This window comes from Nesoenas mayeri (genome assembly GCF_963082525.1).
Source record: "Nesoenas mayeri genome assembly, chromosome: 13".
In the NCBI taxonomy this organism is placed as follows: Eukaryota; Metazoa; Chordata; class Aves; order Columbiformes; family Columbidae; genus Nesoenas; species Nesoenas mayeri.
Genome location: NC_137550.1, coordinates 19,004,710 through 19,148,888, shown reverse-complemented (window position 1 = coordinate 19,148,888; position 144,179 = coordinate 19,004,710). Strand labels below are relative to the sequence as shown.

Sequence of the window (144,179 nt, the reverse complement as noted above, 5' to 3'; positions counted from 1 at the left end):
AGGTTTGGAAAGATGACTTAACAGAGCCCTTTTGTACAAGTTTGCAACAGAAAAGTGAGAGCTTCCTATTCCCAAATAATAATTCATATTCTGAACTATGCAAAGTAAGGGTTTTTCTTATTTGGTAAACTCAATACCACTGGATACTTTCTGTTCTCTTGTATTGTCTCCAGTGCAGCCAGTTTTAAAAGCCGAACAAAATTATTCCCACATGAAGAACTCTATTTCCATTAAACAGAAGAGAAATTGGATCTTCGTAGCAGAAACAATTTTGTTACACAAATGCAAATCATGAGCAACAGCACCAAAATCAATATTTTGCTTAGGCTCTGCCTGCAGATAAAAGAGATCAGAGTCTGGCTGCAGATGAGCAGCTCTGGGACACACCGTCAGTCTCGCTGTTGGGACCTGGACAACCACTGTCCTGCTTCAGTTCACAAGACTCGGGGTTTGAAGAGATGAAAAGAAAAAGTCCTGAATTAAAATACCTGTCCTTACTGAGGAGAAGAGAGAAAATATGGTAATTATTAAGTTGGGGGGGGGGTGCACAGGTGCACAGAAAGAAGGTTGGACAATCACGGGCCATATATGGCATATTATGCGTTTGCGGGTTTTCCTGAGCCCATGATTTTCATAGAACATAAAACCAAGGAGCACAATTATCAAAACTGCAAGACACCGCATGCAAAGAAAGCCACTGTCTGTAATTTGTCTGAGAGATGCATAGTGCATAAATAGCACTGGAGATGGTACGTAGTGAGATTTATCTGTAAAGTCAGTTTTCTCCACTGTATCAGATACAAGTTTATCTTTTTCTAAGGGATATAATCCCTCCTGCTCCAGCACAGAAGCTTGTTGCCAGCAGAGGCTGGAAGATGCCTTTTCTCCAAGCTGTTTATTCCACTTGCATCCACAATGTGGTTTCCTGCCTTTTTTCTCTGCCTTAGCTAGAACAGAGCTGTGACAAGGATAGGGCATTGAATTTGATGCCCCCAATATGCAAATCCTAATTAAACACAGACAAGGATATGCCGCATCAGTTTGCTGGTAATCTCCCCAGAGATGGATGTACATAGGGACAGGCAGAGCACACAGCTGAGTGGTTCAGCAGCAGTCGGAGATGCTGCCTGGGAAGAGGAGAGCTGGCTGAGCCCAAACCCGCATCAGCTGGCAGCCACCACCCCGAGCTGATCCCCTTCAAAATGTCTTTGCTTTGACAGTGCTGAGGGTCTGAACCGGAGCCAAATGTGGATTTTGCAAATGGCCCCTCTCTTTCTAAAGCACTGGGCACAAACTGTCCAGTACAGAAGTGACCGCCTTCCAATTTGACATTTCAAGCAGCTCGCGCCCCGAATTCTCACCCCTTTCTTGCTTCTGGGGTCCCTCCTGGGGCTCACTCGGAGGCGCTGGATGGGGAGTATGATGCTGGGGAAAACACGCTGCAGCTGCTGCAGGTAAAGCTGACAGCAAATCCTTCCCATGCACTCTCAAGGAAGCATTTGACAGCACTTGCTTTTTCCCAGCTGGCATGGGATGAAGTAAATGACTTTGTCAATAAGTTTTCAGTTCTATCTAGAGATTCAGCGATTTTCTTAAAAGGCAGGGTGGCTCAGGGGCGCTGGGAAGAGCAAGCTTGTGAACCAAGGACAAACATAACAATAATAATGCAAGGCAGTGATGGAATGTAAAATAGTTTCAGTCACTTAATACGAAGTAAAGCATGACTATTTCAGGAGTGATTATTTATTTTTAAAACTCTCGTTTTTAAGGAATTAAGAACTACATACTAAGGAAAAGACCAGGTTTGAAGGCAGATATCCAAACCAGAGCAAGAGAGCATAAAGGCAAAGTTTCAAAGGTGTTCATCCTAAAGGCTAAAATCCTAAGGTGTTCCTCCAAATCCAAAGGTGTTCATCTTAAAGGCTTCCTTTCTGACAATTCAAGGATGTGCTAAAACCCACATCTGTGTCTGCAAGGTGGAATTGCCAGGGCGTTTCTGAGAATCAGGTGCACGAGTGGGAGCTGTGCCAGCACGCATGGGCCAGTGCATGGGCAGCACAAGGACGGCTCAGCAAATACATTACAGCCTCTGCTTGCAGTGAGCAAGAGGCATGTGCACAGAAGGAGCAAACAGCATTAAGTTAATGAGCAGTGATCTATTAAATAGCGGTGTGACCACTGCTCGTGGTCATCCATCTCCTCCTGGCTCCTGCGGGTAGCAGCCCTGCTGAAATGATGCGCTCACGTACCAGAGTCAAAGCTGACTCGCCTCATGCTGGGGAACGGGAGTAAAGTCGAGTAAAAGAATAACTTAAGGCTGTCTTTCTCAGAGATAATTTTGGTCATTTTGCCTCCATACAGCTCAGTGTCAGCCTTACCAGAAAATAACTGTCCTGATGTGAGCAGCTGAACACTGGTGGTGTGTCTGTCTGCAAGCGGGAAACAAAGATGTAAATTCTGTATTAGCAAAATGGGAGAAAAAGGATTGTGAGCTTAACAAGCAGGTTGAGACAAACTGCCCTTGGGCTAACACATCCGTTGCAGGATGGAAGGGATATTGTGACAACAGGGATTAAACACATTTTTCCGTACAGTTTAGTGGGAGCAGCAGGTGTAAGTCCTGGGGCCTGATCTTCCCCTAATGTGAATCGCTCCTCTGCCACCGACACGACCCGAGCGCTCCTGCCTGTGCACCAGAGACACAGCTGCCCTGGGGTGTTCGCTCAGCCTGCGTCCACAGGAGCAGAAAAGATGGAATCCAAAGCAATTATGATACAGGTTACCCAGAGAAAAATTAAAACTACCGAGAAGGAGGCACAGAAATCTCCTGCTCACGTCTGCATCGCCAGCTGTAGCCCTGAACCTCTTGTCAAGCTGTATTTCATCAAGCTGTACCACTCCTTGCAAATACAAGGAAAATGGCAGCCCCGCAGGGATTACCCGCCGCCCAGCTAACAGAGAAAAGATTTTGGAGTGTGGAAAGTTAAAAAGAAAAAGATTGCCAGTTTCCTAATTTCCATGTTCTGATGACCTGAAGTCATCTAAGGCAGCGATTAAGAAAAAAAGATGTAATTTTCTTAAGAGTCAAATTATTTTTAGCTGTGGAGATTTGAAGCTCTCACCAAGTTCCTGAACTTTCAGAACTTTCCTTCACTAAGGAGCTTGAGAGCAAAGTAGGTTTTATTTTTCCCAGGTTTTCAACTTATCTAATTAGAAAATGCAAAATCTCCCTTTCTGCATGACGAAGGAATACATGTTTATACCAGCAAAAGAAAAGGCATTTTTCAGAGGCCTTATTTCTAAGAATAATTGTTCCACTCTCTGTTTTCAGGGCTCAGCTACTGTCCTGCTTCACTTTATGGTAGAGAAATGGGAAAGAAATAATCTCACCCGTTTTTCTTGGTTTTGTTCTCAAGATTATTGGCACTGTCCAGTTTTTCTGAGACAAAACTGTTTGTCGATGCACCACTGGGCCTGATTCTGATTGGCACTGGTACCACTGCACACTGCCAGAGCTTGGTGTAAATGAAATCGTGCCAGAGCTTGGTGTAAACAGAAATCTGGTCCTTTATGCTTTAATTTAGTTCAGCTGGCTCCAGAGGGATGCCTTCCCAGATGGGATATACCTGTATGTATGTTTAAAATGGAGTTTGAGTTAATACCTTTTCAAAAATGATGCCATCAGCATCGGCCGCCCACATCTCCAACACACAGAGCTTCAACAGCTTTTCCTGTTGTCCCCTGGGGTGGCATCGCACCCTTTTTATATGCGCAAAAAATCAACTGTTTGCTCTTCTGGACTGTGGTGAGAGGCGCTGGCTTGGCAGAACACAGGGCCTGGATCTGCAGTAAACCACAGGAGAATAGAAATCCTATAGAGAATATATGAAAGGAAATTAATTAAACTGATCAGAAGGGATTTCTAGAGAAGCCCCAACCTATGTTGTCACTATACAACGACCTGAGGCTTTTGCTTCATGATTGCAAATTGTTTTTTTCTTTCTAATCGAAACTATTTTCTGCCCATAAACTGAACCTAATCTTGGCCGCTAAAGGGACTCTCTCCTTGGGCTCGAGGCCATTCCCTGGCAGTAAATTCAGTTCATCCCACTGGAACAGGGACAAATGAATGTCATTTACAAAGCCAACCGCACTCGCTCAGCACATAACATGTATCTACGGTGCAGCGAAACTCCTGCAGCAACATGTCACGTGTCCCGGTCCTTGGATTTAAAACCCAGACAAACTCCTAAGCATGGGTGGACTGAATCTGAGCGGGAAGAAAATGATTTTGTGTTCTTGGACTGACACAAAATGCAGGCAGAAGTTTTGAATAAATGATTTGCTCTGAATCATTAACTCAGCGCTACTCAGTACCTCGGAGGGAAAGGAGAGCTTCTAAACATTTGCAGTGATAAAATATTGAGTTGACTCTAGTAGTATATTGCAGGGGAAGAAGCGTTCATCCCAATGCTCTGACCGATTTAGCTTGTGCATTCCTAGTGTGACTGCCGGCAGGCTCCGGCACTTTGAGCTGAGGAGCCCGTTGTTGGCTGCGTAATGTTGCTGTGCCCCATTAAAGCTGTTGTTGCATTTCACCTTACAGGCGGGTACATCTCTGTGACAGATAAAGTGGTCCCTGTGTACAGATTGTAGCTAGTGAAGTGCTTTCTTATGAAAAGTGCCAGCGAAGTGCAGCGAGTTCAGAGTGTTAGTATGTATTATTCATCTTTCAATAATATCACAGCAGAATTTAGGGAAGTATGGTAACAATTTTGATCGTTAAAGAGGGCAGGACACAGGTTTGATGTGTCTATAAGGCCAATGGCAAACGCCCCTTGAATATCAAGTCTCAGTTTCAAGTGTAAAGTGGTAAGAAAGGCTTATTGTAGCAATTATGGTGCTTATAAAGGAAAAACAACGTAATGTTGGGATTTTGTGCCCATGATAGAACCGCAGGGGATTAGCATGGGGGAGCAGAGTAAGAAACCCAACGTGCTCCTGTGTGGGTGCTGTCAGGGTGGTGCAATTTACCCCATGACAGGTCTGGCCATGGGCAACGTCACAGCATGATGGTGAAGGCAGGATTGGTGACAATGCCTCTGTTGAAGCTCCTCTCTTCTGGCATAAATAAAATGTTATGCTTGCTTGAAAGTGCAGAAAGGGGCGAATTGAACCTCAGTATAACCAGTGATGCCTGGGAAAGTCAGTGGGAAAGGGAAAGAGGGACAGACAGAAACAGGCCCTGCTGCTGACCACACGAAACATTCCTGGCCAGAGAAAAGGTAAAAAACAGATTTCACTGGATCCAGTAAACAAGTTACAAGGTTTTCTGTTATCTAATAGATTTAGACACCTGTGTGTCAAAGTGTTTGGGAAATGAAGAGGAGATATGAACTCAGAGCCCTGAGATGGCTGGAAAGTTCAAGTCAAGAGCTGGTCGCCACACTGGGTATCACTTGATGGCGTGATGGCAGGTGCAACGACACAGTGGGGAGTTCGGCTGGATGTGGCCGAGGGAGCTGTCAGGTTTGTCCCGTATCAGCAGGGCTGTGGCACCAGGACATTCCAGCTTGTCCCCCCAAGGGCTCTCGCCATCCCAGGAGTGGCCGGTGAGGAGAGAGGGAGGGGAGAGGGGTGCCCCCCAGACTCCTCACTACAGGGCGAGCGCCCAGCATCGTGTCCAGGCCAAGCCCTGAGGGGTGTGTGGGTGTGGGTGGGTGTCAGTGAGTGTGCGGATGTGTGGGAGTGTGCGAGTGTGGGTGTGTGTGGGGTGGCTGTGTGTAGGGGGGTATGAGGGAGGGTATGTGTAGATGTGTGTGTGGTGCGAGGGGAGTGTGTATCGTGTGTGTTTGTGAGAGGAGGGTGTATATGTGTGTGTGTGAGAGAGAGAGGGGCGGTACGTGTATGTGTGAGGGGAGGATACATGTGTACGAGCGTGTGAGGGGCGGCTGTATCCCTGTGTGTGAGAGGAGGGTGTATCCGTGCGTGTGAGGGGCGGCGTGTGCCGGTGAGCGAGTGCGAGGGGCGCTGCGTGTGCCCGGCTGCGACGCTCCGCTTCGGCTCGGGCCCGGCTGCCGCCGAGGGGCGGTCGGAAGCGGCGGGGAGCACAGGCGGGGACCCGGCTCTCTTGGACGCGTGTCGCAGCCCTGCCCGGCGCCCGCCCGCTGCCGGGGCGAGGAGCGCGATGCCGCGCCCGCCCTGCCCTGCTTGCCGGCGGCCCCGCGGCTCCGCGCCGCAGGCAGCGGCGTAGCGCTCCCGCCTCGGGCGCACCGGCTGGGCAGCGCGGGCGGGCGGCATGGGGGCTCCCGCCCCCCGCGGCGCTCGGCGCGGAGCGGATTACAAATGAGCGGCGTGGCCCGGCGCCCCGGGCCCGCGGGCACCCCGGCATGTAGAGCCTGACGGAGCGGCGCGGAGGTGAGTGGCCCCCGGGGCGGGTGAGGGACGGCGCGGAAGGCGGGCGCGCACCTTGCGCAGGGGAGCGGCCCCTCGGCGGCGGGGCCCGGCGGGAGGAGGGGGCTGAGCGGCCCCTCGCTCTCCTTCTGGTGCCGGCCGAACTTGGGGCCGCAGCTGTTCGGTGCTCCCCTCGCCGCGTGTCCTCGGGCAGCAGCCGCTCTCCCTCAGCCCCGCGGGCACACGCCCGCCCCGGCTCGGGGGCTTCTCCCGCTGAAGTTGACGGCGCCGGAGCGGCCGCGGTGCAGCGGGGCAGGGGCCGCGTTTCTCCCGCGGGAGTTGGCGGCACCGCCGGGACGCCCAGCCCGAGGGACGGTGCTGGATTTCAGCTGCCCTTGCGCTGAACGACCGCACCGAATCAGCCACCTGCATCCTGGCATGTACGGGTTAAATGCGAATGTAAATGGTTATTAATTAGGGCATCCTTTGACCTGGTTGTGAGTCGTCTCCCGGACCCGTGAGCCCTCAAAATGGGAAAGGTGGCAGGGATGTCGGAGGGGTTGTTCTCTGCTGTGATGCTTGCAGAAGAAATGCCTCATTGATCGTCCCCCTCGGTCCACAGACTAACGGGCATCTTGCAGTTTATAGTTTTATCAAATCCTGCAGCCTAAAAAAAAATGTCAGGGCTGATATTCAAGACTCTTCATAAGTTCATTTGTTTACTACAGAGCCATGACTTCAATAGTCCCTTTGGTATGAAAACATTCTGCTTGTGTGATATTTTTGGTGGCATTGACAACAGATTTGTTAGTCACAGTTATGAATATGGTAATGTGCAAGTCTTCCATTAAATTCTCCGTGCTGTAGGTAACATGGTTGAACAACCACGTATGAAGTCTGGCGTTCTCGCTGCCACTGCAAGGGAGCAACGTCGCTTTGAACTTCCAGTTATTTGATCGCTCCCTCTTAACTTTTCCACTGTATTATAAAAAGAGATTTCATCTTCCTCCTAGTGAAATGCAAACGCCAAGTTTTGTGTCAGGTGCACCTCCTTGCAAGCAAGCTTATGTAATGCGGCGCCCTGTGCAGAACACAAGAGGAGATGGAAGGAGAGGTTTTTGGGAAGAGGATGGCCGTGTGGCTCCAGTGTGTGTGCATGTCCCAGGGGGAGAGCTGAGGAGGGTTATTTACTTGTGTTCTGTGGACATGCTGCCTGATCCTGGGCAAGTCTCTCAGCCTTCTTCAGTGTTGCTTGCCTTCTCCGTAAAATATGGCTTATCCTGTGTCACTGCTTCTCAGGGTCGTGTCAAGCTACTCAGAAGCCCTTGAAAACACTTTTCAGCCAGGGAGGTACTGTGTAAATGCAGATTATTGCTGGTTTAAAAATGCTTTTCAGAAGTTAAAGTGGTATCTTTAGGCAGCTTATTGAAACTGTAGCCAAATGTCTTTTCAGACAGCTCCAAAGCAGACTAAAGGAATTATTTTCTTGACTAATACTCCCTTGCGAAGAAATTTAGTGTCATTTCTGAAGTAAAATTAAAAAAAAAAATCGTAGTTGAGTGTTATCAGATGTGTCATTCTTTGTTCCATCCATGAATATTTACCCTCCGTTTCTCTGCATGGAACTTGGCAGTAATTATCAGCTGAAGAAACACTTCAGCCCTGGACTGTTTAAGCTGTAATGGTAGATGAAGACATGAAAGAGCTTAACGGTGACATCAGAGCGGCCCACTGTGAGCACGCTGGTCTCCGTACTGTGGCTTTGCTGTTCCATCTGATTGTACTTTTATTCTGAGATACAGCAATGATCAATACACTATCAGCCAGGAGCAAGTCTTCCTCGGCAAGAACTATGTCTCCAGTACTGCTACAGGGCACATTTCGAGCATTAAAAGGTCCAGGTGCTGGCTTTGTTTGAGACTATCCTCTGATCAGCTTTAATTTATCTTGCAAGTACATAGAACATTAACAGAATTCCTTATTTTTATTACTGGGATTCTGAGAGAATTCTTTATATTTTGACATGTATTGCTTTCGTTCTAGCATATTGAAATCTAATTGGTTTTGTAATATTTTTTAAAAGGCATTGTTATGTTTCTTGACCACCTTCTGCTTTGGTGAAATCCATTAATAGCTTCTACTCAGAATTGAATTTAAGGTAATGCAAGACACCAAATTAGCTTGCTTTTTGCAAAGATTTATTTTCAGACAACCTTAAAATAATCTTAGTGTGTCCATTTCGAGGTCTTTTCATGTTACGGATTTAATAGACAAGGTACTGCCAGCTGAGTTATGAGTCTTGCTAATAATATGATTATGTTGTTCTTTGAGAAATATAGTTCTTGAAAACATACCTTGGAGGAGAAAATGCACAAAAGCTATGTGCAAACATTTATTTTTCTACAACAGATGGAAGAGATCAATAATCACCACTCAAGGGTGGCTAAAATTAGTTTGAAACAGAAAAGATTATTCCTACAAGTACAGTAGTATAATTTGTATGAAATGAGCCACATCCTACTAATTGTTACATTGATGTAAATATAGAGTAATTCATTTGCCTGGAGTTTTTTCTTCTCTGTAGAGTAATGTAGAACACAGGGGATTATGATGCTGTTGACACGTTTGTAGCAAAGGTCGGTTCTTCTTGGTACCCAGAGGTAGAGTATGGCCCTGAATTTAGTTCTCATGTTCACAACAGCATAAATTCACTCACTGAGACTCCAATTCAAAATTTGCTGTAATATGATTGTGGGTAGAGGGTTGCTGAATGACTCAGATGAATGTAGCTCAGAGTAAACAAACATGTAAATCATTTCTGGCTAGAGAGAGAGAAAGGAAAACATGAGACAGCAGAGAAAAACCAACCTCAGGGATGAGACATTCGTAACGACATGATCAGCAAGGATCACCGAGTTCCACAGAATTCAACCATCAACACCTCAGGACTGGATTTGCCAGTGGTTTACCTTTGGTGATGAGAGGAACCTGTATGCAGTGAGTGCCTAAATGCAAGTATGACAAGCGAGCAGAGTTTTCCACTTGCTTGGGCTGATAGTCTGGTACCATGGTGAGCAGGCTCCTGTGAAAAGCTGCATTTAGGCATATTGAAATGAACCATTATGAGCTGGGACCCAGGTGTACGGCCTGCCTCAGAGAGGTAGGGTGCTGCCAGTGACTGATTAGTAATCTCGGCAACGTCTAGTTTGGGGAAAATACAAGCTAGCAAGTGATTCCTGGAAGTTTCTGAACCCAAAACCCTGGATAGCAATGTGCTGTTGATATGAGCAACTGCAGAAGGATCCAGACCCAACTTGTGGTACAGGTTAAGACGTACCAAAGCAAGTCAATGGCTTTGAAACAACTGTAGGTTTCTTCTTAGCTAGGTGAGTCTCCAGCACAAAATCAGAGCAAGGCAAAGGCTGTTGTCATTTGTTTTTCCTACCAAGGGAGATGACCAGTAAGCACAAATCACTGCAGCACAGCATTCTGCCAGTCAGGTCCTCTTTTGAACGCCCAGGCCCAGTGCAGTGAAAAGCCATACGAAGATGGAGCTGTCTCTGTGTGGAGGAGACTGCAGTACCTGGGAACGCTGGGGCAGGATTTTATCCCTTTCAGCTGTCGGAGCCATTACGCTTCAGTGTGTTTTCAGGATAAGTTAGGTTAAGTTCCCTCTTGGGGAAGCAAAAAATACGCTGGCGTGCAGGGCTGAAATGAGGAGAGCTGGGGCTGGTCCCATTCTGCTGCACGAGGATCAGCCCCCCAGAGCTCTGCCCCCTGCACGCCAACCTGCCTCCTGGTTCAGCGCTTTCCACCATCACGGTAAGGAGAGGACGCTGTGATGGTGTGTGGTGGTGTTCAACATAAAACCTGTGCTCTTCCTGAGGTTTCCTGTCTTGCAAAGCAATGAGGAGTCCTTTGAGTGAAGTGTGGCTGTAGGTATGGCATTCTTGTGTTGTTTTCTATGAGATGATGGCTGTGTGGGAGAGGAACTGGAGGGACAAGGATTATTTCTCTATGTGTATGAGTAGCAGGTAGACCTCAGTCCTCTTTTCTCTATTTTTTATTTTCTTTAGGCTACATCAGGTTTTATATAGTGTTGGACACAGCGGCAATGATAAGCGACTTGACTTAGGCAGCAGGATATTTTTTCGTAATAGGAATTATGGGTGTTTCTGTTAGATTGTTAGACATGTATTATTATTTATTCTCAGCTCAATCTCTGGATTCAATCCAGGAAGCCACTTTGTCCTTATTCCCTTCTCCCTTCTCTCAGTCGTCTCCCTCTTCATGTGCAGCAAACATGTTCCAGTGAGAACTGAAGCAATTTTCTGGCCCCTCTCGTGTGTCCTGCATCCCTTTTGCATCCTTAGAGAGGAATCTGATGCACAGTTTGGGAAGGACTGACTTAAGCACCTGAATAGAGTCAGATATGTTTGCTGTCATGCCAGCTAACGAATTTGTAGTGCTCATTACCACAGCATGCTGTGGAAGGCAAAAGCACAAGCAGGTTGAACGAGATGAGATGAGTTCACAATGAACAGAGGGTTGACAGGAAGCACCATGGTCCAGATGCAGCCTCTGGCTCTCTATGAATTGCCCAGTGCACAGAGTGCAGGAGGGAACAGTTGCTATAAATGTGATGGACACAGGCTGCTGCCCATCAGCAGTGATAATGGCCTGGGATAGAAGCACCATGGGTCTAATCAATCCCTGTGTTCTCCCAGCACAGACACACGTAGCTTGCTAAAACAGCAATTCATTTTCTTCTCAGCAGAATGAAGAGGGAAGAACAGAGCTTATGGGATAGTGTTTATTGGGCATTTTGGTTCCAGAATGATAACCAGAGTAAAGATTTCAGCCTGCTCTCACAAGTATTAATGGATTAACGTATGAAGCTGTGAGAATTTCATTGTGTGAAGCCTTCCTGGCAAAGCAGTGTGAGAGGATGAAGCCATTTGGGGCTCAGGGCTCTGGCTGGGACAAGAAGATGAAATAATTCCCCTCTCTCATGTAGTCTCTGTGTCCTGTTTGTTCTGGTTTGTGCTGCATTGTGAAATGAAGGTGCTGATCTCTTTCTTAGCCCAGAGCTGCAGTTAATGGAAATACCTGTGTTAGGTATATTGTGGTGTTTGAAAGTTTCCAGGTAGAGAGACCTCTGGGTTTATAAAGTTGCCCTAAAGCCCTACAATTGTTCCTAATGGGAACAAGAGGAATAAATTAGATTCCTAGGATGTCAGCACCTCGCCACTGACTCTTCACCCATTTCTCTTGGGATGTCAAGGTAGATGCAGGGACATGGTCACAGAATAAATGGACAAGGGGCTGTGAGATGAGTCCCCAAGGTACAGCTATTTCTGCTGCAAAAGAGGGGTTTTTGTAACAGTAGAGGAGAGGTTACATTGGTAAAGGAAGTAAAGTCTGATCTAGGGAAGAGGAAGAGGGAAGGAGAGGATAGAGAATGTTTGAACAAAAGATGTGAAGTCCCTGCAGAATATTTAAGGCTATCGTGCGAATCCTTTACCCAGATCTTTCTTTCTTGTATAACGCCATCAGGGGATCCTCATTTGAGAAGAGATGACTGAAGACTCCTAGAAGTCTTCCTAAGTTTGCTTCTCCTGCAATATCCTTTTTCTTCAGCAAGAAACCAAAACCCTTTTGGGAAAGTCCGCGAGGGCCATATCGGCGCTGACTTGCCCAGCCCCGTTCTCCACCAGCCTGCGGGTTCCTGAGCAGGGAGAGCAGCTCCCGTGGGGTCCTGGCTGACACCCCAGTGCTGCTCCCGCTGTCAGAGGGATGCACGACAGGAGACAGGTACGACATGGCCACATCACTGTCCCTGACAGACGCTTTCCCACATCTGTGCCATAGATATAACCGGCATGAGCTGCCCCCAGACCAGGGGTGTGCTCTGTAGCTGGGAGAAGGGCTTCAGGCTTCTCAACTCAAGATCTAAAGCAACTCTATGCCTTAAAATGCACATCTTTGTTTAAGCCTGGAGCTCTGTGTTTATGAAGTGTTAGGGCAAATGTTCTGACATTTGTCTTTGGGTTTCTGTTGGTCTTGAAATCATGCCAAGTTTGAAATTATCTCTTTCCAGCTCCCCTTACGTCTTCACCACGCATCGGGGTGGACGTGGGCGCGCACACGTGCGCAGCACTAAGGTTAGATGAAGAGCTGATGATGAGGAGCGGTGTGTTATGGTCCCGCAAGCACGCGCGCCTGCGCACACTCACGAAATGGCTTCGCTTCCACGTTCTCTCCTGCAGTTTTCCCTGCACCCTGTCTGTAACCTAATCAAACAGGCTGAGCAGCTGGTGAGTGGGCGCCTTGCCTGTCAAAGACATGGGTATGAATATCAGCAGTCAACAAGCCATCACATTAGCTATTGGCACAAAATGTAATTAGGGAGGGTAGACACCCCTCCCAAAAATAAACCCATTGCTATCCACAGAAGCTGCATGAACCCCTGGTTGACTGAAATAGTTTGGGAAAAGAAGTAAGTTGAATAGTGGCTTGGCTGAAAGTAATATATGGAGGATGCTGCAAGGGATGAAAGGAGGAGATGGTTTAGAATAAGTCTTCTAGCTCTTCGTGCGAGAGTTTCTGTCTTCTGATTTCGCCAAAGATTTAAATGTACTCATGAATGGAACAAGAAAGAACATGGTGGTTTTTTTCCTACAAAAGTCATATAGGTTCCCAAAATGTCACTCCAGCCTACAAAAGTAACATTAAGCCCACAAAGTTTGTGATTATTTGCATAAGATGGAGCATCTATTGAAGCCAAGAGCCCGGTACTTAAATCACTCAGCAGGGGGCTGGGGAAAGAAAAGTCAAGGCTGGGATTCAGGCCACTGACCTTACTGAGCTTTGGATCTGGCTTGAAGAACTATGTTCTCACTGTCCTGAATGGCTTATTTTCAATCTCTTTTAAGACCCAAAAGCTGATGGCACCAAAATCCAGGGTGGAGTATTTGGGGTGTAATGAAGGAAGAGGTTTGCTGCCATGACCTTCCCATGCGCGTTTGGATTAATATTTCTCTGTTACAAAAATCAACTGGAAACAAAGCTCCCTCCCGTGTGGCACTGACCTACACTCAGAAGGCCAGTTCGGGGCTGTTTTCTGTGTTTGGTTTTCTGGGATCAGAGCCTTTCTTTTTTCCCTGCTTCTGCATTCAGAGCTTCCTTTCAATGACCAGAGGTGTGTATGTGGAGCAGGGACACCTGCCTTGTGAAGGTGACCTCTTCAGAAGCATCTTTGTGTCCCTCCCACAGTGGGTGCCGGCTCAGCCCGGGGGTTTTGGCTTGTGTTCAGGCTCAGCCCTCGCTGAGTGTGGAGTTACAAACGGCTGGATTAAAGCCGAGTGCGTAGTTTTGCACTGTGACAGGCTGAGGTGAAGGCAGCTAAGGGGTTGCTCCAGACAGTGTCACAGAGATGTGGTTCCTGCAGTCCTGCTACACAGCACGGCTGTGCTCTTTTAGAGTCCTTTAATCTGGTTATTCTGCTTGGTTCAAGTCCTTTATCTGCCAAACTTAAAGCACTGAGGCTGTGGTGCTGTCAGAGGGTCCTGTGCCTGATTGTTCCTACATTTGAACCAGGATAAGACCACAAACTTGTCAAATCTCCGCTGCTGTCAGATAATTCACAGCAACTACATCATTAGATGGATTTTGTTGTTGTTTATGGACATCTCAGAACCTGATCCAGGTTGTACAAACAGGGACACGCTGGGACATTGAGCAGCGTGAGGGCACAGAGCAGCGATGCCTGGTCTGCAGCGTGTTCCTGTGCTTAAACGGTGAAGCGTTATGAAGAGAATTCAGAGTTCAAAAGAAAACGAATTAGGCTTTTAGTTCTTGTTCACTTCTGGAAAATCTGAAGTATGTTAAATGGTATTAATACCATGCCCATATTGCGGTTGCTGTTTAAATCGGCTTTATGGATTGAGCCTCTTAACATGGAGTTAGGATAGATTAGCAGCATCGTCCCCCATTTTATAATCAAGGAAAGAGGAACACAGCAGCATACCCATGATCTTGCAAGATCCAGAAGTCAAAGCTAGGTCTGTTGCTTCCTTGATGCTGTGCCACACAAAGCTGTCACCGAGTTCAGTTTATTAATTCAGAAGGAAAAGAACACTTTGCTACTAATAATCTGGTTATGTGAGGGATACCAACATGCTGTGTAGATTTTGTGATGGATGGATCCCTGTTTTAATAATCTTTTATGGCCCTAACATATAGAATATGCCTTTGTGAGTACTACATGGGAAATCAAGTCATAAAAAACGGGGGGCACAAAGCCCAGCCCACCTCCCACAAAGAGACCATTAGCAGTGGTGCGGTTGCACACCGCCACTGTGTTGTTATGACCAGCTTAAACTCAATATTGAACGTGTCCAGTGCTAAAATGGGACTGGCGATTGGGAAGAAGGAAACATAAAACAGGTTATTTATGAAGTAATTATAAAGCGCTCTTAGATGGAGGATCCAGGCAAGAAAGTTGGTAGAGATGCTCCTGCAGAAGCTTCTAGAAGTGTGCAGGTTGATTCTTTGCTGGATGGTGGGGAATGGATCCAGCTCTGGGGCATCCTTTTTTCACCATGACGTGCAGGTCAGTCTTATTGCTGCTAACGTCAGCCCAAAGCAGCGGTGAATGACTGAATTCTAATTGGCAAATATGAAAGTGAAGAATATGAGCAGGTCTTCTCTTCAGTGGAAGTAAAGCCTTTTATAGGAAAGATCATTTATAAATATCATGGATAACCGATGCTATTCAAAAGTACTGGTTTGTTTCCAAATTAGCCAACACATAAGTAGATGTACTCTTTTCTCATTTAAATTCGTTCTTTTTTAATCTTGGTTTGGATCCAGAGGCCTGATCTATGGATTTTTATCCAGCACTCCTGTTGAATCCATATGGATCAATTATCATTTTCAAGCGAATCAGGTGGGTTCTAAAGACAACCTCTTGCACCTGTAAAATGTACCCTGGAAACAGCTTCCTCAGACTGCAGAGCTTTTGTAGGACCACCTCTGTGCAATGGGTATGCTGGAGACACAGAGCGGTGTTTGAATACGAAAAGGTTTTTAGTTTGACCATCTCCATTTTCGTGGATGTTTGGAGAATGACTGCACTTGGCATGAGTGCCCGAGTCCATGGGAACTGATGAACGCTGCGAAGTAACGGACTGTTCCTGGTGGAAACCAAATGCTGAGTTGTCGTTCGAGCGGCCCGGTCTGCGTGTGTAGCACTGCTGACAGTGGCTGAGCGGCTGGAGGGACCTTCAGGGCCAGAAAAACATAGATTGAGCTCACAGAGAATATTAGAACCAACCCTGTTTGTGTTTGTTACAGCCCAGGAGCATCCCTTGACCTGACCATCATCTTTACCCTCCTGGGCAGTGTCCAGTCTCTGCAGAGCACCCTCCAGTGTTTCTTTTACCAAGAGGCCCCATTTCTGTGTACAGATGAGTAAGATGCAAGGAGATGGTCCTGCAGATCTGTGCTTGCTTTGGTCCTGCTGCACACATTTGAGCCTGGCAACGCACGGGTGACATACAGTAGAGACATACTCCTGAACTGGCACTTGTTCACTTCTCTTGCTTTTTTGGGGGGTGCTGAGTAGGGAAGATAGAGCCCAAAAGTGAGCGTGACAATAGACTGACTCAGAACTTCGCAGGCTTTGTGGCTGAGAACTGAAGGAGTTCAATAACAGCATGTGATAGACTACATCGGTGGTACATGAAACGAGAAGCAAAGCATGGAGACACTTTGATGTGCTACCAAAGCTTTGCAATACCTTCCCTGCTGAGCCAGAGGAGAGTTTTAATTCGGTGAGTCTAGTCAAAGGCATCAGCCCAGTGTAACAAAGCAGGGAAGGAGTCCAGAATGGTGGCTTTTCAGTTTTATCTGTGCAATTAGGAATTATGTCACTGAAGTCAACCTGCAAAGCAGGATGAAATTCAGGGTCTGTACGATGTGTTTGAAATTATTTGGCTCTGCTTTGGCTGACGTAACGTGAAGGAAGAGCATAGTAAATTAATAACTAACACTAGAGAGGAAAATAGAAAAGGAAGTTAAAAGAAAGGAGAGCTCTAAGTATTTTCTTGTGCAGAGATGACATATAAATATATACAGACTTAATTAGGGTAAGGTTACTTGAAATCTCAAAGCCAGCTATCAACTTCTCACTTTCTCACAATATTTTCTTACAGCCTACTATAAAAAAGGCATTTAATTAAAACAGATTTATTCATCTAATCATGCAGGCGTTACAAGGAGACACTGTTTCCAGAACTTGGGTCTTTTTGTTCAACTAAATGGAAAGTAATAATATAATGGGAAAGGTATCTCCTCTGTTAATAGGCAATATTCATCCCTTGTACGTTAGCCTTGCTTTGTTCTGTGTCCGCCCTGAGCCCAGCCGACTGCAGACACACGGTGGGGTTTTGTCCTGCATTCTATGTGTGCGAAGGGAGGATTTTCCCTGAGATGTTTATGGTTGCAGTGCCACGGCTGCTCATACTGCTTACTTGGACTTCTCCGTGTGCCCAAAGGATTTGCAGCCCTATGCTAATGTAATACATAAAGTAGAGTCACCTTGACTTCACATTTATCAGCTTATGCAAGTGCTAACCTTTTACTGCACTGCAACAGAAATGTCATTCCTGTTCAGCCTCGCGATGACAAACAAACAGCTTCATTGTCAATAACAGACTGAGGAGGCCGGTGGCTCGGTGGCTTTGGGAGCCTGCTTCTTGTTCAAACACAACCCAAACTGGAGTCAGAAATCTTGGTTTTTCCCCCGGGAGAGAGTGTGTGTGTTTGTTGGTTGGTTTGTTTGAACGGTTTCACCCTTTAGGCTTTAAGAAGGACATCCTTGATGTTTGCTGAACATTTCATACCAGCTCCCACTGGCTCTCTGTGGCATTACCTGGTGCAGCGTTTGTGCTTGTTTGGGGGCAGCTCGAGCTGGAGGATCCTTGGCGGGAATGCAGCATCCCTAGAGCTATCACTGCCCCTCATTTTCTCTTCTAGAAAACTGAAGTCCAGAATGAAATTTGGGAAGCATATGGATAGCATTTGAATTTTTCAACCTGAAATGTCAGCCAAGTAACATTTGCGGAACCAGTATAGCCAGACATCAGGCAACAGTCAGTGTGTGACAGCCTGGACCGTCCTGCTAAGGATTTACAAGGGGACTCAGTAGCCCATATGAAATATAGCGGGATTATTGGCAGAGTCCAGACCCTTCACTCCTGTAGCTTCCCTTGACGGTGATGCCTGGTATCTTGGCTAAGCAGAGGTTTGGCTAAGCAGAGACTGATATTAGTATTAGCACAGTATGTTGAGCAGATTTGTTGGCTTCAGAGTGCGTCTCACTGAGCCAGTGGGACAGCGTTTGCTTTACCTGACCTAGCACATTTCAAGCTCAAGTGCTGCTGTCATTGAAAGCACCACAGAAAACTCAAAGCACAAACAAAGGGAAACTGGGCAATAATTCTCACTGCCAAAAAAAAAAAAAAAATCAAGGCCCAGAATACACCCTTAGCAAAACATTTTGATTTTGCTGAGGAACGTAAGTCATCCGTGGGCGAGCGAGGGTGGACTGGTCTGTGACACCTCGGGGATGAAAGAAAATCCAGAGTACTAGGAGGAAAAGGTAAGATTTGAGGTAGAAAAGCATCTGCAACTTGGAATCCCTCCAAATTGCATACACTGAATTAATGCCACTTGGAGGCTCAAGGCCTGGCCATGGGGAGAGGTGCAAGGACTGCAAATGATGGGGGAAAACCAATCTGTGTATCTAATAACTTATTTCTAATAAACCCAAAAGCACTTGGTTTCATCAAGAGAGGACAGTTGCTAAGCTGACATGGAATGAATTAATCGCAGAAGAGGATGGATGTGCCTTTTAGGAGACAGCAGTAATCCCTGAGTGGACAGGATCGAACCGAGACATTGGACAGACGCACCAGTTGTCATTGCAGCCAAAACACCCTTCTTGCAAGGAGACAGGTTGTCAAAGGAGCGGATGAATTCCTTACCCTGTCAGATAAGCAGTGGCAGGAGCTTCCCTTGCTCATTGTGGGGAGAAAGGTGGTACTTGTGCTCACACAGACAGAGTTGAATAGGTAAACAGCCAACTTTGGCACTACCTAAAATAAGGGAACCCTTTGTGGGCATGGCTGATGGCCTGTAGCATTCCATGCTTGCATACAGCTGTAGGAAGCTGGAGAACATGTATGTGGCTTTTGGGCTCCCTTCTGCAAGGCTCCTGTTGTGGCACAGGAGAACAGCATTGGTGGTTGTCAGAGGTGCTTACTCCAGTGTAAGGTCTACACTACTGTGTTTTGGTCAGAAATCAGTGAAGATGGACCTGAATCGTAGCTCTGAAAATAGCTGTGGAAGGAAGGAGCCAGAGGTATGTGAACAAGAAAGCGAATAACAAGCAACTGGCCTAATGCACTTGAGACAAAAATGGAAAGAGGTTTTCATTGAGAGCAAAATGCAGCTAAGCCAGACCATGCAAGGGCTCCTCGGAGTGCTGGGGACACGGGAAAGTCGTCGCTTCCCACTTCAGAGCTGTGCTGTGCAAGGTATTTGATGGGCAGAGGATGGAAATCGTGGAGAAACAGGGACTGAAGAAGGTGAGGAAAGACAGCTAAGCTACAAGTACTGTAATGGACTTCTGGTCCATTGCAACACCTCACAACACAGGGCCTAGGAAATGTAACCTCAGGACATTGAGAAGAATTTGGCCTTAGTTCATCAGTGTAAAAAATTCATTGTTTTATTTATTTTTCCATGCATGTGCTGGATGAAACTAGCTACTAAATAGAAAACAGTTCCTTTATTACAGCTACAAAAAGCGACCTGAAAAATGAGAAGGTCTTGAGAAAATTGTGGACGTGAATACTTAGGGTGAAGCCAAATTAAGTCCTGTATGTAATTAAGCCAGAAGGAGGGATGCAGGGTTGTTCTAAAGGGTCAAATAATTAATTCTAGATTTGTGTCAACGTACCTCCGAGCAAAGTGAGGCTCAGGATTTTAATCAATTACGCAGACCATCTAGAAACAGCTCAGAATTTGAGTAAAGTCCCGATTTTCCTTTGCAACGATACATGTAACATGCTATGTCTTCTATGGATACTCTTTTTGCAGTAATTTTTGCTGTTCTGTTGCAAAAATTTGATTGTGGGTAATAAAATTTAATGGACAGTGTTCAAGAATACTAACAGCTAATTAGATGAACAAAAAAAATGTGTAAAATAGGATTGATAGTAACCATAGAGCTTGAAATGATAGAACTCTGCATCGTCATCATGCCCGTGCCTGTTGAAAGTGTAAGTGAAAAAAATCCTCAGGTCTTGATTTACTATCTTTGCCAGTTGTTTGTTATACAAGCTGAGTTTAGCCTTTTGGATCTGTTTTTCAATCAGACACTTTGTCTGCTTTATGTGTCTGGAAAGAACAGTGCTGACAGTAGCTTGAAAATGAGAGCTGTGCAGTGAGAAAGTTGTCGGAGGTGGGAGGAAGGCAAAAAACCAGTTCTAGAAACAGAACACATTCCTGTTACTGCAACCAAGACCAGGGCCTCTTGAGGCCCTTATTGTAGCCACCAGTGATGCCATATACTCTAAAGCCAAATGAGAGAAGCAAAGAGAAGTGCAGATGTGAAAATCTGCTTGCCCCAAGGTGCACCAGAAAGGCAGTGCAAAAACCCCCAGTGTGCGCTGTCGCTGGAGCGTGGCTGCCAGACAGATCGAATGCTGCTGCTAAAAACTGGAATCCTGATTCCTTTTCAATCCTGGAGAAGCTCTCGGGCACCTCAAGGATTTTACCCACCCTTTATTTTGCCACATTTGATGGAATATACTTTATAACAGCCCCAATTCTGGTGGAAACTGCAAAACCCTTCGCATAAGTGACATGAGAGGCCAAAGTCAGAGCAGAGCTGGGGACTAATCTCATTTCCCACACATGAATTCTGCTTGTTTTGCCATAGACCTGACGATCTGTGAGAAGCTCGGCTGCCGTGGTGATGCCGTTTCTGCAGCCATCCCAGAGGTCGTCCCCAGCCCTCCCGACAGCTGGGAAGGTGTGCGCAAAGCTAAGCCTCGGGTAGCTGGGCAGCGGGGATCTTGGCTCCACGCTCATTTCTGCAGTCGGTGTCAAAAGACCTGCTCTGGAAATAACTCTGCGCAGGGAGGATTACACCGTGAACACGGTGTTCACAGCGGGAGGTAGTTCAGGCTCCAGGGCTGGGGCAGACCAAGCAAGCCAAAGGTGGAAGTGCCTCTCCAGTCTGTGCTCATTAAAGTAACATGTGCCGGGTGAAACGGCGTCTGAGTGACGTCTGACATTTGCAGGGGTCTCTCCAGCAGTTTGCATGCTTATTTAAATTCTCTGTCAGTGTGTTTCAATGGACAGTTCCCTGCTGGAACTGAGGGGCCACAACTGGACACAATATTCCAGGTGTGGTCTCACCAGGGCAGAGTAGAGGGGAAGCAGAGGGGAAGCAGAACCCCCGTACAACTTCTTGTACAAATTTTATTCATGCAGCCCCTTTTAGGTGAGGGTGTCTTCAAACATCACTGAGTATGGAGGTAGGAAGGATAAATAATGCAAACTGGTAACTTTCCATCTCCTCTCTTGTATAAGGACTGCACTTGCAACCAACATTGATACTGTGATGGTCGTGCCCCAGAATTACCCCTCAATGAGATGGATGGGCTTGTTCGAACCTCTCTGAGCCTTCTGTTCCTCTCCCATGCTCTCTGCTAACTCCTGTGCCTGCCTAAGCATCAGATAGCCACACTTTCAGAGCTTCTTCACAGCCATTGTAGATGGAAGCTTTCAGATAAGAAACTAAGGGGGAAAAAAACTAAGGGGAAGCCAAAAGAAAATGAGGGTCAGAAGAGACTGGCATTGCATCATTGCCGCACATCTGCTGCTCCAATGCCTTGTTCTAGTGAAAACATCTGTAGGGAGCCCAGCTGTGCTACCCTGAAGCCTCAGTCTCCTCTCCAGCCTTCCACACATAGCTCAGCCGTCAGTCAGTGGTTAAGGTGTGAACCTGGAGCAGAATGGGGTTCTTTGCTGGCCCTGGACCTACTGTCAAAAGTTGGTAGTGTCTCCTGCACTTCTTTACTTAGAAAATGGGTGCAATGATGCTTTCTCTTTTGCAGACATGCTAGTAGCAAGGATCTGTGGGAGGAGGGCCCTTAGGCCCGGGGTTTTAAAGAAAAAGGAAAGAAATTTGGAAATTGCATGTGGCAACGACTGTGCTTAAATAAAGTTGTCTAGTGTGTAACGTATTTTCTCAGCTGATTTTAAGCTCTGCATGGCAGTAATAGAGGTGTCTTTCAGCAGTGAAGCTTCAGCAGGCCTTGGCTGTAAGTAGTCATGTATAGAATTGCATTTCTCCTCTGCCAGAAGTGGTGTTAAATTGGTGGCTGGTTTATCTGATTGAATCAAAGCGATCCTCTCACACTACATGTGAACAAGGGTGATTTAATGGACTTGCAAAACTGTCTTGGTGGAGAATACCCTGTGATGCCTCTGCACTGTGTTGACTGAGTGATAACACCCTTTCAGGTTTATAAATAGCAGAGCGGGCAGTCCTTAAAGCGTGCGGGTGTTGAGTCAGCGTGCAGAACGCACCCGTTGCCCTGACCTGCCTGGTGCCAGCGCAGAGCACACAGACCTTGCTGCGCAGACCACGCTGGTTGTTTCCAGCCAGGAAAGGGCTGCTGGTGCCATGGCCTGCAGAGCAGCTCTGGCGTGCCCACATCAAGCAGCTGTAGTGCTGCTGAGTCTGTGGACTCCAAAGCCCCATTTCCCCTCTTTCTGCCGCGTACCTCAGGTCTGCCAACTTTGGCTTCAAGTTAAGGAGATATTTAAACCTGGAGAATTTGGGACACTTGCTGCCTGTTTCTGCATCAATGAAGTTCACTCAGTGACTCACACTCTTTACTTCACACCCTAGAGGCTAGAAACTTTTCTTCCTTTTTTTTATTTTTTTCAGGAGAACACGTTCTCATGTAATTATTGAACTCCCAAAGCTCAGGGCTGAAAATAAACCCCAGAAAGCGTGGCTAGACTCCCAAGGAAGTGATAAGCGTGGCATAACTGTAATCTAGTGTAGTCTAGGCGTGCAGGCTGTGAACAGTCACGTAGAGCACACAGTCCTGGGGACAACTGCTCTCCTGGGGTACAACGCTTGATAAGCCGCTAAGAGTGATGCTGCTTATGTGGCCTTTTCGAGGCCTGCTCAGCCCTGATGGTGCACTGGGGTTTGTCCTCAGTCTTGATGCCAAAACAGTTCCTTTCAGTCACTTTACAGATAGTGCATGGCTGCTCCATTGGCAGAGATCGGTGTCTTGTGAGCCATCTGTGCTGTAAGAAACAATGCTGCCTTGTCAGGAGATGGTGACAATGATATCCTGCGTGTTGTGTGTCTGCGATTTAGCAGCTCTGAGCAGACATCCAGGAAAGACAGGTGCATAAAAAGCACAGTTAAAGGTGCACCAGGAATACACCTATCGGAAGAAATGCCAAGAACAAAAACATTCTGCAGGTAGATGCGGTTTGGGTAAATTAAGCAATTAGTCACCTTTCTTTGCGGGTTCAGTGCTCACTATTCCTTTCTTGTGCAGTAAATCACAATTTTGATGTGTGTCTACCATGATCTGACCTACATTTTATGTAGAAAAGAGGAAAACATAAAGCGATTCTGCAAAGCGATGTTCAGGGAGAGCAGAAGAGGGGTGCGTTAAAATGGATGGTGCACAGGGAGGAGAGGGCACAGCTGCTGCCTTGCAGGGCCCATACACTATTTCACGCCTCATTCCTTTGTCAGAGCAGAACTCTCCTGCCCGGCCGAGGCATCTGAGAGATGCCCAAAGGGCGGGAGGGGGACAGAGGTTTGTGACACCCCAGTAACTCTCAGCAGGTTCCAGTTACAAGGGCAGGCTGGAAGAGAGCAGAAGCAAAGAGCCTTTGCAGCGCCTTAGAGGGGAGAGGAGATCAGTATCAAGAGAGGAAAAGGAAACTAGTAGCGACAGCCGTGGTATTTACCACTTCAGGGATGACTTTCATTAGCCTCTAAGGTCTTTCTCTCAGCAGAGATCAGACAGAAAAGGGGAATGTGAAGCTGTGTCAGAAGAGACGGGAGGAAGGGGAAAGGAGACAGTACATCCACTCAAGAGGACCTGGGAGAGAACAAGTAATGCCCTGGCCTGTGAATCCAGCAGTGAAGACAGACCCAGGAGCAGGGTATTTGTGAGCTGTTTTCTTTTTAAAGTTTGCAAAACATTAATATTTTAAATAGTTTATTCTTCATTAGCATAATTAAGAATACACAAGTCTAAACTCACTGAAAACAGAATTAACAAATTAGCAGGTGCTGGGATTTGGAAGCAAGAGGTTTGGGAAAACAGAGCTTGCAAATGTCGGCATTAAGTATAGCAGTGAAATCGTGCCAAGCCTTATTTATGGATGTGTGTGTTTCCTTTGCATAGGCCCACTGCTGCAGCCGGAGGAGCACGGCTCCATTTAAACATGAACCCCCTGCAGTAGCACTGTAGCTGAGCCTGAAACTCAGAGCATACAAGATAAATCTCCGCTGAAGAAAAACTGAGGAGCCTCACCTCACATGTCTCTTGAAAGCTGAGATGGCTTGAATGAACACTTTACTGAACAGGGAAGCAAACTGCAAAATTAAATCCAAATACTTACAGATGTGTAGCTGAAAAGCCAAGGAAGAGATGGGTGTTGGTACTGGCGGTAGCCAAAGGGCGCAATATGTGTGCAAAGATTAAGAAATAAGATGGTTACTTCTACAAATCTCTGACCCAAATCTCTAAAAGAATTATTTTGTAGTTGAATAGGGAACTTTTATGCTGGAGATATTATTCGGGAACTTTCTTAGGGTATTAATAGAAGCAAATATCTGTGTTCTATGTGTGTGTTTACTTACAAGCAGTGTATTACACCTCTTCCATGCTGCTTTATGTCTGTGCAGCATTTTTTTGTGTCTTTTAGATTCACATGCTTAATTCTCTTGAGAACAACATTTTTCCATTTTAAATGAACGTGGTTTTATCTCGTCCGGCCTTTCTGTGCATCTTCAAAACCTGGCCAGTTTGCAGTTCCAGGCTCTTTTCTGAGCTATCTTAATGAACTAGGATTTGGCTTTGCTTCTTTATTTTATCTGCAGATTGTTCTGTTTATTATCATTGTCAGGGGAAGCTCCCTCCCACTTTCTTTCTATGAAGATTTCTCTTTTCTTCTTTGTGTAAGGCATTTCCACCTCCCGTACAACAGCCCGCTCCCTGCCCAGCCGCGGCAGGCGTTTTGTCTGGACACTGTTTCAGCAGAAGTGGCAGCAAAGGATGTGAGGACCAGCCCTGCCTTGTGCAAAACCACGACTGAGACGGGCTGCGATCGCGCTGCCATTGCAATCTGTAATGCTTAGTCTCCATCGTTTTAAAATCACATCACATCACATAATGTTAGGGACTGGAAGGGACCTCAAAAGATCATCTAGTCCAATCCCCCTGCCGGAGCAGAAACACCCAGATGAGGTTACACACAGGAAGGCATCCAGGTGGGTTTTGAATGTCTCCAGAGTAGGAGACTCCACAACCCCCCTGGGCAGCCTGTTCCAGTGTTTTGTCACCCTCACTGAGAAGAAGTTTCTTCTCAAATTTAAGTGGAACCTCTTGTGTTCCAGTTTGAACCCATTACCCCTTGTCCTATCATTGGTTGCCACCGAGAAGAGCCTGGCTCCATCCTCATGGCACTCACCCTTTATATATTTGTAAACATTAATAAGGTCACCCCTCAGTCTCCTCTTCTCCAAACTAAAGAGCCCCAGCTCCCTCAGCCTTTCCTCATAAGGGAGATGCTCCACTCCCTTAATCATCTTTGTTGCCCTATGCTGGACCCTCTCCAGCAGTTCCCTGTCCTGCTGGAACTGAGGGGCCACAGCTGGACACAATATTCCAGGTGTGGTCTCCCCAGGGCAGAGTAGAGGGGAAGCAGAGGGGAAGCAGAACCTCTCTCAGCCTACTAACCACCCCCTTGTAATACACCCCAGCATGCCATTGGCCTTCCTGGCCACAAGGGCACAGTGCTGGCTCACGGTCAATGGTACATTAGGCAAGACCTTTTGCTTGTAAAAACGTTTCTCCTCCTCAGCCCTACACGCATCCAGGAGGCTCAGACTACAGGCTTTGCTGGCGAGGGGACCTGGACCAGCCAGGGTCCAGAGTGGCTGCGGCCGCAGGAGAGGGGACTGCACTAGGGAAGGAGAGGTAATACTCCATGCCAGATTGTGCTGCTTTCAAATCAGACACCTGCTCTCAGTACTTAAAATGTTTGGATTTTTCTGCGTCCCTTTGGGAGCCTCTAAGAAATTATTCCTTCTCCTGTGAAGGTTTTAGAAAGGAGAGGTATCTGGAAGCTTGTTCCCTTGCTACAGAGCGCAGGCACCCAAGAGTCAGGGCTGGGCACCTGTGCCCTCATGGGAGCGGGGCAGCCGCTCCTCACCCCTCGGGAGCTCTTTCTGGTCCCATTTGTGCAGATGACTGCAAAATGCAAGTGGTGTGCATGCTGCCCTTGGGGCGCCGATTCCTCGTGTTCCGGTCCCCAGTGTTCTGTAGCTGCAGGAAACTGGGCTTTTAATCCCTGCATGTTTACCGTGGTTTGGAAAGTAACTCAGGGAAGCAGTATTAATGGGTCTTGCACTTCGTCTCCAAAAGGTGCTGCAGGTGAACATAGTATTGCCTAATACAGCCTTTCTTTGCAATTGGGAAACGTTGATGTGAGAACTGAGCACGTGATTGTTCTTCTTCCTTCCAAGAACCTTCAGCCTGGTTTGGATGACAAAATTGGTAACAAAACCAAAATGAAGCCAGATCTGGAGTTCCCAATGCACAGCGACCCCGAGACTGTCAGTGTAGGGGCTGCAGGTGACGGCTGCTGCATCCGCCGAGTCCTGACTGTGTTTTTACACAGGTATCAATGAAAACAGTTCCAACAGAGCTTGTTCCAAAGTGGTAACTGATAACCACTAATAAATCCACCCATTACTGAGAAGAGAAACAGAGCCTGAGCAGCTGTGACTGTGAAGTTGTTTATAGCTTGCTGCAACTGCCCTTTCCTGGTTCCGGCAGCCATGCCATAATCTGATGTTTTCCTTTTGTGACTGGGTGGTTTCCTTGCACTTTCAGGCAGACGGAGGCAGGTCTAACAGTGCATGCTGCCATCAGCTCTCCTAGAGACAATGCTCACAGATTATCTTGTTGATTGAAGAAATGATTACAACGCTCGTTGAGCAAGAGTGGGAACGGGGGCGGGGGGGGGTGATCTCTTCAATAGCTACAGCAGCTAGAGATTAAAAGCAGCAGGCGCAGAAACAGTGGACACAGAGCACAGGGCTGATAATGATGCCATGCCACATTAGTGCTGCATTAGCAGATAAGACAACAGGGCGGCTTGCTTGACAGTGTTTCTCAGTTCAGTTGACATCTCTTTTTTGTTATTAGATGGTGGAAAATGAACAGATAGGCCATCTCAAAAGAGTGCAGCACACAGCAATGACGTCAGACAGACAAAATAAGCTTTCTGTTCGGTCTGCATTTGCGAAGATACATACTATGAATATATTCTAGGGCTCTTATTTTTTTTAAGCTCCTGACAATGGTACACTTTTATTTATTCACACCACTGTGACAGCTGTGTGGAAAGAAGGGGGAGAATTACAAATTGTAAATACTGCATTGTAAAAGTAGCTAAAAACATGTGCTGCAGCTATTCCATCACCAGGAAGTCATTTTGGTTGTTTTAGTAGCCCAGACCGATTTTTGTTGAGGTAATACTGAAATATTGCAGGGATGGGTCAATACTCCCTGCTCCCTCTGCCTCCCAAGCAGGGGCTTTGCAGTTGGCTCTACACCAGGGGTTTCTCTGTCATCCTTTCCATTAAGACATAGTGGAAGCTGTATGTTGCTTTCACGACAGATGAAACCAAATCTGGGCCACCCATACCCTGCAAAGACCACACGGACAGAGCTGGAGACAGACAAGGGTGTTTTTTGTCCTGAAGCCCGGGATGAGCACTGGCCCATATCCCGCACGGCTGCTCAGGCTGCGTGTGAATCACAATGGCAAGGAGTCCATGTCCTGTTTATGATTGTCCAGAGACTAGAGAAAGCACTCTGAATTCAAACAAATCAGCACCTTTCCTGAAATGCAAACACTACACGTGTGCACACAATGAATTTACTGTTTGACAAATGCAAGCAAGCTTAGTATTGGTGTTTTCTGCCATTTCGCAAGCAAGGGGGCTGTTTGCTGTTGGAATTCACCTGCAGAGTATGAGGCTGAGCAGCCTCACACCAGCTTGCTCACAGACTATGATGGATTCTGGTTGAAGCCTATATATCTAGGGCTTGTCCAGATTAATACGAAAGGCTGCAACTTACGTGCAGCTAGACTGAAACTAATGAAGCTAATGAAGGTTATAACACAGGCCAGGGCTTTCCTGATACTGTTTCCTTAGTGACTTTCACCCTTAAATGATTCTGATACTGTGATGAGGAGCAGGTGACAGGAACACATTGAGCCGTGCCAGGCGAGTACAAATCTTTTTCCTCCATGGCAAAGCGGAGTCTCCCAGAGAAGTGTTTTCCATGCACTGTTAAAACTCAGGGCATTACTCATTTGCATGAATTAAGCAGCCTGCCCACAAGATGTAGTGACTGTGTATCTACTGAAATGTTATTACACTGTGTATTTTAAAATACAGCTAAAATTCACTAAAATACATATTTAAGAAGTTTCCCATTGAGGAAGAACTAGCTTATTTAAGTCACAGATGTACAAAACTTGAATGTCTGGACAACACCTTTTTGAATACTGTTCTCCTGAAGAGAACATCAAGCTCAGCAGGTGGAGATGGAGGACGGAGAACCATTGGGGGCCAAAGAGAGAAGAAGAACTTTTGTGGGTTGCTACAGGTCATCATTGCCAGCAGCGAATCAGTGGTCGCCCACCTCTGCAGCTCTGTGGAAAGAGCCTTTTGAGAGCAGCCTGGTCCTGGGAAGCAATATCTGCTCCAGTCCCCAGCGCTATGAAGGACTCAAGTGCTGAAGCAGTAGGTTCAATAGAGAAATCTAGCAAGAAGAGAACAAAATTCATAGTTGGCTTGAAGAGGAATGTGAGGAGTATCAAATGCCTCATCTTTTTAAATGGTTAGGCTTATGATGTGTGTTCTTCTCTACGGTCAGGTCAGTCCAGATGTGAAGGCAGTTACATATAGCAAATGCAAGTCTTTTTCTGCAAATTTTCCTTACTTAGATCTGCATACAGGTATAGTTATAGCAGAACCTTCCATCTCTCCAAAATCAAATCTTTGTTTTCCATCCTGAATACCAACCTTGGCTGCCAAACAGCTGACTTTGATTCTGCAGAGATTTGGCAAGGTGGAGCCCCACACCTACAAAAGCCCCCACAAAACCCATGGGATGTCTCAGGCCTTCAGCTCTTCGCCAAGACAACATCATTCACATCTGTTATATGGTGGCTTTTAGGCTCTCCCCACGGGTTTAAGCACATGTGGTGGAGTGTCATGATTTGTTGTTTTCCTTTGAAATGCGGATGTAGCTGCACTACTCTGCTTGAGAAGGCAAAGTCAAACCGAGTGCTTTGCACATGGAATGGAAAGAGGTAGATTTTGCAATGTTCCTTACTTCTGGGCAAATCAGTGTTACAGAGCCATGCTGGCTCTCAGTAAGGCCGTGTCCAGAAGGGAGAGCTTATTCATCTAGGAGAGAATTCAGCTGTGCCAAGACTTCCATCCTCCAGCACTAGGTGGCCTTGTAGATGTCCTGCAGTGACTGAGCACCCTAAAGCCAGAAGACTGAGAACTGAGTTTGAATCCTAAGTTTTAGTTAGAACCACTGGTTGCTCAGAGAGGAACAGGTACTTTCTTAAACCCAACAGTATCTCTAAGTGTACTACATATGCAATGTCTTTGTAATTATATATAGATAATGTATATGTATATATATAGAGAGAGACCCATATGCGGTTGGCCATGACTCATCAATTGATTATGCATCGGAAGAGAGTTATACCAAAGAGCTGACCTTTCCAAATCAAACATATATATCTTTGATAATTGTCACCCTCCCCAGGAAGTTAAGAATTGCAGCTGGGACTTGAGTCAAATTACAACATTTTGAGTTACTGGCAAAGAATTTTCTTTTGGCTTCTGGAAATCTGTGATCTGAAGTTTGAAGTTGTCTTCTTTTACAAGCACTTCTGGGGTTAGGTGGCTGCACACAGTACCCCAGTGACTGTGTGTGTGCTCAACTACACCTCAAGTGATGATGGGTGAAAAACGTCTCAAGAAGAATTTTTGTCTACATCTTGTAAGGACATATCCTCCAACGTGAATCATGAACAACTGCAGCCTTGCATCTTCATCACATACTCTATTAGTGCTCTCCCTTTCACTCATTTTGGGCAGTGAAACTAGATTACTCATCTCCAATTTTATTAGCTGTCAGTTTCTCATTTTTGTGTTGTACTGCAACCCTGCAGGTTTTGGAAAGCACTTATTCCAGCGGAATGATGTATCTTATATAACTTACGAGCTGAATATAAAGTTCCTGAGATCATGGAGCCCTGCTAAAGAGAATTTACACAGCCATATACACCAGAAGGTCATTGCAATTTTATCATTTTCGAATACTTCTGAGGTTGTACATTTATTCAGTAGTGACTCTTTCTGCATTTAAAAGCATCAGTAAAATAATTCTGCTTCTGACCGAAAAGGTGGTGAGTGTGATGCAGAGACACCAGCAGCAGTGAGACTGAGGGCTGCAATCTGCTTTCCACTGAACTCCGCAGTAAAAGCGATTTCCTGGAACGAGGGGCTGTCATTGCACAGGAAAAGGATTCGCAGAATGTTACAAAGTCAGTTTTATTTCCTCAAACTGTGGGAGGTATAAGCTCAGTCAGGCATTGTTAGTAAACAAGATCTAGAGCACTTAAGGGAAGGATCCAATCACAAACTCAATTGGTCCGTTAACCACATGTAATATTATTTACCTAAGTGCCCCTTCTGGACTGTTTCATAACTCAGGTTTATAACCAATTTTAAAAAGATCAATATTACTGAGCACACAGCCTCTGAGGATGCTGAGAGAGTCCGGCCATTGTAGCAGTGCTTGTCCATCATTTCCAGACCTGAAGTCACAGATTAGAAATGCAAAATGACGAAAATACTCTCTCTGAAACACTAAAAAGAAAAAATAGCCTTGGAGAGAAGGATGGAAGGAAGCAGTGAAGATGGGTTGCAAGGGATCGGTTCTTTAACTGGGCTGATACAACTAGAAAATACAGGCTTTCCAGCACATACACCCTTCTGCAGATCTGAGAGAGAAGATGTAGTGACATTTGAAGCCACACACACAGTTTTGCCAACATGTGTCAGAGCGAATCTCCAGTAGGAGGGAACAACCAGCCGCTCTGTTCGCAGCTTGGCAGATGGGGGGTTTTGTTGTCTGCGCTAATGTGTGATGTGAGTTGGCTGCTCGTACAGAGTCCCATCAAGTGGAAAGGTAGCTCTTGCCTGTTGATCTTGTGTTCAAGATCTGGAATTTGAGTTGTTCCTCGGGTAGTCGATGCTCCCAGCGGCTGGGAGCGATGAGTTCCGTGCCCTGGTCTTGGCTGGGATAGAGTTAATTTTCTTCCTAGTCGCTAGTATAGCGCTGTGTTCTGGGCTTATTTGCCAGCTGGGGTTAAACCATGGCAGTCCAATATCTAAATTCAATCCCCCTACAAGTCTCTGCTGTTCCCGTTACACAAGGGCTCACAATCAGGAGCAATGGTGCTTTTCTACCTCTTCATCAGCATCATGAAAAGTCAAATGATGATAAAAGCAAATAAAAGCCAGGAAAGTCCTATATTATAACGAGCTTAGTGACAACATGGACATGAACTGGCACTGGCTTCTACCCTTTCAGTTCTACTCATCCCATTTCATACAGGTAATTCTGGTTCCCGCGGGACAGTGGCATGTGGGAGTGTGTTGTGTGTGCAGTGGGAAATGACGGTTCGACTGCTAACAGATCCTAAAAGAAATTGTATGGAAAACTCTTGAAATTGTTAGTGACGCAAGGCAGTGCTGCTGAGTGACCTTTGCCTGTCTCTATTCATTAACCACATCTCTAACTAATGGCCACTTATTCAGTGCTGCTCCCCATCTCCCTGATTTCATATGGATGATGACATGTATAAAACCACTCCAAAAGCCACTGTTTTCAGCCCTTGGCTGAAGTAATACCATTGCACTGTGTCCATCCCAAGAGTCCAGCCCAAAAGCAGCTCTTCAGCGGGAAAATAGGCAATCCTGTTGATACAGGGGATGGATACATCTGAACTGGGTGTTGGAAGATGCAAATACATTTTTGCAGGAAGAGAAAAACATTTTGTGTTATTAGGCGAAGTAATGGGGTTGGAAAGCCTCCTTCCCTAAACAAGACAAGCTCTTTGTGCCACGTATGGCTGCTTTGCAGGGGCTAAAGTTCTCGTTTCTGTGCCAGGCAACATAGAAGTGGTGTCAGGTTGTGGTGGCTTGAAGATCTGGACTAATAACTCGGGGAGAAGGGCAACCCAACTGGAGAGAGGTGATAGAGTCCAAATTGAGTGGTAAGTCCTCTTCCCCTTATCTTGTGTAGTTTGTTACGTGGTTCTCTTAGTTTTTCTGCACCTGGTTGTGCTGCAGGTATGGCCATTGCATTAGCCAGCCAGTGGATAATGTCCGATGCATCTGCCAGCCAGCACAAGGCTGGAAAAAAAACTTCCTTGCCCCAAATACTAACTCAAGTAGCAGAAAATGCCTCTCTGAAGAGAATTCATATGGAAAAAGTGGATTTTCAGCCTCTCTGCACAGATTCCAACATTTTGTCACTGTGTTCCTGTTTTTGCTGCCTTTCAAGTACTTCATTGCTGCTTCTCTCTAGGCACCTATGAACTGCCTACCCCTTTTCCTACTTGGATTTCATCAGTATTTTTGTGATTTTCTAATGGTTGGGACACAGTACCACTGTGGGACAAACAAGCGGTCTAGGGTCTACCAGCATAGTTTCTTTCACTGCAAAATGCTGGGTCCCGGAGATCAGTGGTGTTTGGGAGTGATAGCCAGAGCAAAGTGATCCTTGGGCTCATTTGGTCTACCTGCGTGTTTTGTCTGATGCTCTGTTGGTCACTTTTGGAAGAGAAAGACAGTGGAGTTGGAAGGTTCATCTGCAGTTGTGCTGGACCTCAGGGTGAGGGGTGGCTCAACAGCTAAAGGTTTTGCTGAAATCTTCCATGTGATCCAGGCAGACATACATTAATTTTGATACTGATGCAATAATTCCCAAAGCCAGTGTGTGTTTGCTGGGGTATTCAGATGATGGCATGAGAATAATTCAGGGCAAAGAATTCATTTTGTGAGTCTTTCCTCTTGAGTTTTATTGCAGCTGCTTATGTGCTTTCTTGGGCCGGGTTGTACTGAGAAATGAGATCTCACTGAGAAGTTAAGATATCTGAAGCTTTCTTTTTTTTACATAAAATTGTTGGAAAGGAAAGGGATTCAATTCTGGCATGATGTTTCATAAGGTGACATTTCTTATAACTCATTGCAAATGTTACTCACCATCTACAAAACATTCAATTAAACCGAAGAACAGTGAGAAATATCCAGTTCGACTTCAGCAGCTGGAGTTGTCACCGGAATCCTTGAGGTATCTTGGAGCCAACAGGTTGTCCCCTGGAGGCCACCACCCATGGCTGCTGTCCTGTGCCACCGGTTGGTGTGCCCTGCTGCTGTGAGCCACATTGACACACTAGGATCAAATTTCCCTTCCCTTTTGAGCTTATCCTTCCTTTCCCAAAGATCTCTCTGGTCCTAACTTGTTATCAGACCTGTTCTGCATCCTTGTGTGTCCTTTCGGTATTTTGGTGGGAACTGGCTGGACCCTGCAGGGATAGCATTTTCAAAAACAAAATTTGAAAAATGACGTGTGATCCTGAGTCCTTCTGAAAATCAGAGTAGTTGGTTATACATGTAGTTTATCGAGACTTCAAGCTCCTCAGTCACTGGAGATTCTTCCTTAATTCTAAAACTTTAGTGGCACGTTTCCGTAGAAAATAAGCCAATATATTTATGATGGTTTCTATCAGATCATAGGTCCTTTTACCTCTAATGGCTTTGTGTGCATCTTCAGGTTGAAGCACATGTGCAGAGAGCTGCAACTCTGGAAACGTAACAGACAAAAACTTCTCTGGTAGGAAACCAGGAGAGCACATTTTTTGAGGTGCCAAACTCGTGGTTTTGGATCCCTGGCTCCCCAGGAATTTCGCAGATGTCACTTTGCTGTGTGCTACAACCACCCACGATTTTGCGGTGTGCGCTGGGCTGGAGCTCAGATCCACCCACTCGGGCGCTGCCGGGCCCGTCGCGCTGGAGCTGGAGGCAAAACGCAAGCGGGCTCTGCTGAACACGGTGGGATGGTAAAAACAGAACCCGTGGCGTCTCGCTCCCCGCTCGGCATCCGAGCCACAAGATCCTCCTCATTACCTCTTTCTCAAAACCTCCTTTTTCCCCTGGATAGGGCGCTGAAGTGGAACAAAACACTGGCTAATGTGCTCAGGAAACCATTGAGCTCTGGGCAAGGAGATGGAGTAAGTCATCAATTAGTTATAGCTGCTGGTGGTCCCTGGTCCTGATTTGGTGAGGTTTATCGATGCCAAGCAGAGGTAGATACGCATAGCTCCTTTTTTCCTTACGTGTGAATACCTGTCCAGCCACCTGCCAAGCTCTTTGAGCCATGGGAAGGAACAGTAATTCATTCTGTTCGCTACACTTGTTCCAGGGCAAGATTTACTTCTCATTTTCCTGGACCATAACCAACATCACTGCCTCTGGAGAGCAAGGGTGGTGGCTTTCTACATCAACCTATCTTTAGGTCCTATTTATAAATGAGGAGAGTGAGAAAATATGTTTAAAAACATGTAAGCTTTAAAAATAAAACTGTGACCTAGTCAAAGACTAAACATTAGGGGAAAATACAAACCTATTTTAAGAGATGGAAGCAGAGAAGAAACAGCAAAAATGATCAAAATAAATCTTATTACTGTGAATAGGAGGGTGTAAATCAGCATCTCCCATCACTACTGGTTCAAAGATGATGAGGATCTGCCTCAGTGGTGAAAAAGGAGGGACCAGAAGAAACACTGATCGGGAAGTAAAGCAAAGATGAGAAATCTACCTATTTGCACACGTGACAGGTTATCCCTAAACAACAAGATCATGGCATAGTGTTTAAACCAGATTTTAAAATATCCTGAGAGTCTCTCATTCTGCGTACCAATTCTGAGCAGTAGCGTAACCTTTATTTTTACAGATGGCCTTTGAATGTGGGGCTGCTCTGGGGGCGTTGAGAATAAAACAGCTTAAAAAGGAATCGGAAGCTTCTACTGCAATGGACCTTTGGAAATTGGAACAAAAAGGGGTTGTTTGTCTGTTTTGTCACTTACACGTGCTTCTTCTTCCCCCGCAGTCTGCCCGGTCACTATGAACAATGGCCCAGCTATACTACAAAAAGGTAAACTATTCACCGTACAGAGATCGGATCCCGTTGCAGATCGTGCGGGCGGAGGCAGAGCTCTCGGCGGAGGAGAAGGCCTACCTCAGCGCTGTGGAGAAGGGGGACTATGCCAGCGTGAAACATGCCTTGCAAGAGGCAGAGATCTACTACAACATCAACATTAACTGTATGGATCCTCTTGGTCGCAGTGCCCTTTTAATAGCCATAGAGAACGAAAATCTGGAGATCATGGAGCTGCTTTTGAGCCACAGTGTGTATGTGGGAGATGCTCTGCTGTATGCAATACGGAAAGAGGTGGTGGGAGCTGTGGAGCTGCTGCTGAATTACAGGAAGCCGAGTGGTGAAAAACAGGTTAGTTGAGTGTTCCGGTTCAGTTTCATGCTATTATCCTGCATCAGGAGAGCGGTACTGCGCAGAGAGGTGGTGTGCAGGAGTCATAAAGCAAAGTCAGTCCTTAACGCAGATACATTGCTTTAAATCCCCAGAGCAGACGTGGGCAGTCCTATTTGGATGCTGACGTTCCAGTCTGAGCAAACATGCTCTGCCTGAATTAAATACTCAGCATTTTCGATTTCACTCTGTGTTCTTTTCAGTCTTACAGCGTTTGTGAACATGCTGATTTATAGGCTGATTTATAGACGCGCACTTTGTAAAGGAATTTGGGGCTGTCTGAAAATATATTACAATCTATATATGTGAACTATTGCCATGCCGTTCTACTGATATTAAGTGGAATTGCTTTTCATAAGTAAATCCTGAAAACACATGCGCTTATAAATAACTGTAAGCAAGCAAGCAGTCTGCTAGGTTTCAGTACTTAGCCATAGTACAGACATATCGTCTTGGTCTCCATCTCCAGAGAGCTCTACTTCAGAAACGCTGAGCAGTACATAACGTAACAGCATAAGCTAAGCTGCTATATATCTGAGCAATGAACAACTATGCCTTGGAGGAAGGATCCTTAGCTACAAACCCATCAGTAAGTTACATAAGGATCTTTGTGGAAAACCACAGTCTGAATCCTGTCACTTTAAGTATCACATATCACACTGTCCCTAACGTTTTTTTTCTTCTTTTCATTTGCAAGCCAATAACTAGAATAGTTTGTATACATTACTGACCACTGACAATTTTCACATGTTCATTGCTTAGAAAAGAACATTCAAAACTGGATAATCCTTCCATGTCAAGCCTCATTTTGAAGTCTGCTTGACATCCTTGTATGTGTGAAAAAAGAAAGTTATTGATACCAGTCAGTCATAGTAGAAGTTTTCAATGGTACATAGTTTTTCTATACATAGTTTTTCTTAGTACATAGTTTTTCTATAGTAATTTTACATAGCCAAAGCAAACAATAAAGATCAACCCTGACAACATGCAGTAGTGCTCAACTTAATATTTAGGAACAGCAGCGTTCTGCGTGCTGTAACAATGTGATTCTAATGTGTGGTTTAAGCACTAGAGAGATTAGGAATCTCTTTTATCAAGCCTAAAACTTGGAATGCTAGTACTAGGTTTTAGTCTGACAAAATATAAGTAACAAAATATGGATCACAGATGGAGATTGAGCCATTTTTTTCTTGGTCTTCTAGAAAGCCTGACCATGCTATAGACCAAGACAGAAAGTAGAATAGAAGGTTTCTGAGTATCACGAGGAACTGCCAGCAACCACTGCAGATTAACGACAAGTTTCTCCTGAAATGCCATGGAAAGCAAGTGATGGGATTCACATGGATTTCTGCAAGGTCTCTTGAATACCAAAGCTTGTGTCCACTCAAATTCACAGCCTTACTGGCTTGAGTGGACAGAGGTCCATGAAATAACGTTGATTTACGGCACCTGAAATTCAGCTCCAACACCTCTAGTTCAGTGACACATTTCATAGTAGGTCTGTTTCACTTTTCTTTATCTCCGTGCCAATGTGCAGCTCTCCTTCTGTAGCTAGGTTTGCATCTGCTGGCAGCTTTACAACTTGTAGGAGAACACGTGTGGGAGAAGAGATGTGGTGCCAGTTTTGGTTTTATTTACAAGGTTTGTTACAAGACCAGATTTCATCAGTACGTTTTAGACTAGTACTGGCTTGATACAAATCCTATGTGCAGACTAGGATTAACTTCTCCGGCTGTGGTTCAGCTCTCATGTAGACTGCAGGCAGTGTTTGCTGGTAGGGGGCTGCAGGACTGCACTTCCATTTCAGCAGTTTCACTGATAGTTCATGCAGTGGTGGTAATTTATGTTTATTTCATGTATAGCAATACAACATTAATTGGAAAGAAGTGCTTAGTTAAGCAAAGTTGGGTCAAAGTCGGTTAGCTTCTCAAAACACAAAGCTAACACAGGAGGGATTTTTGAACACAAGTTCCTGATGCTGATTCCAACAGCAGTATTGATATACATTCAGTAATTATCTTTGCTGGGCCCTTTCTCAGAAAGTCCTTTGGGAATCCCATACCTGATTGGTTTCACAAAAAGCACCTGATAGATCAGATCAGCACAGCTTTGTCCTAAGCAGCTACTTAAATGTTCTAAAACCTGCTTTTTTGGTAGAGTAGTAACACAAATTCACACTTCATGGAACCATTTCTGTCTGGCTGAGGAATTTGTAAGATAGTGCTACAGGACTTCTTATATATAAGGTTTAGCGTGATCTGTTAATTAAATGTACAGAAGGTTCAGTTTGCCTGAACAGACCTGTGTGAAAACAGCTCTTTGACTCACTTGTAGCAGCCTGTTTCCAATTAGGGGCTGTTTTTCTTCGCTGCACTCCAGGCAAAGGTGAGAAGCAGCATCTTCTCATTGCTCTCTCCTCAATGTCCAGTATGTTGCCTTAATTCATCTGCCTGTGGAAACCTGTTAGTTCCCATTTTCCTGCTGTCGGCCTGTGAGGTTATTATTTGACTCTACACCACAGTCTGTGTCTCTACCTGCCAGGCATGAAGAGCTGGTCCTGTTCGTGGCTGTTCACATCAGTTTGGTTAATTATTACAGACCTGACCTGCAAAGCAGTTTTGCTCACCAGCCACAGCGTCTCTAAGAGGTGATGTGTCCTGGGCGCTCCATACCTGTCTCTTGAGAGCTGCCCATGGGGAAGAGCTCTGCTTTTCCCCTGGATGATGACCTTTTCAGGGAGCAAAAGTAGAAAAACCTTTAAATATAAGAAGTGACCTTTGTTGTGTTCCTTACGTTAAGAGAATCAGGGTCTCATTTGTGATGTAAGGGACAGGGCGAAATGGCTGAAGAGGCTGGGCAGCAGAGATGCTCATGTCCTGTTATTAAGTGAACACAGGCAGGCATTGTTCTGCAAACCTTTGCTAGGCTGCTGGTTTAGTGCCATTTACTGCAAATGCCACGACAATGGCAGGGGTAAGTCATAGCCAGTAACTATAACAACATGCTTCTCCCGCACTGCAGCCGTGCGTGCACACGGTGTCTCGGGAGAGCAAGAAATTACTCTGTTTACATGTGGAACGGGTGAGAGCCAGGAGCATGATCCACCTCTCTCTAAAAGCTGCTGCAAAGCACATGATAGATGATTGCGCTGAGCAGTGAGTGATGTGTCCAAGTAGATGTATTCCCTTTCAGGTTTACCTCCAAGCAAGGTTCACAGGCTATTTTAAGAACTCAGCATTTCTCCTCACATCAGTTCTGCCCGGTCCTGACATCTCTGATGTTATTTTACCGTGGGTGTGCAGGTGTGGTCCAGGGAAGGAGGATGCGGCTGTGCATCTGGTGCACGTGGCGCTGCTGGGACAGCGCAGGTCGCAGCTTTGCTGACCCAGCGGGACGTGGGCTGGACCTGGCACAGCACCAAGAGCCGAATCCTCAGGGAAATAAAGGAATATTCAATTATCGACTCAAAATAGATTAAGAAACACAAGAGCTCTTCTAGTTCTGTGGTTTTTATAAGTTCGCTTGTTACATAATGTACTCAAATCCATTCTCAGAGCTCATTTTTTAAAACATAGTTCGCTTTGGCCAGTCACTTGGTTTTGCTGATTGGTCACTTAAATCATAGGATAGTTTGTTTTTCCCCAAACAGATGACAGACATTTGGAAAGAAAGGAGTCTGTTCATGAATATTAAGAGGAATAAGAAAACAAACTAATATTCATGGAACCTGAAAGGTATGCAAGTGTTGCTTTTCCTGTGGAGATTTGTAGTCGGTGAATATGTTTATTCTCCAGGAAATGCAAGTGAGCCTAATCTGGTGCTTTGATAGCTATTGTTTGCTCTTTGACAGTGAAGAGGCTGATCTTGTACTGCGTAGTGGCAAAAGAACAGTGTACACGTACTGAGACTGCTTGGCCTGGCAATCCATATTGAGGTTTTACACACAGGTGTCATGTTATTTGAATAAATAAGACAACAAAGCACTGAATAATTGTCAGAAAGAGCAAGGCTAGGTTAGGAACAGTGAAAATCAGCACACACAGATGCAGTATTGACTTTGGCCCAGGCTTATTGAGTCAGGTGGCTCATCTCTTTCGGGGTAGGAACGTTAAACTGCAGAACTGTCTGTGCACAGGACAGGACCAATACAAACAATGGCAAAAGAAGAGCTTTTGTACTACTCTATAGGAACCAGCAAAGAGCAGGAAATACATTGTTCTACGCATTTGATTCGCTGTCGATTTATCATCAGTAACAGTAGTATTTTGAGACATTTTGAAGCCCACTGAAATCAGTGCAACTCTTCCCTTGGACTCCAGATGAGGCTTCCAAGGGCTTTTTCTTAGTAGCTTCTTGTGTGAATCTTGTGCAGTGGTCCCGGTTCTCCACCGACACGGTCTGGGCCAACTGCTGAGCCCTCCCTCTGTTCTTTAAGAAGCTGGAATCGGTCCTCTGAACTACTACACGTTCCTGCTGAAGCCATAAGCACCTTTACGGGAAGCTGTATTCTTCACAACAATCAGAGCTGACATCAAATGTTTACATAAGGATGATACTAGCATCTCTCTGCTATCTGCCAAAATTAGCACTTTGCTGGTGGCAGATGGCTCCAAATTGATCTGTTTCACAGATGGGACTACACATGCAACTCCTCAATCATGAGAATTAAAAAGAAAAGGGATCTTGGTATTTCAAACTGTGATGCAGTTTGTTTCGATGGTCCAAAGGCCTCCTGCACCAATGAGATCTCTTCAGATATCCGTCCATATGTCTTCCAAATAAAGGAGCTTTACAGAAATGAGCTCAGGAAGAATATGGTTGTGAAGAGGAAACTGTAGAGAATAAAAGGCAAGTTTCCAGTCTTAGTTGCTAATGCTCAGATACCTGCTGGTGGAAGTTTGCTGCACCTGATAGTATTAGCAAACTGAAAATGTGACCTCAAAAATCCTCTTTCAGATGAGCTGATGAATGAAAATCTGCCTTAATTTTTGTGTAGGTATCATAGATCAACAGCCTAGGGACCATCTTTTGTGTACCAGACATTTTACGTTGCATTAAACCATTTTATTTTTGCTCAAGTCCAGTAACCTTCCTGACTGAATGTGGTTTAGCTTGATTTTCCTATTCACGTAGGGTTCTTTGTCCTGTGTGCAGAGTCCAGTGCAAAGTTCAGCTCTTGCCACTGACAGCCCTTGATTTTTGCAGACTTGCGGATACTTATTAGCCGCACAAGCTCATTGCCGGCCTTGCCAGCCCTATGCTGTCACCGACAGGACGTTTTAAGCCAAAGGAAGCGGATCAGTTGTCAGATATGACATAAAAGCTAGATTCTGCAGGCAATTATTAATTGAAAGAGAGACGTTTTAGAAGCAGCCAGTGTTCCTCGTGCCCTGGCTGACGTGGTTACTGTGGATGTGTCTCACCTGCAGGCAAAGTGCACAGAGGTTCCTGTGCAGGACCAGCGGCTCTGGGCTTTGCAGCTGTGAGAAATGTTTTCCTGTCTCCTTCAGTGAAAGGTTTATGTTTCTTTCAGAGGAATGAGAGACACGTGGACTTTCCGGCTCAAACTGCTAAGCCTTGCAGCACTAGCTCTTAACCTATAAGCCTAGGGTGGATGTGGGGAAATTGCTCAGATACATGTTGAGCAAAGACGTCTTGCTTACGTGGTGGTAACAGATATTCTGGGTGCACGCACCGTCTTTTCCTGAAACATCACAGGCAAGGCCGGTGCCAGCAAGCGTGGAGCATTACAGAGGTGTGAAGTACCACAGATCGATCAGAGCAAGCCTGAAGTGCAGGCAGATCTGCGTAGCCCTCCTGCCGTGTTCACCAGTGCGTACCAGCAGTAGGTGCGTTCTCCTGGAGTTTCAAAGGCTGAGCTAATTCAGGGAGGTGTTGCTGAAATGTGGGCATCTGTATCAAGGATCTCTACAGGCAGAACCTGCTCCTGTGGAGCTCTTGCAGTCGAGCGCTGGAACAGCGAGGGTAACAGGCTGGTTGCTGTGACTCAGTACAGGTACTGTGCCCTCTGCCGTGACTCAAACCAGTGATTTCCATGTTAATATGAGACGTCCAAAGTGAAAAGAGAAGGCTTAACCTCATTAGATACACTCTGAGCAAGAGCAGGTTCTAAAGAATAGAAGCAGTTGAGAAAAACTGGCCACAAGTTCTCAGTATGAAAATATTTGAAAGGCACAATAAGGAAGAAAGATGGTGTCTGAAAAGAGAAAACTAGCTGTTACTGCTCCAAAGCCTAATGGCTCTGCTAGCATCCAAGCTTTTCATTATTTTTATTGATGCAGTAATAATTCACAGCTATAGTTAACATGCCTTTGACATTGGCGGCTGCCTTCGAAATGAATCTCATCTAATTAAACTAAACAACAGAGAAACCAAAGACCACTTCAGTTAATGATTACATTTAACTGGGAATATCTTTCCTCCCTCCCCACCACCTTCCTCCTCAAATCTATGAGAAGGAGGTATGAGGCAAAATGAAGAGCTCTGGTGATATATGGCATAGACCTGATGATAGCATCGGGGCTCAGGCTCACAGGCTGCAGTGCCAGCTACGAGACATATGACAGGGGCAAATAGGTCACTGGTTCCTTCTCCTGGGCCAACAGAAAATCTGTTATTAGTTCCTAGGAGAGCTGGTGGGGTCAAGCCAAGAACTGCATCACAGCATTCACAAACATGTCATGCTGGTAATTTAACATATAGACAGGTGGAGAAGTCAGGAATGCACTGTTATACAAGATGCTTCCCGGGGAATTATCTTTATTAATTTGTGGAAGGGATCTCGGCACTTGCCTGCGTTCAGCTCTCTGTACAGTGTATTTTTGGTGAGGAGTGACGGGTGCATGGGATTCAGCTGAGTGGACTGCCCGTGACAAACTATTTGTAGGGAAAAAAAAATCCTGTTTGTGTTCCAACGTAAGTGAACTTTTGGTCTCTCTATAGATCTGTTGATTAAGGTGTTAAGCCTCAAAAACCTGTATTTCATTACCTACCCAGCATGCATGAATGTGCCTGATTTACTCAGCACCATTTGCTCATAAGCCCCAGTTACAGCATTAACCACTCCCTGACATCCCACCGCACGGTTTTGCCTCTGGTCTGTATGAGTTCTGAAAGCCGACGGAGGCTTTGACGCAGCTATCCAGATTCCACTGACACACATGCCAGAGAGGCTGCCTGGTGCAACAGCTGAAACACGCTTTCCAAAAGAAGCTTCTTTGTATGGGGAAATTGAACATAAATTACAAGCTCCTCTGAAACAGAGCTCTGGGGTCTATAAAGAGGATGGTTTAGTAGGAGTCCCCTAATCCTTATGTGGCTGTTGAATCAGGCTGTGCTGGGCTTTGCAGAGTAGAACAGCACCTCTATGGCTTGTTTGTCATTTTAACAGGCAGTCTTTGGGTGGCAACAAGAGGCATGGGCAGAGCAGTGTAGGGGAAAGGGAGCTGGTGGCCCTTAGGACAGCAGGATGACCATGAGCCAGCACTGGGCCCTTGTGGCCAGGAAGCCAATGGGACCTGGGGTGGGTTAGAAGGGTGTGGTCAGTAGGTCAGAGAGGTTCTCCTGCCCCTCTGCTCTGCCCTGGGGAGACCACACCTGGAATCTTGTGTCCAGTTGTGGCCCCTCAGTTCCAGCAGGACAGGGAACTGCTGCAGAGAGTCCAGCGCAGCCACCAAGATGCTGCAGGGAGTGGAGCATCTCCCGTGTGAGGAAAGGCTGAGGGAGCTGGGGCTCTGGAGCTGGACAAGAGGACACTGAGGGGTGACCTCAATGTTTATAAATATGTAAAGGGTGAGTGTCAGGAGGATGGAGCCAGGCTCTTCTCAGTGACAACCAGTGACAGTACAAGGGGCAATGGGTACAAACTGGAACACAAGAGGTTCCACTTAAATATGAGAAGAAACATCTTCCCGGTGAGGGTGGCAGAGCCTGGCCCAGGCTGCCCAGGGGGGTTGTGGAGTCTCCTTCTCTGGAGACATTCAAACCCGCCTGGACCCCTTCCTGTGTAACCTCATCTGGGTGTTCCTGCTCCATGGGGGGATTGCACTGGATGAGCTTTCCAGGTCCCTTCCAACCCCTGACATTCTGGGATTCTGTGAAATAAAAGCAGCTTTGACTGAGAACAATATTTTCCCTGCTCTTCTGCGCATTGTTGCAGCAAGAGAACACTGCAAGCCAAGGTCTGTGCTGCGTCCTTGCCTTGGGAGACCGTGCTGGAAAAGCGCCCGAGCCTGTGAGAGGCTCAGGGTCACGAGCATCATTCTGCACACACGTTGGTGGCAGCGCAAGAGGCTCGTGTGCTCCACTTCAGTGCTGTTTGGGCAGATGATGCGTTAGAGACAGTCTCTGAAGCATGAGGAGCATCTTGTTAGCTAGATGTTGTAAACTACCTAGCATTAGAAATAACAAAGGGAGTCACTGCCTAAGTGGTACTAAAGGAAGATCACAACCACACAGATCTCATTCTCAGGCAAGACCCTGCCACCAGTCATTTCTTTGCTATTGCAAACTCCGGGGTCTTTTCACAAGCCACGGTGTATTTTTGGTTAGTATGATGACAATGCCAAAAGCGCAGCCTACGAGACAAAATGGGGAGAAATGCGGCTTGCTGCTCTGTGAGCGTCGAGATGCATTTTGTGCCACATCACACAGCGCTGGGCTGGCACCAGATGCCATCACTGCCTCCTCTCTGTGAGCTTGTCTTGTGATCAAATCTAATTACTTTCTTTTTTAGAGGAATGTGGTTGAATAGGAACACTACTCCGCCTCTCCCAAGCAAATAGCCCTTTTCAAGCCCTGTTAGCAACACATTACCTCACCTAAACTTAATGAAACATCTCTCATCCACACACAGTAATACTTTACAGGAAATAAGGACATTTTATGTACAAAGATGACATAAAAAGCTATAGATAGTATGATTATTAGCCTATATTAGCACACATTGTCCTTGTTGCCACTAAGTCAGAATAAAAAACACAGAGACCAGATAAAATGAATTAAAAAGCTGGACAAATCTTCCCAACCAGAATAAGTCCTGGAAAATATTAGAAATAATAAAATGCATAATAAAATGCAGATGACCTCGAAGACAGAGCCTGCAAATTTCCAGCTAAGCATGGCCTGGCTTGGTTTCAGCATGTTTGGGATCAGGGGAATGCTTATCCATAAAATGAAAAAACACCTAAGGTGCAGCGATGTTCCAGGGCCTTTAGTGTAGCTAATAAATGTGCAGGACTGGATTAAGTAAGCTCTTTAACAAAATTCATTTCCAAACTGATAGCACTTATGCCACTTTAGCAGCTTCTTTAATGTCTGGATCTGTAACAGTCCCAAAGTCTTGTCCCTTGTTTGTTTTAACTGGCCGCTGTTCAGCTGGCCCCAGGCTGCGCAAGCGTATGATAAAAACAAGGTTCTTTTGATAGTTGGTCATATCATAGGGGTTATGTGACATAACATCTGAGTTGTGACTACACTGAACTTCCCAACCATTCTTAGATGAGGAGCCATAACCAGGAGAGGGTGCAATTGCTCACGGCACAACATGGGTTTCATTTCTCTACACAGGGCAGGCCTCCAGCCCCTCTCCCTGCTGCGTTCAGTAGCTCTCAGCTGGAGCAAGACGCAGGAATTCAGTCCATCCTCAAGACTGCACTTCATTCACATACAAGAGGCTCAAACACAAGCTGAATCTTTAACATCACACCCCTGTGACTTGGAGAATAAACTCCACACTGACTGCAGTCTGTCTTCAGTCCATCATCAAGCGCTCATCTGATCTCCCCCACCTGCATCAGAAAGGGAGGCTGGCTCAGAGCGAGTGCTCTGGCTGGAATAAGTTGCCATAGGCCATTTAAATGCGTATTTGCAAAATCCTTTCCTTCTGAAGGCTTCTCTCGCAATTCCTCTTTTTTAATCCCCAACAAAAGAGAAGTCATGTAGCATCAAGCACAAATGGTGACATCTTTTATCAATCTTTCTGGCTGTGCTGTATTTCCTAAACACATGGCTGAACACAACAAGCCCTGATGCAGTTCTGCCTCTGTCAAATGCACTAGATTTCAGTTTAGCTCTGAAAACTAATCCCTTGGGTCTACCTCCATTTTTAAACCCATGGATAAGAAGCCAAATTAAGACTTGAAGAATCTAGAGCAGATATATTTAGATTAAGGTATTTTGCTTTTATTTATTGGTTGCAAGGGGAGAAGTTTGCTTATTCACGTATCACAAATCTAATTTTTCACGTTATTTCGGTGGCAGTGCATTATATCATGCTATTTTTTATTCAAAGATACCTTTATCAGTCTTAATATGTACCATCTAGTAACCTTATCAGAGTTTGGCTTGCTATAAGGCACTAAAAGGTGCTAATTTTCTCTGCTTTGCAGTATCAGTCTGAGGGGGAGAGGCTTTGTCTTTAAAGGCTTGTAAGTCATTACAGATTTTGGACCAGCAGCAGCCTTTTCTTCAGCTGGATATTGTGGGACAGTGTGTTGAAATCACTGGAATACTTCAATAACAACAACAGAGCTTGTCCAGAAGTACATCTGCAACCATGGGTGCTTTATGCCAGTTACAAACTTGTTCATAACCAGTACAGAAGCCCTCAAAGTACATTACTTTTCTCTTACCAGTTGTGTTGTTCATTATATTTCATTAACCAAATTACATCAATTCATTCAATGAACTGCTCTTTAGAGAAAACCCAACCTCCCTGTTAATACAGATACTGTCATCACCCTGATAGGAGATGTCTCTCAAGGCACCTCTGATTAAGATACTCTCATTGAAAGTGGCACCACTGCATCACGTCAGACGAATGCTTGAATTTATAGACGCATGTCACATTTTTCCAGAGTCCCACATAAAGAAATAAATGCCCATGGGGTTCTGTCAATAAAAGCATTTGTTCATGCGTTTAGGGAAGGGGCAGGATTCAATTGGCCATGCCAGTCACAATATGTTTTTCCAAGCCCGTTTTGCTGGTAACATGGCTGATCTGCAGTCTGGCAACACTGACTCTGTCTCTCATGGTCTATTTATAGAGCTGCAGCTACAAGTACCACAGGACTGCAATTCTGAACAAAATCACAGCCACTGCTAAAGCCCTTTGACTGCTGAGCCTTGTGCCGAATTGATGTAGTACAAAATCTTCTGTTTAGAGTGACAGAAATTGGCTGTGCCTGTTACCGCGCTTGTGGATGGCACATGCGCTTCTCACACAGGGCTGCATGCAGAAAAACAGACTAGAAGTAGGAAATCCTTGCTCAGTAAGTTACCTAAGCTTGCATTTCTATAAGCATTGCATTTAAAGTTTTCCAGTGAGGTTGCACGAGTTTGTTTTGTTTACTAAACCAGTGTTTTGGCAGTTGGAGAATGTTTTGTAGCATACAGTTGTATCAAGTTATACAAGCTGAAAATAATGCAAATTAATATGTTTACAGTTTGTCAAGGTTGTACTTACAACCCATTACACCAGTCCAGGTGAGGTGCCAGTTTATGGAACAGAGACAGCTTGAAAATGTGGCAGTTCCACCTGTAACAGGTAAAAGTGTTATTAGTTATTGTCAAACAACAGCGGCAGCATTCTCAATGCCAGGCAGGTTGTATATTTAGACTGTCTCTAACCCAAGAAGTTTACAAGTAGAGATTAACAAAATGAAGAAAGTAAAGGATTTCACGGTTAGGCTTTGCTTTACTTTGTAGATATTGTCTTTTCAGTTCAGGTCTGAAGCACTGAAGGGTTCTTTGGGGAGACTGCAGCTGTGAGCACCAGTCAATGGAAACACCTGAACCTGGAGGGAGACCAGTGTCTAGTGGGGTTACCAGACCATAATCAGGACTGTCAGTCAATACACAGGGGCATAAATGCAGAGACAGAAAACCAGCCTCAAACAGTCATTACACAGAGCCAGGCTCTTTCCTCTGAGTTCAAGATTTTGCACTCGACTGGCAAGTTCCTTTGCTGCAAAACAGCTTTTTTTTTTCCACCTAGCTGTCCTTTTATTTTATGTGCCTAGATGACAGATGCTGTAGAAACACTATAGTTGCTTTGAAATCTTCTGGTGCTTAAACCCAGATATTAGCTTCCATGATCTGTAAAAGAAGCATTCACATTAGTCTTATGTTGGTTGAGGAGAGCTCAGCTATACCGAACAGTGCATTTACATGAGTCAATCCTCCATTTTCTTCTCGTCTAATGAATTAAGCTTGTTTTTCCCCCCCACCTTTTTAAATAAATGAGATTTTCCACTTGCTGCTGTATTGTTCAGAGAAGCAGTGGCACAGTGGTAAGCAGCCTGCCTTTGTGAGGATTAAGTTTAGCAACAAGCATTCAATCATTTGTTGTTAATGGTAGTGTTAATTTCTTAAGCGAACATGACCAAGATGAAATATGGAGAAGGCACGTGCTCCTGTGCAAGGAGTGACAATAAGGTTCTGAAGGACTCAGCTTAACAGCTTCAGTCAGGTGATGAGGTTAATGGAAAAGAATTTGTTATTTAGGTCACTTAATGAAAATAACCTTGGAAGAGCTTAGCAGAGCCCTTGGGGTAGAATAATTTATTCCTCTTCTGCTTCCATCATTGTAAGTTAACCCAAGATACAGCAGACGTTGATCTAAACATGAACTCAACCTGTCGGAGTTGTGCAGGAGGAACATCAGCAATTACAACGCATCGTTGTCATCTCCGCTGCCTCTCCAGCGATAACACAAAGAATATAGGCTGCAAAGGCTTGCTTTGCATAGCCACAGCTTTGAAACAAGAATTTGTTTGTTAAGATGCAGGTTATCAAAACACTGAGCAAGAAAACAGCAAAAATATTCATGACAAGATGTATGATTTTTAGCCAAGACATGGTCTGTGGCTCTGCCAGGCACAGGAGAGAGGCCGCAGCAGCCATCGTTGGCACTACTCCTGTGCTGGGTTTTGGTGGTTTATTGTTTCTGCTCAGCTATAATCAGAAATAAGCTTCAGCTCCTGTGATTTGAGGCCTGCTCCCGGACGCCAAGGAGCCCCTATGTCTCTGCACCACCAGTTTGCTTCTTGTTCCTAAATTAAAAGCACGGCCCAGGAAAACGTGCCTTCCACACAGCGACTGCCCGAGACCTAACAAATACAACAGTGCTCCGTTCTGGGGTGAGGGCTTGCGATATCAGCCGTAATGAGGGATGGGAGATCACTTGATAGATATCCCATGCTTTATCCCAAACCTTGTGACAGCCATTTTGAGAGCCCTAGATCCAGATTTAGAAGAGCTCAGGAGCAGACAGCAGCAGACCACATTAGCACTATCCCCACCTGTAACATTACTGCCTCGTCAGCAAGCGCCCATTTCATGTTTTGAGCAACATGAATACCTCATCTGTGTAAAGCTGAACAATCTTTTTCACAGCCCTGGGTACAATAACTTCCATATAGAAAAACAAGATTAAACTTGACAGTAATAGGAGTGATAGAGGGGAAAAGCGTTCATCCTTTGGGGCACAGGCCGCAAATACAGCAGCCAGTGACTGACTGGAAGAGGGAAGAGAGATAAACGCCGTTATTCAAGCACCAGGGCTTTAAAAAACACTTCTGAGAGAAAAAAAGAAAAAACCCAGCACATTTCTCTTGACATTTAACAAGCTATCTATATGAGCTGAGCAAAGGAAAAGAAAGTAAGTCAGAGATGTTTGTTACTGGGTATCTTAAAATACGTTTATCTAACCTTGCCAAGAGATGCCAAGCCATACACAACCCACAGCAGATCCTCACCACCATTCTCTCTTCTCCCCCATGAGCCATATTTATAGGCGGTTCCCTCCCGGCTGCCTCTGGAGGGTCTGGCCCTGTTAGCAGAGCCTCCTCACACCTGTGTCTGTAGGCTGCCCAGATTTAACTCCTCACGTGCCGCATCCAGGGTAGCACACTTTTGTTATCCCCCAAATCCCTCCATTACAGGACCCTGCATCTCAGTGCGGCCTCAACCTTTGGACGAGTGTTTTGTGTTGTGAACGGGGCCTGTCCTGCTGTCAGAGCCGGTTACAATGAGGTTTATCAGTCGCCTGCAGCCTGGGAGCCTTTAGCTCTTTAGTGCCATAGAGGCACTTAACTCGCAGGGAGTTCAGACCCAGCGGTTCGCTGTCTCATAACCAGCCCTAAGTGTATCCTACAGGATTGCTACCCCGTTACTTCATGCTACTTTATCACTGCTTTACTTTTGGAATTTTTAGGCTGAGTAATGTTTCCTGTCATTAGGGCTCTTTGACAATGGTTTCTCTGAAATGCATTTAACATTTGAAGGGGAAGCGGGCGTACTGTTCACCCAAACCAGCAATCACCCCGAGCAGCAGGCCGCCGGCTGCCAGGCCGGAGCGGTGGGCACACCGAGTACAGTGCGCTCGAGCAGTGATTAACACACAACAAAGAGAGCTGCCTGTGCTGCAAATGGAAACACACCGCGTGCTTGGGATGGAAGAGCATTTTGCTCTAATTTCGCACTCTGCATATAGTAATAAGACACAACAGGGTGTGCATTAAGTTCATCTTTTGAGAAGTGCAACAGTAGCTGAATAATGCACACCCTGGAGCGTCTTATTTGTAGTGGACTATGGCTCATTAATTTTACATTTAAATTTTTTCAAACCCATTTAAAAAAAAAAAAAAATCTCTTCTAAGGGCGGTTATGTAATGTATCTTTCCGCTGAAAAGTATTCTCACATAAAAGCAGGAGGGAAAAGGTGAGGAAGAGCTTTGCTCAACTGCAGACCAGTGTTTGGTTTGGTTTGCGTAGGGCCTGCTACAAGCAGGTACTTGACCTGCTAATGTAGATATATAACACAAATAATGATGGTTATGGACATCTATTCAGTGGCTACTCTTTTCTAGACTTTCTTGTTGTGTAATTACCTGGGCCTTTTGTCTTCCTTTTTCCCCACAATAGCCTTTTGGTGTATGAACCAATACCCGTTTCAGAACAGGTTCACATCTAAAGCATTCAGCTGGGGATGTGAGTGACTTTGGCACCAGACTGGGAAGTGAATGGTCATAGGTTCCTGCTCAGGAGCTGGACGGGCATGGTCTAGGGGAAGATGGCTTTGCCAGAAGAGCAGAGTGCGTGTGTGTGTGCATTGATACGATAGAATTGAAAGAGCAGAGGCTGTTATAAAAACACATGAAATATGACTATGGTTCATCCCTTTATATAGGTTCCAACCTTGATGATGGACACCCAGTTTTCAGAATTCACTCCAGATATCACCCCAATAATGCTGGCGGCTCACACCAACAACTATGAAATCATCAAACTGCTTGTCCAAAGACGGGTAACAATTCCACGCCCGCACCAGATCAGATGCAACTGTGTGGAATGTGTCTCCAGTTCAGAGGTGGACAGCCTGAGGCATTCCAGGTCACGGCTGAACATCTACAAAGCCTTGGCCAGCCCTTCATTGATTGCCTTATCAAGCGAGGACCCCATCTTGACGGCTTTCCGACTGGGCTGGGAGCTGAAGGAGCTCAGCAAAGTGGAAAATGAGTTCAAAGCTGAATATGAAGAGCTTTCACAGCAGTGCAAGCGTTTTGCTAAGGACCTTTTGGATCAAGCACGGAGTTCCCGAGAACTGGAGATCATTCTCAATCACAGAGATGATCAAAGCGAAGAGCTGGATCCCCAAAAATGTCATGATTTGGCAAAGCTAAAGGTAGCAATAAAGTATCACCAGAAAGAGGTAAGAGCCATCTAAATGTGAAGGTGTGTGATGGCTTCTTGTATTGGTGAAATTATTCATGTCTCTGGTCTGCATGGTTTGGGCAGGGTTGGTAGCTGAAAGCCAGGAGGGCTGAGTTTGGAATGAGTGGACAAACACATGCAAATGTCACAAACCAGGAGGTCCAGTGCACCCTGGGGAACAGCACGAATCTGGTGACAGCTGAGGGCAATGGGACTGGGATTTGCTGCAGTGGGTTGTGGCTTGTACAGCACTGACACTTTCTGTTTCAGATACTCTAATTCCATTTAATTGTAGCCCATTCCTTTGCAAAGAACAGCCTTCGGGGATTTCCAGGTTGGTTGGCTCCAAATGCTGCTTTTATACAGGAGCCAAAGGGTAGAAGGGGTTGCCTGGCTCATGAAGGTCTTGACTGCAGGAAATAATGTAATATACCATTCACTTCCTCCAGGCACCAAACACTTCCCAACACCCATTCAACACTAATTCATAATGGGCAGAGAAATGACAGTAGCGAAAGAGAGGAGGATTGATCACAAGTGCTCACTCTTCCCAGGTCTCCATGTTTCCAGCAGTTCTGTTAGGTGAAAATGCTCGCGTGATGCTAGGGAGCGGATCGTGTCATGCAAATACCGGCACCTTGGGTTGATTCCTGCTCCTTGATTCAACTGTGTTTTAGGAACTGAGAAGCAATTCCCAGAAATTCAAACTCCTGCCCGTAGCACCAGAAAGGAAAGACATACTTGAGCTAAAGGGCTCAGAGCCTTTCAGAAGCCCAGAGATTTATAAGGTGATTCAATAAAGGCCGTGGACCCAAGGAAAATGCTGACAACAGTTTCATTAGTTGGCTCTGGATTTTCTCTCTCTTTCCAAACCTGGACTGAGTTTAGCAGATGATGTATTACTGTTGGCCAGTGATGCTCCAGGTTATCTGAAGGGGGAATTTATCTTGCTTGGTTGAGGAACTGAATTGCAACGTCTGTTACATTCCTCTGTGTCTGGAGGGAGACAGGAGTGGTAGAAAAGCTCTCCACGTTACTCTTTGCACTGTGTTCTTCACATCTGATGCTTTGTTTTATGCATTGACCCAGATGAGGACAGCCTGATACGATACCCACCTCCCTTAAAGGCTGCTCATGTCATGCGAGGTGCAGCAGCCAAGAAGCGAAAGATGCAGATTTTCCTTTCTTCCCTTTTGTCTGTTATACCTCCTGAGTACCAGCCCCTTGACACAACAAGCTGGAGCCGAAGGCTCAGTTTTTTGGGGATCCAGCACGTGATCACTTGCTGCTTGTGCTGGACCGCTCCAGGGCAGGGTCAACAAGGCTCCCGCCTTCAGGTCAGGTTGTGGTTTTTACTGCAGCTGACATGGTTAGTTAACACCACAAGTGCTTTAGGAACATGAACAAGTAATGAAGAAGGTTGAAGGAGTTCACTATATTTGAAATGTAGTGCTGAACGGTCCTGAAGCTCTTTTAAAGTAACAAATTTTTAGTCTTTGCTTGCTTGCTTGACAGCTTTTATCTATTTTTTTTAGGCATATTTGATTGAATTCCAAGCATATGGGTAAATGCTATGTTTTATGACATATTCATGACAGTTCCAGCATATAAATGATAGCAAATATGCTCTGTGTCGCCAGCTAAAGTCAGCGCTGTTTCCAGGTAGAATACTGGTGGGCAGGGACCAAACCAATGAGTTTGGGAAACCAGCACTACCCAACCCCCTCATCCCACCTGGTCGTTCACAAATACCAGATGCATCCTGCAAGACAGTGCTGGTGTGCAACAAAATATTGCAGTGGTTTACTTATCATGATAATTAGTCCAGTACAAAACACCAAGCAAGACAAATGTCATTGCCAGCATCTGAAAAAAAATGAGTAGGAACACATGTCAGGGCAACACCGAGAAATGCCTTTTAATCATGATTGAAGAGTATCAGGCTGAGAGAATTTTTGTGGAGACAGGAAGGAAAATAGAAGCAAGTTTGGTTTTGCGAAAGGCAGTTCTGCAGAGAGAAACAGCAGTTTTCAAAAGCAGATCATCCTGTTCCACTGAAGCTTTCTATGTCTTGACATTAAATGGATATGGGATTGGATGGAGAAGCTTTTTGTATCTTTACATTGACAAAGTTAGAAGTCAAATCTCTGGTAGCCTAAGACAAAAATCCAAAGTGGACCTTAGTTATTTTCTGGGGCTGTAAATTGTTACGGCAGGTGTTCTTTATATTCCACATAAAGAATGTGGAATCTCACATTGATATTAGACTAATTGCTAGACAAATTTCCTGCAGCTTTTTTCTTTTTGAGCGAAATAAACCTCAAAAATTTCCCCAAAATATGAAATGATGCCATTTCAGCTTAATCGGGCAGACAGGAATGCTCCTGATTCTTTCTAGAGAAGTCGTTGAGAGAGAATCAATCAAGAGATCGTTGCCTTTGGGTGAAGGAGCAGTACTGTGCGTTTTGGGTAGGGAGCAGATCTTAAAGTTACTTTCTCTTTGTACCAGCACAAGTGATCTTGGCAGTCAAGAGTTCTCTTCACTAGACACATTATCCAGTGTTCTTCTCTCCGAGGCATTTCAGCTGAACCCACCGTACCTTTTTGCCCCCCCATCACACTCCCATACTGAAGAGCAGGTGCTGGTTTGTTCCAGGTACAGCAGAGTAACAGCACTGACATTTCTAGCACAGGTGGGTGATCTCCAGCAGTGAACATACAGGACTGCAAAAAATCCCAATGGGAAAGCTACACATCTGTGGGCACTTCTTGCTCCAGATGGGTTTCGTCTTGACAAGGGTAGAAAAACCTCCCATTCTTTTCAACAAAAGAGCCTGAGAGGTACAAGTTTTGATTTCTCCCAAACGTTACGTGTGTTAAGTATTTTATAAACCGATGAATTTGTCACTCATGAGCAAGAAGAACTTTTTCCTTTGGAGGAAGGCCAAAACAATGGTGAAGAAATTTCTTGCTTTTCATGGTTGTTTTTAATAAGCCCATATATCCTAGAAGGTAAATTACTGTTTACACAGAAGGAAAAATTTCAATTATACAGGAAAGATTAAAATGTGCCCTAAAGTAGCTTTGTAGTGTATTTTATGGTTTATGGTAGTAAATGTTAAAACCATGCTGTGCAATGTTCACAAGCTCCGTCTCCATCTCATCTTAAGTGTAGAATAGTAGTGTCCTCAGTTTCAAATTACAAGAGCCTCAATCATTTCTTTAGAAGATAGCAAGGATTTAATAGTTGCGATTGGTGTTCGCATGGCAGTCACAGAATATTAGAAACAATGCTGACAGCTCTTGTACATTGCGGAACAAGATGAGTTACATCCAGCACAGACACACCAGCTTTCTCCAAGTCCACTTCTGAAAGGAATTATTTTCATAAGATCACATGAATTCATGGTGTAAGAGACACGAAAACTTTTTGTAAATGCTCCGTAGTGTATGGCGTTTGCCTTCATATTATTACTTTTCAAATTCTTTTATTTGTGACTAATTTTGGAAGGAGAAAGGTGCTGAAGACATAGTATGAAAAGGTACAGCTCAGCTGTTGAGGATCCATCTTCACTACACTGTTCTGGCACCATATTAGCTCTGCATTTGTTAATTTGTTTGCATTTCTTAGAAATGATGGGGAAAAGTAATCTCTTAGGATCTCGCCAGTGATGGAAAGCTCAGTTGTATGTACCACGTACCGTTGCTGTATTAGAGAATCAGAGCATAGGCTGAATGCAAATACAATTTTTACGTGCTTTTAAAATTTGTTGACATCACCAACATAATGTAAGCAGTCAGCCAGGTGTAAAGGGCAGATTTCTCCTTGTCTATAACATTCTGCTAAGCCACGTGCACTCTGCCTGCTCTGCCTCTTGCTCGCCAGCACAGCCCATTCACATCTTCAAAGTGAAGTGAAACATCCTAGTAGTGGCTCTTCAGTGCTTTGCATTTGTCTGGTACTGGTAGCTGCAGATACAGTTGGTGTGTCTGTAAAAACACACACAGTGCAAGGCGCTCATTTTACCTGTGACCGTATTGCTTAGTGCTCTCACCGAACTAGATCAAAGGATTGCATGAAATCCCCTCTCAGAAACCTTAACCTTTGTCTCTCTTACTCATTGTACTTAAATCAATGACAGGAAAGGAGAGAAGTAGAATTGTTTGCTTTTCTAATTTAAAACCAGCGTTCTTTGCTCTTTTCTCTTCATGATGAAGCTTCAAAAGTTTTAGTTCTTTTTTTTTCCAAGACATTTCCATAGACAGGTACCTCCTGAGCTAAGTACTGGAGTGAATGAAGAACCATTCCTGCCATGCCACGTGTTTTCCAGCTGTGTCTCGCCTCGCGTCAAGCTCAAGGCTGCAGCTGGAAGCAGGGAGCGCTTCTCATTCTCCAGGGAGCACACACACACCTGGCAAATTTCTCAGGGCACTGTAGCGAAAGAGCTTTTAAAAATATCAGAGATGCATGAAAAATGAAGTGTGAGGTCTGCTAAAATCAAAGCTCATCTACTGCACCTTGTTTACCTGTTTTGAAAGCCATTCCGGTGCGATGATGGATAGCCACAGATCCTCCTTTGCTTGCAGGCAGTGCCAAGTTATTCTCCTGTGGTTTGTCTGTTTTCTTGCCACACTGCCTGGAGCTATAATGATACAGGGCTGAATATTTGTATTGCACTCTTAAAAGGCACAATAAAAAACTCAGGAGATTAATAAACAGGCTTTTACTTTCAGGTTTCTAGAATGAAATCATACCAGGTCATGAAAAGATCTTTATTAGGACTAGATGGGGGGAGCAGAGCTGCTCCTCGTGGAAGGGTTTTTTCCGCTCTAGGGCCCTGGAACAACCGTATCCCTTCGGTATCAGACGGTGAGGATGGTGTGGTTATGCTGCCTCCAGATCTGTCCTACATCACAAACCTGAACGTAAATTCAGGGATTTCAAAAGCACCAATGTCACCTGTCACTTCCCATCAGCATTTGGTCATTACTGTATGCAGCCAAGTTACCATCCGATGTGTGAACAGTGGCCTGTGGTAAATGACGCCGTTTTTCACTCAGACTCAATCCCAGCAGGCAGAAAACCACGTTACAAAACGTGCCAAGGCTGCGGCAGGAACGGAGCTGTTCCCGGCAGACCCGGCGGCCGGACTTGGGGGGCCTGTTCAGTTTGGGAATTTGAACCCTGCAGCCGCCTGGTGTGACCGGAATTAGGACAAGCGAAGTTTAAGTGTAGCTCCTCTCCAGACTTGGAAGACGAAGTAGTCAGAGAACTGATGATTCATCAGTTTGACAAAGTGGACTTGAATGTTTATTTGAGGAAACACTATTATTTGGTATACTATTCACACAGCAGCAAATGTTCTAACTTGCTGAAGGTTAGCCACATCCTGCAGCTGTCACAGAGCACGACTGCAGAAGACCATCTTTTGACAGCAAAATCATCTGTGACTAATCTTGCCATGCACAAATTTGAAAAAACAACCTAAGACCAGTATGTCAGCCAAGGACAAGGACTCTGCTTGTGTCATGTGTTAGTGTCATGTGTAGCAGGCAGTAAATGCCTGGATCATTCTTTAAGTCCTTTTTGGTGCCTCCTGCCTCTGACTTAAATGATCTCTTGGACAAAGACAGGAAATATGTTGAAAGCTAAAGGGATTGCCACTGTTTGAAGAACATTCCAGAATTATTTAGTGAGTTTGTCAGTTCCCTAACTTCATGTATCTTATCCATCTTCTTGACAGCAAGAGAAGAGGCTGGAGAAGCCAGAGTTAAAGTATGGGACATGATTGATTGTCTTTCTATGGACAACAGAAACTGGAAAGAAGTGGTGCCTTGTATATTGCATAAGCCAATGTTCAGTCTTATCACATCTGAAGGTCAAGAGTGCCTCTCAGAATCAGCTTTACATCAGTGGTGAAGAGTATATCATGTTATTTCATACTTCACTTTGAATGATACCCTGAAATAATAAACTCTGTGGAAAATATATTGCTATGGATTCTCTTTTTTGGATATAGAGCAGTCATTGTTATTTATCTGATTTCTGTGAATTTCGGCTTTACTTCTGTCACTTAGTGAGGGGTGTTACGAAAATCTATAGAGAAAAGAACCGAGATTACACTCCCCTTACACTCCTTCTGTATACATCAGTTCCGTCATTATCCCGAGGAGCCATTTAGGTGTCTAATGATTGGGAACACAGTTACCTCGTAGTTCTTCACTCCAAGAAAAGTGAGATGGATAGATGGGTCAATCATAACCCACCCAAACGCAGTTCTTGTGCAGAATGGCATTTAAAAGCTGTTACTGCAGCTTTCGTGTTCTTATTCTTCCTCTACAACCCCCTGAGCCGGCTGAGTAAACATCCTTCAGCAAAGAATGTGTCCCGAAAATGATGCAGGAGCAGAGGCAGCCTTTGGAGGTTCCCAGGAATGAGAGAAGTGTTTCTGGTGTGCTGGTCTGTGTTCTCCTGGATATTGGAGTAAATGTACTCATGCAGGAGAAGGTCAGGTAGAAAGAAAAAAGAAACCAAAATTAAATAGTTTCAGCATAGATATTACTCAGGTCAGAAAGGAAGCAAATGAAAAAGATCTTTAGAACTTTTTAACAACACTAATAGGGTAAAGTGGGTATGTATTTAAAAATACTTGAGAATGACTTTTAAAATTCTCGTGTTTGATTTGCTTATCACTTATTTAATGTAAATGTTAGAAACTGACTAGGGAAAAGAAACCCAGCGTTTCACTTAAGAGTCAATACCTCCTCACCCAGCCCAAGCCTGTGCGAGCGCCCGTGTTCACCTGCAAGGTCTGTGACTCCTGAAGTGCTGCCCGCAAGAGGACTTGGGAAAATCTGCAAGATTTGTCTCTGCACAGTTTTTGCAATGCTTCTGTGGGACGTGTCCAATACCCGTTCAGCTCTGGACACCAGCCGCTGGCTTGTGAATGAACCGATTCTGTCTGGGCTGCACCTCTCGTATTCAGCACTTGCTGGGACCGCACTCTGCCTCTGCAAACCCAGTCCAGGCCTCCTTCATCTTTGTAACGGAACTATATAATGAAATATTTGCTGAAGTACTTTCTACAGTTCTGCTTCTGTCTGGAGTGTTGCTGAGGGTCTGACCCAGCCGAATTCTGGTGGGGTGTTTGCTAACAGAGCTTGGCCTCCCCAAGCGCTGCTCGGCATTGCCTTTGTTCAATGCAGAATTTATACCTGCACTTAAATCCTGCTGACACAGGCCATAAATACAAAGCTATAGCTAAACACATGTTTAAGCACTCTGAGTAGAGATGGATTTAATTTCAAGCTTAAATAATTGCCTCTTCCATGGGTAGGTACCCAGGATTTGCAAGCTTCTACCTTACTCTTAGAATCTGTGGGCCCGCTTTTATTGAAATATTTAAAGCAATTCACCATAAATTTGTGAGAAGGATGAATTTTGATGGAAGTGTAGCAGGCTTTTAGAAGGTGTTCAGTCTTGCCTTTTGCCAGTGTTCAAATCACTGATGAATTTCCAATTGCTACTGCTTAAGGTGAGTTCATGTCTGCTACCATCGAGAGATCTGTTATGCTTAGGAGACCTCTAGTGAAGATTAATGTGTCATCATCACTTAAAATATCATTTTAAGAACAGATTAGACAAAATTCCATATAATTTGATGCCATATGGTCATCTGTGGAGGATCTGGAGTTTGTTTTATTCACCAGCAGAGGGACTGAGCAATTCGAGTAGCACCTGGTTTTCTTGAAGGACTCTTCCAGCTCAGCTAATGATCTTCTTAGTGGCAGGAATGGCTGCAGTTTGGGTTTGCATCAGTGCTTTGCTGCCAGGAGTAACAGGCATGTGAGTAGCAGCTGTGGTTTTGATAGGAAATTCAACTGTATTTTCCCGAGAAAAAACTATTATCTCTTGGAAGTGCTGGAAGAGGAACGCTGAGTTGTAGTGCCTTTCCCCAAGTTACACAGCCTCCCCTTCAACTTGTCTCCTTTCTTCCTTCTTTGCCTGTTGCAGAAAGTACTTAATTAACAGGATGAACAACCATTAGGTGTTTACCCTCTGCAGCTCACACTTCAGCAGCAGAATGTAAATAACTCTGCAGTCATTAACAAGGTTGAACTTTAAAAAGAAATGTGCTACAAAAGAGGATTTTCTTATTCATCTCATTGCTTGCAACACTGCAGACTTGAGGAGGCTGGTACTTTATGTGGAATATCTGGTCTCCTAGGGCTTTCCGGCTCTCTGCAGCAGACATCAAATTAGGCCACAGATAGTTTCTCTCTTCTGTCTTGGTCTAATTTAGAAATGTAGCTCTTTGAGTTTTGCCCACTGGAGTTTCCTTTAAGAGCAGTCAAACTGCTTCAGCAACTGTGTTTCCCCGGTGCTCAGAGGAGGCAGAGCGGTTCTCTGCTGCACCGGAGCTGCGCTGTGCTGCTTGGGTCTCGGCAGGAGCATCTGCAGGATCACAGGATCACAGTCTGTTTGGGATTGGAAGGGACCTCAGAAGATCATCCAGTGCAATCCTCCCATGGAGCAGGAACACCCAGATGAGGTTACACAGGAAGGTGTCCAGGCGGGTTTGAATGTCTCCAGAGAAGGAGACTTCACAACCCCCCTGGGCAGCCTGTTCCAGTGTCTATCACCCTCACTGAGAAGAAGTTTTTTCTCAAATTTAAGTGGAACCTTTTGTGTTCCAGCTTGATCCCATTACCCCTTGTCCTATCATTGTTTGCCACCGAGAAGAGCCTGGCTCCATCCTCGTGGCACTCACCCTTTATATATTTATAAACATTAATAAGGTCACCCCTCAGTCTCCTCTTCTCCAAGCTCCAGAGCCCCAGCTCCCTCAGCCTTTCTTCATAAGGGAGATGCTCCACTCCCTTAATCATCTTTGTTGCCCTGCACTGGACCCTCTCCAGCAGTTCCCTGTTCGGGAGTGCAGAAAGAAGCTGTATTTTAAAAGTTCGTTTGCATGCCGTTTCATCTTCCTGAAGTCCGAGTTAAAGCATCACTTTATTGCACAGCATGACCCATGTGCCTGCTGACGTTGTGCCAAGTACTTGGGCTATTGGACAGTTACACTCTGTGGGTTAAGACATTAAGATCTGGCACTGGTTGCTAAACTGGTTGCCTGTGGTGGGACTGACAGTGTGGGAGTTTTATCTTCGTGAGAGGAAAAAAGTTCTAGCGAGTTGGTTCTGAAGACTCCAGCAGGAAAGGCTGTGCTGTCCGCAGTCCATCTGCGGCTGTACTGGTGTGTGGGTGGCAGGCACCTCTGTGCCAGTGCCCCGGGATGGGGGGGACACACACGTGCTGGTCCCAGCGCTGCGGGGACACGTGTGTCTTCAGAGCTGTGTCCCTTCCCAGCACCTCTGCAGGGTGGGACAGGGATTTCTGCTGAGTGCAAGGCAAGGGCATTGATCCTTGTCACAACACAACTGGATTCACAGGAAATCTACACTCTTTACAGATCTAGCTAGAATATATACTTATGCTACTATGTCAGACGCTGCAGTTGCCCGATTGTCACACAGACTGCAAAATCTAGCTCCGTTCCTGTCAAAATCTGCCTGTCCAAAGCCAAAATAGCTTTAATTGTAGAGGGCAGCAGCATATAACGATAGCCCCAAACACAGGAACGTTGCAGTGCTGCTGGGGAGATCTAACGTACAGAAATGAGCATCAGGGGAACTAAAGGTAATTTCTGGCTCCCATGGCATGTTGGGCTCTGAGTGGTGACCCCACTGGGAGCTGAGGGAGCTGACTGACAGGAGAACTCCGTCCTGCTTATTAACACAGGGCTCTGCAGTTACAAATTAGTGCTTATTCATCTATGAAGAGCATTTACTATCACAATCCACAGCAAGAGTACAGGAAAGAACTCCAACAAACTCCAAACAGAAGAGCCTGTTGGCAGCCGTCACCGATAATCAGAATAAATGCAGAGAGATACTGTGCTCAGCCCCTGTGATGTCTATCAGGGAGCTATTTCAGTTGCTCCCTGAGGCATTCACATCTCAGCCCATCTGTGTCTGATTCTAAATTACTTATGACTGTGAGAGATAAGGGATTTCCCCATAGATAAGGGGAGAGGGGATGGAACATAATTTCTGTGTTTGATATTTATATTAATGGCGCAGCATGCAAAAAGCATTTAATTCCCAAGAAGTAGAATTTAGGTGACATGAAAATATCAGTAAAGATTAGATAGTAAGAAAAAGACACTCCATCCAGCAGCTGCTTTTTTCCCTTAAAAACTTTCCCCTTGGTAGATGGGCAGGTGACAATTACTATGATGAACACTGAAAATGAAATTCTGTAATAGCACAATCCAGCTGCACGCCAAATGCTACACAAAGATCCTGGCAAGACAAAGAAGAAAGAGAGAACAAAAAGACTTTGTATTGCAGCAGTCTGTACCCTCAGAGTGCTTCCCAACCATGACTGAAGTTGCTGATCTCACTTTTTGAAAGGCAAAATATACTTATCCCCATTTTCAGAAGCCAGGAGATTGAGTATCTTGTCCACCGATGACATAGTGGCGTTGTCCTCACAAGAGCATACTCTGAGTTGCATCTTCAGCTAGGGACAGGTTCTGCTGAACAGGTAGTGGAGAAGGAGGCTGCTCTTTGGGTTACATCCCCCAGAAATGCATCTCCAGTCTTTGTCTACAGGTAAGGCCAATGCTGGAAAAAGTTATGCCAGGACTACCACAAGCTTCACAGCACTGAATGCTTAGTTCATACATTAGCTAAATTGAGTATGAATGCCATCTTTCGGACGCATTTCTTTCCATTAATGCAACTATCAGAACAGTCTCCATCGTGTCTGTGGGATGATGTCTTGTGCTGCCATTTATAATAGAAACTGGAGGCTCCTGAAATGCAGCAATCCTTGGCAAAAACACTAGATACCATGCTTGTTATGTAGGGGAGAAATGCACTGTTTCAAGTCATGTGCTCATCTTCTTAAACAAGTAGAGAGCTTCTGGTACAGTACCTCTGCCTCTGATTCTGGACCAGCTACAAAACTGGGACAAAATGCAGTTTTTAAAATTATCATGGTCTCTGCATTTTGCAGAAACTTCAACCGATACCAAATCCTATGTCATGGTTTAACCCCAGATGACAACTAGGACTGCGCAGCTGCTCGCTCATCCCCATAAAATGGGATGAAGGAGAGAATCAGGAAGGGAAAAAACCAACTACTTGTGGGTTGAGATAACAGCAGTTTGATAGGACAGCAAAGGAAGAGAAAATAATAATAATAATAAGTGACGCACAATGCAATTGCTCACCGCTTGTGATGCCAGTAGGCGGTTCATTCCCAAGCAGCTGTGTTTGCCCCCGGCCAGCTTCAGTTTCTATACTGAACGTGACATTATACGGTAAGGAGTTTCCCTTTGGCCAGCTTGGGTCAGCTATCCGGGCTTTGCTCCCTCCCAGGTAGAGCATGAGAAGCCAAAAAGTCCTTGACTACCTGGCAACAAGCAAAATACCAGCGCGTTATCAATATTCTTGCCATACTAAATCTAAAACACAGCCCTATACCAGCTACTAGAAAGCAAATGAACTCTGTCCCAGCTGAAACCAGGACACCCTGTCACATATGGTATGTTCATGTGAAATTATAAAAGCCTATGATATACACATGTGCTCTTTCTAACTATGGCAAATGAAAGGTTTTGCAAAAAGGTGAAAAAACATATTTGGGACCCTACTAGCAGGGAAATGGAACTTGGACCCAAGAAGGGCCTTGGCACAAATTGTGTTGGAGAAGTCAGCTTGCTTTTCCAGATCTCAGTTCTGTCTATTTGCAAAGCAGAAATAAGATTGTTTCCTTAACTTTACGAAGAAATTTCAAATCATGGATAACAAAAGCTCCATGATATTATGACAGTTTCAGACTACTTCACACCTAAAAGGGCTAAAGCTTTCTAATGTGTGTATATTCTATGTGGATTGATTTAGCAGTATGAATCCTAGACAGTCTTTAAGGAGTTGAGCATTCAGTGGTTTAGTCTGGCCAATTAATTGGATGGTTTAGTCCAGGTAACAACACCTGGACGCAAAGATGAGGCCAACATTCACCGGACTACTTAGGGAAAAGCTGGTTTCTGTATTCTTTGAAATGAACACAAAATTACTGGAAAGCAATGGGTTCCTGAGGCAGCACAGCAAGGGCTTAGCTGACTTCTCCACTGGCATTCAGAATCCCAGTATTCCTGCACTCTGGGAGCTTAGTTTTCCAGCCGGTTATAGTCCCTGCACTACTTGAGATCTAACCTGCAGTATTTATTTGTTTTACATCTGTGATTACTAAGCTGGACTAATATGAGTCAGTAAAAACCTACATTGGGAAGTGCTTGGCCTTACCGTTAATGAAGACAGCATTTGATGGACTGTGCCATTAGGGAGAACTTCTTTCTGCCTTCTGTGCTTAAACATCCTTTAGGCCATTTTCAGTGAGGTTGTGATGGGCTTGATTGGAAAATTGAACGGCTTTTTCTGTTTCCATTCCCTTTTACCGAGCTGGTCTTTAAAGCTGCTCTTTCATGACGTGTGAATTTCTCTCCATTTGAAGAACTAACATCAGATACAACACAGAAAGCAGGTTTCAGAATGAGCTGTTAGGCAGAGGAGAGGCACTTTTCAGATGTTTGCGAGTTGCACAGCAACCAGAGGAACATACAGTCATTTGATTTCTCAAATGACTCTGACTGACTCAAGGGAAAAACAGTTTTATTCTACCCTTAGAGCTTTGTGTTGTATATGATAAAGAGAAAATGTGTTTATACATTTACCCCCTCAGAAAAAATAAAGAAGAAAAAAGTTGTTCATCTCTGAGAAACAGCAGCACCTGTTGCCATGTGAACTCCTGCAGAACACATCTGGTCACAGCTCCCGCTTGTGATCTCGAATGAGAAATACAGCAGCGTGACCCTCCAGTTCTTCCAGCTTTTAGACATCACGCGCTGACCCTGCTGAAACTATAGATGAAAAACCAACCAACCAAATGACAACTGATGCTTCATGTATTTTCAGTTTCTCTAGGATTGTTTCTTTCATCATTGTCCCCAGACTTGGATTTTTACCATAACATTTTCTCATCATTACGGGCAACAGGTCTTGTCTTTTTCTGGAAAACATCACCATATCAGCTGTTTTCCAGTTTCTGCTGCATGCATGCGTAGGTTACTTGAAAATCAAATACATTTCTGATTTTCTGAGATAAAAGATTGACTTTGTCAGACTAAGCAACTAATTTTTCCTTTTTGCTTGACCTCAGTTTAGTCATTTTGCACATGGCAGTGACAGATCTCTGCTGCTGTCGAGCACCCTGAGAACCGGGCATGAAAAGCCCTCACAATATTGGGCAGCTTTGGCAGTGAACAAATACTTAAAAGATACGGGGGTGTGTGCTAAAGCTTTTATTAAAGAATAGTCTCTTTCACATGGAATCCGATCCCCTGGTGACTAAGACCTATGGGAAGTCCTGGGTATCTTGAGATGAGATGAGAAGAGCCTGCAAGTGTGGCATAAATGCAGATGTGATGGCTGATTGTGTCTGTGCTGAGTGGGGCTTCTGCCAGGGTGGAAAAAATCGTCCCAGTTTGGGCTGGCAGAGCAATCAGATGGGTACTCTTGTATTCAGAAGCCAGTTTCTTTGCTACCATGGCGTTGTCCTTCCAAGAGGTAGTTTAAATTGTGAAACGGTGGTTTAAATGGTGAAAGAGTGCTGTGCCTGATAAACCTTCCCTGCGGGGGAAGAAGAGCGGTGGCACCACGTCCCTCCGAGAGATCGCCTTGAAATACAGACAGGCCAAGTGCACTAGACAGCACAGTCATCTTCAGGTCACACAGCACGGTCATCTTCAGGTTACTCACCACTTTGAGTCTCCTTTATAAGAGACGTCTCTTCTCCCTGACAAATGCTGCCAGTGCTAGTGTGTCCATTGGAAGTGTGATTCTTTCTGATACGGCTGTGTCTGGTCAGAGCTGTATCTGTGTTGTTACAGGAGTGTGTTTATTGAGAACTGTATCCACGCTAGGACAGACTGATTTAATTACAGCAAAGTAAGTGTAACAGGCAACCTCAAAACAATACTTGAGATTTTTTTCTTTTGAACTTGCAGAGCTCAAAGAGAAATCTGAATTCAGTAGATCAGATGGATTAAGATGGATTAGAAATCAATTATGTAAAGAAACGCACAGTTGTCTTGGTCTTGCAGGCCTCTCTAATTAGCTATGGGTCTGAAAAGTTTTGAAAACCGTGGATATTATCCAGGTATTATCAGGAAAGTAAAGTCTTCTGGCACAGATCAGAAATATTTTGGCTTGAGTGTCTCATCATTTAGTCGCTTCTTAAAGACACTGACGGTGATCTGTTTGAGACAGTCAAAACCTGAAACAGAAGAAACTTGCTGGAACAGAAACACATGGGAAGAGAAAACGCTCGTAGTAATTTTTGTGGTATCACTTTTGCACAAGGCTTCATGTGTGGTGAGTGAGTGATCTGTGTAAGGATGCTTCAAATAGAGAAGACCTCACAGCAGAAATCTTAAATCCCATGTATAAAAATACGAGCGAAATCTCCCTCCTTTCTTCTGTCTGTCTCCAAATTACGCTTTTCCACCCCACAGCCAGCCCCAAACTTAACATGAGGGTCTGTGTAGGCTCTAACACATACGTGAGGGGGAGTGCATGTGAAGAACCAGTCAGTAATGATCTTTCTCTTGTTTTCCTCCTCAGTTTGTTGCTCAGCCAAACTGCCAGCAGCTGCTAGCAACACTATGGTATGATGGTTTTCCAGGATGGAGGCGGAAACACTGGGCAGTGAAGCTCCTGACCTGTGTCACCATCGGACTGCTATTTCCCGTGCTATCCGTGGCATATCTGATTGCACCGAAGAGCAGGCTGGGACTGTTCATTAAAAAGCCATTTATAAAGTTTATCTGCCACACGGGCTCTTACCTAACCTTCCTCTTCATGCTCTTACTGGCATCGCAGCACATCGTCAGGACTGACCTGCACATGCAGGGACCACCTCCCACCATCGTGGAGTGGATGATCCTGCCTTGGGTTCTAGGTAAATCAGAAACACAAAAATCCATGTGAATTTTGGGGTTATCCTGTGCAGGGACAGGAGTTGGACTCAAAAATCCATGTGAATTTGGGGGTTATCCTGTGCAGGGACAGGAGTTGGACTCAAAAATCCATGTGAATTTTGGGGTTATCCTGTGCAGGGACAGGAGTTGGACTCGATGATGCGTGTGGGTCCCTTCCAGCTCGGGACATTCTATGATTCATTGAAATGCCTGAGCCACAGTCGCCTGACTCGCACCCATGGCAACTGTGCGGAGACTCATTCCTGATCTCGGCATCATCAGCATGTGAGGAGATTTGGCAGCCGGCTTCGTAACTGTGTGAAACAGCTGGGCTCCTTCTGGAACAACAGATCCTGTTGGCCCAGGGCTTTTCTGCTGTTCATGTTGCCATCTGACATGCCTTTAGACATGACCGTGAGTAAACTGCAGCAGGCACAGCTCTCTCCCTGCTTCTCCCATGCTCGGTGTGAGGACCAGGTTAGGGATTCACTCCTGGGTCACTTGTCAGGCTGGCCTCACTCTGTGGCCGGTCCATGGCAGGAGACAGTGCCCCGAGCTGCCTCTCCTGTCGCCTTCTCGCTGATGTACTCCCAGAGCCGCTGTGCAGGTACCAGCCCTGGTTATTCCTGGACTCACAGTACCCTGCGGGAAGGCAGAAAAGGGAAGATATATATCTCTGTCTGCCATATGCCTCTGTGCTGATAAACGCTGACCAAATCAATATCTAGAGCTCTAAAATAAGTAGGAGAAGGAGGGAGTATTTATTATCAGGTTAAACATGAGGCTCTTACTCCAGTTTGGCTTGGGCAACCACAAGCGTGAAGCAAAGGAGGTGTCCGTGTTGCTGAGGGCAGGCTGCACGGGTGAGGGGAGAGACGGGCTGGGGGAGAAGAGCAGAGCAGCAGAGCTGCATATATTTCTCATGAGGGAGAAGTATTTACCCTTTAAAACTGAGCGCCAGCACAATAGCAAGTGAAAACCCATGGACTCCATTAGGAGCATGATCTCTCCTCTAATTAAGGTGTCATGTTCCTTGCTGTGCTGTTAACACGTAGCACCAGGGTGAGCTGGTTCGTTACGGGGACGCCTGCCCATGGGCTGTGCTCTCCACACCTTTCTAGCTCTCCTGCAGCCCAGGTTGTGTCACTGCAAAACCCCATGGGACAGGTGACAGTGAATTGCGACTCTCGTAGGGGTCAGGGGCCCGGAAAGCCACCGTGATGCTTTGTGAGGCCATCTCACACAAACCTCCATCTCTGGAGCTCCTTCAGTGCTTCTCTCGGGTCCTCCTCTGTGTCCCCTGCTGGCTCCTCTCCCAGTGACACTGGGCCCCAGCTCCTTGTGTCTCTGGTGGCTCTAGATCAGGCTGGTTCTGTGCTGAACTAACCAAGCCAAACCTACAATTGGAAAATGAGGAAAGTAAGAGTTGCAAACAGGTTCACAAACCGCTTTCCCATTGTGACCCAGGGCACTTTGCTTCTTGCATAGCTCTACCACAACTCACAAATGGTAACTCCAGCCTCATTGTCTTATTAAACTGATTTATGGCATTGAAATGCATGTGTTGGTAGAAGCATCAGAGTAAGCCGAGAAGGTTAAATGTATTTCCTGAGCTTAGGTGATCTCTTCACTTTATCCTTACTTTCATGGTTAAAGTTGAGCGAAACGGTAGGCATTTCAGCAAAACTGATTTGCAGATGAAAGGATAATCTGTTAAAAGAACCCCTTCAAAATCACGTCTTACAGCTGTCTGCTCTTTGAGTTCCTTTGTTTCAGATAAATAGGGATGTTGTGGGACTATTTATTAAATGGAGAAATTAGAACAGTTCCACCAGATTAAAGATTATTATTTAAGAAATATCTTCCCCTCTAAAAGGAGAGAACAGGCACAGACAGCATTGCTGTAACTATAGTAACCAGCAATGATAACTCTCTATAAATACAGTGTATGAGTTCTTCAACAGGCTCCTCTCCATTGATTTATGTTTGTGTGTAAGTGCAAAGATTTGGAGGCAGCTGTAATAAAATCACCTTGTTGGCCTTGACATTCTGCTTGCCTGACCACTGACCTGCTGGCCAGCAGCTCAAGAGCTGAAATTGATATTTGGATGTTTGCAGCAGTTCATTTCAACATCATTTGCTCTTCAGATTGAACTTTCAAGTCCTAAAAACTTGAGGTGCAAGTAGCATTTCAGTGCCCACTGCAGTATCCTGTGGTTAGGTATGGGTAGCCATTTGGGTAACTAATTTGGTGATGCACCTGGAGGTGTATTTTGTCAGTTTGTTTTTCTTTTCACACTGTTCAGGTCTTCATTCAAGGATAATGTTCTAAACCGGGTAATTCAAAATATCTGGGGGCTCTACAGACATTTTCAGAATCGTGTAGGTGATGAAGGAGCCTGGCTGCCCATTTGTTTTTTCATGAGAATGAGGCTCTCAAAAATACTTAAACAACACTACAATAAAGTACATATATGTTACTTAAAATTCGGATGGTATGGCAGGTGAGTTCAGCAGTCCGGTCATGAACTTGGGAAGCTGCCCCTCGCCCCTCCAGCTGCAAGGGGGTGTAGGGAGGGTTGGCAAATGGCAGAAGTTACTACCAGGAGGCGTTTCAGAGCTGAGATGATGGGCTCTGGCCATATCCTCAGGAAGAAATATTCACCTTGCACATCCCACAGCCATACTTGACAGGAGGTGAGTCAGTGCAGGGAAGCGATGCCAGGCTGCAGGGCCCTTTTTCATGCTGACTCCTGCCTTTTTCACCAGCCATCCCCGTGGGCTTTTTGTGCAGCAAGACGCATAAACGCAGTGACTGAGCACAGAGGATGAATTCACTTCTTTGGTGTGATGTTTCCAGGTCAGGGAGGAGATGTTCTGGCACGCAGAAGCTGGTACTGCTGTCCCGTGTTCTGCAGAGAGAGGAAAAATCAGTGCTGTCCAGCTGAGCAGTGAATTACCTATAGTTTCTATGAGAGCAGACAATGTATTAGAAACTATACCAAATACAGTTGCCTAAATACTTTATTTGCTTAGAAAAAATTTCATCTGAGCCAATCCACGCATACTATTTTTAAATAACATATGTTTCAAGCAGTGTCCTTGTGTGCATCTGGATAGGAAATGTGGGTCTTTGTCCCCACAGAGCTGTAAAATGCCTCATAGTCAGAGGAGGGATGAGACATTTTTTCCAAGCTGTTAATTTATCATTTTCTTTTATTACATCAGATAACACACAGTGCTCTAATGCAAATAATACCTCATCGTGACAATGGACTCTCTTGCTTTCTACAGGTTTTATCTGGGGAGAAATCAAGGAAATGTGGGATGGCGGATTCAATGAGTATGTACATGACTGGTGGAATCTGATGGATTTTGCAATGAACTCCCTCTATCTCGCAACTATCTCCCTTAAAATTGTTGCCTACGTCAAGGTACAGTAACTTGGGAGAGGGAATTTGCATCTTGCTTGTGAGAACTGTAGTAAACCGGGCAATCCAGTTTGGAAAATTCACTTGGAAGGCTTATGAATTTGTTTAGAGAATGATCTCCTCATCCTGACTCTTTGATCAAGACTGCAGTAGATTCTTTGGGCACTGGGCACGAGTTTCCCCACTTGCTGTCCGTTTTGTAGCTACTCACTTGCCAAAGATACATTTTATTTTCCATACTGACACTGACCTCAACAATGCTAGAAATAGTGAAAATTTGTTTTTTTTAAATAAAACAGTAAGAAAACCAAGAATAGGGTTACCTGAAAACATCTACAGCCAATATTTGTAGTCTCTAGCCCTACAGATCTGTGGATAACTGATCAGAAGTTTGTGAAAAGGCCACTAAGAAAAGCAAGCCTGCTAGTGGGAGGTTCCACCTGAAATAAAGGAGTCAACTTATCCTCTTCAATGTATAGTTTTGAACTATAGGCAAGGAAATTACAAAGGAGCATGCTGGAGCTTTCACACCGTGTAGATTCTGTGCTGTCGTGTTCCATTTATGGTAAGAATGCACATCAGAGCTCACCCTCAAAAGCACCTTGCATGTGTATAAACCTCTGATGCTCCAGGTTAGTGTATGCAGGTGTTTTGGAGCCAGAGGATGCCCTGGAGCACTTTCCTTCCGTCTCTTTTTTTCCAAAGACACAGGCGAGACACAAATGACCTCCTGCAAACTTCTTTATGCTGCTTGTCCTGATTCTTTTCTTGGTATGAATCAGCAGTAGCTTCACAAGAGCTTGTGTAATGACACAGGTGTCAATGTGCTACTGTGTTGGTTTTGCCCTGATAGAGCAATACCACTTCTTTTAGCTCAGAACAAGCAACCTTGTTTATTCTCACCCAGGCACATATGCAGGCAGAGAGCAAAAGAGGAGAAAAATTCCCAAAGCTCATTGACTCCAAAATGGCAAGGCTTTTATAACAAAACTCTTCAGCAAGCAGTCCTGCTATGGAGCCTTTTTAAAATCCAGAAGGCTGCATAGTGGTAAGCTAGTTTTTCAAAGGGAAAAGCTTTAAGTTGCTTCTCCCTGAAGAGGCAGCTCTGTAACAGCATCAAAGCAGGAACAGATTATGTCTCTTTTCCCCCAGCATTCAGAACCAGTGAGGAAATGAGAGGCTTGAAAGGTTGGTCTTTAAGCTGTGAGCAAAACAGGAAAAAAAATGCTCGAAATCATAAGATGCACAAACAGATCTTAAAATGTGAACAATCTTGTTCCTTCTCCTTCTCACACACAAATAACTAGAAGAGTTGTGCATCCATAGATTTATACAGTCACACACTGAGATTTAATCTCGTAGCCAAGCCACACGTATGAAGTAAGTACAGCTTTGTTTATATACTCCGTAAGAACTACAGAAACTACAGGCGAACTACAAAGATGCATATGCCAGCACAGAAAAGAATGGAATAGATTTGAGTACAGATCAGACCCACTGGGATTAAACCTGGCTGATCTCAGGTCTGCTCCTGGCAAGGACCAAAGTCAGACAGTGCTGAGAGATGCATCAAATCTTATGTAGGAGCAGTTCTGAAACACCGTGCTCACAGAAGTTCCCTCCTGACCTGTGTCACTTAGAGGGTGCAGTATGCTCAGAAACATGAGGATTTATCATGCTGATAATGGCTTAAAAATCTTTTGCAACGTGACTTGTAAAGGTTTTTGTTATTTATAGAACAGCCTTGAGCCGAGAAAGGCTGGTATATATGCCAATATACCATATTCTAACACTAATTAGATCTTCAAAGCATTACATGGACATTTAGCTTTCTGCCAAATACCAGAAAAATCAATTGCATGCTGACACTAATGTTTTCCATCCTCATTTTTATATGGAGACTTTTTTTTCTTGATTTGACTGGTTCCAAGGCCTGGCCCAAATATTTTCCAATATCAGTGAAATCTTCAGGCCAGTTACAGGGTAAAAATACTTTCTCAACCAGTTTTCATTTGCTGCATTGAATTGTCACGTACTGAGGGAGGGTAAATGTGACTGCCTAGTGTAACTTATTTGTGCCATATACATCTCTGCTCTTCCGTCTTCATATTCTGATGCCTAACCCAACCAGCTCCAGCCTTCCAAGTACCAGCTTCATTAGATACCTCTGAAATCGTCTGCTTCTCTATTACCTATGACGCTAGGCTGCTCTGAACAGACTAGTGCTTTCTAAGCAAGGGGATGCCACCAGTTTATAAAGGGCCAAAATAGGACCCTAACAAGCTGCTTTAGAAATAGATGTGAGATGCCAAAGACGTTTTCAGGTTCCTTTGCGTGCGCCCTGGGCTGCTGTGTCCAGCCATCCCGCAGAACAGAACCAGCAAGAGCGGTGAGGACCTGCGCGTTCCGATCCAGCCGCCCCCACCGCTGCCCCTGGCAAAGGGTTCACGTGGCTGCCTGTTCCAACGGATTTGAAGCCCCATCTTCAAATCCCAGCTAACAGACTCAGGCCGCGATGCGCACCGAGTAGAGAACAGTTTGGACATGTCAGAAGCAATCAGGGGTCATGCTGGAATGTCTTTGTGTCGTGTTTCGGCTCCTTCGTACAGAGGAATAGTTTAAAATACCAACTTGCTTTTAGCTGTGCCCTTGGAAAAAATGTGAGCTCGTGTATCGGACCTTCAGATTTAAATAGAAAGTCCCTGCAAACTCATCTGTCAGTACAATATTAATACCATTTCCTTTTAAAAGGTATAAAAATTATTTTAGGAGTCCTAAACATGCTGGCTACACTATTAGCTACATTAATCTAAGTACATTTTTTGCCTTTTTATACATGTTAAATGAGCAGAGACAAATGTTAAAAGGACGATTATTCCTTGATGTTAAAACGTCTTTGACTTCATTTTGTTATGCCACGGTCGTTAAGCTGGAGTAGTTCCATTTATACAACCAGCTCTTTTGTGTTACCTGTTTGCTATCTGCCTGTACTTTGCTCAGAAAACGCTTCTGCTTTTACAATTACATTAGAAACCCGATGCACTCAAATGTATCCAGTGTTTCGGCTGCAGTTATGACCTCTGCTTTAGCAATTCTCTGAAAATTGCCATGACAAATTAACTAATAAGAAAATTAATATGAAGAAAGCATTTTGGTTCTGGGCTGTTGGCACTTTTTGTTTGAGATTCGTAGGGAAGGAAAACACCCACTTCTTACGCTAAATAGTTCATTGCTTTCCTTCTCCCCTCCCTTCTCCCTCCCTGCCGTGTTTTGAAGGTATAGTCATATTTAGGAGGAGAAAGATAAAAGGTAATTGGAAATTTCTGATCTGAACCTGCTAAAGGGGAGTCTGAACCCCTTTAACTGTTGAGATGGGGATTGCGTATGAACCCACGGACCTGAAGAACCCACAGACAGTGAACCCAGAATTCAAAAGGCCTGTTTTCTAAATTCAGAGTAAGAACAGCCAACGTACCACAAGGCTCTGAAGAAAAGCTGGTCCCACAACTATCTGTATCAGGGCATCTCTAGCAGGGAGAGTTCCTAAGAAGGCACCACTAAGCCTAAGCCCCTGCCCTGGGCATCAGCTTCTATCCCAAATCCCCAATGTTAGTCCAACAGTTGCTGAGAGTTACGACTTTAAAAGTTCTTCCAGTGTACCAGTTCTTCCAGTATTGACATGTGAAGCATTAGTATTGGCAGGTGTGGCTTTGGAGTTATCTCAGAGTAATTAGAATGTAATTCACTTTTATACCCTTGTTATTTCTTTCAGTACAATGGTTCTCGTCCAAGGGAGGAATGGGAAATGTGGCACCCGACTCTCATTGCGGAAGCCCTCTTTGCAATATCCAACATTTTAAGTTCCTTGCGTCTCATATCCCTGTTTACAGCAAATTCACACCTGGGACCCCTGCAGATTTCTCTGGGACGCATGCTGCTAGACATCCTTAAATTCCTTTTTATCTACTGTCTGGTGCTTCTGGCTTTTGCCAATGGACTGAACCAGCTTTATTTTTACTATGAGACCAGTGCCTCGGAAGAACCCAACAACTGCAAGGGGATCCGATGTGAGAAACAGAACAATGCCTTCTCCACGTAAGACTTCTTTTCTGGTTTTAAGGTTGACTTCCACAATCCCCTCTTGTACCTGCATTTTCCTGTTGTCTGTCACTGCACTGAAACTGCCTTTATTTATTCATTTGCAAGTATCGGGCGGGCTGGTTGACTGTGCAAGGACGGTGTGAGCTGAGTGGGGCAGCCATTCTGCTCAGCTTTGCTGTCACAGAGACCTCACTTGGGTCTGGAAGTGAGAGAGAATCATTTTAGTTGTGGACCCACGAGTCTCCCTGCGTGATCCTGCAACTTAGATTAGATTATGACTATGTACAATTTCAGTGTATTTGAGAAAGCAAGTGTCCTTTTGCCATAATAATTCTTTTGTCTGATTCTGGAGGATAGGAAGGGAAGCTAAACAAAGCATAGAGAACAAGGGATAAGCCTATGAAAAAAAGCTATTAATAAGTAATGTGATACAGCAACAACAACAATCTCACTAAGGCCATTTTTAGGCATACACGATCTTGCAGGCTTCTCTGATTTCCTTGCAGTGGGGTGAGACTGAAATCTCAGCAAACTCCTTTTAGCTGGAAATGCTGGTACTTTACTGAGATGTTGGCGTGGAAGTCGCTGTGATGACAGCTGGCAGGGCTGAAAGAGCACGTGCTGAAAAACACCATGAATTGTCTTTCCGATGTATTTGTTTTAATTACTAATAGTGGAAATAATTATAATAATCAGCCCCCACCTAATTGTTCTTGCTGCTTGCACAGTACTTAAAACACAATGGGAAGAGAAATAAATAAAACACAGTCTAGAAAAAGGCCTACGCCCTGCAAACAAGCAAAACAAAACTGTTGTCCACCGCTTGGTGCTAAATTAAATACAACTTGTCATGATGCCCTCAGTTGTCCACCTTTCCCCAGCTGAAGGCTTGAGGTGAAGAAAGGATTCGTGACATCTTTGCACTGCTGTGGAAGCAGATGATGGCCGAGCCCACCTGGCTGGGTGGGAAGAGAAGAGGCTCCAACGCTGTCCCATGGGCTCCATCCTTACAACGGGGGTTTCGTGGGACACAGTCCAGCCGTGCGAGAGCATCGTGACCTGGTAGACCAGACGTGCTGCGGTTTTCCACTGCGGAGCAGGAACACCATAGCCTTGATTAATTTTCTCATTAAACCCATCTCTATCTGGAGGAAGTGAATGGAACTGCACTGTGCTAATGAAAAACAGAATGAGAGACTTCAGTCTTTTTTTTCTATTTTAATTGCTTTGCATGCCCCAGAAATGTGTTGTGCTGCCCTTGCAAAGGAATTAAATAACAAATACTATTCCTTGATCTGTGTCCGTATTGATGCAGCAGCCAGAGGGAGGAATGTTTGGCAAGCAGAGTGTTTGTTAAACGGCAAGTCCTGGCTCGTGAAGGGTCAAACCCCCAGAATTCAGGACCAGCTTTTCCCTGGCGCTGTGCTGAACAGATGTATTTGGTTCTGCATTCTGCTTTGGACCGGTCTCCATTGCAAACCAGTTGTTTTACAGATTTCGCTGCCAGCAGGTTAGTGGAGAAATCAACAGCAGGATTGGACTGGAGAAAAAGAGCATTTGGTCAGCAGGAGAAAAATAAAAGATCCTCAAGTGTGTAGGAGGGTATAAGATCCTGGGAACTAGAAATGATACAGACCCACTTAACAAAAGTGTGCAGATCAGCTTAAATACAGACCACAATTTCTCCCACTCCGACATTCAGTTTCAACCCCCTGCCAAGGAGAATGTAGCAAAGAAAGGAAATTGAGGGGGCTCCATCTCTATGGCAGAGGCTTGTTTAAAACAAAATCGCAGTGGGAGGGGATCCATTAGGACTGAGGTCTCCTGGCAGGGGACAGAATGCTCTGCAGTTACTTTTTGTTTGAGACTCACTTAAGAAATTTATTATTTAACATGTTCTTAAAAGTTTAAATAGTCGTTATTAACACCCCCAGTACCAGCTGACATTTGGCCTGGGTACAGACACACAGCATGGGCGACTGGCAAAGAACGAGCAACCTGCGCAAGAGCAAATGACATTGTTGGGCCGGGCAGGGCAGGCATGGCTGGAGAGAATTCAAGTCGGAGCTGCTGTTACCTCAAGTTTGCTCATAGTTCATCCCTAATGAAAGAATACATGTAGAAAGCTTTCAATCAGTACCCTGTCATTGCCATCAACATTTCTAGGCAGTCACACAATAAGATGTAATTTTGTAAGGGAAGAATAAGCAGGAGGCCACTGGTGTTTGTACAACTTGTTTAAAATGTGACGCCTATTTACTGCTGCATTATTCCCTATTACTCCCAAAGGATGGGTTTAATGTTTTCTTGGTGAGGAAATTTTCTGCGTTGCAAACACAGATCATGGAAAAGTAATATTCCTTTGTGACAGCAATGAAGTCATGAATAATTTAAGGTTTTATGCTTTGGCCTCCCCATCCTTTAGAAAGTAGAGTGTCTGCTGCTTAGGCAGACAGTTGGAAAACATGTTTATCACTGTGGTTCCGGTAACTAAAGGAGGGAGAAGAGAGGAAGAGGAGGATGGGGCGAAGGTCACACCTTACTGCCTTTGAGACTTGTTGCTGAAGATCCAGCGTATACTCAGCAGGAGGGGACAGTCCCTCAATCACAATTTCCAAAATTCTGGTTTTTTAAAGCTGCTTCTCCAAAGTAGTGTGAGCCCCACCTGAGACATACCGAGAAGAGACTGTGGTTCTGGCCTGTTATTACATGCTGAGGAAAGAGTAACTCAGCCGTACTTCTGTGCAGCAACCCACTGCTGTCTTTTTCATGTCCACATGTCTTAGTCTGGGCCCAATATATTCCTGGTTAATACTGTGAGTTCAGAGCAACGCACTGATCACTTCTAAGACTGATTCCAGTTTCATGCCAGGCATGTCTGACTCCCTGGAGCCTACAGCCTAATCAATACTTTGACTGCTAATAATTAAAGTAAGTTAAAAGATAGCTAGCACTCCATCATTTCTAGTAGAGAATTGCTTAGCATTCTTTGGTTAATCCTTATTTTACCACCGCACTTATTTAATAAGTCTAACAAACAGTCTGACTTTTCGAAGAAAGGATTTTTGCTTTAAAGAGTCTATAATTTTGGCCAGTGAAAAATATACGATATGGCCACAAAATATAAAGAAACTAAATCCTTATATAAAGCATGAGGATACGTGTGGAACAGATGCCTGGAGAAGCCAGGAGAACAGATCCCTGGTATGTCAAGTAAAGTATCTGAATTATTTGTATTGATTTATCTAGTAGGAACATTTGAAAATATCCACTGACCTGGGGCCAAAATGGAAACTCTTAAACAGGCATGTGTCATTTTTTGATTATATAAATGCCATATTTTGTAAAGCCAAAACAAAGACGCCCAAACAGAGCAATTATTTAGATTGTGTATTTGACGTGATTGGAAAGGTCACTTGTCTTTGGCTGAAGCAAGAGGAGACCTGGGATGATCTCACCAGCTGTAAAGCACGGGAGGTCAGGTCTGGTTCATCTGTGCAAGGGACACTTCAAAAGCAGAAAACCTTTCGAGCTGAATTAATGTGATGAGTCTCTCCCATCTGAGTCACTCCTGAGCAGTTTTTGCAGAGGGCATCTCACAGTGCTGCACAAACCAGCCCCAGGACCAGCAGATTTGGCCACCCAGCAGTTTTGGCCACCCAGCAGTTTTGGCCACCTGCGTTGCTGACAGACGGGCCCCTGGCTCCCTGGGCTGCTCCACTCGTGGCCGAAGGAAGGACAAGTCCTCAGCCTGCATTAGAGCAGAAGGTGGACGTGAAGGTGATTTCTCACCTCTCCTGCCTCGCGGTGCCTCGTTGCTGTGTGCTACTTAACTACTACAGTCGTGCTGAACTTTGGGATGGGTTCTCCAAATGTTTAGTCTGCAGACATGTTAATGATGCAGGCACTGATTAAACAGGAGAGTTTATAGATAACAGCAGCATCACTGTGTGGCAATTTTAATTAGAAGGAATATATTCTGGCTGTTCTTTGCATGTGTGTAGAGTGGGAAAGGGTACCTTGGGTTCCTTCAGGGCAGCTGGGCTCATTGCATCTCACAAGGATGTGGACAAGGCTCTGGGACAGGTGGTAAATGGTGATGTGACACAGCTCTCACATGCATTGGGAAAATCAGTGTCTCTGGGGCTCCCGAAGTCCGTGTGTTCCCCACCTGAACACTGCCTGAACCACACATTGTTTGCTGTTTCTCAGAGGCAGGTAAGCAAGTAAAAATCTGTCTTTCTTTGCAGACTTTTCGAGACCCTGCAGTCACTCTTCTGGTCTGTGTTCGGTCTGCTGAATCTCTACGTCACCAACGTCAAAGCCAGACACGAGTTCACTGAATTTGTTGGGGCCACTATGTTTGGGACCTACAACGTCATCTCCCTTGTTGTGCTGCTCAACATGCTCATAGCCATGATGAACAACTCGTACCAGCTCATTGCCGTAAGTTACCTCACTCTCTCTTTTTGCTTTTATTTTTCTCCGTGTGCCTCATCTGTTTGGCTTATAGCAAGTGTGTATCTTCTAGAATGCTGGAAACTGCTGCCCCCAGTTTTTGACAGCAGGTAGTTGGGATTTCTGCTCACTAGCACTGAATCATGCTTGTGGAGGAGGTTTTGCTCTGTTTGTAACGCTGCTTAGCTGGAAAAGGCTTATCAGCTGTGATCTGCCCTTGTCTTCTCCTATAGAGTAACCTCACCGATCCCCTTGTCGTTAGCAGCTGATTTGCTTTGCAGAGGGGATATAAAGGGAAGCCTTCCCTCTCTTCATGGTGTTTGTTTTTAACTTGGGGGGGATGTTTTTTCTCTCATATTACTATTTTCTCATTTGAAACCCTGTGTGTCAGGAGCCCAGTCCTGTAATTTCTTATTCCACAGTCTTCCCACTGGAATGAGCTCATTTCCATCGTACCACCAGCCAGTCCCTTGGCAGCTGCCTCAATAGACCTGTAATCTCAGATTCCTGAGTAACCTCAGTGCAGATGGATGGGAGCGGAGGCAGCTCAGGGCTGCCAGTTGGCTGCACAGCCAGTTCCAAACTTAACTGTATCTTCATTTTCATGTTCAACACTGGTCTCTCTACTGTAATCTCATTCTGTGTACCTAAAAGCCAATTTGTACATTGATGATTTAATTTGTCGACAGATTGAAAACTAAAGCAGCATGGCTCCGCGTTTTAAGGCTCTTCAGGTAAACTACACAGAAATAGAATAGAAGGAAGCTAAATCTTGTGTGCACAGTACTTAAGATAAACCAGTGGGCACTTACTTTGCAGTTTTGATGCCAAAGATGATAAGTTTAGAGGTAGTGGGGTGATGAAGTGTTACACCATCGGCGAACAGCAGTTAGGAGAGTCGCTTGTGTCTTCAGCTGGTCGCTCACAAGTACAGGCAGAGTAGAGACCTCCTGCTCTGCTTTGGATGACTCTTGGATTTACTCTAGAAGACAGAGGATAAAATAGAGAAACAAACAAACCAACCAGCACCAGGTGTCACTGCTGCCATCGCCACGTTCCTGGATAAATCTCTGGGAAGTGTCTGGGTGAGCTCCTTTCCTGGCTAAACCACAGAGGATTGAGTTGTCTGCTTGAAGAGGTTTCACAACTGCTGTTGATCATCTGCTGACTCAAGTGGCTCCTAAATTTAGTTATCTAGTCAAACCGAGCACAGATCCAGTCAAATTTGTGATACTTTTGGACATCTGATCTTTATCACGTTAAAAAGTGTGAGAAAAACTGGACCGTTGACCTTCCAAATGAGCAGAAAAGCAGCTTTATCAGTCTGTTTCACCACTTTAAGTGCTTTTTCTTTGTTCAGTGCTACTCCCCACATTCCAGGGAGACAAGAATGAAGGGCAGAAAACAAAGATACTCTCCTTGGCCATCCTCTCCCATTCCGCTGCCTTTATTGTCACCGAATAGGCCTGTCCCCAACACAAAGCCCAAACTAAGAATAAGCAACGTTTGCTATTCACTGGGGTACAAACCACTCATCATGCTTTTCCCAGAATAATTTGAGTGATACAATGACACATTACAAGCAACCCCACATGACTTAGAGAGACCCATCATAACAATTAACTGCAGGAATGGTCCAGAGCAGACTGACAAATTTGCTTCATGGGGCTCCTAAGGGCAAACACCAACTGATCCGTTTCCCTGAAGAAAACTCATTAATAAATGTTGAGCTTTACAACTGTGGGTCAGTTTTTGAACCTCTTGTGATCAGGTCTGCCCCTTTCTGAATCAGTAGCCTGGTTGCTAGACGGGGCATTTCTTCCTCCTGGTATTTCTATTGTATGGAATACCCAGGGAATTACAGTGTTCCAGGGATGGACGAGTTTCTTGGAGTGGGGTGGAGATCTTCTCCTCAAACACATCAGTAGGAAATCTTGTGCCATGTGCAGCACTCTGCAGAGAAATAAAAGGAGCTAAACATCAATCCCTGATGCATCTCTACTTATTGATTTCCCTGCAGTGGAGTCATCAGGACATCTTAATTAATGTCACTTGTTAATGAGCCAGTGGCGCTGCTGCAATGCAAACAGTCTTTCTCATCTCCTTTTTTAAGGGGACAAATACGTTAATGCACTTGTAGCAGTTATTCTTCAGGTTAGCTTCGCTCCAGTGTCTCTTATAGTCATTATTTCTGCTGTGAGGTAGAGGAAGGAGAATCCAAGCTGCTCTTTCTTGTCCCTCCCCAGCAGGGGTTGGGGTTTGGGGTTTGGTAGCTGATGAAGCGCTGTAGGCGCAGGGCACGAAATCACAGGGTGTCTGGAAGGTGGAGCGAGGCGAGCAAAGAGTGAACCCTCCACGCAGCTTTGAGTGATTCCCCACTCTCAGACGAAAGAATTTTTCTGCCATAATCTTGTTGATTTTTTTTTTATGAAGCTATTTCAGACTTCAATAAGTACATTTTTCTAGGGGTACCCTGAAGCAGTTTCAATATTGATTTTTTTCATACAACCCATTTTTCTCTTCTGCCAAACTACCGTCAAGAGCCGGTTATGAGAGACACTCCGTTTCACTTGACAAAGCAAACCAAGTCCAAACGCACACCAACATTTCCATATGCTTTGCGCTGTTCCAATATGTGAAGACCAGAATGTTCTATACAAGCAGCACAGAATGCAGCTGGATGTTACGCACTGCCACGTCTCTCATCTCAATACCTTCCCAGACATGACAGAAATACCATCACCTGATGAACAGAAGAGGAATATGTCACCACGACAAGAGGAAGGACAATGGAACTTGAGAGTAGCCAGGCGGCTCCATCATTCCTCAGTGAAGAAAGCACCAGTGGGTGATGAGGACACTTTATGCCATCGGCTATTTCTCAGGATTGCCACTGCTGCTGCAATTACACAAACCTTCTGCCAGTTGTTTTCAAAACAATGCGATAGTGGGTGTTACTCGGGGTCCTAAGGGGCAGGTGCATTTTGGCCTTTCTGGTGCCCTAGAGTGCAGGTACGTTTTGCAGGGAATTAGCAATCTACGTGTATTTTCTGAAAGCACGTTCCTTATGGACACATCTGTGACGTTGCGGGAAGTCACGCAGGAATTGGTCACTGGAACTGTCCCAACGGTTCTGGCTCTGCAGCTGCAGGAGCACGGGAAGATCGATGGAAGAACGCCCACTAAAGCCCATCTGCAGGAACAAAAGCACAGGGCTGTGAACTCGTAATCTGAGTTCCAGGTGAGTTAGAGCGATAAGCACCAGGCGTCCCACTGATGTGTGAAGGAGAGATGTAAGCACTTGCAGCTCTCGGATGCTTTAGGAACGTACAACACTGGTTAATACCTCAGGGACAGTGTCACATCGCCATAGGTCTGAGAAAAATTGCCTCTAACTCCCGTGCTCGAAAGTGAAGTGTGTAATACGCGGCATACGTGCGATGTTGGAACAATGGCTTCGCTCTAGCAGGATGTATTGAGTTACAAAATCAATTTGTATCTTACATTTTGTATCCTCCTGTTGGTTTGCATGTCTGTTATTTCAAGGTGGTTCATATCAGACAGCGGTCACTGCAAAAGACACCTGCAGGTTTGGTTTTTTAAAGTGGATCTCTGCGAGCGGAGTGTGTGATCGAATTGAAACATAGCTGCCAGTGTTTGGATGGGAGAAATTAGGGCACTGGACACCAAACTAGGAGCGCACTTCGAAATGATGGAATGAAATAGAGTGGATTAGCACATATTGTGGAAGACAAGACTGAAAATCATAAATATTTGGCATAGCAAAACAAAAGCTGTGGAGCAGACAGATACAGTTCATCTGTGCAGCCAAAAATAACTGATCACTTTCAGGAAATTGTGACTGTAAATGTAGGGATGTTGTACATGGAATCTTCTCCATTTTTGCAGAGTAGAGAGCTTAAAAGGTAAAGCCCAGAGGAATGTAAAGATTTTTCATCTCCCTATTACACTGTTTCCGAGATGACTTTGGATACCCCCGAGGAAGGAGTATCAAACTCTTCTTGACCTGCCCAGAACACAAATTCCCCTGGTTTTCTGTACCAGCTGGACTCCCTCAGCACCATGGCAGTAATTGCTCCCCAGTTGAATTCATAACAGCAGCAGAAATTCTCATCCCCGCTGTGATCTGTGACCCTTAGGACTGTCAAAGAACCCTTGCTTCTCCTCTGCTTGCACAACCCGCACGGTTCTTACTTGGTGTCTTTGCTAAGGAAGAATTGGACACAGCGATGAGCTCACCTCGAGGATACACAGCTGGAACATCCCTGCATGTGGCAGGTTTGGAGGTGGTAGATATCCCCTTCAGAGCTAAGACCAGCTCCAAAGCCTGGACTCAAATCTAAACTATTATAAAGCATCAGGAAGCATTCATCTCACCAGCTCCATTTCAGAATCATTAATTTTAATTTCTTAGGAGAAATTGAAATGTATTTGTTTTTTAAGTCTGTCTTACAGCAGGAAATGAAATTATGGTCGCACTCTTGTTGCCAATATAAGCTGGGATTAATGTCTCCTGAAGCTTTTTATGGTGTAGCAAAACAACTCAGCTCTAGAAAGGAGATTAAATGGCTCTTCTTTGGTTTGCCAGCTGAATGAAGTATCGCTGTTTGTCCTCCAGTTTTATGGCCCCTGGGGGCTCCCGCTCACCAAAATCCTCACTGTCCACATGTAGAGCCTGTGTTCTGGGTCCAGGTAATACCCTGAGGCTTTTCTTCATTCTACAATGCAACTGTAATTACCTAAATCTCAATTACTGCACTACCAAAGCTCATCCGTGTCATCAGTAATAATTAATTGGAAGCGCAAATTCTCCTGAACTTACTCTGTACCTTTTGTGGCACTTCGACGGGCAGATTTCTGTTACATTTCCCAAGAGGTGCGGGATTGTGAAGAAGCACTGGACCCTGCTCTCCAGCTGCAGCACATCTGCAGGGGAGCGGGATGGATTCACAGTATCACAGTATGTCTGGGATTGGAAGGGACCTCAAAAGCTCATCCAGTGCAATCCTCCCATGGAGCAGGAACACCCAGATGAGGTTACACAGGAAGGTGTCCAGGCGGGTTGGAATGTCTGCAGAGAAGGAGACTCCACAACCCCCCTGGGCAGCCTGTTCCAGGCTCTGCCACCCTCACCATGAAGAAGTTTTTTCTCAAATTTAAGTGGAACCTCTTGTGTTCCAGCTTGATCCCATTACCCCTTGTCCTACCATTGTTTGCCACCGAGAAGAGCCTGGCTGCATCCTCGTGGCACTCACCCTTTATATATTTATAAATATTAATAAGGTCACCCCTCAGTCTCCTCTTCTCCAAGCTAAAGAGCCCCAGCTCCCTCAGCCTTTCCTCACACGGGAGATGCTCCACTCCCTTCAGCATCTTTGTTGCCCTACGCTGGACCTTCTCCAGCAGTTCCCTGTCCTGCTGGAACTGAGGGGCCCAGAACTGGACACAATATTCCAGGTGTGGTCTCCCCAGGGCAGAGCAGAGGGGCAGGAGAACCTCTCTGACCCACTGACCACCCCCCTTCTAACCCACCCCAGGTACCATTGGCTTCCTGGCCACAAGGGCCCAGTGCTGGCTTACGGTCATCCTGCTGTCCCCAGGACCCCCAGGTCCCTTTCCCCTACACTGCTCTCTAATATGTAATTTCCCAACCTATACTGGAACCTGGGGTTGTTCCTGCCCAGATGCAGGACTCTACACTTTCCCTTGTTAAACTTCATTAGGTTATTCCCCGCCCATCTCTCCAGTTTGTCCGGGTCCCGCTGGACGCAGGGGATGCCCGGCAGGTGTTCATTGGAAGCGAAGGCAGATGCAGTGCGGCAGCGGTGTGCTGGGCACCGCTCAGCCCGTGTGCCAGATCAGCCCTGCAGCCCCGCTCCGGACTGGCAGGCAGCTTAATTGCTTTTTGTCAGCAAGCTGAAGTATTCATTTGAAGGTGTAGAACTGTTTGTCTTTTTGCTGCCTTTGGCCTAATTACATATAACCCACGGACTTGAATCAAGTTGTTAATATTCATCGGGTGTTTGCAGAGCCTCTAAATGGAAGCGCTCGATGTGCTCTGACTTCACATGCTGCATCTTTCTTCTCTTGGACCAGGCAGAGCTAATTCTCCATCCTAGGGCTCAGTCCTGCAAACTCCTGTCGTACAAGTATTGACAGCAGGATCAGAAGGTTAATCCTTTTGGTTGTTTTTAATCTTTGAAAACTCAGATATTTACCTGACCCTGTATACCACCATGGCCAAAGCACTCAGAGGAGCAGAAACATTACATTTAAGTGTAAAACAAGATGTGCTTGCAAGCTGTAGATGACCCCTGGCCGATTCAAGACGTTACAAGGAATTTGCTGGCATTTGTATGGACGGGTTCTGTTTTCTTTGGTGTGCTTAACACACCAGTGCCCCACATGACAGGTCAATAATTCTCTGCCCATTACGTGCGAAGCCGCGCAGCAAGGTTTGCTCTTGCTACATGATAGAAATAGAAGTATCCAGATGGAACCACATAGGCTGCAGGCCCCTGCGTTATCCCATCTTTTATTTAGGCCTGACAGGCTCAATTAGCATTATCTCGTGCTTCTGCATCGAGGGGACTTCTGTGAAAAAGGCAGAAGAGGAAAAGTGAAAGATAAAGGAAAATATTACTGAGGAAGAAGCAGTGAAAAACTAGAAGGGATTTATCTGGCAAGAGCTTTCGTGTGATACTAAGCAATAGGAACAGCTATATTAGATTCCTCTGAAACGTGACTTTTACGGGCCAGTTCCTTTTCAACACATTGCAGTCCTGCAAATAAGTTGATGCTGATTATATAGGTGAAGCAGGATACATAAAACTCCATCCAGTTAAATTAGAAGATGTCTAATAACCTGGGTGCTGTGCTGTGGCTCTTCATCTGCATTTCTGTTCTCTGGTCGGGCCCCGCTTGCAGAATCCAGGGAGCAAACAGGGGCTTCGCCTCCTCAATTCGTGCTCTCTGCACGGCTTAAGATTCACTTAGAGACTTGAGTGATCTCATACATTTGTAATGGCTGCTTCTTTTGCCTCAAGGATATATTTAAACGATCAGGATGTTTAGGTAGGATTTTTCATTTGTGAGCGGTTTTTCCGTTTCTGGCAGCTCGGTTCAGGCGCTGTGTTGAAGTGACGGTGCCAGCAGCGTGACTGCATTCCATAGCACCCACTGGTGCCGTGAGCTTTACAGACCCAGTAAAAGACAGTCATAAAAAGAGCAAAATACTAAAGCATTTGGTACCTGAAGATGTGTACATGTTTCATTGCTTAACTATGGAAGTTTGGGAATCATCATTTGATTATTTTGGTTATTGAGGAAGGGATATAAGGGCTGTGTATACATGTCCATAAACAGGCTGTGAAGCCTAAGGAGATAGAGCCAGGCTCACAGCTTTGATTCAAGGAGATTCCAGCAACACATGGAAACAGCCCCCTCGGTCAGCCCGGTAATGAATTGACTGTGTTACCGCCCTTCTCAGCTCCGTGTAACCAAATAGTCCGGGAAACATGGTTGTAGCATCGAAGTCAGCAGCAAACACCATCAAAAGTGTTTTGTGATTGTTCATACTCAGAGTTCAGATCTAAAAGTTACAAATGGCCCTAAATAACACATTAAATAAACTGCTAGACTTTTAAATACCTTTGCTGCAGCTGATGTCGCATTTTCTGGCTGAAATCACATCCTTCTAATGGCATAGACTGGATCCTGGGATCAGAAATGCACCTGTGGATCCAAACAGGGGTTTTTCTTCTTGGGACTAATTTATCTTGGGAAAAAGAAAAACAAAGAAACAAGAAATAATAAAGAAGGGTACAGAGAAGTACCCGGTTCTCCTTCCCATCTGTCTCCCACAAGTCCAGCAATAACTTTCAAGCCATTTCTTCTTCCTGGGAAGAGTCCGATCCCAGGCTCAGCAGCTATACAGAAAAAACAATCAAATCTAGTATTCTGGAAATGGTGCAAGTAGAAATGGGGCAATTTTTATTTTGCCATGGTACCAACAGCATCCTCAACACTCCAGCACTTTGTGTTAGACAAACCTCACCCCACCATTTCTGAATTACTTGGTTTTGGCCTGGCTGGAAGTAGTTAACATTACCAGCATAGACCCACCTTATCTCCCTGACTTTCAGCATGAAAAGAGGCTCTTATCAGGCAGCGATAAAGGACAGAGAATGGACGGCAGGAGCTGGAAAGCCTCAGTGGTATCTTTCTCATTGTTTCTTCCTGCTGAGGCTTTCTTAGAGAACTGTTTGTGTGACCTTCCCACTGCTCTGATTTGACTATTAAAATAAAACCTGAACTTTGCTGGAATATGACTGAAGAAAGAAAAAAAGGTGTCAGTTCAGATAATTTAAGTGCACTAAAACCAGCACAATCCACAGTTCTGTCTTCTCAAATATCATTTTCCCTGGCCCTCTCACTAGCGATCACCTTTTCCATCCAATATGTTGGTGGGAGATGAAAGGCCATTGATACACATAACCTAAATACATTGTGGAGTGTAGTGCGCTGTGAGCCATAATAAAAATGTTAATTATGAATGTGTTCTGCACATAGAAGTTATAAATAGAAATGCTAAAGCACGTGCTTTCCAAGTGCAAACACACTGATTCCCGGCGCTGGGACGCGCAGCCCGAGGTCTGTCCTGGGGAGCGGTGGCCGGTGCTGCAGCTCGGCTGGTGGCTCTTGCTCCGGTGTCACTCTGGAGTGAAGGGCCCTGCTCTTCGCTTGACCTTGTGCACGCAGAAGCCCTCTGTGGTTTTCTTTCCCATTGCAAGCAGTGCCGTACACCATTTCCATAATTTCCGAGCCTCTCTGGCTGCACTCCGAAGATGGAGCCTTTCCTCCACCTCATAAAACGCAGTCGCTGTGCTGTATGTCTTGTTGACGCTGACCCGGCCATTCCCTTCATCTGTCTAAAATGATGGAGCTTGGACACTGCAAAAGTCAGAAAGCTTCTCCTAACTGCTGCTGTTACAGTGAGTTCTTTTAGGGGCTCTACCATGGCTGGGGTCTTCCAAGTTTTCAAGTTGTGAAGGCTTGCAATCCCATTGATGGCTTATCTGAAATGTCTGCAATGTAAAAATGTACATTTGGGGTTTTTTCTCCCTTGCGCTCTGTTTCATTTCCTCGCCTAAGGGCCTTGCTGCCTCCTGCCTTTCACCAGGTAAGGGCAGCTCCTTTCTGAAATGGAGTCAACCTGCATCCCTGGACCAATAATTCACTTTTCTTGTATCCCAGTGCTGGTATTTATTGATGAGTATTTGGCGCTGCTCAGGTTCCGCTCGCTGTCCCCAGTGCAGTGATTCTGTGCTAGGCAGCACTTTCATCTCTGCTCCTGCTGTCTCATCCCCTAACTGTTCTAATTGCTTTTTCTAATGCTAGATTGTCCTCCTTTAGTCATTTTTCTTGTATTATTTTTGAGACTGATCCTATTAAGTTCTTATCCTTCAGTATGTCATCCCCAGCTTTGAAAGCGGAGTCGTTTGTTGTCAGCTGTAGCTGAATTACCCATGCATTAATTGCCTTTGTAGGTCCCTGATTTTCCTCATAGTCGTTTTTTTTCTTTTGACGACATATTTTTCTTTGAAAAATATTAAGCATGATTTACCTCAAATAGCCTGCTTGGATTTTTTCTTCTTGCTCCTCTAAGCTTGTCATTAAACTCCCAAGCTTTGCTGATGTTATCACCAGTTTGCCCAACACATATTACAAAATTAACACCTTTGAAACGGTGCCAGAGTTGTGTGTGTTGGGTTTTGTAATGATTAACTTTCTCCTGACCCTTTTTCTGCTGTGGTTTCTGCTCAGGACACACAAGGGTATATTTCTTGTTCCAGCCTCCTTGAAAACCATCACTGATATATTTTCTGTGCTGTTTCCCGCTCTGGGTTTAGCAAAGAAGGAATAATGACGCAGGTGAGATAGAAATACGCTAAATAGAGTTGAATGACTCCTCCTGCACTTTGCAGTGCAGCTAATTACACAGCAAAAAAGCACCTTTGACGTTCCTTTGCCTTCCTCAATAGGCTGCAAATAAAAGATGCATCAGCGAGCACCTTTTAAAGGTGAATGCCTCCTTGCAAAAGGAAAGTGCTACAGATTGGACACTTCCTGATGTTTCAGGGCTGCTGCTGGCACCCCAGGACAGCAGCAGAGAGCAGCCCTGCTACTCCCGATGCCGGAATCGTGGTGGGTTCTGCTGGCACAGCGGGAGCGCGAGGTGCTGAGCTGCGGCCAGCCGGGTCCTGAGGGCATCGGCACAGCCGTCCCTGTGTGCATCTGACAGGCACCAGCCCGGTGTCCCGCTCAGCCCGCTGACCGCTGTGCAATAAAACACGGGAAAGGCACACACGGCCCTTCCTGTGCCAGCTGGGAAGGCACTAGATATTTTCAAACGTTATTCTTTCCAAATGGGCGTGGGGAGGACTTGCATCCCACCAACGCACTTCTTAGAGGAATGGGCAGAAGCCCTTGTGCAACTTTGTGTAGCGTAGAGGAGCTTAAGTAGCTGATTATCCTGCGATTGTTTTACAGTGGAAAAGTTCAAAGGTGTCCGAGTGCCTGGCTGCGGGCGTTACCGTCATCTCAGCGTTAGGTTTTAGCTGAGTGTTTGTGCCGTGGCTAAACCCAGCCTAACGCAGAGCTGACCGGAGCGCAGCAGCAGAGCGCAGGGAGCTGCCGCCACCCCTGCAGCCCGTCAGCCCTGAGCGAGCGCCAGCTGGGGGCTATCCCCGCGCTTTCAGGGGTGATACTTCAAAAAACCACGAGATCAGGCTCCCGTGCCTTGATTTGCCGCAGGCGTCCCACGCTCCTATGTGCTAAGATAGACAGAATAGCATTTTTCTCCATCAGCTTTCAGCCGCGAGGCAGCTGGAACACCGAACGCCCGCGGAGGCTGCGGCACAGGTCACCCACCTTGTACCGAGAACCGCAAGCCTTGCACTGCTGGGCTCGCTGGCCGGGGCCGCGGCAGCCGAGAAGCTGGCGGTTCCTTGGCAAAGCTTGATCTAAACCATATGGCCCAGCAAGGAGATGGTGCTGGAAATCTTTATAGAAAACATTTTACAAAATGTAAACAACAGATTTTCTACACAGAGATGAAGATGGAGATTAATGCTTGAATTATCCTGGATAATTAGTGTAGCAGGTAATTATTTAAAATCTGGCACATCTGTGAATACATCACTTTGACTGAATTAGAAAATTCTGGCAACTGCTACAGTAAGATGGCTTTAGCAATCCCATGGGGAAAACTTTATGGGAGATTAATTCTCACTTCAAATGGCAAAGATTTGCAAGAGGATTATGTGGCCAGTATGACACATTCACATTGTGATAGTAAGTGATACATTTTTTTTTCCTAACAGAGAAGCAGAGTGCTGGTTTCTTTGACTTTATGTGTTCTTTGAGCTTTAGGGCTCAGCCCTCTTAAGAAGTAGAGTGTTTTATAGCTGAAATGATGAGCAGTGCTTGAAAGAAAATGGTGACAAGAACGAGGGCAAGAGCAACACAAGCTCAAAGAGAGAACAGTGAAATCCAAACTTGGGTTTAAATTTGTAAAGCGGCAAGGTCACGCTTGCAAAGCTGGTGGATATGTTTCTTTAGCTTATTATAAATGTTACCAAAAAAGCTGTTGTCTAAGAACGGTGTATGTGAGGATCCTGTCCTCGCTGTGTCTCTGCCTGCGCTCCCTGGGCAGGGGCAGAGCCCCCGTGCTCCCTCCTGTCCTCTCTGTTAGGAAACCAAACGCTCTGAAAGCCTCGCGGAGTTCGGTCCGTGCTTGCTGGCCCCTGTCCATCTCTCACCCGCCTCTGTCGATCAGCAGCTGGAACAGCAGCTGGCACTGACCTGGGTTTGCCCATGGCTGCGCAGCTCTGCCCCGGCTGGGGAAGGGAAGGACCCTCAGCTTGGACTCCACGGGCATTCAGGAGCTCGCTTGGAGCGTTTACCCACGTACAATCTCTGCGAGAGCTTTGATGCAAAGCAGGCTCAGGCTCTGGCAGCTCTCAGCAATGTAGATCTGGTGCAGTGGCCTGCAGGCACTGGGGGGATGCACCAAAAACCGGGAGCATGGCTGGTGGTCCGTGGGCCACATTCACAGCCAGTGTGCTGAGTGATGCGCCGGCTGTAGCTCACAAGTGCTTCAGGTTTGAATTAGGTATCCTGGTACTCAGCACGGAGAAAGCTGTCGTTTTGCGTGCAGATTGCACTGCTTACAGCACTAAAGAGAACTCTAACCAAGAAAATGGTGGTTTCCTGGCACACAAAGACATACTCAGTAAAACTGAAATGTCTCTTTGCTATGTATTTCCAACACAAAACTGCTGCCAGGAGCTCTCATCTGATTCGCTCAGGTTCTCAAAACATCAAGGTGAAAAACTGAGACAGGCTGAGTTGGTAAACCCTGGGGAATTCACAGCAGCAGAAAAGAGAATGAAAAATACTTCGAGCTTTGTACAGAGGGTCTGTCGTTTCAGGGAGGTTGTATTGCACTTGTTGACTCAGACGGCACAGGAAGAATACAGGAGAGGCTGAAAGCAGCATCCACCGGCCTCACCCACAGACAGACACGTTTAGATCAACAGGGGTTTGCTCAGATCAACCACAAGTTTCCCAATGAGAAACTCGCAGGGGGTTTCACAGGCTGCCCTGCACCTGCCCTCAGCCCGCGTGCTCCCCGTAAGCAATTTAAAAATGAAGGAACAAAGAAAAAACACTCTGTGCAGAAAAGCTTTTTTAGCCCTTTTCTTCCTTCCTATCCCAGAAACGAATCTGCAATCCCCAAGCTGGAGATGTGCCTTATCCTCCTCTACAAACAGCATCCAACACCCATTGCTAACTCACCTCTGCCCAGGACATCTTTATAACGTGCTGAAGGAAACTGCTGCCAAGTCACCACACCTGATCCCTCCCCACCACTGACAGTGGACCTTTGGTGGACCTTTATGGAAGGGAAGGGTGGATTTATAACCTTCTCCAAACCACCTTCTCCCTTCGGACTCCTCAGTAGGACATTTACTTCTGTGTTGACAAGGAACTTAAAATACACGTCTCAATCCAAAATAACAGTGTGCACTCTCCTTCAGCTACTGCCTTACCCTAAACTCTCCAGCTGCCCCAGGTGGTGCTCTTGGTGTTGCCAGGTGTCTGTAGTTCCTGCACACTCTGGGTAGAGCTTACTCACAGCAGGGCTGAGTAACCCTGTGCTGTTCTCATGCAGCTATTCCCCTCCAAAATGCTTTCAATGCTTGAACCAGCAACGTCTGCAGCCCCCAGAGGGTGTTCCCTGGTCGTGAGCATGTCCAGGTGGAGCACAGAAAAGCCGCAGCTCGGGCCCTTTCTCTGCCAAGAGAGGTTTGATCTCCTGCCTGTCCTCCCCGGCAGCCCCGTGGCTCACCTGATGACCATCGTTTTTCTTCTGAAGACCGTTCTAACTGAAGCTGTGCAGACCAGGGAACGTTCAGGTGGAAAGATGGGCATGAGGGGCAGCCAGCCCTGCTGCTGGAAGGGCCCGGGACAGCTCTGCCCTTCACTCTGGGCACTTGTCAGGTACGAGGTGGCCGGCGGGCTGGTTGTGGAGCTTGGAGCACTAAGCTCCGCAGCTGTGTGGCACGAGCTTGTCCTGCTCTCCTCCAGCTGAGTTGCTGCAGCCTGCAGGTAGAGACAAACAAAGAAAACATGAGCAGGACTTATTATTTATTTCTACTGCTGCAAAGTGCATCTTTTACTACCCAGAACCTTATTTCCACCAGTATCAGCTTCCAGTGCTTCATGGTGATGCTGCAATTTCCCTGCTTACGGGGTGTGATCATTTCTGCGGCAGAAAGGGGCCTGGCAGGCTGCTTCCCTGAGTCTGCCCACGGCTTGAAGACAACCCTTTGGGTAAGCTGGCAGGGACAGCGCTGTTCTGGGCTGATTCAGACCATCTGCAGAGAGTAACGTGCTGCTGGGCCACTGAGGCAGTCATTTTAAATCCAGAGCTACACGTAATTTGAATATGCTACTAAAATGGAGTTCAGCTGCACCTCACTGTCAAAATATGAACGTATTTTATGTGTGACAGAGCACTGGAGCACTAGAAAGCCAGCGTGGTAAATTTTGGGCATGGTGTTCAGCCATATTTTATTAATCTTGCTGTGCTACACTTGACCGCTTGGTTCTGCGAGTTGCCCTGCAGCCCAGCACCGCTCTCAGGTGGGCTGCTCCTTCCAACCCGCGCAGAAACTTCAAATCCCACATTGCCCTCTTCTCCTACCTTGTACCATTACTTAGCTTAGATCATTATGGCTTTGGTTTAATCTTATGTCAGACGCTGTTACGGTAAACACTGAGCAGCTAAAATGTCACAATCATCAGCTTAGCACTACACTCCACAATAACAATACACAAATTTACCATGGAAGTTCAGTGCACTATTGTAAGCTGTGTTCAGCACTGCTCGGCTTGAAGGCTTCAAACTATTTCCTTCCTTTTCTGTCTAATGTCAGAATTTCTGCAGAACATCCAAAACGGTGGCATTTTTTAACTTTAAAACTAGCACCAAACAGCATGAAATCGCTTTGGAATAGCTGCAGCATCCCTGAATCCAGGCTGGAGGTTGATGTCTCTGCCCTGGTGGTGAAGGGAATGTCCACTTTGTTAACGGGCAGAACAGGCTGGTGACCCCGCAGCTCAGACTGCAAATAGCTGTGGTCTGGGGATCAGTCACCCTTTTGCAGTTTGTGAGGTCACTGTCTTGCACAGGTTCAGTTTTCCCTTCCAGGGGACTGTATGGAGCTTGTACCTATCCATGCAGCACTGAAACGATGCTCTTCACTTTCCACTTTTACTTTTTGGGGTGAAAAACACTCAAGCATGGCAAAAGCAAACCAGCATGGTGATAATATAAATGGAAAAAAACCCTCAAACCCAACCAACAGTAGAACATCTCTTGTTTTGTGTAAGGATAATGCAGAGGCAAGATTTAAAATACAGCACGCATAAAATGTGTCACTTCCTTGTAAGAACTGAATTACTGGATGCTATAAACCCCAAACAAATCACAAAACACTATGAAAGATCTTTTTTCCAGGGAAGAATAGGAAAATTCATTGAATTTAGACATGAGAAGCAACAGGTTGCGATAATAAAAGTGCTAGCAAAATAAGAATGATGTGTTTTCTTGCTTCTTGTATTGACAAACTAATAAGCGCAACCTCTAAAGGACAAAGGCGAGTTTTAGCACGTGGAATTATTTGTGCTGAATATGGTGACCATCTAATTTCTCAGTGGCTGGTGTTTTTACGCTCTAGCTGTATTTCATGTTTTAAGTACACCCCCAGGGAGGGAGATGGAAGCGGCTTTGCCTGCGGCTGGAGAAATCCTTTATTGCTCACATTAGCTGCTGAGCCGCAGGCGCTTGCTCCAGGAAAGCCTGCCCGCAGCCACTGACCTCCTTCCTTCTCCCACAGGACCATGCGGATATCGAGTGGAAGTTTGCACGGACGAAGCTCTGGATGAGTTACTTTGATGAAGGTGCCACTCTGCCCCCTCCTTTTAACATTGTCCCAAGTCCCAAGTCAGTCTGGTACCTTTGCAAGTGGATCCACAATCAGCTGTGCCCAGGCAGCGACTCTGACAACGAACAGAAGAGGCATGAAAACCTCAAATCATTCACAGTAAGGAGCTGCATGGGTTTATACTTCATTTTTCAAGGGTTCTAGTGCAGGTTCAGGATGGCGAGGGCCACTGCTCCACTGGTGCAGTGGAAGGGGCCGGATCAGAACTTGCTAAGGGCCATCAGGAGCTCTGAAGTCAGGACTGCCCAGGTAACACACCTGTGCCTTTGTCTTTGCAGGAGCGGCACGCGGACAACCTGATTCAGAATCAACACTACCAGGTAAACTCTTGATGAGCACATCAAGTTTTTACTTGCTGTTTCTTCTTCCTGCTCGTTTTTTAGTATCTCTATTCTTGCTTGCTTCTAGAATATATTTTGATAGGCATAGGCCATCTAAGAGGATTTTGCTTATCATGGATTAAAACATTTCCTCATTAGAGGTGAGATGGTTCAGTAAATCTCTCCCAGCCTTTCACCCCCTCTGAAGTACTGGAAGACTTACCAGGGATGCGGTGACATCCCCGTGGCCATCAGAAGGGCCAGGCTGTCACACCATCCTGGTTAACACTGTTGCTGCACCAGCATTTTCACACACTCTCGAAATGTTCCTCTGCTGCTCTTTTTTGTAAAGCATCCCTAACTCAAACAGCGGTTGGGATTTGCTTCTGGTTTGGACAGCTCAGGAAGGAGGGATGGTTCCTTTGGGGAATCGTGCTGCTTTTGTTCATCCTCAGCCTGCCGGTCATCAAACGCTCATTAAAGTCAACCTACAAAAGGATGAAACTGTATGGAAAATAACAGCTTCAGTACTTGAGTTCAGTGTGATGTATTGCACCAGCATGCTGGAAGGAAAACACATTCTGCAGAATGTCAGCTGCTATGTTAGGCCACAGTATCAAAAACCACTAGTAGTTTGTCTTACCCGAGACATCTCCTGTTTTTTGAAGAGGATTTTTATCCAAAAATTGTTGATTTTTAACACAATTAGTCACCTTTGACAACAATTTGCTACTTAAAACCTTGGTGTGGAGACCATCTTCACCATTGGTGTTCCTCAGACTTGTTATCACTTGATAAACAGTCTTCAAATGGCAAGATCAGCCTATGAGGGTACACAGCATACACCCGTGAGACTGGTAATCCTACAAACTTTCAGCAGCTGAGATTAAATGGCTTGACAACATTTAAGAATATCAAGAATTTGTTTCTCAACAACTTTAAAACTGAGTATTCAAGATCAAAGGTATATAGCCCTTCCCAACAGTTCGTTTGGTTCAAAAGAAAGCGTTTATTTTCTACCAGTAAGTAGTTTTCTTCATAGACAGCAGAGTCAGGACAGCCAGCGTCAGTGAGAACTCAGGGAAGCGCACTGAGTCTGCTCCGAGCCAGCAGCTGAATCACTCGTATTCTTTCCTATTCCAGGAAGTGATAAGAAATCTTGTGAAAAGATACGTCGCAGCAATGATAAGAACTTCCAAAACCAATGAAGGTTTAACTGAAGAAAATTTCAAGGTAATTTATTATTCCTTGAGATATTTGTTATTCATATTATTATTTATTTATATGAATTCAAGTAGTCGCTTGCAGAGTTCGCACTAACTTGTTAAGGTGATTTGTAACCTGCTGTTACTGGAGCAGGGAATATATATGAAGTGCACATGGGGGTTTCCTGAGCAGAGTATATTATTATTTGAGTTACTTCTCGTGGATCATCTCCCAGATTTTAATATGCAACATGTTATGTAGACAAAAGCATTGGAAAATGGTAGGAATGAAGTAGCTGATTGGAGTCAACATGACACACCTAATTCAAACTCAAAGCAAGCCAAAACCAAACCTGGGTTAATGGATGTGAAGACCACTTAGTAACAAAGTTAAAGCTGGTTCTATCAACTAAACAGGATTCCTGCCATATTTTGAAATCTCAGCAGCGTTTTACCTCTCCTAGATCTGTGTTATTTGCCTTTATTTGGGGGGTAGAGGGATGGGCAGAGGGAGTTGGTCGGAAGGGCCAGTCCCACAGCCTCTGGAGACAACTTTCTTATTGCCTCCAGTTGTCAGGATCACCAGTGTATTTGTGTGTGTGTCACTGGATAATGAAGATGTCTGTTGTATTCCTGTGTGACTGGGTATCAGCCATTTGCATAACTCTGATCAGCTCTCCCGAGAGAACGTGATCCTTCTTTCCTGCCACAGATAAAACTGCTGAGTGTAACCAACTTCTTTCTCCTCTTGCCCTAGGAATTAAAACAGGACATCTCCAGTTTTCGCTATGAAGTTCTTGACCTCTTAGGAAACAGGAAGCCCCCCAGGAGAAGTTACTCTACCAGCAGCACAGAGGTGTCCCAAAAGGATGAAACAAATGAGGATGGGGCTGGAGAAAAATCCAAAGCCAAGAGCGTGTCTTTCAATGTAGCCAACAAAAAAAAGGACTTCAATGTATCTGCTTTAATTAAAACTATGTCTGGGATCGATATGGTGGAAGAGAAGCCCAAAAGCAATGGGATCAGTAAGCGATCCTTCGTCCGAAATGGAAATAGAGTCCAGAGACTTTCCAGCTCCAAGAAGGAGTCCTTCAAGAGACTGGGCCTGCTCTTCTCCAAGATGAACGGACACGTACCTGAACCAAGTTCAGAACCCATGTACACAATTTCAGACGGAATTATTCAGCCACACTACATGTGGAAAGACATTAAATATTCTCAGATTGATAAAGAGAAAGAAGAGAATTGTTCCAGAAGTGAAATTAACCTCAATGAGGTGGACTACAGTGGGAACACGAGACTCAGAGGACAGAGCAAGGAGTGCCCTGTGGTTTGTACCAGCTCCCTTCACTGTGCTTCCAGTATTTGTTCCTCTAATTCCAAACTTATAGACTCATCAGAGGATGTGTTTGATTCATGGGGAGAGGCTTGTGACTTGTTTATAAACCAGTGGAAAGATGGGCAGGAGGATCATGTTACAACTCGGCTATAAGTAAAGCGCTGGAAAAACTTAGCCAATTATTTATAATTGTTTGCTCTCATCTAATTAAGCATTACTATTTCCTTTCTGTCCACAGGTGAAAAAGAAAGTGCAAAAGTACTTACGTTAGCCTATTTTATAGCCATCTACACCTTTAATTTACTTTTTTTACACTCACAAATACTAAAACTAAACATTTCACCATTTATAAGATCACTGTACACCACAAATCCCTCCAGATGCAATCTTAGTCTACAAAACCCACAGACTCCAGACAGGCTGGTGGCTCAGACAAGGGTTCCTTCAGTGCTCTACCCATCATCCCATCGCCACTGGGGCGTTGCTGCTGCTCCCCAGCACCACGGGCTCTGGTCCTGCTCAGTTCTCGGCAGCACAGCCCGCTGTGCGCAGTGGCGTGGCGGGAGGCTGAGAGTCACACTGAAAATCTTTTTAGAAAGAGCTTCAACTCATAATTGGCTTTTTGTTTTCTTTAAGCAATACAACTTTTGATTCTTCCTGCTGTATGTATTTTTTCAGGTTATTACATTAATATTGTAAATTGTTACTAAATAAGAGACCCCTTTGATCATCCAGCTAGAATGTGTTATGATTTGCTTGTTTACCTAATTCCCATAAGAAATGCCCCCTGTAGGGAGTAGAATGACCTTGCGGTTGGGCTGGCAGTGGCGCCTGGCCTTGCTACCAACTTCTGCACAGATTAATTGATCCCCAACCAGCTGCAGCTGCTTGAAACACAAACCTCAGTGTGGTTCTCCTGTTTCTAATGGGCTGAACCAAACCCCAGCCCTTACACCCACCCCCTGAGCTGCATCTGGTTTTTGAAATACCTAATCTTGCTTCTACTGCTGCATTTGCTTTTTGCTGCCTCTCTGATGGGTGTCAGGATTTAGGAAAAAAACCACCTTCCTGGTATATGGTAAGTGCTAAGAGATCATCTCCTCTGGGCCTGGGAGCTGCATTTCTGAAAAGCAATGTAAGCAAGAGCAACTCACCCAGGAAGCCTCTGCGGTTCCTTTTCTAACATGCATCACAAAGGGAGTGCAGCAGTAGATGTTATCTTTTATTTCCCCTCTTGTGGTGGTGCCTGGACAGGGCCCAGCAACCTCACTGCTTTGTCCTAAGGAGGATCAGAGGGGAGAGAACACGACCCCATCAAGGGCAGAACCATCAAGTTTTTAACAGTGATTTTTTTTAACAGTATGACATTTGAACTTTCTTCTGCCATGTTGCTAAGGAACACAGATGATTGGCACTTAACAGCTACCACCTCAGCGCAGCTATTCATCAGCTGCTTTCTTGGAGGAAGGAAGTCCTGACCAGGGGCTCAGAAATGCCCCGTATGACAGAGCTTCAGCGTGTTCCCAGGAGAGGTTACATGAGCTGGACCACATCCCAGGAGCGGCTGCAAAAAAATCTCTCACCTTTTCTGTGAACTGGGCTTTGAATTGCACTTGTAAAAGCGTAATGCTGGGAAATCTACACCTCCCATTGGCACTGGTCAGGTTTTACCAGTGAGGGGCAGGAGCAGCTCTCGTGGCAGCACAGAGGGGCGGGAGGAGAGGGATTCTCACTCTAGCAGTGCCCACAGACAAGGTGGATATTCTGAATTTTAAAACTGGCTCCTTCCTCTTGTTAAAGAAATACACCTTGTTGGGTTTCCCCTTTGGGCACCTATACAACGTTACCTAAAGGTCATGATGGAGCACACCTACATCAGAGACGGAAATGTGAACAATGCAGCCGGCTCCCGTAGCAGGGTTGCAGATGCCAACACACCAGACTCAGGGGAAGGTTTCAGGACAGACCAGGAGGTGGAGACCATAGCTCTGCTGTCAAGAAAAAAGAGCAGGGAGAGGCAGGCTCAAAACTGTTTCTGTATTCCTTGCATATAAACGACACCAGTCTCATTGCCAGCATGCAGGATAAGGCCCAAAATATTTAAGCCTCTATATGTGTTAGTTAAGACAGAGTGAAAAGCATTTTTGTATCAATGGATTTCAGGGTTCCATACTAATTGCAGGGCTAGAGTTCTCTTTGAAAACTGTATCCTCTCTTCCTTTCCGAAAGGCTGAGCAAACCAACATTGGCACTACGCAAGGACACCTGCAAAATCTGAGGGTCACAAGCAGCTTGCTGATCATTCGAAGAAATCCAGCACTCATCTTCAGACAGGCAAAGCCAATGATAAGAGCTGCAGTCAGAACCAAAATGCAATTTGCAAAGCAGCTCACATGAATAAACCCCACTGTTGACTAAACCAAACCGAGCACATTTCTGGAAAGAGAAGCATTAGCAAGAGCTGCACAGGGGGATGCAGAGTTTGAATCATTTTATGCCTCAACTAACCCCACTGCAGTTTACGAACTGTACTTGACATGGGGCCAGCAAATCTTTATGGTATTTCCTGTGTAACGAGTAAGAATGAAAACAATTCCGATGTGGTTGTGCAGATGGCATCAGGTGAATTTGAGGCTGGGGCAGAAGCAGGGCTCATATCCTCGGACAGGAGAAAGCCTTTTAAGTTTACCACAAGAGCAAGCACGCTGCTACTGGTGATGATTATATCACATCATCCCCATGCAGCACTGCATTAACAGGGACAAATAACACAATGAAACACAATTAAATCTAGAGTGGTGCCACCCCCCAAATGTAAAAATGACACCAGGCAGTGCAAGTCCCTTCTGTGCCAACTACGTGAGTCATATTCCCCTGCGGTGTCCTGAAAGGGCAGGGGGTAGGAGCTGCCGCCTTGGGAAGGAATGATGGATAACACTGGCTCTTAAAAACCTCTCGATAATGTCATGTTAAAGGCAAGAGGTGCGTCACAGGGCTGCACAGCTGGGGCTCCCCTGGGCTTTGTTTCACGACTCGGATACTTCCCAGCTCCCAGCAATGTGCTGGTTTGACCTGACACAAATATTTGATTTGGCTGCGATTAACACACGTGTCCAGGAGTCTGCTGAACTGTCAGTCTGGTCCCCCAAAAGGCAAAATTCTGCTTGATTGCATCTATGCATCCCCTTTGGTAGCAATAGACGTCATAGCAGCTGGTCAATTACTATTATTATTCTAAACCAGGAGCTTCAGGGAAGTAAAATTAAACTATGTTGTGAAAAATACATTCAATAAGCAAACCTTTTTTTTAAAAAAAATTCACTTCCAGTCTCAGTATTTGGCATTTTGCTAGCAGTTTTGTGTTTGCAGTTGCTCAAAAAGAAAACATGCTTTAGTGACAGTTATTCCTCCCTTCAGAGAACCCAGTGAACCACCCGTGTGCTGTCTGTGCAAGCGAGCAGGGCAGGAGCTGATGGGACACCTGGAGATTGTCCTGTGAGCAGTTAAACTGTTCCTTGGCTTGGGTTCAAGATGCACAGCTGTGCTCCAGCTGTTACATGCCTGCCCTTTATTCTGGGGGCTTCAATAATAATCCTTAGACATACGCAAGGAATTTGGAATTGGGAATAACAGGGATCTTGACCACTTCCCCTTTCTTTAGGTTTCTTGCTCCTAAAGTTGCTTTATTTCTCACCTCCCATTCCTGGCTTTTTAGAGCAGCACACCTATAAACGATCACCAGTTAAAAAGTTATCAAATAACATCCAGGGTTAAGAATATCCAATAGAGCTGAGAGGTGTTTGTACTCAGGTCAGAGACTGAAGTTGCTTCAGAAACAAGACATGAACTGTCGTATCTGTGCAGATTATTTGGATAACCCTATTTGTGTATTATTCACTTACCGGTATATATGTAAATACGCAAGTATTTGTATATGTGGCCCCCAGGGAGGAAGCACGTGCAGCAGTTGAAGTGCAGGATGAGAGAACAGGGCTGCTGAGGTCCCATCCCGGCTCTGCCACCGATTCACCTGTGACCTTGGGCAAGTCACTCAGCCCCTCTAACGCCTCAGTTTCCCCATCTGTAAAATAGGGATAATAATACTTACCTACCTCGCAGGGGGGTTAGTTCTTTATTTATAAGCACTTTCAGATCTTCAAATTAAAGGCGCTATATACAGAAAGCAGTTAAGTATTTGTAGCAGTAGTATGTACTTTTATTTTCTTAAAACTAATTCAGGTTAGGATTTGACTGTATGTCTGTTACAGTAATTTTCCCTATAGAAAACTAGCATAGTTTCCCACAAAGGGAATTTAGGGGACTTCTGCAGTAGACAGAGAGCAGGAGCAGCATACCCTGGACACCTAGACTCTAACACCCTTGCTTTTGTGATTTATGTCTCACCCTTCATGTCACCTTACTGTATTTGTGTTTCATCCTTTTTCTGATGGTACATGTAACATAATTTTTAGAAGAAACAGCCACTGTAAATATTAAGAGTATTTAAATAAATATATTAATGTATAAACATAAAACCTTACCTTTTAAAGAGATTAAAAATCGGTTGATGCACAGACTTCTGTCAGCACGGGGACATTCCACAGGCAGCCCAGCATCACGCACGTGGCACAGTACTGGAACAGGGCTGTAGGAGAATTCCACCACGTCATCACCTCCTTCACGTTCCCCGTTCACCCCAGCAGCACAAGGGCAGCCAGTTGTTGTGCAGGTGACACGGTGTCCCGGGAGGGCACAGGGGCCACGGCTGGAGCACAGTCATCCTGCTGCCTGTTCTCCCCTGAGGAGCAGGAGAGGCAGCTCCCAGGCAAGCAGCTCGGGCCGTGCTGTGTCCCCAACCCCAGGGCTGCTGGAGGAGCCTTTCCTGGGCAACAGGAGACTGTCTCCTGTGTCCCTACGAGGGGGCTTTTCACCCCGATTTCTCTGTAGGTACAAGTTGTTTAGTGCTTACTTGGGATAAAGGGCTTTGGTTTGAGTGAGAGGAGCTCCAAGATTTGATTTGCACACTGAGGGCACTATGAGCATTCTGAGCTCCCTTCCAGAAACATGAGCAGTTGCAGGGTATCTACACCCCATATATGGACAGTTCCTAATAGTGTAAGCAGGGATCTGATTTACTTTTAGGTTTTCTAGCAGTTAGAAAACTACCCGAGTACCTGCTGCTTCCATACAATTAAGTCTATGTCCCATTCCCCTTGGGAATACTCAGCTTTGTTTTGATATTTCTACTTTTTGAAAGGCCAAAATCCCAAAGCAAAGCATATTTCCATTAACTAGGAAGAGGCGCAATTAGTTTAATTTCTGGCTGATTTCTCCTTCCAGCCGCTCAGCCGTCCTGCAGCACGCGGACACTTTGCCACAGACCCACGAGAAGGCTCTGTGCAGCCCCAAAGCCACATCTCCCACTCCCATTGCAATTCCACAACGAGAATAGCAAAAAATAAGCAAAACCACCCAAAACACTAGGGCTGCCTAGAATTAATGAATGTTGCTACTTAACTGAAAGCTCTCTGGAGCTGTTTTTGGGGTGGATGTGCTGTCGGGGCCTCTTCTTCCTGCAGCCTGCCTGGCTGTGCTGGAACCATCAGTGACTCTCACTCATTTAATAGGAAAATTAATTGGAGTCAGTGAGACTGCAGTGAATAAATCAGCTCACCAGAGAAGCATATGAAATAAACTTACCAAAATAATCTGTAGTTTTCAGCGAATGTCTAACTTGAAACGTGACAACTATAGAGTCAGCCCCTTACTGGAGTGTTTGTTGGAAGAGGAGGTGGGAGCACTCTGGGCTACCACATTAGCATGTTTTCCAAACATTTGTAATTTGATTCAATTTCATTTTCACACTCCTGCTTTCTGCATTTCAGGCCATTACACTTGTACAAGCAAGTTATTTATATCTCATTTACATAATTGCCTCCACCCAGAACAACTACTGCTCTGCAGTAAATTCATTATCAAAACGAACTGTTTTTAAAAGAAAACATGCTTTATCTAAAAAGTATATTTAAAAGGCAGAAGAGTTTGATCCTTATCTTCTCAAAGTTTTATAGTACTTTATGCTTCAGGGAAACATTTTTACCTGCTCTGGTTTTCTAAGGTGTGCAAAACAAAACAAAACACCCCAACCACAACAGCAATAGGAACCCGCTGACCCAGCTCCAACCACCCGCAATTTAAAGAGCCAAAGTGATCTGGCAGTTCTTTACATCCCGACCCTTCTCAACCAGCAGCTCACCCACCACGGAACGCAGTGCAGCCCATTCCTCCGTCCTCCTTTCACATGGCTTATTCTGTTTATTTGCAGGATTTGTTTTCCTCCTCCCACTTAAAGCATTTCCATATCAGCATGAACTGTAAACCAGAAGAAACAACGTGCTTAGGACAAGATCAATCGAGAAGCTGGCCTTTTGGCACATTAGCTAACAGAACACTGTGATACCTTCAGCTAACAGATTGGATTGCCTTTTGACTATAAACAGTTGTTTTTGAGCAGGGGGGCACTTTTTGTTCTAGCTATTTCTTGGGTATTGTACAGTCTTATTTAAAAACTACTGAATGTGTTTATAAGGTGGGTCTGGGACTGAGAGGGTGAGGGATCTTTGAGAGGCAAACAACGGGAGCAGATGCTGAAGTGCTCTGTTTTCTATATGGCAAGCCCTAGAGACTCAGGCTTACTCTGCAAATAGGTTTTTAGCAATCGAGTTTTAATATCAAATTAAATATTCATTTAAAAAAAGCTACCACAGAAACAGCTTCACACCTGAACGTATTTTAAAATACCATTCTACTTGACAGGATAAAAAAGGTGAGGCTTTTTTCACCCTCTTTAGTTTCGGTCAAAAACTTGATGGCCTTTTCCAGGTAAAAGAGCTTCTAGATGGTGTAAGAATTTTGCACATACAAAGACAGAGTAGGAACCTCAGCATTTGCCAGTGGAGCAGGAACAGCCACCCCGAGAGACAGGGGAGAGCAAAGGGGAAGAGCAAAGAGCAAAAACAACCGCTTAGTTTTATGTACTTTTCTACTTGCATCTTTTCTGTCCATAGTGCAGACTCCATGTCATACCCTCCTATTACATGTAAAAATGAAATGATGTACATAATAAATAAAAGTATTTATTTTATGTGTATTTTTAGCTTAACTGTAAACTGAAAAAAAAAAGCATTTACTTTTTTTTCCCAAAAATATAAGCCTATTGAAATTCAAGGTGTTTCTACCTTTTCAGATGTAACATTTCCAGCTGCCTATTGATAATAAACATTTATTAACAGCAAAAGGTCTGACATTTTAATAGGTTTTTTAAAGTCAAATTTAGCAGAGACTTCAAGGGCTGTCAGTGGTCAGACGAGCACCTGAGGCCTCCAATTCTATAGAGACTTAAATTGGTATTTACATTAAAAAAGACATGGCACAGTCCTGCTTACCTGCAATGAAGTTGGCCACCCCGATATGAGCAAATGTTCATGGGCAAGAGCTGAACCCCTGGCTGTGAAAAAATACCAACCCAAAACCATCACATTCTGTCTAAAGCACAAAACACAAAACCACTGGAAGTGTTGGTAAATAAAATGTGACACACAAATGCAATTACTCCTGTACAAAGAAGTTTAAGCGTAACTCCATTTTAATTTGCTCCCCAAAGATATCCTTCAACTAGCACAACTACATCAGCCACATTGGAATATACAGCAATATGGCTAATAGTATAAAAGAGTCATTAATCAACAACATACAACTGTACTAACGTAACTTGCTCATGTAAAGCCATCCTCCAAACAAATCTCAGTAAATACTGGAGGCACGCAGATAGATTTAAAGAGGTTTCCATTAACTACCACAGGTTCTTAGTCAAACGTCCAGTAAAAGAAGTTTCCAGAAGGTAAACAACAGCAATATCCCTTTCTTTGAAACACAGAAGATTCCTGCACAAGGGAGAAAACATGGATGCACATAGAAATAAACACAGTCCCTGCCAAAAGCTGTGGCAAAACCCAGAACCAGTTTCACAGCTACAGAATTTTAAATGCCCACATAAAGACAGAAGGCTACCCTCTTCCTCCTTTTTTAATAGAAAAGGACATTTCAGAGGTAGATGTGCACATTCCCACTCACATCAGAAAGCCTACAAGTTCCATTTAAGGCACCCGGAATCCACAGCTGTGCTTCTTATTCCAGAAATGGGAACTGAACTGCACCCGAAAATGACAGATGTGCATAAAATACCAGATGTGACCATGGAGGGAGGTGGGAGGTGTGGGGAAGAAGTTTTGCAGTGTATCTTATATCCTCGTACTTGCACTTCCCGAAAAGTAATACAAATCACACATTCACACAGTCACCACAAACGTTAAACCAAACATGATTTGCTTTCAACTATGACAATATTCAAAAAGCGCACTGGTTTAAAAAGAGTCAGAAACCACAGTTTTAGATTTGACTGGAAAATGCAAATAGGCAGGGAAGGGAACAGGTAAAATATATGAAGAAGAGTACAGAGGGAGTTAGATGGTCTGTTAATTTCACCATTAGAGGATATTTCAGTTTCTCTAAAAAGACCCTTTTCTCTAACACAACTAAGTCAAGCAGTCATCCCAGCTATGTAAACAGAATGACACTTATCTTGGGGTAAACCCCAGCACCCCAAAGCTAGTGGCAAAATGTTCACCTGCTCCAGGGAAGGGAAGATTTAGCATCTGGAATAAAAGTATTGCCATAGGCTGAGCCTAACATGTAAACGCACCCTGACAGGAGGGGGGCACACGTTCCTGCAGATCACCACGCTTGTAGAGGTGACTAAGTTGCAGTAACCGGCTGTGTACGCGCTCCAAGCTTGTGGCTCATACTAGCTGAACTATTTCATACTTGCTGCAACTCAGCTGATGGAAATCTGGTAAGAAGCAGGGACTTGATGATGTGTAGGAGTTTCTAGATACTGGCCTGCCCTGCAAAATCTAATCCATGATCTTATTTCAGAGCTATAAACTCCTGGTTCAAGGGTTTTATCTTCCTACCTTATGAGAAAAGCAGTTACTGGGCCTGGATTTGTATGTTGAATATCTTCCATATATAATACAGTCTTTGGTGTAATTTTATAAAAGAGAAAGGTATCCAGCAGCACGCAGAGAGAACTGGAAGCTAAGAGTAAAACAAAACAGCTGAGCTAGGAAAATAACTTGCTGTAGGAATTGATTTGGTGTTCTGATGTGACCAAGGGGAAAGCAGAGCACAGGAGCGATAGCAGGCAATAGCCCAGCAGGTAATGCTGCTGGCAGGCAGAGCCAGTGTGGCTTTTCTCTAGAGTATTTATAATAATTACCTTCAATTACAGATGGATTTTACAATTCAAAAATACTTCAGGAATAGGCTCGTGCCTCTGTAGAACAGCAGTAACACAATGGATGTTAACACAGGCTGAATCAGAAGAGACTGACATACTTAAAAACACAAGAATCACACCCCAAAGAACAAGAACTACAGGCGATCACCGCTTCTTCCATCCCGCAGTTTCGGAAGAGAGGGGGCCTGGCTCTGAGGCTGTGCATCAGGGCCACAAAATCAGCACGGTGCTTGCATCTAAAGAGAGCATTCCGCAGCGCTGCCAGCTCACGGATCCGTCCTGCACAGCCTCCAGGTGTTCGTGTGAGCCTCAGCCTATCATATATAAAAGCATGGTGTGGAAAAGGAGGTGGCAAGCACAACCAGCACAGACTTGGCTGCACAACTCTGCTGTTCTGTTCTCCCTTTTAATGGCTGAAAACTCAGGCACAAAAATAAAGAAAAATTAAAAGAGATTTTAGGAGCAAGTTCTTGCTTTAAAAAAAAAAAATCATTATTATGCTACATACTTCACAAGAAGCCAAATAAAGAAACAAACAAACAAATCAATCATTTGAAGAAAAATAACTGTTCCCAATAGAAATCAATACTCATGGATTTTTCTGTGCTCCTATTTAATTAAAAAACATGGTTGCAAACTATATCCTGCTGCCTCCATTCACACCAGTTCTGCTGGGCACGAGAAACCCAGAACAAGGGTCTGGTACCAAATTGTAACAGAGCAATAGTCAAATATGCCAGAGCAAACATGTCTGGATGATCACCAGGCTGACACTGGGTTTCCCCACAAAAAAAGACACTGAGTCCATATCTTGGCACCTGCAGACCACACATATACTCCCCAACAAAAAAACTCCTCTCACACAAACCCCCAGAAGTCTGTGTCTTTATAGCGTATGACCAGGCAACTGGCCGTAGCAATTAGCCACTGGAACACTGAACCAGGAATCCGAGTAGCAGCAGGATCCTGCAGCCAGACCTGGTCATCTCTAGATGAGGAAACTGCTCAGTATGAAGCAGGTTAGTGGTGGTTTACGAAGAGCTGTGGCTTTTTTGACGGCTCTTTTAGTAAGTGGTATAGAGCTACTGTAGCGCAACACAGCTCTGGAAAGCAGAACTGAAATAAAGAGTCCAGCATTCACTTAAATTCATGCACTATCGTAAGCTCTTTTGTTGTTAATAAGGTGGCAGCATTTCCTGACCTACGGAGAGCATGTATCAAGTCACAGACATACCTCTGTATATCAAATCCATTTAAAAAGTTAACTGGCCACATGTTAAATATATTATTGCATCAATTAATGTAATTTTCTGGTATATCAAAGTGACCAACATGGCCACAATGGCCATGGCTACTACTAAATAACCCATCTACTTGTAGTGTAAGCAAAAACATGCAAAACCAACTTGACTCCAAACCAGAATTATCAGTCAGTGTTTCTAATGGGGAGGAGGAAGAAAAAAAAGTTAACTTCAGGAGACAAACTAATACCAGAAGATAAACCACCAACACTTTGCTATGAAAAAAGCAAGGCTGTCTCAGTGACAGCAGAAGAAAGGAGGCATTATTCACAGCTAAAGCCTGAAAGTGGAAGATATTCACTTCGGTGCTTGACAGCAACTGTTTAGGATATGACAGATGGCACTCGTGACTGAGGTGGAAACACACTTGATGACTCCATCATGGAGACTGTACTTAAGTCTGTTCCATTTTCAAGTTCATGAAATAAGTCACATGCTTTACCGGTTCCTTTAGGAAGTCAGTCTAGTGAATGCTTCTGCAGAGGAAAGAGGAAAATATCCTGTGGTTTCTTCTCCCTTTTCCAATAAATGTCTCTGGAAGTCCAGTGCTCCTCCAGAGGCAGCAATAAAAGACCAAGGTCCTAAATGCCACAAGGAAGGTGTAAAATCAAAAAAACAACCAAATAAACAAAGGCACAACAGCTCATAATCAAATTAGCTATTCAGGGGTCATCTTCATCATGCTTTTTTTACCTGGCTCTTTCATCTTGAAAAGCCATTATTAAACTGCCAAGTTAAATGTACAGTAATTAGAGATGTGAGGAGACAAAACAAAAGCCAAACTTGCAACCTTCCCAACAGAGCTGCCAGGGAAGGGACAGAGAAAAAGGGAACACTGAGAAAACCGAGGCTACCAGCAGCTTCTACAAGACCTAGCCTAATTTATCTAGATTCATTTCAGCCTTCCCCTCCCAAGAACACATTCACTGACGAAGCTTAGTCCAAGAAAAAATTAAGGAAAAGATAAAGTGCTGAGGTATGTTTAGGTAAAGAAGCGCTGCACATTTGCACAGCTTCCCTCTCCACCCTCCTCTTCGGAGCATTTAACATACCCCTTGTTCATAACTCACTGGTAAAGGAGGAAACGCAGCATCACCCTCTCCTTCAACTTCATAGAAAGTTATTGTTTCTTCTGGTCCTTGCGGCTCCTCTCCAGGCCCTGCTACAAACCCATACTGACATTCCTTGTTCACGCCCTGCATCTGGTGGCGGCTGCGGCTGTAGGAGCTTCAAAAACAAGAAAGGAGGTTAAGAATCACCACTGCCTGCACTTTCACCTTGGTTTCCTTACTCACTTGCAACTCTTCTCCCATTTGGACAGGCACAAGAAACCCATTTTTTGTGCCATTAACAGCCAACTCAACCCTCCACGTACCACCATTCTCCCCACCTCTTTGAGAGCAACTTCCAGAAAGAGGTTTATAGTCACTTACCAGGGCCTGCAGGAGAAATTGTCATAGCTCTGATAGCATCTCTTTCCTGGACTGGGGCACAATGCTATTTGAGGACCAACCATATTGTGCCTTTTTATAAATCAGGCAAATCCCCTAAGATTAAAGGGGGAAAGGTGCAATTACCAGGAAGTGTCTCTGAGATGGAACTCACTTGTAGTTTTACCTGTTCAACAGCACAAACTCTCTCCTAACTAGTCTGCAGCAAGGATGAACAGAAAACAAGTAGTGACCTCAGATTTTCAAGGCTTCATACCTTGGCACCCCAAATCCACAGTTGTGGCTCTGAGGAGGATTCTGAGGATGATAGTGTTCGTAAGGTGCCATGTTTCCACCACCCTGGGAGCAGTGAACTGGTGTAGGGTGCTCCTCATTACTGCCAAAAATAACTTCCCCCCATACTCCCTGCCACAAGGGTAGAAGTAGCTGTAGCTGCTGTACATGATCCAGTGGCAACGCAAGTCAAACAACTCATTCCCAGAATATTTCTGCTCCAGTCTGAGCACTACACATGAGGACAAGCACATGGAATAACCAAATTTTCTTTTACATCCCTAATCAGTATCTCAACTCAGGAGGGAAACTAACTGTAGGAAATAAGGGGAGAAGGGACCTGCCATGACTTTCTGCCTTCTGAAAAGAAATTTCTAGCAGAACACTTGGCATTGATGGCTAAAGGTGGTGAGGGGGGAACCCAAAGCAGAGACCTCCAACTCCCATGCAAATTCAAATTCAGGGACAACTGTCCCTCTTCTAAACATGAAAGCAAGAAAGCAGCAGTGAAGTTATAACTACTATTAAGTCACTTTAAGCCACAGCAAATGATGGCTTTTTTTATTAAGCTTTTTAACATCTGTCTTAGGTAGGTTAGAAAAAAAAAATAATGGGAAGGGAAGATGCAAGTGGAAATTTAAGACACCCAAAGTGCACAGCCGTAGTATGTGCACTCTACCTGGCCTCCCTATAGAAAGGGGAGATACTACAACTGGCTGAACTGCTGTTTGTGGGGGAACTGCTGTTGTGACACTGGCTGGAGCGGAGGCAGCAGAATTTGAGGAGAAGCCTGTAGCTGGAGCAGCATAAACACCTGTGGAGGTTGAGACTGCTGCAGAGTTCACCATCACCTGGAAAAGTCAGAGCATTCAGTACACTGCCTCTATAAAGAAGCAAAAGATTTGCTGAATAAGTGTCACTGCTGGTTTTCAGCGCCGCTGGAACTGAGATGGCACAAGCTGCACTTGTCCCCTTGTTTGTTATGCCAGGACAGGGTTCTGCCACCTTGACACCCCAGGGCTGTGGGCAGGACCCACCTCACACCCACTTCTTTTTGGATTTTGCATGTACAGTACAAGTTTCTATCAAGGACAGCGCCATCTGAAAGAATTGCCGTTTACGTGCATGGACTATGGAATGTTTCCTTCCTAAAAAGTTACCAAAAACACAGCTAAAGCTTCCCACTGCACTCCATTCTCATGCTGAAAGCTTTTGCTATAATGCTTTCTCACAGAAGGCTGGAGCAGCCTTCTCCCTCACAGGAAAACTACAGTTCTTTGGTCCAGGCTGTGGGATGACTAATTGCCAGGAACATAACCTGCCAGTGACAAATGACCACTCATTTTCATGTGTTCAATGCTTTTATTTTGTGCTGTCAGTGCAAATTAAACACCAAGACTACCACCATTTTTGCAACAGCTTTCACAAAACAAATCTTACAAACATACAGCAATATACAACAGATCGAAACAGTATTCTTATGCTTTCAAGAGTCATGAAGCCTATGCAGAATGAAATGAGAAGAAATACAGCTATTATACATGTGACCAGTAGTGGTGAAGAAGTTTTGTTTTGCGAAATCTGAGAAAGCCAACCTATTTCACATATTTTCATCCTCTAATGACCCTGTGCCCAATTTTTACCCATAGTTGTAATGGCAGCCTATTTCAGTGCTTAAACATGAACCACATGTCTAAGCGTTCCAGTGCAACCCCTTAGAGGTACATGATGCAACATTCCTTTAGCAATAGTATGTTTTTACACACACTTTATGTAGTCAAATTCAAGTTTTGTGTTCCCTGCACTATAGTTTGTGTATACTCTTTTCCTAATTGACCAAAACATCATCATGTCAACTATCACTAACATAACCTAAAGATAAACACGACATTTGAAAGCAGTTTAATCAACTGACCCAGCCCACTAAGTGCAACAATTTACTAAACAATATTAACGTATAGTTAACAAATAAGAAACAAGAGAAAGCAAAGGTAAGAAGTGAGCTCACAGCTCCCAGATTTACATTCCTTGAGGCACATCATGAGGTGCAGGGTTAGGTGAGGCAATATAGCTGACCTGGTGCAGTGGCCCAGAACTTACAGCATTAGCAATTTGTGAAGAATTTCCATACGGTGGATTTACTGGATGCCAGGTACTAACATAGCGATAGGCAGGTACTAAAGAATCAAACCCAGGAAGAGATTGCTGGCTGAAGGGGTCTGACATGACTGGGTAATACACTGGCCCGTAGGACAGGGGTGGAGGCTCTGCATTTTGGAAGTTACCTTAAAAAACAGAATACACACACTTACCATATTTTACCATACCTATGGGCTTTTTATACAGACTTTCATCACCATGAACACAGCATTGTTTTGGTGACCAAAATGGAAAAATCCATTTACATGACAGTTTTATGCCCACATACGTCCCTCCTAACAGGACCCAAAATTATTTTGACCCCTCTAAGTTAGACTAGAGGGGAACTTTCCCATCTTCTCACTAAACTCTGTCTAAGAACTGCTTAGCAGCAATCTCCATTGGAGTGGCAGCTTCTTCAAGAGGGACTCAGGTAGAGAGCTAATATGCTCTTCCCTTATTTGATCACTGATTGTATGACATTAATCTATGCAAAAGAACCACCCTAGCTGAACAGGCTAAAGCATTATCAGAGCAATAAGCCTGTTTGCCCCTGAGCAAATTTTGTTACGATGCACTCCTTTCCAACACTGACCGTTTGCCCTGTTCTATAGATTTTAATGAGCTATGTATCTGACCTTTTGGACATCTTTTTTCTCATTTAATACAGTTCTCCTACTTAACACCAAGAGTATCTACAAGCTTGTTACAAAGCTGCTAGGTAATGCTAAGTTTTGCTGTAAATTTTACACACAGTAGGACACAGCTACCAATAAGAGCTACTTGGGAGATAAGAACTCAGCATGTTGAGCCTAATGCCAAGGTCTGCAGCATCTCCCTTTTAAAAATTCTTACGGAACAGAAGCACCAATGCCCAGTGCTTGCCAAACTCGACTATCTCCTTTACTTTAAATACAAGCATTCTGTTTTGATACAACTATTTGTTATCAGTGAGCAAAGATGTTCCTTCACAGTTTTAGAAAAAAGTTATCCCAAGGTAAAGGTAGTATACCTAATATGGGCCTGGAAAGGATTACTACTTCCTTTTTATGGCTTTAGAAAGCCCTTGACACATTGGTGGCTGAAACAGTGGCTCTGACATACTTTAAGTAGTATCGCAGATAGCAGAGGAATTTGGGATAACCCCTTCCAAAGCTTTATCCCCTCCCAGCCTCAGGCTTCCTACAAGACCGCAAAGCCACAGGCAAGAGCAGTCATGCTCTGAAAACCTATTCCCTCACTTCTCATTAGTTGGTTCCAGGTTCCTATACTCAGACACTCACCATTTGCAGGTGTTTCCAAGGGAACCTGGTGGACTTCCATTCGCCCAGCATCAGTGTAGAGCTGAGGTGCTGCCTGATCTAGGACAGGGGCTGGCTCAGCATATGATGGATAAGCTTCCACAGGTGAGGGTGGCAGCACTGGCTGTACATACATCATGGTAGGCCAACAGCTCTGATGATAATACTTTGAGAAAAGAAAAATACAAGGTCACACATCCAGCCACATACTCTTCATCCCTTCTCCAAACCACTAGTAGTTTCAGATCTACCATTTGGAAGAATTGCACTTTTTCCTTCCCAACCCCTTAAAATACTCCACACACTAGAAAAACCCAATACAGCCTACCAGAAAAGATATGGCAATCCCCGCAGCAATAGCCATCTCAGTTTCATATCACTGTCATGTCAGAAATCTTTACAGAGAAAGAAGATTCCCACTTATGGACTCTTGTATTCAAAAAGATTTTTCCTGTTTCTTCCAATGAATAAGGTGACATGACTACTTTTAATTCCCTGAGCAGCAGTGCTGCCCTGCCCATGACTGCTGGCTCAGAGACAGACAACTCTTCAGCAGAGCAAGAGTTCCCAGAACACAGAGAAATGGTGCTGACCAGTCGGAACACAGCTAACAAGTCCTACAAGACTCAAACCCCTCAAAACTCTATCAGTGGTCTTTGACATCTTGTCCGAGTCCATACATTTTCTTAATAATAGCTTAGGTTCCTCTCCTTATATTCAGAGAAAGAACAGTATTTATCCACCATCCTTCACAAAAACAAACAAAAACCTAACAACAACAAAAACAACCACACACCACAAACTACCACCACAACCCAAAGTAAATCAACCAACCATACATACTAGTGTGCTTCACATCTTGAGTTAGAACTTCACTTCCTGAGCTCTACTTTAATCTCCACCAAGCAAGCCTATACATATTAATAGTCAAGTGCACAGGATGTGCATTTAGCACACTTGGAAGTCTTAAATACATCAGTACATTTGTCAAGAAAAACAGCACCTTTTAAAATTAGTATAGTAACTTGCCTGTACAAGCACTTACTTGCAATCCCAGATTAAAATAATACCACAAGACTTTTGTATCTGAAATTAAAGGACATGACATTAAAGAGCAGAAAAATATAAACCAAGAAGCAAAAGAATCTTATATATATTAGGAGCATTTTAAGTTGCTCTTACTCAATGAATAAAAGTATTTTAGTGCTACTTTTTTTTAAAAGTTTTGAGAGTAAAGAATACATCATGAATATAAATAGTTGTTAAAACTAGTTTATCTTTTTAAGGTAATCCAGTTAATATATTTGTACAATAGTAAAGCATTTGTCTGACCAATATATTATCTGACTTCAATTATTACATTAGCTTTAATTTTGGTTTATCCATCTTGATTATTCAAGTGACAACTGTCAGCATTGTTACAAATCTCCACTGCCTAAACAACTACGACTTAAGCAATTCTGGCTTCCTATTAAGGCAGGGATTTTAGAGGAAAAAGTATTTTATCAAATAAGAAATTGCCTAAGAGCCCCTAAATTGACCACTAAAAGCACTCCCTCCCTTCCTGACTACAGAAAAGAGAAATGGTTTGGAAGCAGGCAGACAGCAGGAGCAGCCTTCTCAGACATCAGTGACAATTCATCCCCAACGTACACACATCACATAGACAGTATGTACGTACTCTGCAAATACCTGCACTGGGCTGGCATGAGAAACAACAGGTCAACCCCAGGGAGACTCCACATGCCTTCTGGCCAGGGTTAAGTCTGCCTCTGCCATCATCTCCATCTTCAGAGCTTTGCTGAGCAATGACCACAGATACACACCAACGGGGACAACACATGCAGCAATCCTAAGACCTTCTGACCTCGTTTTGGGAGTCCCCCCTAGTTGTTATATCAAGTCAGAAATTGGAGGGAGGGGGAAGGAATAGGAATGTTTCCTTCCTTGCCCCTCCTCACAAGGGTACTCAGTTTCCTGCTTTCTTGCAAGTAGCCTGTTACTTTTCTTGCAAGTAGTCTTCTACTTCTGTCTTCCATGTGTCGAATAATTTGCTTCAAAGCAAATACATGATACGCTGAGAAGCAATCCCAGATGTGTGGAGGAACTTTGAAACCACTCTTAAAGAACAACAGGGTTTTGAACTTGGAAACACATTTCAAACTGACCAAAACCAGTGAAGCAGTTTTCAACCTTTGAGACTGGCCATTGAAAGCAAAAAAGCACATGTTTTAATCCTATGATGCAGTTCTGGAACTGTGCATGAGAAAAATTGTTGATTTATCAAATACAGATTTGTTTTAAAGACTCAGGAAGATCAAGTTACCTATTCCACAGCAGTAGGATTGTATGTGCATGCACGCACACACAGACCTTGCTTTAGAACTGTTGGGAGCTGAAAAGGAAAGCAGGGAGACAACTGAAAAGGAGCAAGCCACTAAGGGCTTTAACTGAGCAGCAACTCCAGAGTTACCACATACATCATCTTCCTACCACCACTGCTTCCCCCAGACGAGGGTCTTGGCTCTGCATTGCTCCCCTGTCCAGCCACCCACCACACACACCTTCCCAGTCCCATGTTGTCTTTTGCTGCAGGTAGGCACAGCATCAGAAACACAAACCTCAGTATTGAAATACACAAGGGTTTGTTCCCCTGTTGCTGTTGCCAATTCTCAACTCTTTCACTGTTCAACATATTTGATCAGTGCAACAATCCACACAGCTATTTTAGGAAGTGCACGTGGATCCTTCCTCACATCTAACAGCTGTAAGCTTCCTCCTGAAAAGGCTGGTGATATGGCTGTGACACTGACCATAGCCAGTAAAACATCACAAATAACACCAAGGCCCACATAAGTGCCAATTTCTTAGTATCTAGCTGAAACTACATCTACTTTTGGAACTTTTTTTTTTTTTAAAAAAAAAAAAAACAAAACAGAAAACCTTACTTTGTTCTTCAATTGTTTATGCAAATCTATGCAAAACAAGCATAAGAACTGAATGAAACACCTGCTTCATAAGCAGTCATAAAAGCACAAAGGAAGAGCTGGGAGACTGAAGTGACAAACTGATACTGGAAATCCTGACATCTGTGGAATGCTGGAACAGAAGTCAGTACAGTAGGAGACCAGTTTTGATTCCTCTTTTAGATATCTGGAAGTCAAATCTTCAACAAACATTACTACCTTATGAAGCAAAAGCTAAGCCAAAAAGAGGTAACTACTCTGACATGAAAATATAAAGACCACGTTGACTATTGATAAAAAAAATCTCACGTTAAAATGTATTACGACAAAAGCTATGATAAAATTTTTATTGTGCTGGCTGGCTGCTCTGGTCAATCCTGAGCACTACTGCAGTCTCCGCAACACAGTAATATTGAGCAGTCTTTCATCAACAGCTTGTTCAATTATAAGGGAGCAAGCATGGGCAGGACACCTAAGGTCACCATGTTAATAAACGTGTTTCACAAGCCCTAAACTCCATTAAAAAGAAGATCCAAGAGATATTGAAAAGGGGAACAGAGTGCAGATGTACCAACAAAGAGAGGCACACGGCAGGTCTTCCTCCCAAGTCCAGGACTTCAGTCTGTTGACAAGTCACCCTCCCAATCTATACTGCAAGTGTCTTTAGCAAACTGCACAGAACTCTAGGTCAAGTGTACCCACATACATCACACTGCACTACTCCAAAGCTTCTGGATTTCTTACTTAAAGGTCACATAGGTCACACTACAGCAGGATGCAATGCCTTATTGACTACCAATCTTAAAATCCTTAAAGAAAATTTCTAGTCTATACCAAGAAGTACATGGCCAGTATGATGTGGAGTGACTCAGCTGAAGAACTACAGGCAGATCCAAAGAGGCTGTTAATCCACATCCACTCCAGATTCTTGTCAGCACACTTAACATCCGATTCTCCCAAGTGCTGAAAGCCTCAGTTAAGAGCATTCAGCTGAAGCTGAAAACCATTAACTGTGATGTCTGCATAGTATCATCTAGAGTGACACCAGTGTAGCAGGGAAGTGGGAAACAGAGTATTCAAGATTAACACAACCAAGAACTGACAGCACCTGCAAGAGAGCTGACCTACCGCAGAACACATTAGCAGTACCTGTGAAAGCAGCAGCCCTTTGAGCCCTGCCACGGTGGTTTGGAACAGGCCTTTTTCCAGAGCAACTTCTGACAAGACAAGCATGTTACATGCTAAATGCAACTGAGCATTTCAGCCCAACATTGTTCTGCAACCTACCAGATGTAGCTACCTGAACTGCAGACACCAAGAGTATCTCTATCTTATCTGAAATTAGCCCTCTAGAATTAGCACATTGAAGAAAGTCCCACACAGGGACAACAGAGCTACTTTAGATAGCAACACATTGAATCAAGAATGGAAACAATTTGCCTTACCAAAATATTTTATGTTCCATCTTGAAGTAATAGATTTTGCCATATAACCCAAAAGTTTTACATTCTGATGCAATAAAAGCTACAACTGCCATATACCTGTAATAGAGATAGTCACAAAAAGGAAGAAATCAAATCAGACAGTTATAGAGAAACTACGCTTTTCAAGACAGTGCAAAAAGGAACACTCAGATTTCACAGACCCTATATACACGCAGCCAGTTCTTTTCCTCACTCACCCCTGAACTAAATGCTCCTCTCTGCACCAACAGAGAACATGGGAGATTCAGGAATTTGAACTAAAGGTAAGAAGTCCGATAAAATCACGTCACCTGCCGTTATCCATAGACTGCTATTACAACAAGCCAGCTACAATACAGACTTTCAACATAACCAGTGTACAGGGTCATATTTTAAAAGTCAATGCACTCCAGTGTGCAGAGATATATCCACTACTTGAACAAGAAAAACCATAAAGCGCCAGCCAGTTCTGCACTGCTGCTCTTCAGAGCAGGCTATGGCTTCCCTCTAGCTTGGCCTCACTGCTGCAAACCCAGCTCCCCCCACGCTCCCTGCCAGCAAGGGCAGAAATAGCTGAAGCTGTGACAACACAGGGAACCGTAACTGAACTCCAGCCTATATCCAGAACATTTCTGCTCCAGTCTGAGCACTACACATTAGGACAAGCTCCATCTTGCTATCAAGAGCACAAGAACACTGAATAACCAAGCTTTCTTTCACAGCCCTTCTAAATTTTTAACCCTTAGTGCAGTTTGAGCCAGTGCACTGTCAAAAGACTGAGCAAAGGGACACACAGGATAGAGCATTTTCCTATAGCTGTCCAAAACTGCATCACAACTAACAATTCTTATCAACTAAGACAAGACATGGCATCACAGAATAGTTTTGTCCGCCTCTTGAAATGCGTGCAGTGATGCAACAGTGGCATGCTTGGGCCTCACAGCATTGCCCAACTAGAGAAAAAGAAGTTACATAGCACAACAAACAGCAAGCAGTACTGCTATTCCTGTAGCTGAGAGGCACTTGGCTTGCAGTAAGGACACCGGACAGCTTGATCTTTGGGTTATCAAACAAAGCTCTCTAAATTACAGACTCTATTCATGCCTTGTGTGCCATAAACATGACAGATGGAGAGGATAAATTAATAACAACAAAAAAATCATATGTACATGACTGTTGCACTGCTTACCAAGCATGGCTGTCTGACACAACCTCGCATGGCATGCTGATACTCTTACATTCTAAGAGCAAGTTGACTAAAGATTATGATTTCCAAAATGAAGCCCAAATTCAGCTGATAAAGCTGAAAGCTGTTTCTGAGCTGCTCTGCTGGTAGGTACTACATTGGTCTTTGCACTCTTGTCACTCAATAGCTAAAAAGTACCTTAAACACTGTCATAATTGATGACAGTATATGAAAAGGTTAAGTGCCCAAGAAAGATGACCTTACACTTTATCCCTGCTTTATGATACTACAGACTGACATCCTGGAGCCTTGCAGAAAAACAGCACAATATCCCACTGAACTGTGCAACAGCAGGGCTTCATAAAAAAACAAAACAAAACCAACTGTATTTAAATCAGTTATCAGAAAAATGATTGCTCCACCAAGAACCAGTATAGAGGCCACGTACTCCCCCTCCTTGGTATTAATTTCTTTAGGATGCTGTCTAAAGCTGCAGTAATCACCTATTTCAGTCAGATATGAACTTGCTATTCAGAACCAGATATTAAAACATTTTTAGCATAAGTATTTGTAATATTCTTCCTCACTCCCTGCGAGCTGCAAAGAGCCATTTTTCTCACTACAGGTATTAAGTTTCCATGGAGAAGATAAGTCAGAAGTGTGCTGAAGAGCAGCAGCAGTAAAAGCACAAAATAGCATCTTTACCTCGAGGCAGATCACTGCCACTGGGATCACAAGAGTAAGGTGGAAGAATGGCACCAGCTTCTCCCACCTCGCTGACTGGAGGAAGAGGAGCTGAGTAAACTGGGAATGGCACTGAAGAAACTACTACAATTAAGAAAGAAACAAAAGTCAAATTGGCAATGGCAGGTCAAATGAACAAGATGCTAAGTTATTCAATTAAGTACTCATCACTTGGTCATCTCAGTGCCCCTCAATACAAGATTCAAAGTACTCTTTAATAATCACTTTAAAGGAAGCCCAGAAGAAATTTTAAAACCAGATGACAAGGTTCCAGTCTCACAAGTCTTAGCTATATTGTCTCTCTGCAAGCTTCATATTCCATTTGTAGACAGCTCAGAGAACTGTGCTGACAAAACTTCCATGCAGAACAGCAAAAAAACCAGACCAAGGAGAAAAAAGGAGAAGGGAGACAGAACTGAGCAGAATTGAAGGTGGAGGTTTTTTTGGATGCCAAATGAAGAGTTACAGAAGACTTGAAAAGTCCTCTTTATCAGAAGGGAAAAATATGTTTTTCTTAACAGACTCTTCCCAAGAACAAGGTAAACACAGCATTTCAGGTGGTGAGTGCACCACGTGACAAACCACGAATTTGATCTCCTTGCGCAGGAGCCAGTTAAACACAAAACAAATTGGACATTTATGTGGATCATGAACCATCACAGCCAGAGTCTCTGTTGAAATGGATAGTAAAGTCCCAGCACAAATATCTCGAGGAAAATTAATGGTATGAAATGGGGAGAAGGGACCTGCCATGACTTTCCGCCTTCTGAAAAGAAATTTCCAGCAGAACACTTGGCATTGATGGCTAAAGGTGGTGAGGGGGAAACCCAAAGCAGAGACCTCCAACTTCCATGCAAATTCAAATTCAGGGACAACTGTCCCTCTTCTAAACATGAAAGCAAGAAAGCAGCAGTGAAGTTATAACTACTATTAAGTCACTTTAAGCCACAGCAAATGATGGCTTTTTTTATTAAGCTTTTTAACATCTGTCTTAGGTAGGTTAGAAAAAAAAAATAATGGGAAGGGAAGATGCAAGTGGAAATTTAAGACACCCAAAGTGCACAGCCGTAGTATGTGCACTCTACCTGGCCTCCCTATAGAAAGGGGAGATACTACAACTGGCTGAACTGCTGTTTGTGGGGGAACTGCTGTTGCGACACTGGCTGGAGTGGAGGCAGCAGAACTTGAAGAGAAGCCTGTAGCTGGAGCAGCATAAACACCTGTGGAGGCTGAGATTGCTGCAGAGTTCACCATCACCTGGAAAAGAGTCAGAGCATTCAGCACACTGCCTCTACAGCTGGCTTTGACAAAGGCTACAAAAATATCACTTAGTTCAAAAATTCTCACTTCACAAAATGCATTTTGGAAGTCCTAGCTGTAAAGGCTTGAAAATACCAGTTTAGAGTTGCAGACACCTGCAAGGCATCTTCTCACCCTTCTGGTTTGCTTGTATTTATAGGGAATTGTATTAAATGCTACAAGATGCTGTAAGGGGTAGGTACAGGGACCCCATAAACTGACCCATACCAAACATAGTGGTCGCCTCTTCAGAGGCCTGCTGCTATAAAGTACTAGATACTACCTTCTGGGGATAGCTGAAGGAAGCCACTCCATCTTGAGGTGACACAGAGACCGGCCCTTCTTCCTGAAGGGATTCCAAAGCAGAGTGTGGTCCATTTAAGAGGCAAAAAAGTCACAAGGCACACACACAACATCCCTTAATAAAAAATATTTATGGACTATGCACACACATAGAGGATCTTTTGTAACTTGAGCAAAAGCAGTTTTATTCTGACACGCACAGGACTGACTTTCACACCCACTGTGGACCAGAAAGTGACTAAAGATTCAGTTTCAGGTGAAAAAGAAAATATTCCAAAGTCAGTTCTATCAGAGGTGAGATCTCTCCAGTCCCCCAACAGAGGAATACTACTAACTGGAATAGGACTTGAAGTACTGTCTGGAGCAGAAAAAGAAGAAAAGAACACTCAAATACAAATTCTGTCTTTGCAAAGGGGAAGGTGAAAAATCATTAACATATCTAGTACAATCCAGACTGTACCTGCAGACTCAGATAAAAACCTCACCATTTAGGGAGGAAAAGGGGGGTGAACATATAAATGAACCCATAATTCTGTGCTTCCAATATAAGTCTCTGACTTACTACATTAAGCCTGCATCCAAAGACAGTTTCTGTAAAGAACGCCAAACACTTCAAAGATTCCTACTATGAACAGACAGTGACAAAAGCTTACCAAGTTTGCTGTAGGTTCTGCTGAACTAAATACTGTTGCAGTTTCACAGTCAGGATCTGGAGGGCATCAGCAAAATAAATTGAAAAAAGTCACATTAAACCTAATCCTTCAGAAACTTATAAAAAGATCATCATGGATGCATTACATTCACCAAGTGTTCTATCAGCAGAGACTAAAGTTTTACTTACCTGGAGGTGCATAGATATATTCTTCATGGCATTTCCCTACAGGTGAGAGAATAGGAAGCTTTGATTAAAGGGAAAAAAATAAGCTTAAAGTTAACACAATTACATTTCAGTGCATCCACTAACAAGCTGCTTTCAGTATCATCTTGTTTAGAGCACGAAAGGGAGAGAAACACTCAATATCTGCTTATTGTGTTATTTCACCAAGTATCAAGGTTGCCATTATCATGCAATGTTAAGCAGCAACTTGGCTTGCTACGGACCTACACAGTCACAAGGGTGATGGCTAGCAAGCTTAAACAGAAGTGACACTTTTCTATCAGACAAGGAAGAAAAGTAAAGTGCTCACATGCCCATTCAAAGATCAAAATAAACAGGTATTTAGGAGATGTAAGAAACCTGCTTTAACAAACAAAAGCACTCTCAAGGTCTAAACCTGTTTTTTCTTTTTCACTCACTAGTCCTTTAAGAACTCACCATTTTCACTTGTTTCTTCTTCCTCTTCTGACGAATTCAGGGTTTGCTTGTTAGATGGAACAGAGTTTGGGCCTCTCCTTGCTACCCAAAATCCTGCTGGGCCATGGACAATAGGAGCAGGGCTACTCTGGCTCTAAAAAGCAAAGTCAGAAGTGTGCATTTAGAATAAGTTTAAAGATTTTCCATGTTCTACACACACACACAGTAGAAATGGGCTGGCAGACCAAACCTGCTGCAACAGCAACTAACTACAATTGCCATTTGTGTGTTCATTCCCATGCACCTTGATGGCCACAAAACAGCTGCAGACACATTTCTTTCCTTTGCCTTTTGTTCTGCCTAGCATACTTAAAGTAATCTATTTTTTAAGACCTACCACTGTCCTACGCAACAGTCAAGTTGCTCCCTCACAGAATCTACCCAGCTTCATCTCAAGCTCAAATAAAACCGAAAAGGAGGAAACAGACCCCAGAGAACAGCCAAGACTGCTACCCTCCAACATACACTCCTGCATTCCTCATCCTGGAGCACTCCCACCACACCCTCAGCACATCAGTTCATCCAAATACTCCCATTATCATGGAAAAATGTTCTCTTTAGTCACAAATAGTGAAATCCATGTGTGGCTGCTGGCATAGACACCACTGCCTGCACTAATTTGACCTATGCAGGCAAAGCCTCTTTCAGAGAGCAGCATCCCATCCAGGTTTCCCACAGGACTCCTTTAACACTTCACATGTCCTTTGTCTTTGCATTGAACTGAGTCCTTAGCTGCACTACAAATTAAAACAGAGACATTCGAGCAAAGGAAGTTGATTCACTCTTTTGTGATGGCTAAGGTGACAAAATTCTCCTCAGAAGACATGGTGACTATGAGACCGATAAAGTGCTCAGAGAGGCTTGTGAGCTTTCCCAGGTTGAAGCAGAAGTGGTAACTCAGAGGATTCTCCAACCAGGCCTCCAGTAGGATGGCAGTTTCCTGCGAGATGCATCTTTCCCCAGGAAATGTTACATTCCTTTACTAAACAAGACAAGGAAGAGACAGAAAAGGCTTTGGCATCGACAAGAACAAAGTCACTGAACAAACATGAAAAACTGTTAATTAGGAGCTGCGGGTATCTGCTCTCACAAAGGAGAGGAAAAGCTAGTAAACTGAATTGATTTCATGTCAAAAAAGGAAGTGCAGGATTATCTGTCCTTATTCCTTGACACACAAGGAGGAAAATCAAAGCAAAGATTACAGATCTAGAATATGAGGAGAAGTTAAAAACTGGCTGCTGCTGAAACAGCTCTGAGCAGGTATCCTTTCTCATTTAAACACAAGTCTAACATTTGTTAAGTTCACTTTTTGACACAGTAAAACGAAACTCAAACCTACCATGTTCTGTTGGTTTGTTTTCAAGATCTGCTTTCCTATTCAGGTACCTAAATAATCAAGTGATTTTTGTAGCATATCCAGCTTTGTACTAAGCTTAGATTAAAACAAATGATTTTCTTTTATTTGTAAAGTCTAAGAATACACTGTGCTACTTTATCTACAACCCCACAGAAAGCCTGGTTTAGGAGAAAATTCCAAAAAATTTCATTTCTGCTGCAGAAGAAACTGCTTCAGGAACAACATGTGAGCTGAAACCATCGCAACTATGAATTCACAGGAACGACCCAGACTATTGCTATACAGTTTCTGAATACAGTTACACAAACAATAAATTACAGTGTTGCAAACAAGTCAAAAGCTTCCTCTCACAATCTTTAGAGTGAGACAGACAACCACACCAGGAAGGGATTTCTGGTTTGTTTTCAAACTGCAATAGAAAGGAGAAACACGGCCCTACTTCTATGAAAATACACTAAAGAGAAAACAAGTGCTGCCAGGGAAGGGACAGAATAAAAAGGGAACACTGAGAAAACCGAGGCTACCAGCAGCTTCTACAGGATCTAGGCGAATTTATCTAGATTCATTTCAGCCTACCCCTCCCAAGAACACATTCACTGACGAAGCTTAGTCCAAGAAAAAATTAAGGAAAAGCGCTGAGGTATGTTTAGGTAAAGAAGCGCTGCACATTTCCACAGCTTCCCTCTCCGCCCTCCTCTTCAGAGCATTTAACATACCCCTTGTTCATAACTCACTGGTAAAGGAGGAAACGCAGCATCACCCTCTCCTTCAACTTCATAAAAAGTTATTGTTTCTTCTGGTCCTTGCGGCTCCTCTCCAGGCCCTGCTACAAACCCATACTGACATTCCTTGTTCACGCCCTGCATCTGGCGGCGGCTGCGGCTGTAGGAGCTTCAAAAACAAGAAAGGAGGTTAAGAATCACCACTGCCTGCACTTTCACCTTGGTTTTCCTTACTCACTTGCAACTCTTCTCCCATTTGGACAGGCACAAGAAACCCGTTGTTTGACACTGTGCCATTAACAGCCAACTCAACCCTCCACGTACCACCATTCTCCCCACCTCTTTGAGAGCAACTTCCAGAAAGAGGTTTATAGTCACTTACCAGGGCCTGCAGGAGAAATTGTCATAGCTCTGATAGCATCTCTTTCCTGGACTGGGGCACAATGCTATTTGAGGACCAACCATGTTGTGCCTGTTTATAAATCGGGCAGATCCCCTAAGTTTAAAGGGGAAAAGGTGCAATTACCAGGAAGTGTCTCCGAGATGGAACTCACTTGTAGTTTTACCTGTTCAACAGCACAAACTCTCTCCTAACTAGTCTGCAGCAAGGATGAACAGAAAACAAGTAGTGACCTCAGATTTTCAAGGCTTCATACCTTGGCACCCCAAATCCACGGTTGTGGCTCTGAGGAGGATTCTGAGGATGATAGTGTTCGTAAGGTGCCATGTTTCCACCACCCTGGGAGCAGTGAACCGGAGAGCGCCCTGAAGGAACACTGTGCTGTAGCCGGGGTGGAAGAACTGGCTGACCCCTGGTATAAGCCACAGTCATAAAGACTTCCTTTCCACGAACTTTCTTAAGCATTCTCTTCCGTGTTTTCACATCCATTTCTGCAGGTTCAGTTGAGGACAGAAAAAAGAGATATTTACACCTTAAAGAGCTCACTCCAGATCTACGTTCTCTTTATCATTTGGGAAGAGTCAGTATTCGGATAGACAGAAAAGACACAGCCAGTGGCCTATCCCAGAAAAGGTGTATTTAAACTTTTTACCCTTATTTTGAAAGCTCAAGCGGGCATTCTAAGTTACATGCAGAATACAAGCAACTCACATGTAAATAGCCTTCCAACTTCAGCTAATCAAACCACTACTCTCAGTGTTTAAAGTCTTTTTATGAAGGCTGCATTTATTTATTACCAAAAATATCCAAATCAAACAAATACGATCCGTAATTAATTGGCTGGGGAAGCCCTAATCCACCCATGCATCACAGCTAAGGCCAAATCAGATAAGCTTTTTGTTTCACAGACTTGGTTTTGATATGTGCTTCTCAAGCACCAGTTTTTTCTTGGCTAATTTTGAGCAATCCCAACTTTGCTACGTATTTTCATACCTCTGTCTGAAGCTCACTTTACATCAAACTCCTGCAACAACCACATTTTATATCGCAGGCTTAATTGAGTTACTTCCCACATCAAAAGACTGCTACTGTCAAAACTGTCCTAAGCATCTCCCCAACTCCCCCTGGGCCCCCAGGGAAGGAAGGCTTGTGGAAACCTTGTACAAACCTATTCCTGAGAAGTATCCACCTGATATTTTATGATAGGTTCCTCCTTTTCGGCTGGGAACCATATTCCAAGCAAGGACAGGTGCCACTTGTGTCACTGGTTTTAAGTTTGCCAAAGGAACTGTATGCCTACACACAGAACACTGATGTTAGCAGTGCCGCAAGGATACACTGCGCAGAACTGCACAACAACATTAAGCTGAGGCAACACTAAGAAGAAAATAGAAAAATCCACAAAGTTAAGAGCGTAGGGAGCTTGCAGAAACAACAAAAACCCAATCCGTTTCTCTGACAACAAGTACATGTTACTGATACTTGTTTAATAAAACAGGCAAGCTAGGATTTAGCCTCAACACTATTGACTGCTTAGGTCAAGTCTTCCTGCCCTGCACTTGTACACCTCCAGAGGTACACCTGAAAGTATTTGACAACACAGGATTTTTGCAATATGTCATCAAGCTGAATACTTGGTTTGGAAAAGGGTAAATGCCTTGAACAGTAAAAGTGGAAAAAGTGATTAGACTCAACAGAAGTGCCAATTATTTAATTGAGTACAACATAAAAACTCCAGAGAAACCAACGGCAGAGGGTAGTTTGCTATCCCTGAATTAAGCCCAACTGCAAAGATCAATTCCACATTCCAGAGAAGAAAGAGCAGCAAGATTCCACAGAAAGCATTACAATAATGATTTTGGTCATTAGAAACCAAAGAAAAAGAATTTCCTGCAACATTCTCTTTGAAGAATGAGAGCCAACAAGGAAGCAAAGCCTCACTTTGTTATATTTAAAAGCCTACATTGTCTCTTCAAAGTACCTTAACAATCCTACTCTAAACATCTCTGAATATATAAACTCAACCAGAAAGAGTTCAAACACAAAGTCATCACCAGACTGCTTACTTTTCTGCCAGCTCCTCAACGAATACAGTCAACGTGCTGCCATCCTGTCCGACTTCCTGGATATGAGCATTATAATACTTACCTCCAGGCTCCAGACGTACCTGCAGAGAGAACAAGAGAAGCTCTAAAAAAGCCAAACTGTATCAAGGGATTCAAAATACTGTCTACAAACCACTATCAGCAAAGGCTGCTCCCAGCTGATCCTATATTACAGAGCTGGCCCAAGAATCTCAAATACTTCTTAAAAATAGCAGGCAAAATAAAGAGCACTGTACTAACTCCACGGAGGAAGGAGGAAAAAGCAAAAAAGGCAGTCTTGTGAGTGACTGAGACATAAGAAAATACCTGCTTTCTAACTTACTTTTATACACTGTGCCAAGCAGGTAAGTTCCAAGCAAGACCACTACTTAAGAACTTCAGAAGAATATAAGATAAAATAGGAAATTGGAAAGCTCTGCTCAACTAGAAACAAGCCACTGAGCACTACCTCAGTGATTAAAAAGAGCACCCTCACTACCAACATCGGGATACAAAGAAAGCTGACCTTCCTTTCAGCATTCCCTGGCCACGTCATGCTACCGCTCCCTTTTTAGCTCTTTCCTTTCTATTTTATGGAGATATTTGCTGCCTTACTGTTGAGAAGCAGAAGGCTGTCTAGAGTTGTAGCTGACCCCGAGAGAAAATCTAATAGACAATGACCTCAAATTCACACTCTGTGCATTTTGAGGTCTCAGTCTGGAACTTCCACATTCATGGAATGTGTATCACTGGTTCGTAATCAATTTCCAAGCAGCTTTTCCTTCACACTACCCAACGTTTAAACATACATTTTTCAAAAGAAATTAAATTTAAAAGTCACATTAATAGCTACAAGGAAGAGAATGAGAAAAGCCTCAGAAAATTCTATGAAGTCACATCATTTTATGGCTTGCCATGCTCCATTTAAAGTAGTTTTAATAGTTTATCATAACTGAGTCTCCTTTGAGTACTAACCTGACACTTGTCTCCTAAATAGTACTGTCTCCCAGCAAACACCATGTAGTCACTTTTTTGAAGCTCTAAAAATAAATGAATAAACAAATAAAAAGGAAAAAGCCTTTAAACTGCTGTTCTTTCTGCATGTATCCTACAAGTACTTCATGACAACATCCAACTACAAATTATAGGCCAATGGAGTTCAATATATCCTATGCATACCTGAACACTCCCCATATTAATGGTGAAGTAACTGTAGATGTTCTTGCAATAAACCAATACCACACTAAGAGACAGGAGATCAACAATATCCAGGTAATGCAGTAAGTAGCACTACTACTTCAATACTACAATGTCTTTTGTGATGGTACCAAGTTAATCCTGAACGTAATACTAATGCTGCTATTAAGAATGTTGCATGTTATACAGGTAAAACTAACATTGTCTAAAGTCTCCTTGCTGCTAGATTTCAGTAGGTTTTTCTCCACTTTGCCTGGATTATCTGCACATCAGTACTCTACTCTGTTTCAAAAATTTTAATGACCCTCATTATTGCTTATCCAATTGTAAAATGCTGAAGTTCTCCAGCACACAAAGCACCTCAGTAAATCACTACTTCAAAACTACTTTCACAGTAACTTCTTGATTTACAGATCAGCAAGAGCATATGCCACAAAGCAGCAACCTATCCCAAGTCATGAAGACCATGAAATCTCTCCAGATTGTTAAAGCCCAGGAAAGCTGGGAAGCAAGAGAAAACTCATCTCTTCTCATCTCTCATCTCATCTGACAGATCTCAATGCTAAATTTGGGATCTTCATTACTGCACAACTCAGAAGACAAAAGCATGCTTTAAAAAAGCAGTCATCCATGCACACATGCTGCAACAAAAAACTCAAATTTGAATGATTCCCAATACAACAGAATGGTAACGCAGCATTCCAAACTCTGCTTAAGAGTCCTCATATTTCCTGTACTATAATAAATAAGTAGCAGCAGTCAGATTTTTAGCAACCTTATTGCCCTTATACAATGTCAGAAGCAGTATATTTCATACTTATTTAAATGAGGCCAAGAAACCAGCTACTAGCAAGAAGAGGTACTACAAGTATCTGCTGGGTTAACCAGTATCCTTTACATTTCAGCAGTAAAGAAACAGGTGTCATAGGCCTCAGATTCATAAATTTAAAAGTGAGTCTAGTACAGAAAGAGCTGTTTTCTCCTTTTTAAAAATACCTTTTCTGCTGTCCAGCCAAACATCAAACTCCACATTTCGATAAATTTCAGGGTCCAGTGCCTTTAGGACTTTATAAGGAACGGGCATCTTTGATGGATTTTCTGGAAGCTAAAAAGAGTTGAAATGGAGCATTAACAAGCGCATTTAACACGTTCAGCACAGTCTCTATCTGCCAGCATCTGCGGACCTTTTTAAGATGTACACGCTGTTTTCCCAAAATTTTCACTTCCACTACATTTGCCCAAAAACTAGTGCTCGTGAACATAAAAACACACTTAGGCGTTCAGAAGCTGAACAGATAGACTTCGGAAAGGTTAGAAATATGTTCAAGTGCAATATTTGGCATCTTCTTTACTCAAAAGGAGTCAAAAGAAGCTGACCAGAACAACAAAGCCATAGCTTCAAAAGTTGCTGGGAATTTCAGTTGCTGTATCTGAAAACAGGTTTCTATAGAGTTTCTAAAACAGCTCCAAAGTGATTTATACTGTGTTCAAACCAGAAGTGAACTGATTAAAATCATTTATGGGAAAAACAAGCAGCAAACTTGGAAATACTTGCTAAGCTCCATCTTCAGGTGAAAAAAAATATTAGCTAGAGAAGAACAAGCTAAACTCAGAAAGGCAAAAGCCTTATCAAATTTAATAGAAGCTCAAGGGCAAAACCAAAAGAAAAGCAGATGCAAGAAATAAGCCATCCACTTTCCAAAAAGTCATTTTTTAAAGTAAATTGAAAATAGGGTTTAGCCCTAACAAGGGTAACATCAGACAACAAAAACAACCCACCATAAGGAATTCTTCCCTAACTGACAAACCTTTTCTTCTTCAATGGCTTGTTTGAACTTATCTTCCTGTGGATTGTCAGTATCATTGCCTTCCCAGTCGTCCACTCTAAGTAATTGAAAATAAGATTACCAAAGATACCATGCACAATTTCTAGGCAGGATTAAAAACAACCAACTGTTCACACAATCTGGAAAAGCACCATGGTGCCATCAAGTGGTAGATTTCACCTTAAACACTAACCACCGTTGGGAAGCAGTACAGGACAACCCTTTTCCAAGTTTCAAGAATGTGACCTTTACTTGTTCCAACACCCACCGCTACCGAGGGCTACTGCTGGCATTAGGAAAGGCTGAAGACGATCCCACTGACTGGTTAAACTCTTGCACTGTCAAGTACAACGAGACACTCTGTTTTAAGTCCTATCAAACCAATGTCACCTGCAAGCATTCAGTCAGGCCTTTTCTAGTGACTTGAACAACACACAATACAAGGGTTTCTATGGGTACATTCTGCCTGTTCCCCTCATCTCCAGTGATTCAACAGACTTGAATGATGTCAACATTTAATAGTCTTTTCGGGGTGCAATTCCATTAAAAAGGACAAACAAGAAAATAAAGCAGAGCTCATTTTCTCAATACGCTATTGCCTCTGCAGAGCTATAGAGGTTTAGAAGAGTAATGACAGCTTCTCACATAAAAAAACAACTCTGATGACATAACGAACAATTTTATTTAAACAAAAGCTGTCATTTTACAGGGCAACACATAACTATAACACAGCCAGCAGCAGAGGATGTTCAATTACGTGACACTTCAGCTCCAAGGAAAGCACACTCTCTTCCATAATACACTTCACGTTTGCGTTATGAGGCAGGAAAAAAGAGAAGAGTTAATATCTCATGAACACTCAAAGAAATTTAAAAACTTCGCAAAGAACAACTTTTCCAACTTTTTTCTTTTGCTTCCCTTTTACCACATCCCCGTTCCCAAAATATTACCTCTTTTCTGATGGATTTCTGGACACTTTTTCATGAAGACAATCAAAGTTTGCATCCTCACTTCCTACACAGCCAGTGTTTCTGTTCTTCTTGGATCCACTTCGAAACACCTCAACTGCAGACCTTAATTCTTCCTCATCCATGCCAAACACATCTTTGTACAGGATCTCATATAACACAGCTGGACAAATCAACACAGAACTCAAAACAAATTAAGATAATACCAGATCCATAAGAACAGCTGCCATTTTCAAGGTAAGCACATTTTCAGATATTATCTGCTGTTACAAGGCTCTAGTTATATTAAATCAAAATAAGTAGAGGATCATAAAATAATTTGGATGGGAAGAAGTGACCTCTGGAAGTCATTTGGAACAATAACCCACTTAACAGATAGAATAATGAGTATATGTATATATTAATATACAATAAATGAGCTTCCACCTCTCTCCTCCCCACCGCTGAAAACCAAAACAAACACTGCCTATAAACTTCTGAAAACACATAATTCTCTTCCCTAGAAAAATGATTTCAAGTTTACCCTGGCAAATAGCAGCATTTTCCTGGAATTGTTTTGTATACACAGAGTCATAATGGCCATTGCCGGAACAGCACAGTAAAATCTGGGAAAATAAAAATAAGGCTGGCTTTAAGGCTGTAATTATGTAAAACCTAATGTTTTCTATTTGATATCCTAGTTCAAGACTACATTATTCTTTCATTCTACAGGTGACACCACCTTATCAAGAAAATAAATATTCTCAATATAAATACAAAAAACTGTAGAATCAGCTTAAAACTGAATTCTACGTAAAGTCTCCAAATAAGTTTGTCTATCATACAAACTATCAATTTGCACATCGTATTGTATTAAACATGAAATAAGAATTTGTTTCCAGCATACCTCTGAAACTACCTTAATCACTAACCTGTTTTTCAAGAGGCAAAATAAATACAAGCCATTAAACACAGTACCCCTGAGATACACTGTCCAGTATCAAAGGCATATTTTACTCTTCCCTACCTGAGGATCTCAAAGAGCATCTACTCCTCTAGTCCTCAACAAAGCCCTGCTTTTAATAAGCAATATTCTGCTGCCTTTTGAAGACACATGCTTTCTGCAACATATGCAACGCTATACCATCAAACCCCACGTTAGCATGTGACCACAGCCAACTGCCAGGGCTTTTAATTCAGTGTGCACCATGTCTTCTGCCAACACAAGCTCTCATCGCATAGCGAGAATGAGCAACACCAGAAAGAGCTGCTGCCTGTACATGCAGCCTAATGACAGACAGCTGTCAACACTTAATGAGAGCTGTGGCAGTAAAGTCTTCGAGGACAAATATGGATTGAGACCACACTGCTTGATTTTTAAAGTTAGATCATTTTGGAATTAGATTAAGCTACATAGGAAACTACACTGAAAAATAAAGAAGCACACGTCAACAAAGAGAGTAATACTAACCAACAGAGAAGAACAGCTGCAGCAGCACAGATTTCAGAGCAGACTAGCCACTTTGGCAAATATAGTAGCCCATGCTGAAATCCATACAGCAGCAACTTCACTGGCCTCGTGCCTGAGCTAGCCACATAACTGCGTGGGCACATCTACACAACTGCAGAAAAAACAAGAGGGGTCCGATACAGTATTCCTCCTTTATGTTCCTTTTGTGCCCAGCAGTAATTGTGTAGATAAGCCGTGCCATTAGCTCCCATTCTTCATTTGGCTCAATTTGTACGTCACTGAAATGAATCAGTTTGTTAGATTAATTAATTCCCATCAACTTCACCTTTTCAGGAAGAAAGGCTGCACATCTAATCCGAGTTCAGGAAGAGAGGTACTGGGGGTGGGGAGAACACCTTCTCTTCGCCAGTATGATAAATATATCTTGTTCTGCTCTTCAACTCAACCCAGATATTTCATTCTACCCTGTCAGATCAGTCAAACTCCTACTGGGAAGTGTTTTTACCCAAAAACATTTCAGAAACATGTAAAAATATCCTGGAATTGTGATGCTGCCTCTTCCTGCAAAAATTAAACTTCTTTCCACCTCTCAGATGGGAAGTAAAGATTTTATAATAGAATTAACTGTTTTGCAAATACTGTGCTTCTTCTATGAGCTGCAGTCAGCTTTGGGGTTTTGTTCAGGTACACAAGAGCACTGGAGTTACAAGAGCTCAATTCCAGTGACAAGTTTTTACAGCTAAGCAGAACTGGAGGTAATTAGGATTCAGGGGTAACAAACTGCCTCACTTCTCCTCACCTTGTCTTCAAAGCCATTGTCTGTAGCATAAATGGGTGGCTTTCCAGGGTACCGGTACAGTAGAAAGTCTCGCCTAGGTAAGCAAAGGAAAAACAAGATGCGACAGAGCACACTCTTACTAGAACCATGTTATGAAGATGTTTGCATGGAGCTGTTTTGAGAATCCACTGTTTGTTTATAGAAGAGTCAGGTAGAATACTTTTCCTGATGAACAAATGCTACCATACAGCAACAGCTAGATGAGCAAACAGTATGCATCTTAGGGAACAAAAATTATCTGTGAAAGACCATTATATTTAGTCACAGATTAGGTCAAGTACTTATTCTTTTGGCAAGGTGCTCAGACACTGAGACAAGTCTAAGTGATTTAGTCACCCTGCAAAAGGATTAGAGTCTCAGTACAGGGAACAAGTTACTCCCGCAAAACTTCAGTTTTCAGTTTGTTCCTTTAGTACTGGAAGAGAAGGAACCTGCAAATGGAGGGTTCTTCCTTTTAACACTGGAATTGTTATGGAATAGCAGCATTTTTAGCAAGACAGCAGCATCTTCACAGGCTTACGTTACCTTTGAAATAAATATCAGGGTTTAAGCACCAAGTAGGGCAAGTATTCCTCACTACTGGCGCTTTCAAGAACACCTGCCTGAGTTTTAGTCATGCTTATAACTACCACACAGTGTTTCCACTACACACAGTTCTTTGTTTTTTCCCATTTTCCACCCTTCAGCTACTAGAAAGAAACACTTGACTTCAGAGTTTAACAGTAGCAAAAAGAAAACAAACAAACATCACTGGAAACTGACCCTCCCCCTAATCCACACTGTAATAACATGGGCTGTGACGGCACCCGTTTATATGTTAGTTTAACTTCGTTAGGGTAGCATTTCTTAAAATGTTTCACACATCAGCATCTCTGCAACAAGCAAATAAAAGGTTCTGAGGCCAGAACCCAAACACCACCAAGTTCAAAACAAAGTGTAACTTAAGAAAGAGCCACTTACTTGTACATGATTGATAAAGCACTCATTTCCACTTGGCCAGCGCTTTCCTACGCAAGATTATGAGATTACATCAAATAGCAGAGCTGTCTTCAACACCAAGAACTTTATTCTAGCTCTCTGTAGTATTAAATTACATAACCAAACTCATCCGTTTGTTAAAACAAGCAATCAGTGCATTGAGAGTTGAGATATTAGGATTTCCAGGGGAAAAACAAGTCTGCAACACGGCATGGCCACAATTACCAAGTAGAGTAAGATAGAGCTAGTTCTGGCAGCAACCCTTAAACACATCATTCAAGTCACATTTTTATTATTAAAAACACTACATTTGTTTCAGAGACTGCTGCTTTTGCCATACTTGTTGGTTAAAGTCTAACAAAATAAAAAGTTTGAACTTGAGCATTCAAGCCTGGGGGTAAAGGAAAAAGGTAAGGGGTCGCAAAGCCCGATAAACATTTTATGTGAGGTACATTCCATGTGTTTTGCTCTTTCCTTCTTAAGAGAATAATTACAGTTATGAATAAGGCTCACAAGGGGCCACAGCTATACTGTTGAGTCTGCACAGATTGCTCCTTTGCACCAAAACAAACTCCCCACTAAAAACAATACTGCTTATACCTGTGAATATTCAGTATAAACCTGCAGTATTACCTATGCAAATGAGACCTGAATTAGACACCTCAAACTAACACATTTTAAACCATCATCTAATTACTCTCCTGTTCTAGTCTCCTCAAATTTTTATCTCGACAACTATTAGATCAGACTTACCTTTGGATCTCCTAGTCGTTCAAGGTATTTCTCAAATGATCCTTCCACGTACTTTCAACAAAACAAAGAAGAAAACAAATAGAAAAACTTAGCCAGTTGGAAAGCAAAGTTAAACCTAAACACTATGCCATATGTTACTAGCTGTTGAAGAAGAGGGGGGAGGGAAAATACATCAAATTTGGGACTAGTCTACCAATTCCTGTCATTTTGGGGTTCTGAAGGGCTGTGGTCTGACTGGGGGTATGACTCTAGCTGTTTCCTGCCCTACACCATGGGAATGATTTGGGATACCAAAACAGAAATACCAAGACATCCTAAAAAAAAACAAGAGTGTGAGTCTGAGTAATACTCAGCAACTCATCTCCCTCCTAGATTAGATTAAGCACTTCACAGTCATCACAGGCGGAACACAAAACATACGTATTAAAAAATAAATAAACCCCAACACCACACAAAGCCATGCCACACACGCACCCACACAAACCGCCACACACAAACCCAACTAACCAGCCCAAAAAAATAAAGAAAAGCTTGACTTTATGCAACAAGTAAACATATTGTGAAGTCTTCCACCACCTTTTGTTGTTTGTTTCTTACTCCAAAATCTTACATATTTCCTACCTCCTGAAGACTGCAATAGTTGCTCCATAGAGAATATACTACATAAGTACCTGGCACCCTCGTGGCTACATGGGTAATAGTAAATTGCTTGATTTCAGGAACTTCAGAAATACAAAGTTAAATACAACTTATGTGATTGAAACTCAGGTAAGCAAGCAATCACCTTGCCCTTTCCCTTCCCTTACACGGCTCAAGCCTGGCAAAGCATTGTTTTCAGTGCACGTTTATGTGGGTATTTTATGGCTAAACCACTCACCCCCTCCCACATTACTTCCCAACCACGTGTGCAAACCGGCCTAACACATGCGTTACTTACGGATTCAAACTTATGCTGGTGTTCCCTCATGAACAAGACACAAGCTTTTCTAACTTCTGTGTGATGAATTTGTGATGAAAACAGCTGAAAAAATAGTAGTTGTTAAAGAATGAAGGGGAAAACTGCAGTTTAATTTATTCTTCACCTTAGGTTTATTTTACTACCACCACCACAAAACACTCCACAAGACAGGGAGACGCTGCAGAGCGGCACCGGCGCTTGGGGAAGAGGCTGAGGAAGCCCCAGTGACCCGGGAGAGCCCGGGGCTGATCGCACCCGTCCCCACACACACCCCTGCCCACCACACCTCACCCCGGGCACCCCGAGGGGGTCTCCCAGAGCGCCCCCAACTGCGGGCCTGCAGCGGACACCACTCGCCCCGCCAGCCCCGGCCGGGCCCTCAAGGCCCCGGCTCTCACCGACACCGTCACCGCTGCCGCCCACCTGCTCCGAGACGGCTCGGAAGAGGCAAGAGGCGTCCTTGGCCGTCATCTTGCGGTACAACCCCAAGCTGGCCAGGTACTCGTCCATGGCCACCTCGCTGAAAGACTTCTGCCCGAAGTACTTCTTCCAGCCCTTCTGCATCCTCCCCAGGCGCCGAGGGCCGGAGCGGCAACGGCAGAAGCGGCGCTGAGGGGCCCCGCGCGGAGCGCTGCGCTGCGCGTGGCACGAGGGCGCGCGGCTGCTGCTAATGAGGGGCCGCGCTGCACAGGTGGGCGCGCTGGGCGCGGCCGTGCCCGCCGGGCCCCTTTGCTGCTTCCCTTTGCCCGCCCGAAAAGCAGCAGCGCCCTCCCCGGGACAGCCCCCGATACCTGCTCTCCCGCTGAACGCCCGCGGGGTCGTTTCCTCTGCCCCCCTCCCACCTGCCAAAGGAGCCCCAGCAGAGCTCGTCTCCTCCAGGACCTGCCTTGGGACGAGCGGGGAGTCCTTGCTAAGTTAACTCCTTCCAGCTGCATTGCTCGATGGAAGTGGCTTGATTGATTGCTTGATTGCCTGTGCCTGCAAGTAACTAGTGGAAAAAAAGTCAAATAGCTATATTAAAAATTTGCTGTGATGTCCCCGTGTGCTCTCAGTGCAGACAAGCTGCTCGCGGTGAACTTGAAATAACAACATCTATAAAAATCGTTAGGGAATTGAAAATCTTAGTTGCTCCTAATAAAGTTTTTTGGGGAAAACTTTGGGAATCGGCAAAAATCCCTCTTGCACAACTGTGCAGCATGATTTATTCCATATATAGCCCTTCTGCTTGATTAGGAAAATGCCTCTACGTACATTTAACTTGCTATTAAAAACTGCACTGACATCAGATGCACCGATTCAGGAGCTTCTTTTTCTTGTTTTAAGCAACAGCAACAAAAAAAAACCCACCTGACATAATGTACTTGCAGGAAGGCAATCAGCACCAGCTATGCACTGACACAATTCTAGAGCATTACAGACCACACAGCCTGCATTAAGATTTCAAAGTTTAACCCCCCTTTGTTTTTCAAAATATTTACTTAAAAATTGACAGTAGCATCAACACAGTTGCCAATTTCGATATTTTAAATGGGGAGCTCCAGTCAGTGTCAAATACACTGCACTTTACAGAAGTCCAGATAAAGTAATGATGGGATAACACCATGTAAATGGACTCATTGTCAAGCCCATTCCTCTCCTATAGGCCATGTTTGGGAGTAAATGACCCCAAACCAGCTGAGCCATTTGGTGGACAGTTTGGCAGCAGGTTTGCAGCTCTTGACTTCCCACCCAGATTCACCACATGCCCCTTTCCCTTTAAAGAGGCTTAAATCTCTCACTTTTTAAATTATCTTTTCAGTGCTTCTGTAAACAAATCAAATGAGAGCTGAAGGCATCTGCTTACTTGCAGAACATCATGGGAACATCAAGAAGGACAACTTCTTTCCACTAGTACCAGGCAAATATGGTCAAGAGACCACAGCGTACGTGCCGTGGCCATGAAGAAATAACCTAGCTTGTTCTCCTCTCTGGAATTACCAACTCAGTGCAGATTTTGTGATCTATATACCTGTCTGTCCAAGAAACTAGACAGTTCATACTCCCCCTGCTCCTTGATGGCACTGTGCTCTTTTAAGTTAGATGTCTCTGAACTGGCACTAAACGGGAAACCATTTAATAATGTCTGTTAATAACAGACACTTTCTTTGAGGGTTTGTCCCAGTTGGTGGACTCTTTAAGTATGGAAGGCCTCATTAGGAGAGGAGAAAGGTTTTATTCTGACATTTTTATTACTCTATATTGTTCATTGAAAGCCAACAACTTTATCCAAAAACAAAGCAAACTTTTCTGGCTGTCCAGGAGGAAAAGGTTTCAAAGTTGACAAGTCCATCGACTGCAGTGTCTCCACAAGAGTGCTGTAAAAACAAACCAAAATCAAAAATTAAAAATATATATATATATCTCTCCATCCCCGAGAGAAAATTTTTCTTCACACATTTTTCTTTCTATTGATAAATATATAATTCTGTAGCACAGAAACAAAAATAAGGACATGTACTGAAAGGAAGAGACCCCACCAACCAGCGGGCCCCAACCATCACTGACTCATAAGCAGCATTGCTGAGAACACACTCTGGCCTGTACCACAGAGCTGACAACCTCAGCTCTTAAATTTATCTTCTCTGTGGTTGCAACGCTGGGAGACTGAACAAGATCTGAGGATCTTCACCATAAACCATACCAGGAAATTTCATCCTATTTGAACACATGCCATAGTTTTCCATTTAACACACAGCCAGAAGAAAAGCTAAATCAATCTGTTAGCTTGCTATTACTGGAATGCAAATAATGCTCAAATGGTAGGTGCTGTTCAACAACAAGAAATCAAAATTCCTTCCTGTCTCCAAAGCTGTCAGAAGCACAGACATAATAACTTTAAGGAACTTGCCCAATATAAATAAAGGACAGGCCTAGTCTTCTTGGAAGGCGCCTCTGAAACATATGAAATCCTTCTTGCAGGGCAAAGGAACAAGATGCAGACTAAATAATGGCAGTTGCATTTCCTTGGCCTTCAATTTAGAGGTCACCTTATTTATAGAGCGCTATCTATCACAAAAAAATCATACGCAAAGAGAAAACTGAAAGATACAGTCAAACCAAGAGAGTAAATGAAACTAACAGGAGCCAGGATAAACACAGCCAAAGGGAACTAGTGGTTTTGTTGTTGGTTATTTTAACTGGGGCAGGGGGAGGTTTGGTTGGTTGGTAGTTTATTTGTTGGTGGTTTTTTTCTCTGAAGTGACAGGCAGTAGATCTGTAAAACTTGTCAGAAGATGTGGTGGATTCAGGAAGATTGGTTAAAAGGGCAGCCTGAGTAAGTACTTGGAAGACAAGAGGTATTGAAAGTTACTAACCAGACAGCATCTGATTTAAGAATCTCCCTAAATCAAAGTACTTAAGAGCGCTGGAGGGAAAGTAATACAAGGAAGCACCATATGTTCTTAGCCTGTTTCTACTTTTGGCTGGGCATCTGCATATGGCCACTGCAAATAGGATACTGAGCTCCATGGTCTCCTGGTCCATATCAGTAAGGCCATTCTTATGTTTTGTTCTAAATACTCCAGATAGTTTTATTATGTTGGTACATCTATACAGTCAACGTTAGAGCCCTTTACAAGGCGAATCCACATAGCAAAATGAGGAAGTCCTCAGCCTACAAGGAGAAATTTATTCCTTATGGCTCATGGCTACAAACTGAAGGCCTGGGCTGTATTATTTCTAGATTTCAAAAAAGAATCCAACAACTAGTGAGAAAGAGCAGAGAAAATGAGAGCAGTTAGATGCCTTTTGGATGCTACCTATTCCAAATTCAACCACTTCTATTTGGTTTAAATTGCTCTTCTTTCAATCTGAATACATGTGCCCTCAAAAATAAAAATATTATAAAGGGGTCATGGTCAAAAAGCTTGATAAGCTTTAGCACTTTAGGGGATGTTAGCACCATCCCCTATGGAAAATCTGCCTTGCAAACAAATGGTTATTAGGGAAAACAACGTGTGTTTCCTTGTTACATTTTCAATATTGTAGTAACACCCTGAGTGATGGTGCTGAACACTGCTTGTGCAGCCAGGACAGCCACAGCAGCTCCGTACCTGCAGTTACAGCACAGGACATGCCCATCTCTGTGGAGCTGTTTTGCCAGTTCAAGCTGATGGTTGTCCATCAGCTTTTCGTTTATTACTACTATTAGTGGTTTTCCTTCTTCTAGCGTCTCCAGACAACTACCTGCACCTACGGGAGAAACAGAAAACACGATGAGTTTTTGCCCTGACAGATGAAGCATCATCTTACTTGCTCTTCAAGAACGGGAGACACCTGAGGGTGAACATTCAACTCGGCATTCCCGGCCAGCCCACCCCCGAGCCGCAGACATTCCCCCAGCCGGCCTCCCCTCCTGCCCAGGACGGGCTCGGCGAACAGGCGGGGCTGTACCTGCGTGGCTGATGACCAGGTCCGCCCTGCGCAGGTCCCGGGCCAGCGAGTCCTTGAAGCGGAAGGATTCCACCGCCACGGCCGCGCTGCCGCTTGGCGCCGGCTCCAGCGCGCCCCGCCCGACCTGCAGCACCAGCTGCGCGTAGCCGCGGCTCCGCAGCACCTGGGCGGGAGGAGCGGGGTGCGCGTGTCCCTGGGTCAGACATTGGGCGCCTGGCCCTGTTCCCCGTTACCCCTGCTCCCCCCCCCCACGCCGGCCTGGCGCCACAGATTGTCCCTCCTCCGGCGCCGCCACTTCAGTCCCCCATCACAGGCCCCCTCGGCGCCCCCCAAACCGCCCCTCAGACACCCCCAGCGGGAGAGTGGAGAGGGCGGGCTGGCTCCCAGCGCGCAGGCGCCCGGGTGAGGCGCTGCACACAGGCCGCTGGGAGCCGGGAGGGCTGCCGGCGGAGCTCTCCGCCGCCTCACCTGCAGCGCTGCCGGCGAGGAGACGGTCGCGATCAGGTCGTCAAAGCTGGTGGTGCCCACGGTGACAAAAACGGACTTCATGGCGGGCGACCGCCCGCTCGTGGCCGCGCAGCCGCCAGAGGGCGCCGCGCGATCGCCGCAGCGCTCCCCAAAATGGCCGCCGGGCTGAGGGGCGGGTTGGCGGGCGGCCCGGGGACACGCTCCGCCCTGCACCGCCACGTTTGGGCTCGATGCCTCTGCCCTGGCGGGCGAAGGGATGTGGCAGGTGCGGTACCCAGCGCTGGGATGAGTGTTCTCGGTGCCGCGGGGCAGCTGGACCCGCCGCAGGGCTGCGGGACTGCCCGTGCGGGGCCGGGGCCGCAGGGTCGCCGCCCGCTCTGTATAACGAGCCCGCTCGCCGGCAGCGTTCAGCGACCTCAGCGGAGAAGCCACAAGCGTCTCAATTTTTCGGACTTTCAGGAAGGAAAAAAAAAGTGGAAAAGGGATTCAGAAAGTTTTGCCTTCCTCACGTTATTTTAGCACTTGAGGCACACATCACTGACTGGGGCAGCCGCTGGGTTCACAGCCTGTGGTTGCCGTAGCAACTGACCTAAGCCAGGGTGGGATTTCCCAGTCTGACCCAAGCCCCCCACAGCACTTACTGTGGGACCAGCATCCCAAAAGGATAGTAGCAAATGAGCAGCCAGTCGTGCTTCAGAGGAGAGACTGGTGTTTGAGACAACTGTCACCCGAAGCAATGTCATGGCAGCCCACAAGTAGGGGACATCTTGGCTGGGTCGTCTTGAACACTGGGTCTCACCGGCGGGACACACTTTGCTTCTGACCATACCATTGCAGAGCAAACGCGTGGGATCAAAACTACCTTCAAATGGCTGAAGGCAGGAGAAGATTGCGTACGTTTCTATCAGTCGGTGAGCTTGGGTGGTTTTGCCATGTGTTTTCCACTGGTACCATAGGGATTGGTGAAGATGGGAGACGGAAGAAGAGACAAATGTAGTTTGAACTCTGCATTCTATGGTTTGTTTACAGAACTTTAGTAATTCTGACTATATATGTGCGCTGTGTCCACTCCACAAAATCCAGAAAAGCTGCAAACTTCAATAGAAACTGCTAATTGATTTCAGAATGTCAGACATTGAAGTTATTTGGCCTAAATAAATGAACCTTTCACAGGAGCTGAGATTGGAACTCAGGGAAAACCCTGCGAGTAAGACTGAAATCAAAGCAGGAGCTGTGTCCTCCTGGTTTCTTTTCCTCTCTGTGCCACTGACCAGTGTTAGCACCTTGGGTAGGTGCTGTCTTTTCTGTTTTGCCACCTACAAGGCAATGTTTAGCAGTTTATCTCTTCTAAGGCTTTATGTGGAGGTGACTATATTGTGTAGAGAATTGAGTCTTTTAAAAGAGCCGAGAGACAGTAAATCAGGTAGGAGCTGAAGCTGAAGGCCTTTTCTGAAAAATAAAAATGCTATTCAGTGCTAAACCACATTAAATCAATTGCAAAAAATGAAGTCACCAGTAAATTTATTATTTCAGGTACATTTCCTCTTCGTGATGAAACACTGGGGAATAGGTGGGGGGAAGAGGGATAACATTTTAGTTTAAAAAAAAAATCTCCAAACATTAAATCTGTTAACACAATCTTGTCTGCTGAAGGCCAAGATTAACCCCTTAGTTGCACAAACTGAACTAGCAGATTTCTTTCTTAATTGCAAGTGTAACAAACACAATGTATAATTTTACAAAAATAAGCTACTCAAGTTAGACATCTTAGACATTTGTTCCCTGAGTTAAATTTAATAGATGAGGTCATGTCTGTATATGCTACTCAGTGTTCCAAGAAAGATAGAGAAAAGATGTAGCTATCTTGAGGATACCTCTGATTGCCATGTTAATAGCTCATTCACAATGCTCATTAGCCCCCTGTTGCTTTCATTTAGCATAATGAGCCACACTGAAATGTATTTATTTTTTGATTAAAGCAAATCATGCTGACAGCAGACATGGCCAGGGGAGCGTGGTGCTTTATCTTGGAAAAATGCTGCGGAGTGAAACAATATCAGAGTCCTGAGTGCACAGGGCCTTAGTGGCCTTTACCAGGTTCACCCAGCTCTTGCTGCTCTCCCTCAGGACAAGGAAGCCAGGAGCTGAGAGTGACCACAACACAAGCCAGGAAAAGGCCTCACCAGCAGAGCACAGCCTGACCACACCAGAGGAAAGCAGGCAGAGCAGTGGCAGCAACAGGTCCAGCGACCATCAGGCAAAGACAAGGTAAGAAACCATTTCCAAGGTCAGTCCAGGAAACCCTAACGGCAATTTAGGAGCAGAACTAGCAGCAAGGACACCCACAACTCACCTCTGTCATCCCAACTTAAGAAAGACAGCTGTTTGAGCAGGTCTAGAGGAAAGCTGTAAAGATGATCCAAGGGCTGGAGTGCCTCTCCTCTTGAGCACAGACTGAGAGGCCTGGGGTTGTTCAACTCAGAGAAGGCTCCAGGGGGACCTTATAGCAGCCTGCCAGTACTCAAAAGGACCTACAGGAAAGATGGAGAGGGACTCTTTAATAGGGAGTGTAGCAGTAGGACAAGGGGCAATGGTTTTAAATTGAAAGAAGGGAAATTTAGATTTGATGTAAGGAAGAAATTCTTCACCATGCACGTGTTGAGGCCCTGGAACAGGTTGCCCAGAGGAGCTGTGGATGCCCCAGCCCTGGGAGCATCCAAGGCCAGGTTGGGTGGGCCTTTAAGCAACCTCATCTAGTAGGTGTCCCTGCCTAGTGGGAAGGGAGAGGACAAGGCTGGAACTAGATAACATTTAAAATCCCCTCCCAACTCAAATCATTCTGTGATTCTACTTAAAGCCTGAGTTTAAATGAAGTCCTCATCAGAGGGTGTGTGTAGAAGCCCCAGCTGAAGCTGGTCATGGCAGTTAAGACCTGTTAGTTCAGTCAAGTCTCTGTCAGCTGATAGACAGGAAGTCAGACTTTGGGATGAAAGGAAGTGTGTGAAATTTTTCAAATATGTCAGAGGTGAGGGTCAGCACGTGTATAAATCTTTTTGAGAAAAGGTAAGGGCAGGGTAATTAAATTATTGGTGGGGTTTTTTTTGTTTGCTTGTTTTTTAATGACGAGGATAGAACTCAGATATATTGGACTGTTTTCCTGTTTATATAATTACTTTTTATTAAGTTAATTACAGGAGTTTAGGAAATTACTGCTCATTTGTAACTAAAGTGCTATAACTCACCACATGCATGCTCTTACTCTGCCAAAACTGAAAAATAAGCATGCCGTCATAAGTCCACATATTCATTCTGCAGTTAGAACAGGTTTACAGTGGTTGCCCTTGTACCTCAGCTGTGACCTTGCTTTCAGCCATCCACTCATAACTTAAAGTTTCTATAAAGTAAGGCACACTCAAAAATATTTCATGCATGAGCAGCAACTTGCATACTCTCACTGTTTGCTCCCTCAAATTTCAGCAGACTAAAATATGTATTTAGAAAAGTTAAGACATTCAGAATAATGCTAGTCTTCCTAACCCTAAAGGGGAAAGAAACTGGAATACAGTCTGCATAGTACTGTGAGTTAAATTTCAATATCTGGGTTTGCTCTGACTATTATTCTTTGCATACAGAAAAGCTTCTTCTAGTCAACAGGTGCCTGTTTGGTTGTATTTCTTGAACTCTGCTCGATTATTCTTTAAAGTGCTTTAGGGTATTGACATGTTAAACGTCGGGCATTTTAAAATGACATTAGGTAACAAAAAACCCATGCAGCTCAAGAAGAAAACAGATTCACTGACCTCTTCTTACTCTCTTAAGAAGAGGTTTGGACTAATTCCTGTGTGATGAAAGGACTGCTC

At 44.4% G+C, this 144,179-nt stretch overlaps 3 protein-coding genes across 3 annotated transcripts; 1 reads left to right on the top strand and 2 right to left on the bottom strand.

The window, feature by feature from the left end:
• Window positions 1-35,042: 35,042 nt before the first annotated feature.
• On the top strand, window positions 35,043-96,904 carry TRPC5 (transient receptor potential cation channel subfamily C member 5; the record flags this gene model as incomplete). Its single annotated transcript, XM_080352915.1, has 10 exons — window positions 35,043-35,420; window positions 50,671-51,192; window positions 65,946-66,282; window positions 69,596-69,735; window positions 73,505-73,827; window positions 78,084-78,279; window positions 93,780-93,986; window positions 94,166-94,207; window positions 95,351-95,440; window positions 96,170-96,904. 10 exons carry the CDS (start codon window positions 35,043-35,045, stop codon window positions 96,902-96,904), a joined length of 2,970 nt encoding a protein of 989 aa, XP_080209041.1.
• A 13,268-nt stretch (window positions 96,905-110,172) lies between these two features.
• LOC308045466 (UDP-N-acetylglucosamine transferase subunit ALG13-like) lies at window positions 110,173-135,984 on the bottom strand (the record flags this gene model as incomplete). Its single annotated transcript, XM_080352751.1, has 25 exons — window positions 110,173-110,235; window positions 111,235-111,419; window positions 112,557-112,740; window positions 113,620-113,660; window positions 118,895-119,017; window positions 120,019-120,190; window positions 120,516-120,578; window positions 121,189-121,244; window positions 121,377-121,412; window positions 121,851-121,983; window positions 123,981-124,137; window positions 124,351-124,464; window positions 124,625-124,859; window positions 125,537-125,664; window positions 126,435-126,535; window positions 127,428-127,492; window positions 128,646-128,754; window positions 129,458-129,533; window positions 130,426-130,606; window positions 130,967-131,048; window positions 132,693-132,765; window positions 133,692-133,738; window positions 134,463-134,513; window positions 135,400-135,483; window positions 135,844-135,984. 25 exons carry the CDS (start codon window positions 135,982-135,984, stop codon window positions 110,173-110,175), a joined length of 2,700 nt encoding a protein of 899 aa, XP_080208877.1.
• Window positions 135,985-137,662: 1,678 nt separating this feature from the next.
• Window positions 137,663-140,400, bottom strand: LOC308045439 (UDP-N-acetylglucosamine transferase subunit ALG13-like; the record flags this gene model as incomplete). The annotated part of the gene is made up of 4 exons (XM_080352724.1): window positions 137,663-137,774; window positions 139,512-139,650; window positions 139,852-140,014; window positions 140,320-140,400. The coding sequence occupies 4 exons, from the start codon at window positions 140,398-140,400 to the stop codon at window positions 137,663-137,665; spliced, it is 495 nt and encodes a 164-aa protein (XP_080208850.1).
• Between the last annotated feature and the right edge of the window lie 3,779 nt (window positions 140,401-144,179).